At 38.0% G+C, this 121,896-nt stretch overlaps 1 long non-coding RNA gene across 6 annotated transcripts; it reads right to left on the reverse strand.

The window, feature by feature from the left end:
* Positions 1-47,985: 47,985 nt before the first annotated feature.
* LOC306671121 lies at positions 47,986-119,385 on the reverse strand. Of its 6 annotated transcripts, XR_013766589.1 has the most exons (7): positions 118,676-119,385; positions 106,564-106,630; positions 97,760-98,041; positions 96,493-96,564; positions 84,933-85,077; positions 63,901-64,060; positions 47,986-56,728 (listed from the first exon to the last, which is right to left on the reverse strand). It is a non-coding gene; the product is annotated as an uncharacterized lncRNA (long non-coding RNA). The 6 variants fall into 6 exon arrangements; XR_013766588.1 differs by lacking the exon at positions 63,901-64,060; XR_013766593.1 differs by lacking the exons at positions 47,986-56,728; positions 63,901-64,060 and having other exon boundaries at positions 81,897-85,077.
* Between the last annotated feature and the right edge of the window lie 2,511 nt (positions 119,386-121,896).

A 121,896-nucleotide genomic window follows, 5' to 3' on the forward strand; every position in this document is an offset into this window, starting at 1 on the left:
TGCAAAAGACTCAGTAAGCAAGATTAATAAACATTTAATTCACTAAATCTTAAATTCAAATTAAATGCAAATAAGTATAATGAACAAAATATAACAAACATCAATAAGACAGGATTGATATAGAATATATTCCAAAAATATTATATGAGCATTATATTATGATTGGTATTATATCAAAATATTCTAAGAGTATTATTACATAATGCTATGAATAAAGCTCCAAGCAAAATAACAGCAGCCCACAAGTTTTGATGCACGTAGATTTGAAACTATAACCAACTATGCACAGACATGGGCTTCTTTATAAATGGATATAGCTTAATACCCAAGGCTGATGTGGATTATGTTCCATAGGAAGCAATAAATAATTTTCATGCTTAGATTTTAATTAGTGGTCAAAGTAGCTAATGTGTTAGCAAAGAAATTGATACTCCCCCATTACAGAGCTCTTTAAAAAGTATTAGTTGAAAGATTTGTGTCTTCATTTAACTATTCACTCTTTTCTCATTTCTTGAATGTCTAGCACTATTCTGAGCACTGAAGCTAATACTCAGGTCAGCCTGGGGCAGCCATCCTTATAAGCAGACATCCTGATAGAATGCTGAGAAAGATACACGAGATTGTGTGGGGGTTACCATGGAGAGGAATGATTTTCCCTGGGGAAAGGACAAGGAGAAAAGCTGGAAGAAATTTCAGGTCAGTGTAATGCAATGTTAGTTAACATGCCCTTTTCAAAACTGCATTTTTTCTTTCTTAAGGGCTGGTTATTTTGTCCAATGCCTTTAAATTTCAAATAATTCTGATGAAGCACTTCCATTTCAAGGAAATTCCCTCAAAGAAATGTTAAGGGGTGTGAGTAAATATTTCTCTCCACGAATGTTCACCATTGTCTTTTTCATAAAATAAGGAATAAACCTTACTAGCCAATAACACAGCAGTGTTGAGATACATACATCATAATAATCGCAGACTTCACAGTGATTAGAAATACATCGATAAGGAATCAGAAATTACATGGAGCCATGTATATACCTTCTGCTCAACGTACACCCTGGGCTAGCCACATGTGCCTCACAGAGGGAGCTTGTAGGACATGCAGAATCTCAGATCCCAGCCAGAGCTATTGAATCTGCATCTGCATTTTTCAGAAGGTTCCCAAATGCTATGTACATTACTGCTGGAGAAGCACTGATATATGCTGTACATTTTGAGTAAAAAAAAAGTATGGAAATTATAATTTCATTTTTGTCTCCCAAAATATGTCTGTATGAATAGAAAAGAGTGGATTGCATATAGATCAAACTGGATGCAGTGATTATTTCCAGGGCTACATTTTTTTTATTTTCTCCTTTTCCTGATATTTTCTAAATAACATTTCTATTTAGAAATGTTATTACTTTTGTTGTAAGAAAAAAATTAATTTTATAAGTGTATTTTCTCTTTTGACAATGATTGTTCATGGTTAACAATTTTTTTTCCAAAAGATAAAATTCAGGTTAATTGCTCATTGAAGTTTGTAAAAGTATAATTTCACATCAATAGATTCTATGACCACATATGTAGTTATTTAGTATGTGCAATTTAGAATATTAAAACACTGCTTCCATAAGTATCTTTCTATTCCTGTATCTTGCTCTTAAATAAATGATTTCTATTTTTGTTGTTGTTGTTTTGTATCAGGGATTGAACCCAGGGGCTCTTAACCACTGAGCCAAATCCCCAGACCTTTTTGTTTCTGATTTTGAGACATGGTCTTGCTAAGTTGCTTGAGACCTCACTAAATTGCTGAGGCTGGCTTTGAACATGGGATCCTCCTGCCTCAGCCTCCCATGCTGCTGGGATTATAAGCATGCGCCACCTCACCTGACTATATGAATATGTTTATAGAACAAGTCTCACCTATCAGTAGGTTACACTCCCTCAAATAGTTCTTGGTTTCTTTGGAACTTTATATTCCAATGCCATCCTAAAACTGCTAAGATTAAAAAAACAAAAATTGACTTTTTCATTCTGATGTAGGTTTGAAAATCTTTCTTTCTAAAAACAGGTGTAATTAGCATTCCAGCTGTGATTAGCATGATCTCCCTTGTTGGGCTGTTTTTAGTCCTCTTTCCTTAGGGCATTGTGAGATTAGGGCACATTGGAGGTATTGGGCATATAGTCACGATGAGGGAGGAAAAGCTTTTCCTCTGGAGAGTTGCTCTGGAGGGCCCTGATAGCCACTGAACACACTGGAACAGATGGAACACAGTGAGGTGGAGGATACCAAAAACAAAACAACAAAAAACCACTTGCCTGCAGAGGTCTCAGGATATTCCAAGACTTTTGAGGACTACAAGTCAAATCCCATTCTGATGCAAACCTTCTTAACATAACATTTTGCTAATGAATTCATGCACATGACCTCCCAGAAAGCAGGATATAATTGTGCTTTGCTCATCTCATTCCGTGAACCTCATAGAACAAATGGAACAAGGCTTGTCCATGTAGCACCCTGATTAGAGAAAACCTTGTCTCAGAGGACATCTGTGCTCCTCTGTAGCAGAAACTTCAAGCAAAAATAAGGGGAGATGAATGAAACTAAGAGGCTGCTTTTCAGAGAAGTCACGGGTAGATGAGAAGAATTATTGAAAACATACCAGAAGAAGAAAACAAAATGAAAAATAATTTGAATATAAGGGCAGGCTTTTTCAAGTATCATTTCATTTTAAATGAGATAATTAGTGCATGTGAGGTTCATAATTTCCCTAATTCACTCACCTAATGAATGGCAGAATGAGGACAGCAAGGGACCAAACAACCAACCGCAGCCTCCACACTCCTCGCCCACTCCAGGAAGTAGTAGAGCGCCAACACGTGTTTACATGTTTGCAATGCCAACTAGCATGAGAGGGTCCCATGCCCAGCCCAATCATCTACCCTAATAGTCATGGAATTGGAGCTAGGACAAAGAACGTCTTTGCCTGACTCCACCAAGCACAGCTTCAAAGAGCAGCTAGGGCTCCCTAGAGGAGCTATGACTCAGCATGTGACCTTCTGTGTAAATCATCACATGAGCACTGCTACCAACCACATCATCTGACACCAGTATTTTAAATGGAAGCATATGGATAACCCAAAACAAATTGAGATTTTTCTTTCTGTGTGTTTGGTGATCATTCAAGTATAAAAAACTGCACAATAAAAGCTACACAAAGTTCAAGATTTGCAGTCAAATGGAAATTTTATTTAGTCCAGTGTGTTTAAAATTTATCTTTGAACATGTTAGTGCTTGCTTTGATGAAAAGCCTCCACATGAATTTGTGTTAATTCACTTTCCTCCATAATTAAATGAGGATAACATTTCCAACCTATTCCAGTGACTATATATCAGGAAAATAGAACAGAAATTTTGGTAAATATTATTCAAAGCAAAATACTTTCTATTAAATTATTATAATAATAACATTGTATAATATTAAATGGAATGAAAAAAATGTCACCAAAGCAAAGGAAAATGAGCTCCAAGCTTCTTTGAAGATTTTTACCTTGGGCATGGATATAAAGTTAAACATTTGTGTGGTAGGCTTAACAGCTTGGTTAAAGTCAAACTTGAATAGTAGTGGATTCTGGGTGAAAGGACACAGATTTGAATATCAGAGTGGGTTCAAATCCTGACTTCACCATTGCCATGTGTGGGTTATCTCCTCTTCCTGGGTTTCCGCTGCTCCGAAATGAGAGTGATGACTTACCTTGAGGTGGCAAATGGAAAAACTGCAGTAAAGTACCAGATAAATGCTGATAAAGTACCAGGTAGATGCTAGTAATTATAGAAATTAATTTTATTATAAAAACTTGTAATTTTATTATGAAAATTTGATTTATAAAACATAGAATTATGATTATAATCATGGGCTCATTTATTCATATTGCCTTTTCCACTCACCTGTGAACTGTAGGAGTATGGGAACCTTCCTTTGTTCAGTTTTACAACCGTAGTATGGAGCACGTTATCCTGTGTTCACTTTCCAATAAATGGGTATTGAATGAATGAGAAAGAGAGTTGAAAATACCTTTTAACCAGGCTAGCCTAGTCATTTCCAAGCACTCCCAAAGTGGGCCTGTATATCCCTATCAGTGCCTGAGTTCTCTTCCCTCTTCCTTCTTACATACCATACTCTATAACAAGAAAGAGAGAAATATCAGGCAAGTTGCTTGGAAACTGGTCCTAATTCTTTCCTTCAAAATTTACAAGCAACAATAAATGTTGTTATGTGGGGAAAAAAGGACACTCATACATTGCTGGTGGGAATGCAAATTGGTGCAGCCATTATAGAAAACAGTATGGAGATTCTTTGTAAAACTTGGAATGGAACCACCATTTGACCCAGCTATCCCACTCCTCAGCTTATATTCAAAGGACTTAAAATAAGCATACTACAGTGACACAGCCACATTAATGTTTATAGCAGCTCAATTCACAATAACTAAACTACAGAACCAATCTAAGTATCCTTCAACAGATGAATGGATAAAGAAAATGTGTGATATATATACAAGTATTTACGACTGTGTGCTGTGAGTCCAGATTAGTTCAATTACAGACACACAGTTTACATGTACCGTGAATACCTGCAAAACATCTAAGTGCAAGTCTATGCATTTTAAAAATGTGTGTATTTCTTGAGTCTGAATTAGAGTAAGATATATTCCATGCTTGTATAATTATGTCAAAATGGATTCTACTGTAATGCATAACTGAGAAGAACCAATAAAAAAAAAAAAAGAAAATGCATGTACTTAAAAGCAAAGCAAGATTCATTTAAAAACATGCCAAAGTACAGTATAGTGTTTAGTTATTCAGGTTAAAGAGGGACTTTCCATTAAGATATAATTTACATAGTGTATATAATTTGGTAAATTTGAGAGATGCTTACACTTGTGTAAATGCCACCTTCCTGGCAGATATTAACCTTTCCATCCACCCCCCCCACCCATCCCTATCAATCCCCACTCTCACACCCAATCTCAAGAGACAATCACTATTGTGATATCTACCACTTTATATTTTCTTTACTTATTCTAGAACTTCATATAAATAGAATAATACTGTATGAACTCTTAGAATCTTGTTTTGTTTTTTTTTTTTTCCTCAGCACTGTCTTTGAAATCCATTCATGTTTTTCCTGTAGCAGTAGTTCTACTCGTTGTTGAGTAATAGTCCACTCTAAGGATATACCACTATATGCCTTTAGCCAGTCTTCTCTAAATGAAAGTGTAATTACTTCTTATTGTGGACTATTGTTAATGAAGATGCTAGAAGTATCCTTACTGTAGTTTTATAGCAAACTTTGATATAAGATAGCACAGTGAGATAGTATAGATCCTTTTCAAAATTATTTTAGGTGTTTTAGGCCAATGTACGTTTTTAAATCAGGTTATCAGTTTCTACCAAAAAAAAAAAAAAAAAAAGCAGGTGGAATCTGCTAGAATTTTGATTGTAACAGTATGGAGTCTTTAGAACTACTCAGGAGAATTTACATCTTAATAGTGCTGAGTCTTCCAACTAACCAATATGGTTTATCTTCCTGTTTGCTTTGTGAAATTCTTCATTTTACTTAGTAGCATCTTTTAGTTTTCAGTGTCATAGTTTGGCATATATTTTTTTAAACGTATTCCTAAGTAGTTTATGTTTTTGATGCAACTATAAATGACACAATGAAAAAATGTTCTGATCATTTTTAGAGGCTGTATAAAATATAACTGGTTTTTATATATTGACTTGCTTATTTTTCTTGCATTTCATAAAATGCACAACTAAAGCTACACATAATGGAATTTCATCATGGGAATGTTATTAAATAAGGTTACACTTTCATTGTTATGTACAGATTTATTCAGGTTCTCTAATTTTTATTGTATCAGTTTTGATATTAACATATTTTAAAGATTTTGCATTTCATCTAAATCATTTTATTTATTTTGTTTTAAAATTATTCATAATATTTTATTGTTATCCTTCTTCTTCTTCTTTTTTTTTTTTTTTTTTTTTTTTTTTTGTACCTGGGGCACTGGACCACTAAACCACATCTCCAGCCAGTTCACTTTTGCTGAGTCTGGCTTTTTACTCACAATCCTCCCGTCTCAGCCTCCCAAGCCCTTGGGATTACAGGCATGTACCAACATGCCTAACATATCCTTTTAATACCAATGAGGTCTCTAGACTTAGCTCATATTAAATTCTGTACATTTAAAACTTATATTTTCTTTAGCCTTTTCTTAAACACTTTAACTAGTGGTTAATCACTTTTGTTGAACTTTTCCAAGAACCAATTTTTTGTTCCATTGATTTTTCCTATTGTTTGTCTGATTACAACTTCATCGATTTTTTTCTCTTGTCCTTATTATTTCCTTTCTCTACTTATTATATGTTTAAATTTACCTCATTTTTCTAGCACATTAAAGTAGAAGCTCAGAGAATTGAATGTACACTATTACTATTTTCTAACTTAAGCACTTAAAACTGCAAATTTCCCTCTAAACACTTTTTTAATGGTATCCCACAAATTTTGATATTTCGTGGTTCTATTATAATTTAGTTAAAAATTTTATCACATAACCTTTTATTTAGGTCATTTAGATATGTGTCTTAACTTAGAAATGCCAGAAAAGTTTTTGTTTTTGATTTCTAATTCCATTCCATGAATGTTTAAGAACTTCTACATTTATGACTTGCCTTTTGTTCCAACCAATTTTATCTTTTGAATATTCAATGTTTGCTTGAAAATAATGTGTATTTGGCAGGATTGAGTGTTGTGTCCTAAAATACTAGTTATATTAATTTAATAATGTTGCTTAAGTCTTCTGCATCTTTGATGATTATTTTTGTGTTTTTGTTGTAGCAATTGCTAAAAGGGGGCTGTAAAAATTTGGAAGTCATGTGGAAGCTACAGAAAAAAAAGGAAAGGAAGTGGAAGGAATCTCAGGAAAACCAAAGGGTGACCAGCAGAGGAGAGGAAAGATACCAGCAGAAGGGAGGAGAAGGAAAATACTGGGGAATTGGGGAATGATATTGGTCAAATTATATGGTTATCCTCTGTGCACAAATGAATATGTGACAATGAATCCAATTTGTACTGCACCAATAAAAATACAGAAAAATAATCTCAAATTCAAATGGTGGATTTGTCTTTCTCCATTGAATTCTGTCCCATTTCTGCCTCATGTGTTTTGAAGTTCTGTTATTAGTTGCATCAACACTTAGAACTCTTGTGTTTTATTATATCCTCTTGGGATTTGACTTTTTAAATGGCCCAGTTTATTTCTGGTCATATTCTTTGTCCTGGAATCTTTTTTGTCCAATACAGTTATTCCTGCTTTCTTGTGATCAGTCTTTTCACATTGTGTTGTTTTTCTTTTAATCAAAGTTTAGGGTGCATATAGTTGGGTCATGCTTTCTTAACCAGTCTGACAGACAACATTTAATTACAGTGTGTTTTTCAATTAAATTTAATAAAAACATAGTTAATTTTAAGTATTTTACTTGCTCTTTGTCTCCTGTTTATGCCATTTGTACTTTCTTATTTTCTTTCCTACCTACTATTGTATACATGGGATATTTTGTAGCTCCACTTATTCTTCTAATCTATTTGTGGTTTCCATAGTTTCTGTATGGATTACAACATGCTCTGTTGGCTGAGTGGATCTTGAATCAGCACACTCCCTCTTCACAAACCTAACAACCTCACACTGCTGTGCTACCATTTACTATCAGCCATCTTTTGGGTGACTATCGCCAAGTATTTTATTTCTCTGTTATAAAACCCACACCGCAATATATTTGGTTGACTTTTTGTTTTAAATATTACTTGTCATTTAAAGTAGTTTAAAATGAAAAATAATGTATTTTTATTTTCTAGATCATCATCATTTCAAGTGCTCTTCATTCCTTTGTATGATCGGACTTTCTGTACTCATTGCCCTTCAGTCTAAAGAACTCTAATTTTTTAGAGCATAGACCCGCTTGCGATAAAGACTCTTAGCTTTTATTTGTCTGACTATGTCTTTCCTTCACCTTCAATTTCAAGGAATATTTTACTGCATGTAGACATGTGTGCAGTAGAATCTATGTTGGAATTCCTTCCATGATGCCTCCCTGCTTTGTGGATTGCTTTGTTTTTGATGAGAATCCCATGTTCATTTTTACCTTTTCCCACTGTCTGCTCTAAAATTTTTCTCTCTGCAGATGTTTTTCATCAATTTCATTATGAATTGTCAGGTTGCACTCTTTTTGTTTATCTGCCTTGGCAATCATTGAGTTTCCTGAATTTTTATGTTGATTTCTTTTTCATCCAATTTGGTTATTTTTTTTGCCACTATTTCCTCATTTCCCCCTTTCTGCTCCAATTTTTATTTCTTCTGTTTCTACAACCTCATTACATGTGTGCTAGACCACTTGGAATTAGCCCATGAGCCCCTGAAGACCTCTTTAGTTTTGTTCAATCCCTATTTCATCTCAGTGCTTCAGTTCAGATAGTTTCTTTATACTTCAAGTTCACTGTCTTTTTTGGTTTGTTTTTAACCTTTGTAATGTTTGATCTACTATTAATACTACTCCATTGTTATTCTTGTAGATTTACATTTTTCAGTTCCAGAATTTTCCCTTGGGTCTTTTTATTACATCTCTCATTTCTTGGCTTGGGGTGCCACATCTACTCAACTTTTTATTTGTCTTTTAAATTTTTGTACAAATTTAAAATAGCTATTTAAAAGTTATTGTCAGCTAATGCCAATATCTGTTGTTTCTCTGTATTTCCACTGAGTTTTTCTCCTGGCTTTGTGTCACGTTTTCCTGCTTCTTCAAATGTGTAGCAATTTTATTGATAGTCTAGCTTCCTATTGTCTTCTTTAAATAGTTTTAAGTCTTGCATTACTGGCCAAATTACTGGTGGATTACCTTGATCCTATGGAGGCTTCATTTTCTTAGGGTGGGTCTAGAGTCATTCTTATTATTTATAAGGTATGTCCTTTCTGCTTCCCAGGTGAATTCCCAATTTTCACTCTGCCTAGTTAGACTTCAGAGACTCCTAGCACAGTGAAATCTTTAGAATCATTGGGTTCAATTTAAACATAGCCATTCCCTGCCAGATCTCATATTATCTTGCTTTATGTATATATATCTTCATGTTCAGCCAAACCCTCAAAGCAGCCCCAGTGCAGATTTCTGGAGCTAATTTCTCCAGATGTTCTTCCATCTTCTCTATCCTGTTCCACAAATGAGGTCCCAAGCCAAGCTTTCATGTTCTGTTTTTCTGTGTGCATTTGTGTGCGTGTGTGTATACATGTATGTGTGGTATGGTGTGCTATGTGTTTTGCTAGGGATTGAACCCAGGGCCTCATGCATACCAGAGCAGTGTCCTATTACTGAGTTGCATCCCCAGCCCGCTCTCTGTTTTCTGTATCTCAGAAAAACATTTCATTTTCCTTGAGGTTGAGCTCTTCCACCTGAAACTGCAGTTTTGAAAGTTTCTCACAGAAAAGGCCTCAGTGAAAGTGGAAGTCACTTTATGCATCTTTTTCCTCTCAGTCATCACAGTCCTATGTTGTATGTTGTTCAAAGCCTGCTTCACAAGGCTGCACTAGTTTTCTATCTGGAGGGCAAGTCTGAAACATTTTAGTCCATCATGGCCAGGGTTGGAATCCTATGTCTAAATTACAGTTATAAGTAAAGGTGAAATAAGAGATTAGAGCAATAAGAACTCTATAATAAAAAGTTACTATTATCATATTTAATAATGATAAAATTCTACAAAACACTAGCATGCCAAAGATGAGAAACCTTAGACTCAGGTTAAGCAAAATCAGTTGGTAAGCAGTAAAGCCAGCATTTACCAACCAGGACAAGTCTTGCTTCAGTCTTTGTTTTTAAATCACAATGGTTAAAATCATAGTAGGTGTCTTTCATTGGGCTTTGAAAGACTGAAGCCTTTGAGTTGTTAAACAAGTTAGAGAGAACAGAATGCATCCTTGAGATGCATGAGAATCAGATAAGAGTCAAGAATTTGTGTGAAAAAAATGCTGAATTATTTGGGTGATGCCAGTCAAGAATTTTAGATTGCACTTTATTTTAATATGTTAGTCACAGATTTGTTTTCAAATGCAATGGTAACTACATAATTATACACACTCATGTTATAGAATCTTCCCTTTCTGTGTTTATAGTTTCATGAATACTGAAGTACCTGCCAATCTTATTTATAGATGATTAAAGAAGGTGAAAGAGATAGGAAAAGGTAAATTTTCTCCTCTTTTTATTTTTCTCCCTTCAAGTCTGTTTGGTTTTCATAGTAATGTAAGGAATTTCTCCAAGCCTACTCAAATATCAAGGAGTCTTGAGTTGCTAAAATTCCCCTCCTGAGATCACAGGAGATATTTGGCCTCTCCTCATTTAGCTAAAATTTTATCTACAAAGTCTTCCTTTAAGCTCATGACCTCCTCTTCCATGAGGATCATAATCTATTTAGAACTATCATTTAAGCAGTCTCTCTGCTACAGGCAGGGTCGTAGACCTGTGGTCCCAATCCTAGCTTTTGAAAAGAATAACCACTCTTCAGCTGTAAGGAATTGCTTTCTTTGTATGGAAATTAAAGGCTGTTATTTGTTTGATTTAAAATGTATTTAAACATTTACAGGGTACTTTGATTTTTGTCTTTATGATATTTTGAGTTGAAATGCTTTAGCACCATACTGCTTGGTGTCTAATTTAGTTAATGATACCAATATCCACGAATGCCTGAGCACATGGGTACATCAGAAACTGTGGGCCCTACCAGAATGATCTTACTTGACCCACAGGTCATAGTCCCATGGTGTAGATTCTATTATTATCCTCCCATTTCACAGATGAAGAAACTGAAGTTTGGCACACTTGAATAACTTGTCTGAGAATACCTGGCAGTAATCTGTTGTATTATGAGTTGAGTTGAAAAACATACAAACAAAATTGTTGAGCTCTGAAGTTTAAGCACTGGAAGAAGATGAAATTCAATTGTCAAGTATTCATGGAGGCAGCAAAAAAGAATTTTCTGTAAGGACTTCACACATAAACAAATAGCTTTAGCTTTAGAGTCAGACATACATCAGTTCAAAGTAGGGCTCTCCCATTTTCAAGCTAAGGAACATTGGGAAAATCACTCATTCTAGATTACTTTTTTTTTTTTTTTTTTTTTTTTTGCTGTGCTGGGGTTCGAACCCAGGGCCTTGTGCATGCAAGGCAAGCACTCTACCGACTGAGCTATCTCCCCAGCCTGATTACTGTTTTTTTGATCTCTATAATTCAGCAAAATTAACTTGTTGAGTTCATGATGATTAAATAAGATAGCATCTATAAAGTAATAGCAGCTACTACTATTATCCATTATTATATTACTGGGTGACCCATTTTGACTCAATTTTAAGAATCAGGTTTCCCTAAAAAGAAATATCACCACTCACTAACCTCATGGCCTTAGACCTATAACTTAAACTTTTGGGGACTCAGTTTCCTTATCTGAAAAGGTAGGGACAATACTAATTACCTGCTTCTAAAGCCGCAATAACACATTTTCGTGCTCAGAATGTTCTCCACGATGATGGCTAGAAAAAATGTAGAGTGGACTTGCTCAAAATCCAGTACACATGGGGAGCAAATGCATGATGAATTGAATTACAAAAAAAAAATCCAAAATTACTGAAGACTTCTGTTACTTGAGTTTGTTTCCTGTCTGCACCCCACATAGAGCAATAAATTCCCATGGAAGAGCTGTACCATAGCCCATGAATCCCACTTATAAAGAATTCCATGGGGACAGTGTCATTCTTCTGCCTCCATTTCAGCACTGAATAGCAGGATCTTTGGCCACAGCATCGACTCAGTGTCTCAGGAATGAAAACTGGTTCAACAGTGAAGGCAACCCACAGTGCCCAGAAAAGTGGTAACAGCCATGGACGGCGGTAGAGACTGTGGTAGAGAATGAAAACCATTCATAGCAGCAGGATCTAGCAAGAAAACTTGTTGGTGAGCTCAGCTAGGGTCTGGCAGAAATAACCAAGGAAGACTTTTCAGAGAATCCTACTATACTGATGGAGGCAATGAGACAGGTTAATTTGAATAATGATAAATAAGGTGACCTTACTTTTATCCACAGTGTGGTAAGATCTAGAGAAATTCAGGTTGCATTATAATAAAAACTGGTAATTATTACTATTATTACAGTATAATTTCATTGGAAGCACAGAATTTGCTAGTAGTTGCTTTCTTGACACTTGGGGTTGCACCAATTTTTTTGAGGCATAGAACCAATTTCCTACTGATTTGAGATTTGACTTTCTTTTGACATTGCTTACTGGGTCACCATGAGTAAGCTTAGAAGAAATTGTGTTTGTTTCTTAAGTACATTTCCCTTTCTCAATGGCTGGCGTGTTTTTCCATATGCCTAATTAAAGTTTGTATAAACTTGCATGTTTGTATTTTCCCTTGCATCCTATGAGAATAGCGGTTTTTAAAAAATGACCTAATTAACATAAGGACAATTAGAAATAGGAGTCCATGAACTAGTGAATTTCTCTTTATTAATTAAAATCTAAAAAATATTTCTCTTAAAGAGTGTCAATTGAGGACACTACCATCTCACAGGCCTATGTAGTATGATTCATGCTACAAATATAGAAATATTGGAACAGACTTTTATCTTTTTTGTTTGTTTGTCTAGTTTTGTTTTTTCAGAAAGTCACAAAGTTACAGTTACCTTTTGGTAGGCCTCATAAACATAACAAGTAGGAACAAGAAACTAATTTAATCGAAAAACACTTTATGTTCAGTACTTCTGAAATAGGACTCCTTTCTCAAGTCCTAGTTAATTTCTCTGTAAAATAAATCTCTTCCCTCAACAAACAGTCTCCAAAAGGGCAAATAATCTGAACTGATAGTGAACAACCTGATAGTGAAGTTGTTCAAGGAAATGAAGCATGTGTTTTTAGGAGAAAATGACAAAATTATGTGCCTTTTAGAATTTTACCTCAAAAAGTAGTGTTTATTTGGCAAATTGTCTAAAGATATAAACTGCTTCATATTGAAAAATCAGGGTCTCAATGTTGGCATTATATCTGCTATTATTCTCCCTCCCCCACACCATTTTACAACCCAGATTGTCAGTCTGTGAACATCCCAGCCAGTTATTGGTTCACTTGTCAGCCTGTGACCATTCTCAGCAGACATTGGTCTGTTATTAGCCTGCAAACTACTTAAGAATAGCTCCCCCTCCATTTTCTATCTCTCTCTCCTCACTTTCATGCTATCTCCTCCTGGCTTTCACTCTCTCTCTCTTGCGTGTGTATGCATGCTCTCTCTCTCTCTTTTCTTCTCATTTTTTCTGTCTCCCTGCAGGGAGACACTCTGCCTGTTTGCTTAATAAAATCTCTTGCATGAGTTCCCACATCTGAAGTGGTTTCTGGGTGCTTTCACTCCTTACCATGAAAATAATCTTCATCTAACTCTGCACTACAGAGATTAGTGAGAATATGATTAGTTGCCCTGCTGATCAGAAATGGGCTTCCCCAAATCTTTTTAATGTACCAACTAATCTTTCATATGGAAAGTATGTTAACCTCGACATCCAGCCAAAGGATAATGACTTATTATTTCTGACACATGCTCAATCTTGAGAATCATAAACTCATTGAAAAAAGTTCTCAGGATATCAGTAACTATTTCTAAGCAGAGGCAGTTCTATTATTACTTAAGACTTAGAGCTACAAATTACTTTACATAGGCTATATTATTTATTTAATTATAACTGTATAAGGAAGGTACTATTATTATTCCCATTTTCCTGAGATGAAAACCAAAGTTAAATAATCTATCCAAGTTCATAGGATCAAGTTTTGGACACACAAGTCTAACAAGAGCAACTTGCCTAGCTAAGCTTGCTCTTGTCCATCATATTACTGGTAGGATATTATAAGGGTAGCTAAATGAGAAGGAGAAGATCTCCAAGTCTGAGTTCCAGCCTGAAGTTGTTGATAATCCCATAACTAGTAGACAGGGATAACACTGTAAGTAGAATCATCCCAGCTGTGTTGAATTTGTTCCAAGGACCCCTCACTCCAGTGCTCTACTCATTCCAGGGTCAGGTCCTTGGATGTTTGGGGAGAGAAGCATGGAGGTGCTCCACTATCTGGCCTTCAAGTTAGGCCAAGTGGAAAAAAATTAAATTTGCTTGCAAGCATTATGGTTTTACTACAAACTTCACCCTAAATCTTGATATTTTTAGGAAAATACTATGGGCTTTGGAGGAAGGAGGTAGACACTTGCTGTAAGGGGAGGTCAACTGGTAGCAGGGAATTAGCTTTTCCTAATTAGTGGAAAAGAAGCAAACCGTGTCCACTTGAATACTCAAAATTCCTCTGGTTCTGGAAGCATCAATGTGGTTATAATGCCTACTTAGAGGAAAGCTAGCAAATAAAATATCTAATCTCCCTTTGACACTAGTGAGACCTGGTTTGACAAAATAATTTTTATGAAGCAGAAAAACCAACTTGTTCCACAGGTCTCCCTATTTGTATTTTTTCCCCCAAAGTGACTAATGGATTCATTCTCTAGTTTCTGAAGAAATTTCTCCTCAGTATATTTTGACTATCCTGTGTAGAAGTGACCTGAATTAAAATTATCTAGTCTATTACTGATTTTTCCCTCTAAAATTACAGTTGTGCTATAATGTGCAAATTTTCATTGCTCTTCAACATGAAATTAAAATTACATAGTTATTTAAAAAGAGCACCTCAATTTACAATTTTTGAAAAGAAGGCTTGGACTTCAAAGTATAATTACCTAGAGCTCATTAAAATGCAGGATTATTAACCCAAGTGCTGAAGTTTCTAGTAATAGTGGATCTTTTATAAGAGTAATTATAAGAGTCATAAATATTAAGCATGAAAGTAACACTCTACATTTAAAGGGAAAGTGTGTGCCCTCATCTTTACTAAACTTAATGTGAAAAGAAGACAACATGGAAGTCACTGGAATGTTAAACAGCTAAGCAAAGCCCTGTATTTGGACTCTTTATTAATAAAGTAAGGTATAATACAATGTCCCAAAACATTTTGTGATGAAAGAGTCAATGGCTAAGACACGTTCATTAGAGAAAAATATTTGTAGTAGCACCTTAAGTGGTCTTTTTCCTAAACTGTCCTTGAAGAAAATATAGGTAGAAATAGTATATTTAGAGTGATAAGAATAATGTAAACCAAAGAAGAATAAATGACTACAGTGAAATATGCTTCATAATCACAGCAATAATCTGAGTGGTTGATTTATGAGTTATATTTCCACATTGTTAATGGCTCTCAGTAATTTTTCAGCTTTTCACAGTAAGTGTGCATTTCTTATGGTTTATCTATGTTTTTTAAATTATAGTTTTACTTCCAGAATTTCTAGTTCTTTTTTGAAACTGTCTTCTCTTTCTTTACATTATTACATTATCCTTTGTGTCTCTCAGGATATTAATCAGATTTATTGTAGTCTGTCATTGCTGACTCTTTCTAATTATTTTCTGCTTAATTTTCCACCTTTTCTGAAGGGAGGAGTTCCAGTCACTGCAAACTTCTACTGGCACAAGAATTGGGGCACGTGTTAGAAGGGGTGGGGTGAAGGCAGATGTGCCACAGGGCTGCGTACCTTTGTGGATGGTATTCTGGGAATAATTCCTTTCCAGGTTATCGCCAGACTGTAAGCCTTGCCTCTGCACCCAAGTCCTACACTCCTTACTCCCATCTGGAGACAGACAATCTCATTTTTGTCCCTGCCCTGAGTGTCTCCTGACTTTTTCTTCTACAGACTCAGGTCCAGAGTATCTTTGTTCTCCTTCTCTTCCTTCAGCATGTCTTCTGCCTGGATTGTGACATCCCCCTCCTCCTAGGACTTTTCCAGTTTGGGAATACAGCAAGAGTTGTTTTGAGCATGAACTCTATATTTAATAGCTAAAACAAAAATATATTCTATTATTCTTAAACATTTGTATTGAAGAGGCTGACCACAAATTGTGTTTAGTCTGTCATTTTGAAAAAGTAAGTAAAAAACATTTTTTCAATGTTACTTTAAAACTACCATTCCAATAGTGTTTTGGTTTTGCTAATTAAAGACAATACCAATAAAGAGAATAAGTGATACCATAGAACTCCAGTTCAAAGGTGTGATGTAAATACCTCCACCACCAGCCCTAGTCCTGGTTTGGTTTTATAATATTGCTCTGGTGGTACCTGTGATCCTTTTTTCTCCTGATAAATTTCTTTTTTTCCTTTTGATAAGCGAATAAAGATTCCATGCTTAAAGATTGACTATTCAAGCATAAAGTTATAAAGAAAGCACAACATAATAGTCAGAGTCAAGTAAAAATACAATTAAGATTTTAAAATCTCTTCTGATTCTAAGTGCATGTCAAATTTACCAATGATTTCGAACAATAAAACTTATGAAAACTTGCTTGTTCATCAGGTCTATTTTGCAGACATCCCAAAGGCTAGATCATTCCAAGAGAGTTGGTATGTACTCAAGGAAAAATGTCAGCCAGCATTTTGCAATAGATTCCTTGAAATCACTACTAATATAATTTCACTTCAGTTCTTGAAGAACTCCAAGAATCAGAAATTCATTCTTTTAATTCTATGTATTCTTTATGGTTTGGAATATAGTTAATCAATATAGTTCCTATAAATCTTACTTAAAAACTTATTTAAAAAATAAGAATCAAATAAAAAACATTACCAAAACAAAAGTCAAGATACTTATCCTCTTAGCACACAATTTTGAAATTTTCAGATTGAATTTTATTCTATTGAGATTTAAGAGATTTAATCAACAAAATGAGATTTCCTGATCCTACAAAAGGGGAAAACCCTAAATTCTTCTGGACATCAAACATGTTTTAATAAATTACATTTCATAACTTAAGGGTAAAGGAATAAGAATCAGGCAGATTAGATTTCTTTTTAAATACACATGGATTATAAAATAAAGGTAGAGAAGTGGCACAGAATACTTTGGCCTTGCCAAATTCTGAAATATTTTGGCAAAAAAGAAAATATTTGAGTTACTTTCTAAGTTCCAAATACATTTTATAAAATGCTGGTATTAACTTTGCCTGAAATTAACTTTAGCTGTTAACGATAGGATAATATAGCACAAAATTTCTGAAATGGGACTAATAGTTAATAAGAATTGCAATATATTAGGGTTGACTATTCTTTATTTGGGTCTAACTCAGAGATTTATTTGGGGGGGGAGGGGTGATATTAGTGATATTAGGAATTGAACTCAGGCACTCAGTTACTGAGTCACATCCCCAGCCCTATTTTGTATTTTATTGAGAGACAGGGTCTCACTGAATTGCTTAGCACCTCACTTTTGCTGAGGCGGGCTTTGAACTTGCAGTCCTCCTGCCTCCACCCCCTGAGCCATGGGGATTATAGGCATGTACCAGTGTACCCAGCTAACTCAGAGATTTTTAAACTTATGAAATTAGATTTCAGGCAGAATGTTGGCAAAGAATTTATCTTGCTCTTTAATAAACTCTTTAGGAGGTAGGGTTGGTAAAAAGCAAACTTGCAAGGGAATATATTCATTGTTTATCATAAAAAATACTAAAGTGAAATAAGGAAATTTTATATTTGATAATTTTCATCTATCAGATTGGTAGAGATTACAAAAATTGATGTTTTCCCTAGTTTGTGGAGGGAGCAAAGGAATAGCATTTTCTTATAACTTCTTGTTATAAATTTCATGGAGAGAAATTTGATAAAATCCAACAAAAGATGACAATAATTTAACTTCTAGAAATTTATCTTTAAAAATTAAAGGTATATTCTAATACGTATGTGTTGGAATTTTCATTGAAAATGTACATGATTTAATTGCTAAATGGAGTAGAACTAGCAAAGCCACCATGTTAGAAGCTAATTGCATTAGAAAGTGTATATATATGAAGAGAAGTCTCTTTCACTTCTGTTTTCTTTTTTTGTGAGAGTTCAAGTGCTCAGCAATCCAACATCCCCTCTATACCAGTGTCTTTGGTGATCTCAAACAAGCTAATGGCTTTAAATAGTGTGGTTAAGCTAACTCCCTGTACCTATTTCCAATCTGGACCTCTTTCTTTACTCTGTATTCATCAAACCAAATCTCCGTTTGAATGGAAAATGTCTCAAACTTAACATATTCAAAATTGAATTCCTGAGTTTGCGATCCCATAAAATATACTTCTTCCAAAATCTATCTCATCTCAACTAATGCCAAATCTATATTTCAAGATACTCTGGTCAAGAGACCATGGAGTCATCTTTGAGTCCACACTAGTTTTTATATCTTACTTCCAATCCATCGATAAATTCTTTCAAATATCCTTTCACAATAGAGTCTGATCACTTGTCTCTACCTCCATCATTATCACTGATCCAAGTCAACATTATGGCTCATCTGAGTTATTAAAATAGCCTAATCTGCCTGTCTTAACTCTCTCTTCTTATTATCTACTCTCTAAATAGAAACAGGAGTGATTGTTTGAAAACATAAGTCAAAACACATCACTCTTCTGCTCAAAACCAATAAGTCGCTTCGTAGTTTACCCCAATTGAAAGTCAAGTCATAATGGGCTGTAATGCCCTACTTGATCTGACCTGTCCTCATCATTACCACCACCTTCTACCAATCTCTCTATTGTTCACTCTAGCTACATTTCCCTCACTTTGGTTTCTTCTGTCCAAAGTCCCCAAAACATCTACCTGGCTCACTTCCACTCCTCCTCCAGATCTTTCCCCAAAAGTCAAAATGGAAAATTCCCTAAACATCCTACAATCACCTTTTACTAAATATCCTCCCTATTCTCCTTGCTCATATTCTTTCATAGCATTTCTTAAAATCTAAAACACTGCTGGGTGTGGTGGTGCACACTTGAAATCCCAGTTTAGGAGGCAGAGGCAGGAGGATCGTGAGTTCAAAGCCAACCTCAGGAACACAGTGAGGCCCTAAGAAATACAACGAGTACCTGTCTCTAAAAAAAATATAAAAAAGGGCTGGGGATGTTGCTCGGTGGTTAAGTGCCTCTGGGTTCAATCCCCAGTACAAAAAAAAAAAATCTAAGATACTATATAATATACTTATTATTTTGTTTATTCTCTGAGCCCTGTTCCCACCCCAGGTGGAACATAAACTCCACAGCATAAGGATGTTTGTCTGTTTGTATAAATGCTATGTATCCAATGCCCAGAATAATGCCTAGGTGCTAATAAAATTTAGGTGCTCTATGAATAATTAAGTGAATGGTAGATCTTTATGCTAAAGTAAGAGTAATTGTCACTGGAAGGTAGAATTTGGGGTGATTTCTACTTCTGCTTTGTGCATCAGTTTTTTAAATAGACTATATTAAGAGCAATTTTAGGTTCACAGAAAAATTGAGTGGAAAGTGCAGAGAGTTTTCATATGACTCCTTACACTCCAATACACTCATTCCATACTCTCTCATCAGTATTCCTACATCAGGGTGGTACATTCATTACAATTGATGAACCTACATTGACACCTCATTATCACCTAAAATCCATAATTGACATTAGGGTTCACTGCTCTTTTTTTTTCTCCTCTACTGTAATTTTCTTTATTTTTATTAGATCTTTATAGTTATAGATAGTGTAACTGTCATCCTGACAAAAACATACATGCATGAAAACCGATTTCAGTTCGTAATCTCTCCTTTTCCCCTTCCATCCTGCCTCCCCTGTCCCATCCTCCTTAGGGTTCACTTTTGATATACATGCTGTGGGTTTTTACATGTGTAAAATGACATATACTCACCATCATATCATACAGAGCAGTTTCACTCCTCAAGGGATTTACTGTGTTCACCCAGTCACCCTACCTTCTAACTACTGGAACCCACTATATGTTTCTACTATTTCCTGGTTGATTTTGAGTTTTGGCAATTATGAGTAAAAGCTGCTGTAAACATTTGTGTGTAAGTTTTTGTGTGGACATAAGTTTTCAATTCATTTAGGTAAAAATCAAGAAGTATAGTTGCTGAATTATATGAGCATGTTTCATTTTGTAAGAAACTCCTAAACTGTCTTCCAAAGTGACTGTACCATTTCATATTCCTATCAGAAATGCAAGAAAGATCCTGTTGCTTCTCATTCTTGTCTACATTTGATATTGTCAGTGTTGTGGATTTTGGCCATCTCTCAGGTATATGGTGGTCTTACTTTTGTTTTGATCCATGAATTCTTGATGACATAATTTTTAATTTTTATTCACTTATTTGCCATATGTACATCTTATTTGTTGAGTTGTGTTCAGATCTTTTGTCCATTTTTAATAAGGTTATTCATTTTCTTATTATCGAGTTTTAAGAATTCTTTGCATAATTTGGATAATAGTCCTTTATCAGATGTCTCTTGCAAATATTTTCTCCCAGTCTGATGCTTGTCTTCCCATTCTCTTGAAATCATGCTTTATTTGGGATAATGTTTCACATTTTTAAACAAATGTCATAGATCATCTGACAAATAAGAATAAAATTATTTCAACTTATAACTGGGTATCTGAAAGTTATGTTTTAGTTATACCACACAAAGTATACATGAATCAATAAAGCCTGAATCTTTATAAGTGGCTATCCTTCTGTGAATACTTACTTCATAAATAATTGTAGCCATTGTTGAGATTCCTCATTCCATGTAGCCAATATCACATCTCAAGTTTTATAGGTACAGAAAAAGGATAGGGCCATATGGAGCAATTGCTCTATTTCTAGACAAAACATCAGTCCTGAGTCCTGAACTTTCCACCTGGTGAACTGACTAGCACCTCTCTGTGTGAACTCAGCTTGACCTGACTGCATGGTGTAACTGCCATGACTGCCCCTGGACTTGGTCAGACTTACCCTCATCGTTAACTAGCATACTATAAAGAGACCAAGCCATTTGAGTATGATATGTAGATTTTTACAGCTGGGCCCTGGCATCAGGGATGTGCCTAACTTCTTGATATTGGCTTGAGATAAACCAGGTAATTCTGGCTGGGATGAAGTCCTTTTAGTCCTGACCACTTTAAAAGCCCCCATCTTTCTGATCCAAATAACAGGGATCCACTTGGTCTTGCTCCTTCCCAGGACCACACTTCAATCAGTAAGTCCCCTGATAAATTGCATGACCTGGGTATGTCTGTCTCTTTCTTTGATCTTACCACACCTTGGGGCTCGTGTTCATACACTGGGACTGGGCTGCTCTTTAGAATACTCTCTTTGCCTTGAACAGAAGATATCTGTTAAGGTCTAGATAGGAGATGTTCCCCCAAAGCTCCTGTAAATGCAAGAATAGTCAGAGATAGAATAATTAGATTATGAGAGTTATAGCTGATTGGTCCATTCTACTTTGAATGATAGGCAGATGGGGCTTGGCTGGAGGAGGTGAGTCATTGGAGGTATACCCTAAAAAAGTGTATCTTCCTTGTAACTCCTCCCCAACTCTTTTACTCTCTCTGCTTCCTGACTCCTCCATGAGCTGAGCAGCTTTCCTCCTCATCCGCTATAACATGCTGCCTCATCTTGAGCCCAGAGCAATGGAGTTGGCCATCTATGAACTGAGACCTCTGAAATGATAGATCCCAAATAATCTTTCCTTCATCTAAGTAGTTCTTGTTGAGTCACAGTGATGCAAAACTAATTAAGACAGTGTCCCAAGCAGATGTTCTAAACTGCCTTACCTCTGGACCCATCTTGCTCTGTAGAAACAACCCTGACTGACTTGCCAATAGCCTCTCTGCTCTCAAAGATATAAGCCACCCAGAATCGCCTCAGCTCACAGGTGTTCAAGGAGCTCATACTCCCAGATGCTCCAAAACTTCCAAACCAACAGTGTAAAAGGCTAAAATCCAAAAATCAGTTCTTTCTCCTTGAATGTCCAACTTAAAAGCACCCAGAAACCACTCTGGATGGGGGAACTCATGCAAGAGATTTTATTAAACTGACAGGAAGAGTGTCTGACTTCAGGGTGAGAGAGAGAGAAAATGAGAGAGAGAGAGAGAGAGAGAGTGAAAGTGAGGAAGAGAGAGAGAATAGTGGAGGAGCTATTCTTAAGTAGAGGAATTTTGAGGGCTAATAACAATGGACCAATGGCTGGTGAGGAGGTTCTCGGGCTAGCAATCTGGGTTGTAAAGTGGTTTGGGGGAGGGAGAAAAATGGCAGCAGCAAAATAGCAGATCTGATGCCAATACAACTCCTTAAATATTGTTAGTCTGTAATCTTTTCTTTACCTCTACTAAGACCTGGTAAGAGGGAACAGATGGTTATTTCCTCAGTCTCTTTTTCTGTTCCTTAGTGAAGAAGGAACTCTCCTGATTACTACTGAGCACCCATCATCATGTTTCTTCATCTTCTTTACCTCTTCAGCTTCCATGTCTATAAAATGGAGATACAATGGTCATTTCAGGGTCAATATGAAGACTAGAAATGATACGTGTAAAAGTATATTACAAAATCTGAAACACTGAACAAGAATTCTTTGTTGCCTCTGTTGTTTCCTGTGGTCCATCCTATCTGCATTCTTCACTTGCCCCTCTGTCCCATTGTTCATGATTTTCCGGATTCCCATTTCCATGCTGCATCCCAGAACTCTTCCGTGGAAAGGAACACGTGAGAGGACAGGTATTCAGTCTATGTATTTGGTTTGTGTAAGACCAACTGTCTGCACTTCTAATCCCTGACTAAGGGAAGAGGGAAGGTAAGAATTGGCTCTGATGTCTGACCTGAGTGACACACTGAGCAGGGTTGGGACATAAATCTCTGGGTTGATTTCAATTCTATCTTCGTGACCATTGGAAACGTTTTGCTGTTATAGAACATTAGAGGGAAAAGGAATGAAAGCTTGGGGAGGTCTCTACCCTCCCAGGCCATGGCAGTTTTCCCTGTGTCACTTCCTACCCTGTATACCCTACTTGGTCAGGTCTATCATGCTACCCCTGACTTTTCCAGATGCTAAGGTATAGCTAGTTTGTAAGGATGTAGCTCTGGGTGAATGGACAGAAATAAACTAGAAGGTAGAGAAGGAGCTGCACTTTCACTACCTTCTCTTCATGGCCGCATCTTGTTGCTCTAGTGCAGCATCCAAGGCTGACCCATTATCATTCTGACAACGGTCATGCCAACCTATTTTCCATTTTAAAATTCTGAAAGAATAGTCACTTTTAAAGCTATTCTTTCCTTTATCCCCTCCTCCCTGCATTTCTAATGTATTCCCTATTTTGTGATGGTTTATAATGAAGGAAAATATTTAGAGATTGGCTACAGGATTTGTCCTCAACCCATACAGTGTGGATGTGTTATAGTCTAGATGTGGTGTCCCCTAAAAGCTCATGTGTGAGACAATGTAAGTTTTGGAAGAGAAATGATTGGGTTATAGCCTTAACCTGATCCTTAATGGGATTAACTTAGTGTAACTGGAGACAGATGGGGTGTGACTGGAGGAAATGGTTCATTGGTGGGGTGGTTATGGGGTATATATTTTGTACCTGGAGTGTGGAGACTCTCTGCTTCTCTGCTACCTGATCATAATGTAAGCTGCTTCCCTTCCACCACACTCTTCCACCATGATATTCTACTTCACTTCAGGCCCCGAGGAATGGAGCCAGCCTTTTATGAACTAAGACCTCTGAAACTGTGAGCCCTCCAATAAACTTTTCCTCCTTTACAGTTGTTCTGGTCCGGTCCTTAGTCAAAGCAGCGAAAACGCTGACAAACACAGGATGGATCCAAATCTCTCCAACAGGATCACAGTATGTAGTAGAATGGGCTTAGAGATTCAGCTCTGAATCACTTATTTCTGTTTATCTGTACTTAGGCAACAAGTCATAAACCAAGGCTTAGTTTCTCATCTGTACAGGAGGATAATAATATCAAATTTGTAGGGCTATCAACATTGCAACTGTTTGCAAATAATGACCTCCATAAACTACAAATGCCATCTGTGATTTTGGTTTTATTTTATTATGACTGAATAAATTAAGATAATAGGTGCACTGTTGGGAAGACAAAGCTGAAATCACCAGTGAAAGGCAACATAGCCTTAATATGGTTTTAGGGTCTTCTTAAATGCACTGTCCAATTGAGTGATATACTGCAAAGATGGAGGAACTAAGAGTTCTTAACCAAATTGCAGTGATACTGTTAAAGATTGTGACCATTACTAATGAAATGTTTGCAGAGAACAAATATCTTCCAACTGTCAACAAATCAAATATCAGAATGGCAGGAGGTCACTTGGTATTTGAAAGACAAACTATCATGAATTGGTGGTAATTATAAGGAAGCCAATTAGAAGATTAACAAACTGAAACTGGTCTTATGTTATCTAAGTTACTGTTTAAAAGTTTGAATTTTAAGTTCAGATGTTAGGATCTTGGAAATCCTTTAACCAATTCTTCCCTGAGGCCCAGAGTTGTGAAGTGATTTGGCCAGACTCCCTCAGAAACTTTGAACACTGATCTCTAGAGAGTTCCAGGTAATATTTAGACTTTTAGGGTTTTTTTTTTTTTTTTTTTTTTTTTTTTTTTTTAAGTTTAAAGTGGTTGTTGCTCTTACATAATAAGCTACCAATTATTCAGTGTTTATTAAGGGTTGGGCATTATAGAAAACATTTTACATATAACAACTCATTATTTCTCAGCAAAGTTGAAATAGCTATTTCTCACATAAGAGTGGGGACAACAGGCTCTGAGAAGCCAGTGGAGTGGTTTAGCCACAAAACTGTATGTAATAGAGTTATGCTTCAAGTCTAGAGGCCTGATTCTACAGCTGATGCTCTTTGCCTTATCCTGTTTATTCTCTAACTTTGCAAAGATTAGTTATTGAAGGTACCAGGGTAACTAACCATCTTGGTATTTCATAAGCCAAACTTAGAGTGCTCTGAGGTAAGAGCTCTTCTGACACACTATTGCTGAGCCTGAACTGCAACTCTCAGCAAGATCAATGGGCAGCTTTTCTATCTTGATTCCTTTCCTGAGCTATTGGTTTCTATAGATCTTCAGCAAGTACATTCAAAAACTCATCAAGGCTATAGAACAAAGACAGAGCCTTCCCCAGACACATGAATATCCATCATGTTCCTACAAATACTGCTAGAAAAAAAACTCAGTTCGCAGCCCTTGTGGTATGAAGGACGATGCCCCGGATCAGAAGAGCTGAGTACACACAGCACACAGTGTTACCAAGGCTTACCTATATGACCTAAGCACAAGGCTCTTACCTTCAAATGTAAAATTAAATTAAATAGTTCAAATATCCTTTGAAAAGTTATAATAAATCATCAACCAAGTATTTATAAGAATATTCCATTCTGTTAAAAGATCATACAGTGTAGAGGAACCTACAGGGGCCATGTCTAAAACACAGTCTGTACTTTTAAGGAGTTGGAAAACTAGGCGATAAAGCAGATATGACTGGTTATCAAGAGAAAAACAAACAATAACCCAGTCATTTGAGTTTCTTTTCCCATTAGTTCCGGGCAATAAGCAATATCTGCATATTCGTAATACAACATTTCTTTTACCCTTTGAACTTTTTTCTTAGGATAAATTCCTAATTTAAAATATGTCTAGGGCTGGGGCTATAGCTCAGTTGGTTGAGTGCTTGCCTTGCAAGTACAAGGCCCTGGGTTCAAACCCAGCACCGCAAAAAAAAAAAAAAAAAAAAAATATATATATATATATATATATGTCTATATTTTACACTTTAAGATATGAATCTGTTTATCTATTGAGGTAATAATAAATCATCCCAAAATTAAGTAGCTTAAAACAAGGACTTTTTAAAAATTATTATTCCTCACGGATCTAGGGGTTGACTGGGCTCAGTTGGGCATTCTTTCTCTGGTTTAAGTCAGCTGATAGAGGCTTTTTGGCTCACATGTGGTGGCTAATGTCAGCTGTGGACCAAGACGTCTGTTGGGACTTCTATCAGAACACCTGTACCTAGCCTACCCAGGTGTGTTCCCCGAGTCCTTGTGGCAGAGTTCCTCTATTCTAAGAGCAAACACCCCAAGAAACCCAGGCAGAAGTCATATTGCATTTATGACATTTATCAGAATTCATATAGCATTACTTTGGCTATAGTCAGAAACCCACTCACACCCAAGTAGAGAGAGTATCATCCTTTCTGTCAACAGGAATGTCAGTATCTTATTGGAAGAAGAACATGATGAATAAAAGTATAATCTTCCACAGAACATAAGAAGCAGAATCCAAGGCTGATTATAATTTGTTTTCCGTAATGAAATTTATTATATTTGTGTGTGTGTGTATACCAGTAAAAGAAAAATACAGAAAAAAAAATCCCTATTATACTAAGATATTGGGGTAAAAGAATCAATTAATTATTCCAAATGTCTGATTTAGCTACACTGCTTTTCTTTTTCAAAATGCTCACTCATGCTACCATATCACCCATGTACTCCAGTCTGGCCAAATTGAAGGATTCTGGTAGGGGATCAAGGGGCACTGGCTCTTTTGTTGGTTCAGGGACCTCAGGGACAGATTAAGAGGTTGAGCCTTTGTGTTTGAGGTGACAAAAGACAAGGCAGCTGTTGAAAGGATGAGTCAGTGTGAGGAAGCATTTTGAGAAGATGCATCTTGGACTGGGCGGAGAATGGGGACCCTTGTGGGCAAAGGCTCAGACTCCCACGAGAGAGACCAATGGTAGAAACCCGAGGAAAACCTCTTAAAGAAGCAGGAGAGCAAGAAAAAAGGCCCAAAGAACTCAAAGACATTCCGCAGAAAGAAGGAATGAGATTTGGAGACTGGAAAGTTGTGCAGGGAGGAGGAGACAAGGACAACTCCAGGGTGGCCCAAAAGGATAACTGGGAGATTGTATGAATCACTCAGTGACCAAAATGGGAAGGCCCAGAGGGGGCAGGGAGCAAATATCAAGGGAAAAAAATAAATAATTCCTTTAAAAAATTTTTTCCCACACAGTCCTTTACTAATAGTTTTGAAGAAACAAGTTGAGAGATGTGCTCACTAATCCACATCAATCTTGCTCAAGGCATCAACTCTTCATTTTCAAACTTGTTCTGCCCTTGCCACTCTGGGCTTCACCTCTCAATCAGCATTTCCTTGTATACTCTTCACTGAATCATTTCTCCTTACATTTCATGTCCCAGATTAAAAGTCCCTTCCTTGGGGAAGATCTCCCTCGATCCTAGACTAAATTTGATTCTTCAGATATACACAGGAATTGTGCACAGCAGGGCTCCTGCCCAGCTTTTAGCACACTTATAGTTAATTTAGGTATTTGTAAAACGATGTCTGTGCCAGTGTTTCTCACTAGAATGTGAGCTCTACTGGGGGAGGCCATATCCACTGTGGTATGTGCAGTGCCACCCACCATGCCTGAAGTGTATACGTGCTTGGTAACTCTGACCCGCATGAGAGACCAGCTCTGCTTTCTGAGTTACTTGGGTGAGGCGTTACCAACCCAGACACCTCTGGGGTAGGGAGGTCAGGCGTAAAGCAGGCCAAGTGATGATGACTGTGGTAAATCACAGCAGGAGCCCATCCAAGGTATTTAAATTCTCATTAAAAGCAAAACAGCAACAAAACAAAAAGCACTGTACTGAATAAAACATGTCTTCAATTGTCTACAGCTCACACGCAATCTCCCAGCTCGGATTCAACCTGTGTTCTTCCAAGCAAAACCACTTCCTCCTAAGTTAGGAAACAGTTGATCGATAAATACTCATGGATCTTCCAGAGGGCACTCAGACTTCCCACAATGAACTTCATTGCCATTGATTTAATATGAACTCTGAATTTTAGTGAAGGATGTTATTCAAGCCGTTCACACATATCATCTACTGCTTCTTTCTATGACTCTCTTCCATTCCCTGAACATAGGATCTCTAGAGAAACACAGGTAGTTCACTCATTCCAGTTCACTCATTTTAAAGATGAAGAACCTCAGGGAAATATCCCACTGGACAGGTCACACAGGCAGTTGCTGGAGATATGGCTATGGCAGTAAGAACCCAAACCCACCTAAGTGAAGTCCAGTGCTTTTCCCATATCACCTCTGTCATCTGAAACAAAGCTCAAACTGGCTTTTGTAACTACAGCACTATGAAAACACCATATGCGAAAATAATTTCTATCACGTATCTATTTTAATATAAAATGTAAATATGCATGTGAATAAACATCCTCACACTTCACTCTTCCTTAATTCTGGGCATGACCTAGATTGAGATCTGAAATTGATCCCTTGCTAATGAGGGACAACTAAGAGCAAAGATTTAATGATAGAAATTGTTTATAGTTGGCTATAAATAATGCAGTAATGGAATATTTATTGATCCCAAGTTCAGGAACTCAAATGAGTGATGGACTAGGAAATGCCTGCCACTTTCTGAAGCCTTATGCATAAGTGCAATCTACACCATTAATAGAATGTGCTAAAGCACAAAGCCAAAGATGTTTCTTTTCCTAGATTCTCAGGATAGAAAAGATTTAGCATTGGGTTTTTACATTGAGATAAAAAAATGATGTGACCTTGGTTTCTGCTAGTGCCATCAAGCTGAGGAAAACAGGGAGGAGTCAAATGGCCTGAAATTTAAGTTCATTTCATGGCCCATCTGGTTCACCAAGTCCTGGACTCCTCCTCTGAAGAGCCTCAGAATCCCTGAGCTTCGGCGCTCTGTTTGCATTTTAATTTCCTCAGAGCTCTAGAACAGATCAAACCTGTAGCCTTGATGTTTTTATCCCTCCCCCATGCTTCCCTGGCACAAGTGCCAAACAGAAACCACCTTGCTGCCTCCATTTAATCACAGAATGACAATATTTCAACATAACAGAGAGGCTGTTTGTGCTTTATCTTTTACTACATTTTTATGGGGAGCAATATATTCTCTTCCTTTCCTCCCCTGATACTGTAACAATCTTTCCTAAATTAAATATGTAACAAATTTCTCCTACGACTTTATTCCCAGGCTCTTTTTAAACCATCATTAAATATCTTCATGCTGTTTGACAGTTATTCCTCATCAGTGTGTTACCTTAGAGACTAACTGGTGTAAATGGAGGTTTATAGTATACAGAGAGAAAGAGAGAGAAAGGAAGAGCACAGAGCAGGACCAAGGGGATGACCAGATCTCTCCACGTTAGGAAGGGCAGATAAGTCTGACCAGCATAAGGCACTGGCCAGAGAAGTGCATGTTTGTAAAGCACAGTATATATATCCTCTTCAACTGTGTGTCCCCAGGACCTAACTCTGTTCTGACCAGCATAAGGCAGTGGCCAGAGAAGTGCATGTTTGCAAAGCACAGTGCATACCCTCTTTAACTGTGTGTCCCCAGGACCTAACTCTGTTCCAGGCACAGCAAGTTTCTGTGACGATATCTGATAGAAAAGGGAGTGGAAGGAAAAGCATATAGAAGAAAGGAAAGAAGAGGAAAATGAAAGAGGAAGGAGGAAAAGACTGAGGGTTAGGGAGATGCTCAGTGAGGAAAGAAGACAGGTAGAAAGCTCCCCACCAAAGAGAGAGAGCTGGAGGAGTCTTGGGATTCTTTCATCTATTTGATACAGAATAAGATGTGTATTGAGACAGCAAAATGTGCTTCCTCAAGGGCTGCAACTGCAGAAGAGAAGGACAATTCTTCAGAGCAGCCCTGAGGCTGGACAACATGCTTTGCACTGCACAGGGACCACAAGGCCAAAACCCCAACCAGTGCAGGAAACATCAGGACAGGCAGGAAGTAGACTAACTCATGTAGGCTGAGCCACATACCAAAGGGTGGTCACTAGATTGAGTGAAATAATTACCATGATGGCCCTGGACCAACAGCCATAATGTCCCAGAGGAAATGTGAATGAAGCAAGAGAAGGGGAAAGAGGAGGAGGAAGGGGAGAAACATGCTTAATATTTCTAATAGTTGTCATTATCTCAATTTATTGATCACATCACTGAGCTTTTCTGAAAGACACAGAGGCAAACTTGGATTAGATGCTGGCTACAGTCACACCTGGTGTGTGTCAGCTTTAGTCTGCAACCATTCTCTGACACAGTCTCTGGTGCTGAGCTAGAATTGGCAAGACGTAAGTGTCACATGTTTAACTTCAATGGATTTGTGGACCTCACCTAATTCAACATTAAAAAATGTACTTGAACATTTGGGCTATATTCAAGCCTTTAAGGTAACACAATTGTATACAACAGTGATTTTTTGCACTTTTTAAATTTGGTGTGGATCCAGACATATTGACACTTATGAAATTAATTATAGAAGAGGGGACTATTTTGATTAATTTTAAGTGAACAAGCTAGTTCAGCCAAAATTTCTTGGCATTCATGTATATTACTGCCCACAGGGTTATTTCTTGTGTTAGACTTCCCAACAGGATCTGGTAATGTATATTGTAAAGGATGATGGTCTGTTTATAATAGAATGAACCGTCACCAATGAAGTTTTGGCACCAAGTTCATTAAGTTTAAATCTCAGCTATTTGAAGTATCCAGGAAGCAGCATGGAATGGAGAAAATACCTTATGTGAAATTAAGGGACCTGGTTCTACTCCTGGGTTCCTCACTAACTGGGAATATCATCCTGGAAAATTCATTCATCTGCCCAGACCTCAGTTTCCTTATCTGAAATGAAAGAGCTGGACCAAAAAATTTCAAGAACTCTTCCAACTCCAGCATCCTGAGATCCAACACAAAATAAGGAGCAACAATAAAACCCACAACTAAAACCCTGAGTGGCATGAAAAAGGCAGGATCATCTCTACAAGGTCTTCACTCCTCCACCTTGGGATTCACAGCATTGACCAAGATCACGATGGTAACCACTGGTTCTCATAATCACATGAGGCCAAGTTCAGATAGACAGCCTTTGACACCTGGAAATGGTGGAGTAGGATGGTAACATGCCCTCATGAGTCCAGGATCACTATGGCCTTCTTCCATCCTGGCTGCCTCACCCAGTCATATTCATTGGGAATGACCACCAATCATATTCATTGGTAATGACCAAGTAAAAGAATAGACAACATGAGATGCAGAAAGCAGGAGAGAGCATGGCCAAGCCCTTTTTGGGGGATGGGGGAGGACTGTTTGACTTACCACGACTTTTTGTTTTTAGATCTTTTCAGATGCACAGAAGAATTGCAAACTAGTAGAGTTGTCTTAGACCCTTCACCCAGTTTCCCCTAAGGGTAGCATCTTGCATAACAGACAATTTTCAAAAATAAGAAATTAGCATTGGATACAAAACTAAGCTACAGACTTTATTCCAATTCCAGGTTTTCCACTAATGGCTTTCTTCTGTTCCAAGAGCCAATCCCCAAAGCCTGGTTTTAATTTTGGAAATATCAAATTGTCTTTGCATGTAGCAGAGCAGCTGGAGTTCTTCAGATGTGTGGTCCCCTAAGCATTAAGTTCCATGGCAGCAGAGACCTTGTCAGTCTTCTCTGTACTCTAAGCCTAGAAGTCATACTAAGAACACTGAGGCTCATGTGTGCTGAATGAAGGAATGTAGGACTGTGTGACCAGTTTGAGGACCTTACCTTCATTTTTCCAGAAAAACAAAAACAAAAACGATATGACCAGTCAAAGGAATTCTTCTAAATATTTATTGCCCCTTAATTTCTAAATTCTCTTGGTTGTTTCAGAATTTCCATATCACTTAGACTAGAATTAGATTTGAACTATGAGGAATGCTGGAGACAAGATTACAATCTCACTTCCACCTGTTGCCTTGACCAGGCAGTCAGGCTGAATGGCCTCATCTGCACTCAGTTAGGGGTAGGTTGCAGTCATGCTTCTTATGCTATATCAGCATTAACTGCACAGCAGGCTAGAGGGAGCTACCAGGTGACAACAGTTTTTTCATCTGATTATACAAAGTATCTAACAATGAAACTTATTGAATAAATAAATGGGTGGTAATTTCTCTTCAGTACATCAACATTACCTATGCACCAGCACTAAGTGCAAAATTCTTTAACATGGCTGAGGCTAATCATTGAGTCTTGGTTGTTAACAATAATATGAATTTTTTTCTGAAAGAAAATTGAATTCCAGGCAAAAGTTCTCCCTCAAGGGAAAGTTTACTCAAGGACCAACTGAACATATCTCTGACTTTTCATTTATCTTCTAGCAAATTTCTGACTTATAGCAAGTACCTTTCTGTTCTTCACATGTTCAAGTGCTTAAAACACTGCCACACTCTATAAGCTACTCAATAGAAAACTGCCTTCAGTATAATCAAAAAAGAGCAGAGATTACGAAAGCCACTCTCTGCCATGTTTCCAGTGCTTTATGTCTTCTTCTTCAGACCATCATTCACCCTGGCACAGAGCAACTCGTGCAAACCCTCATCCTTCTCTGTGACAGGCCCACTTGTCCCACTTGGCTTCATCCTACTGGGAGGCAGGGCCTTATGGTGGGAGTAAAGAAGTTTGAGTCTTCCATCAGCTGATGCTTAGGACGAGCCCGAATACAAAGATAACCACTTGTGGGTACAGGTGTATTATTGACACTGTAAGCAAACCTGCCTCTAAGCAAAACATACACTAAACTGAAAGACAGCTCATCACAGAGGAACAGAGCTGAAACAGAAAACACGGTTCCTGGAGAGGGAAAGTGACTCACCCAAGACCACACTTTGAAAGTCCCTGTTGGCAGTCTCTATTACAGAATGAAAATCCTTGCATTGATTTTTCCAAATCACTGCTTGGAAACTGGATTCTAAAGGCAACAGCAGCTGGTGTAGCAAATCGGGCTATGTTGTTTCCTTACTTGAAACATTTTGATGGATTCTGATGTACTCAGGGGCTGATTTACAAGCCCTGGGATGCTCTCATCATTGCCTGCAGGTCAGCCTCATCTCTCCCCATCCCCTCTGTACTACGCAGGCTCCTATCACACTGTGCTATCTGTAGTTGATCTATGATGTCTGGTCCACGTCTCTTTGCCCCCTGGTTCCTCTACTGAAATCAGTATCACCTTCTGTCAGATCCCTTTTCCTTTGCTCCTATTGAACTCTACGTTTCCCTGCGTTATACTGCTAAGCCCAGAAAAGAATCTGCCCATTTTCTTCATGGCCTTCCTCACAAAATAAAGAACTCTGAAACAGCAGTCATGTCTCTCTCTTTCATTGCTTTATTTCCAAGTCCATGTGCAGTGCCTGACACATAAGTAGTAAGCAAATAATGTTTTCAATGAATGAATGAATACTCGGAAGAAGGAAATCAGCATTCCTGTTATCTCTATGTAATTACTAAGCAGTCCATGAATATCATTTTCCCCTTAGGAACACAACACTATATAATTCTAAAACCAAACCATATGATATCTTATAAGAGTTGGTTCGCTATAAATAGAAAATCAGTTATTATCATTATAATTATATTTAAGCATCATGTTATATCTAGTCCCTTTAATCAATTAGGTTACCAAAATGTAATATCCACCTACTCTGTTCCCTGCGAAATGATGTTTGGAAGGCAATTTCAACATTCTGGATCCTTAGAGACCTGCTCTAATTTTGGATTTGAAGTCATCTTCGCAGTTTTTAAAGGAGAGAACTTTCCCTTCTTAGCACCTGTACCAGGTATCTAAATGCTGGACATTGTGCCTCTTGATCCCACACACCTTACTAACTAACCCCCAGGAAATAAGTCTTTATTGATCCTTGTATAACTTCTTTGTGCTGTAAAATCTCCTGTAAAAGTATGTTTTATAGCACACAGGCATTTTATGCATATAAAAGAGCTAAACTTTCATTCTTTGCATATTCCTGTGTTTTTTTCTGAGAGAACCACATGACAATAAAGCTGTCTTTCTACAAGTATTTACATCTCCTGCCTTCTGCATATGCATAGAGGATTGCAATGGGATCCCTGCCAAAATAAGTCTTAATTGATTTTTTTCAGGTGTTTCCTGCTGCCATAGCAACCATAATCAAATATCTTTTCATGAATAGCCTTGTCAACTGCAATATAATATTTTCACTGAATACCGTCTCCAGTTCTCTTTCTGCAAAGCTCTCTGGAGCTTTCTCTTTTTTGACCTAACATTTCCTTCAGGCCCCTAGGCCTCATGAAAATAATATACTTAAATACTGTGTATGATTTAAAAAAAAAAATAAGAACCTGTTATGATTTGTATCAGTAACACCACACACATACACACACACACATACACACACACAAATAGATTGTGCTTTCACAGATAATAGATATTTTATTGTCAGCCTGATTTATCAAATACATAGACTCTCTCTCCAATCACCTTTAACAAGGTTGCTTCATTTTATTTTTATTTTTCTCTCCCCAGAAAAATCATTATTCATCTTAAGAGAGAACATCCTGTCAAGTGTTGCAGTTCAACAAAATAAGGAAAACATCTCTGCCAAAATGCAGCAAATGTGATTACACAAGGCCAAGGAGAAGCCCATAATTAGATCATCACCATGGAAACAACCTAATTACATGGGTAAAGCAGTGAAAGCTGAGTTGCAGATCTGAATATGCTAATACCATTGTCTATGTTATAATATGCCTGCTACTTAGCTTCTCCCAAGTATAAAACACAAACCATATAGATAAATCTCCACTCAGTTAAGTAAATGGAAATCTACTGTGCAGTTATGTGAATGAAGTTCAGGGATATTCACTCTCTTTATTATGAGCACATACCTGCACCCCTAAATGAAAAAGAATGTTTCATTGTACATATTAATAATAAACGTACATTAACGTGTAAATAGTTGAATGGCCTTAAGCATGCCATTCTGAAATTTTACAGCGAAAGAATTATTTATAAGAACAACCAAAGATAGGGCAAGGCCACTTAATTTTTCCAAACAAATATTCTTTATTTATATAGGGAATAATTTTATATGGCCTCCTCTTAGTCATTTTGAGGTCTGTTATTTTTTAACACATCATTTGATCTATGACAGCTAAAATGTGAATGTTCATTTATTGTTCCGGCGATAGTCAAAGGCATATGTCACACCCAGAGGGACAGTAGAGGGGCTACCCAAACAATTTTATTAATATAGGGGTGTGTTTGTTTTTTAAATGATCAACTCTAAATAACTCTAAATAACTGCCTTTTAATGCCATCTGTAAATGCTTTGGGTTTGAAATTCTTAAAGCTATCTTCCTTTCTCTGTCCTTGCTTTTCTTAACTGTGCCATTTGGAAAGTTTCTTCTCCAGCAGCCCCAGAGGTCAGCTCGTCCCCAACTCCCCACCCCCATATCTCCCAGCAATAGCCTATCTTCCGGAATTACTGATGGCAAGAGATGAGAGATTGCTGAGGCTTCTCTGTGACCTCTTGCAGCCACACCTCTTGCCTCATGATCAGGTCAAAGGGAGAGCCCCAGAGCACAGAGCTAAGATTAATAGTGTGAAGAAACTTCTGTTCTGACTGGTTTGCATTTATCATGCCATCTGTGCCTGCGACTTAGCAATGTCTGTCTCCTATTTTCATTTCCTTCTCTACAACCACAGAACTGGTCTCCTGCTGGAAAGGAGGAAGACGGGAGAAGAATAGAAGGAATGGTAGCCCTTTTGGAGATGGGAACACAAACTTATTCTGGAGCAATCTTCTGCATGCTTCCCTTAGCATCTTTTCCCAGAGCACCTCCATACAACACACACACACACACACACACACACACACACGCACTCAGGCACACACACACACGCAACCTGAAAACTAAGTAGAAGGTATAGCAAGTTCATCAGAAACTCCCTAAGTAACTAAGTCTCTCTTTAAAAATCTATGTGTACCACGAACAGGAAACTAGCCGGAAACAACATAGCTTATCAACATGACGGTAGGATCTGAAGGAGGATGGGAGCTTGAGGAAGAGGAAATAACTGGGCTTATGGTCAAGCCTTAGTTCTGCCATTGGATTGTCATGTGATGAGTCTTGTTACCTTGGGCCCTCAGCTATCCCTTTCCACAAGGCAACAGCATGGGGCCAGATAATGCTTGGGTCTTCTACGAGCCTGACTCTGGGGTTCCATGACTATAGCACAACCTGTGTCAATTTCTGCTTCTTGTCTTCCCTCCCACAACCCACCTGGGAGGTCTCAGGCCAGGGTTCCCAGTTCACTCAGGTTCCTCTTCCCTTGACTGTCTAATCACTCCCTGTGGATCTCACACACACACACACACACACACACACACACACACACACACACAATGTGATGAAGGAGCCTTAGATGGTAGCAAGATCTATTTGATCTTAAGTAAATGACATAACGTCTTTAGGCCTTCATTTACTTTTCTTTTGAATGGAGGCAGCAGGTAGTGTTTCTGAACAAGACAGGGAGCAAGGGTCCTCTGGGTTCCTTTCAGGTCTTCTTTTGTAGCCATCCATTGGGAAAACCAATTTTCTTTATGTGCTTCTCTCAGCAGTTCTATCCCATACTCAAAAACCTCAGTCACTTCTCATGTTCACACATTCCAAACACAAAGGCCATTGCCTACTTCAGAACACCTTCAATCCTGCAGCTTCTTTACCCTGATGCTTCTTTCCAGCTGTCAGTCATTCCCAGTGCACCAGTCTAGCCAGGTTGTTCCACAGTTCCACACATCCACAATCCCAGTATTTTTCCCCCCTTCTCCAATACCGCATCTCTATTCGTGAACGTGACACATGATAGGCACTCCGTGAGGGTTTGCCACTGGACTGTTGAACCTTTCCCAACCCAGTTTTCAAAGAACAAATTCAGCCTTACCCCTTTTGCAGGACTTTCCCTGATCCCTCTGCATGGGGGGATGAAGTTTTCTTCTAATCCACAGAATCTGTGACATAGCACACCATCCAGGACCTACAGTCATGACCTCCTAAACACTGTTGAAAGGGTATGAAAAATTACTACCCATTGCCAAGTAAATATTTTAAAGAAGAATGCAGGTCTTGACTTCTTCATGATTACTACTTTACCTGGAGACACTCTGATCCTTGATTGATAGTTAGGGAAATATTAGGTTGATAAGCTGGGAGGTAACCAAGTGCATTTTTCCCCCTTGGATGAATATCAGCCAATCACACAATGTCTAGTGAGAAGCTCCCATTTCAAGAAGAAATTTCAATCCAGGGTGACCTTGTCTCTACACTGCAAGGTAGAATTAATGTATGTCTACTGGTCCTTGTCACATTGCTATAATTATTTATCTATCTCCCCACCTAAACCATGAACTATTCTCCTTAAGGAAAACAATCAAATTTCACTTTCGTTATAATCCCATGCCCACTAACATTCCCATAACACAATAAATAATTGTTCAATAATAGTGAATGAATGTATGGAATGAATGCACATGCCTTTTAGAGAAAGAGTTAATTTTTGCCTTTCTCAATCTCTCTCTCTCAAATGCAAAACCAATTTTTGACAATTTGATATAAAGAATAAGACTTAGACTTGGCATCCAGTTAGTCTAAAAGTTCATGATCTAAGTCATAGGATCAGGTAATAGAATTATCTATAGGCTTGCAGTATTTATGCCAATTCTCCTATCACGTTCAGTTGTCCTGGGTTGGCTTTGTATTGATACTACACTCTGTGGCTTTTGAAATCCACTTTAGAGAATCATTAAGTATTTAAAACCATCATTAAGAAATTAAGGTAGTTACTATATTTAGAAAGTATAAAAGACTTAACTTATTGCAATAATTTCTCCTGGGGTGATCCATAGATTGCTATGAGTCAAATCGCTTCTTTTAAAACCACATCCATACCTCTCTTCATCAACACCTACTCAGAACTTGGTTTATTAAGGTATTAATTATACTTTCTCTTGACCACATGTTATTACAGAGCAGGGACAGTTTTAAATAACTCTGTTCTCTGCACTAATACAATAATTTCCATGGGTCGGGGGCTCAGTAAGCAGCTATCATATGAATCTATTAATGACTGTATTCGACGTTTCTGATGAATATTAAAGCTGAGCAACATGAGAGACATTACTCTCATTACAGTGTCGGTAATAACTGTCCTTATCCTAAGTGACTAGTGAGTTTTACATAATGATTTTGAAAAATTACAACACTATCTCGTTTCTTCTCTTATAGTTGTCCACCAGACACATAGTGGCCAACTTGGCAGACCACTTGCAGCAAGCACACGGGACTGCAAGTTACAATTTCATATACATAAATGTGTTCCTTTCTTTTCCTACCTTTATTTTTCCTTTATCTACTTTTTCCTATTCCTTGCAATTTAATATTGTCTTTCTGTATAATGGACTTCCTTGTAAGATGTCAAATTATTTTCTAACCATTAGATATTTGTGGGCATAAACATTCACATAGGTGTAATAATTTATAAAGAGTAAATATCAAATCTGAGATTGTCTTGATTAAAAATTTTCTTAAGTATCCTTCTCATATTTGATATAGAGAAATTTCTTTCAGTCATTATTACTGAATCACAATTTTAATCACCCTATAGATTATTTATAATTTGGTTCATACTTAAGAGGTAAGGTTTTTTTCCATATAAGCATCTGATCTTCTTCCTGTGCACCTCCAACTTGGTTAGTGGTTTGATGAGAAAGAGTGAGAAGATGAATAATTGTCTTTAAGATTATCTTTGCACTTTATATATATAGCACCTACCAGGGGACAGCATTGTATGAGGAACTGATCATCAGTTAATCCTCATAGCCATCAGAAGAGATAGAGTGTTATTGTTATCATCCTGTATGAGGTAAAGAAACTGAGACCCTCAGATGTAACTCTCCCAAGATGGCATCATGAGTACACAACAGAAACAGAATTGAAACCAGGCCCAATGGCTCCAGTTATGCCCCTAACTGCTTTGCTACCAGCCTCAACCACCTTAAGTCTTAAGACCTTAAAGGTGTCACCATAAGTTGTCAAAAATCAGCTTCCAGTATTATCCAGAAGCTATTACAAACAATAGAGGTAAAATGGCCCTACAGGTGAAAGATAATTCCTCTCAAAACCCACTTTTCTTCCCTGAGATGACATTTTCTAGCCCCTCTCTCTCCCCACCAAAACATTAAAGGATGGTGCTTTAATATAAACTTTTGGATTCTTAAGAAACCCAAATGCCATTTAAATGAAAGAGATTCAGCAAAGGGGAATTGTCTTTCACTCTCAGTAGTAAAATTATTCTTGCCTCTTGCTATCATAACTCATTGTTGCTTCAGTCAATACTGCCTGGGGCAGGCTTGGGCTTTATTCTCCATCTCCATGTTTGAGCCCTGAAATGAGGTTATTGATTTATGATCAGGGTGACTCTTGGATGACTCCCAGATGTTATGATACACTTAATAGAGGGGCTGGAGGAAAAGCACCTGCTGCCCTTCAAGGCAGGGTCTACATCTTGCACATTGTTTGTCACTCTAGCCTCTAGCACATAATAAGCACTCAATAAATTTATACTGGATGAGTGACTGGATTTATATATTACTCTTTAGGTATAAATTTTAAATTTGTAATGGATAAGGAATCTCTCCCACCTTGTGTAGGACTAAGCCTGAATAATAGAGATACAATCGAGTGAATGAACTACTTACAGTTTTAAGGGAAATTGTAAGAAATGTATTGCTGAAGTCATATGCTAGGACACACACAAAAATAAAAGGTCTGCAAATTACAAAAATTTATTTTGAATCTCGTGAATCCTACCTCAAAAGAAGCCAACTTCTTCATGATTCATTAACTAGAGATTTCGCTCTTTTTTTCACTTCCTCGGCAACATTAAAGAATATAAAGCTTTCTATTTTAAACTTTCATCTCCTTAAATATAATGACTCACAGAAAAATAAAAGATTTGTTATAAGATTTCTGTTCTTTTGTTTAACTGTAAAAGGTCTATTATAATCCACACAAACAGAGGAGGTTTTACGATAATAAATGTGAATCAGGTGAGGAGAGAGAATCCTGGTAAGAACCTGGAACGAAAACACAGATATTTGGGGAACTTGGCTTTAGAAGAAACTGCTGTCCATTAAAGTGTTTATATCTGTCTGGTGATTTGCATTGTGGATGAGGAACCTCGTAAATATTTCCAAGTTCTATTTCTAAGTAGAGATCAGATCTGTACAGAAATATATAGAGGAGTAAAAGTGGCAGGGAGACCCAGGAAATAAAGTGCCAGGAGGACTCCAGAATTCCTGAGAGGAGGTGTTCTCAGGAGGAAGGAGGTAGAGCTGCCTCTGCCTCCAGGCCAAGGGCTGGGAGCAGGAGAGCATGCCGGGACAGCAGCAGATTCTCGGGCCACGACAGCACTCCATCCCCCATGCTCTGCACAGGGTCTCCACTCTTCCTCCCAGCACCACGCGTGATCTGTTTAAGCAAGAGTGACAGCAAAGCCCTGAAGCTGTTCCCTTCCCAATTCCCAAGGATCTTCAATTTGTGGGTGGCGAGCACAGAGGGCTTTGGGTCTGACTGCTGGACATGGATACTCTTCAGAGGGGAGAAGCCAGTAGGGAGTGCTGAGGTGAGTGCCAGGCTGGATCTGTGATCTGTGAGCCACACAAGTCATTAGGCGGGGCCCACAGGAACACCTGGATGGAGTTTGCTGAGTGAATGACCAGAGCGATTAGCCAATAAAATGTGCTTTTATCCACTACAAAATACAGGTCTGATGCAAATGTGAAATCAACTGCTCCTACCTATTGGAGAAACCTGAAAACATTCAATTTATATTCTCTGAAATAAGATAGAAATAAAATTATAAAGGACTATACAGCCTCATCTGGCATCATGCTTTATGATTTCATAAACCATCTTACTTTTTCTTACACTCACTTGGTAAGAAAAACAGCAGGCATTATTTTTCCAACAGATGAGGAAACAGAGGTTCAGAGAGGACAAGAGATTTGACCTTGACCATACAGCTCATATAACTATTAACAGAGTCTTCCAAATCAAGAATCTTTGCTTGTTACACCATCACCTATCCACAATGCACAGTCAGTTGTTCTAAAGTTCATGAGAACTAATAAAACACAATGCAAAGGCAGGGGACTAGCTGGGGCAAAGTCAAGGCTGCCATTTCAACACAAGTGCAGAGCTGAACTCTTCCTGGCACTGCACACATTATTCTGGAATGCAGATTGATAGTGATTCCCACTCTTCTTCTTCCCTTCTCGTCTTCTTTTCCCATTTCTCCTTCACCTTCTCTCTCCCAGTAGGGACCAGGGATTTCCTGGAATGGTTGATGCTGGGAGCAAGGTGGTTGCTTAGAGGAAGATGGACAGAGAGCAGGGTGGGGGTGACCAAGCCTCCCCTCTTCCTCTCCTCATTCTGTGCTCTAAAAACATTCTGTCATTCGTTTTTAAAGATCTTATTTAGATAAAATGTGTAAACACAATTAACCAACTGCAATAATATACTTATTGGATAAATAAAGCCATAGCAGTTTTTCAGTTTTGTTTTGGTTTGGTTTTCTTCTTTTTAATAATGCAAACTGTCTGCTGGCTAGTGAAAAAAAAAGAGCTAGAAGAGGCAGCCCTCACCACAGCTATTCAACAAATTCCATTCCTTGGAGATTTATGGAAGGCCTGCTACCAGCAAGCCATGAATTAAAGTTTTAAAGGAATTCTCACAACCCGTATTACCTGTGTAGGTAGAGTGATTCTTGGTGCCATATAATGAGCTGAGGCCTAAAGAGGTTGTATGAGGTAGAGGCATCTCAACCCCTGTGAGAAGAGTTCAGTCAGTCTAGTAGTGGCCTCGGTATGAGCTGGGCAAGTTTTCAACCACTTAGACACCAGTTCTTCATCTATAAAGAGAAAGAGGATCAACTAGGTGATCTCTGTTAAAGACTCTGTAGAGTTGCCCCCCCCCCCACTTATCTATGAAGGATCCATTCCAAGATCCCCCCAGTGGATGCCTGAAGCCACAGAAAACACCACAACCTTTTTAAAACATCTTTTCCATCTTACCTAAGCACTCATTATACACTGTGGTCATAACTTTTGCAGTTTGTGGTACTATAGAAAAACTAGCACAAATATAATTTTCCTTCTTCCCAGTTTCATGCATAGAAGATTTGTTCTTACCATAGATCAAGCTGGGCATTGCAGTGTGTGCCTGAAATCCCAGCTACTCAGGAGGCCTAGGCAGAAAAATAGCTTGAGTCCATGAGTTTTAGGGCCAGCCTCATGAAGCCTCATCTCTTAAAATAAAAAATAAAAATTGTTATGGCTTGCATGTGAGATGTCCCCCAAAGCTCATGTGTAAGACAATGTAAGAAGGTTTAGAGGAGAAATGATTGGGTTATGAAAGCCTTAATCCAAATAGTGAATTAATACCCTGATGGGGATTAACTGAGTGGTAACTGAAGGCTGGTAGGACATGGTTGAAGGAGATGGGCATGGGGGGGGCATGGTTTGAGGGTTACATATTTCGTATCTGGCAATACAAAATATTTTTCTGCTTTCTGATCATCATGTGAGCTGCTTCCTTCTGCCACACTCTTCCACTGTGATGTTCAGCCTCACCTCAAGCCCCAAGGAATGGAGCAGGCCGTCTGTGGACTGGGACCTCTGAAACCTTGAGCCCCTAATAAGCTTTTCCTCCTCTATGATTATTCTGGTTGGGTCTTATAGTCACAGCAGTGAAAAAGTTAACTAAAACAAAAATAAATAGCATTTAGCAACTTCAGCTTTCCAATTTTTCTGTCCTTACAAAGCATTTTCTCCCTTTCAGTATAAGGAAGTGCTTTACAGATTCTTCTTGGCATGTCCATCTTGCACACCTCTACCTTTGTGCTTTGGGACTTTCATTAAGTAAAATAAGGGTTACTTGAACACAAGCTCTGTAATATCTTGTCTGTCAATCTGATAATTTAGATGACTTCCAAACAAATAATAGGCAAATAGTGTATAGAGCATGGATGCACTGCACAAACAGGTGATTTGTGTCCTGGGCAGGATGGATCAGGGTGGTGTGAGATTTCAACAATTATTTTTGAATTTTTTTATTTAATATTTTCAGATCACAGTTGACTGTGGGTAACTGAAATCATGGTAAGCAAAACCTCAGATATGGGGTTGAGGGGATTATTGTCATTTGTTCCTCTCCTTTGCAGCTAATATTTGTTGACTACCTATTATGTAAAGTGGGCTCAGTATATATAAGGATATTTCTAACAGTCTATGATTTGTAAAGATCCCCTACTGTTAGAACAAAATATCACACAAATTTTACAAGGGAATTTATTTACATAGAAGAAATAAAGAAAAACTGAGCAGCATTTTCTTTTTGTCTCTCAATTGGCATTTTACTTTAGTCACAATTTTTTTTCTCATATGGTTCCTTCCTTACTTTTAGTTTTACAGGTAATATGGAGACTACGCCAGAGCATCAAGATTTGAAGTCATTTTTGTTGTAGTTATTTGAGCTTTTAATGTAAAAAGTAATTGCAGAGAAAAGACAAATTCTAGTCCCTCCTAGGAGTGCCACAGAAGGCTGTGCAAGCTTTCCAAAAGTATATATTTCTCTATTACTATGCATGTCTGTTGCAGTTTGCATTTATAAATTATTTTATAATTATTTAGTCAACTCTGGTGATAACCTTCTAAATTAAAACTCAGCCTCAGTAATGGATGTTTTGACCCCACTTGCCAAGTCCATGAGCAGGAAATGAGTGAAGACCTCTGGTTGGGAAAGAACCTTTCTTTGTGTTTCTAGCAAGTAAACTGTCATCACATTTAATTGAGATTTGAGAAATGGGTAGCAAAACAGCAGTGAATGATGGCATTTGCAAATTAGTTGAAGCCAAGTGAATTTTTGCCTGGAGTGTTCAGACTGAAAAAATAAATATAAGGAAAATCAATGTTAGCCAAGAGAATCTTTCTTGTTTCCCCACTGATTTTTCCATAAAGTAAAATGCACATATTTGATTCAGCTTGGAAATGTCTTTTTTTTTTTTTTTTTTTTGACCCTTTACAAAAATCCATCAAATTTCAGATGAGATGTTGTAGTAAAACAATCTTTGAACTTACTGTATTGATCAAAGTAATGGTTCACACTGTATCTTCCCCAACTCAGTCCTTAATGCAGATTTTTCTTTTCCAGAGAATTATTTCAGATGTTTCCAAAGGGGAAAAAAGCTTTTCAATTTTCCTTACTTTCAAATGTGATGTGAACAAAATCATCAGGACCTATTTCAGTCAGTAATTCACACTCAAGATGAATGAGTCTACCCTGAATTCTCTTCTCAGAACATTTCTGTTGAGTCTTTATAAAATTTAAATACATGAGGTCTGTGCAAAAGTAAAAAGTGGCTAAAAAATGTTACATAACACATGCTTTATTGTAAGCAAAACTTATCTTTCATATACATATCTAACCATCTAAACTACGAACCCATTCTTTCTATCTCAAGCATATATCATCTTTAATTTAGATTTTCAAGAAGTTAGCATATGGTTAATATCAATCTCTTTTTTGAGAAATATTTTATGTTTTCCAGAAAATACAATATAGTCTGTTTTGGCACAGTAATTATTTTAAATCAGCCAAACTCCATTTCTATATAGAAACATGAAAAAACCTGTTTCTCCTATTACATTTACACATATATGAAAAATGTACACAGATAGCATACACAAGGGTTAATATTTTCTCTGATCATTCTCTAGCTCAGTAAATTATAGTAAATATTAAGCTTCAACAAGATAATGGTATTTTTTCCATGCCTAAGAGTGATGAGAAGTAAAAGAGAAGATAATCTTGCCAGAAATGACAATTGATTTTTGGTATTTTTTTTTTCTTTCTTTCCCTGCTTTCTTTCAGGACTGTGACTAGATTCTAGAAAGGGCAACATAGATAGTTTTATGATCAAAATTTCCACTATTGTTCCATATAACTTTTTCCAGTTTTTCATCAGATATATATCTTTACAAAATCAAAATATGTTTTCATTTAAAATTAGAATTAGTTCCAAAACTGACATAAAAGGCCTTGGTATTTTCCATGCAGTTTTTGGCATGAAACTTAAAGATGCACTCCTAAACTGTGTGCCCTGTTAAGTGTAGAATGGTCATTTCCACTACCTTCAACAAAACGGGGAAAAATAGGGTTTCAGGTAAAAAGAGAAACAGAAGATTTATTTCTATAGCTCAAAAGTATTTTTTATCTTCCAAAAATACTTGAAAAACGTTCCAGGCTATAAATTACCATAATTGTAACCTACCCCCATGGAAGGAAAAGGAAGTAAAAGAGAAAGAAATAAAAAATCTCCCTGTGCTGTTTTCTTCAAGTATTACCTCAGTTGTTTTCAATTCCTGCATGATTTCCCAGCACTTCTGCACAGTTCTTACCCTTATTCTTCTCTAATATGTTTCACATTGATTTTTTTTTTTTCTATTCTCTGCTGACTGCACAGTCTGAAAATGCTTTGACCTTAAAGTCAAGGTCAAGTTTGCATTCCTGGAGTAAACAAGAAAGAAAGATGAAAAAGAAAACTTAAAAGAAAACCATCTGACCAAAAAGAAAAAGAAAAAAGAAAAAAAAAAAAAAACTATGAAGTAAAATACATCTCCTATTTAAAAAAAAAAAAAAAAAAAAGAGAGAGAAAACAGTGTCTCACTTCTGAGGTTTCTTTTTCTTCTAAATTTGGAGTTCAAGGTGAGAAATATTAATATAAGCTGCCAGTGAAACTTTTTTTCAAGTACTATTTATGTAGGAGCTAGTCTGGCATTAAATATTCCTATCACTATGTAAAATAATTGAACTGAGAGAATGAAATTTCTCACCATACTATTATGCTCAGATACTATACTGGGAAAACAAGAGCTACCCATTATGGTTCCAAGAAAGTTAAAATAAATTACTGCTTGAGATTTTTGTTAAAAAGCCATAAGTTTAAATAATCTTCTAGAATTATTGCAGATTTTATGAAAACTTCATGTCTCAAGACTTAGCTACAGTAACCTGACAGTTAACTATTTAAAAAGATGGTATATTTTAAAAATGTTTGTTAACTTTTATTTATGACAAAGGCAAAAAAAAAAAATCGCACAAATATATTTCTTCATTTCCTATCCTCGTGTGAAGCAAAGGTCTGACAATGACTAAAAGAAGACATTTAAAAACTTCAGCAGGACGTGGCACATGAGGACATGGTCACCAAGGCAAGGTGAACTCAATCAGGCATCTGGGGTGTTTGCTTTTCTATGAAGTCCCTTCTCTAAAATGCTGTGTCTCCTTGGAAAGGACTTCTAATCTAAAGTCAGGTCTCAACACATGCCTTTTCATACCCCATAGCTTATTTATGAGGTGGTATGATGTCACCATCAAAGAGCTACTTCAGCACCTGTCTGCATTCACCAGGGCTGCCCATTTTGGCTTGGATATGCATATGTGTTCACCCAGTGTGTCGTGGATCATTGTTCATTAAAAGCACATGCTCATCAGGATTAGAACTCTCTGTATGATCTTTTTAGAGCAGTACTAGTGCTTACCCAGCATTCTTTCCTTCTTCCTTTTTAAAACAGCACTTAATTATGTCTGGGTATCCATCTTTGCTCTTTGTAGGCATTAACGGCAGCCCCAGGGTCGGCCTCATTGGAATACGGGTGATTCTGTTTACCTTGCCAGTACTTGAGTCAGGAATGGGCATGTGATCTATGCCTGGAAATGAGAAATGAGGAGAGGCTGCTAGAAGGATTGCAGAAGGTGAAAGAAGCTTGAGAAGAGATCTTTCTTTTTCTCCTGGGTATTTCTGCCCTTAAATGTACTTAAAACTGAAACAACCTTTTTGCTACTAGTCAGAAGATGAAACCAACTCAAAGGAGAACAGATTAAAGAAATATTAAAACAATCAAATGACATCACTGAGGCACAGCATCAACCAACCCTACCTGGGACTTGGCTATGTGAGACGTTATTACTATTGTCACTTAAGACTTGGCATCTCAGTTTCTATTATTGGCAGTCAGTAGCAAGCTAAGCAGTTTCCCTTGGCTTCCTTCAATTGTATCTGCCTTCCTGGCTCAGGCCTTTCCAAAGAAGAAAGTCTAATGCTAATATGTTTACCCTTCTATTTAACTTGGAACTTTCAATCACAAATATAGGGAACAGTATAAATTTAAAGGAAGAAAAGCGAGATGACTTAACAATGTCAAAACATTAATTTCTAAAATGTATCTTGTAGGAGTTTCTTTACACGGTGGTGCCAATGTCAGGCTGCTGAGCAAAGATGGGAAGGACAAAGTGTTGAAATGACCTGCTCCACCATTTACGAAACATGGATCACATGTGTGATGGGCAGATTAGTGAGTCAGGTGGGGCAAAAAAAATCCCAATCAGGCTTCACATCTTTTCTCAAATCTGCTGTCATATTTTTCTTCCCCACACTTCAGTAACCCCTGGGGAAAACCAGAAAACTCCACAACTCTGCTTATTTTCAGGTACTACAGACTTCTTTTAGGAACTAAAATGTGTAAGCCAAACAAATACCAAAATAATTTCTTCTCTAATTTGAAACTTCTCTCCCTCCCAGTTTAGGACTGTTTATGGATCTTTCTTTGTTGTCAGATAACTCTGTGTAGAAAAGATGTTCCAACCTGTCCCTTTTCTGAGGTTCCCTTGTTATTTCTTCAGACTTCTTCAAGGAATCATAAATATATTAATTCCTGATATATGTGAAACATCCTCTGGCTAATCTCTTGCAAGACCCTGAACAACTGCTACTGGATGGTAGTTAGGCTCCTGTTATGATTAGAATTTTAAATATCCAAAAAGAAAAATAAGGTACTGAAGGCCTGCTCACTATCCTGTGGTGCTATCAGTAGGTAGTGGAACATTTAAAAGGTGAAGTCTAGGTGAAGAAAGTTGGATTACTGGGGACATGCCTTTGAAGATTTAGAAACTTGGCGTGCGCTCTCTCTCTCTCTCTCTCTCTCTCTCTCTCTCTCTCTCTCTCTCTCTCTCTCTCTCTCTCTCTTTCTCTCTCTTCCTCTTTCTATGCTTCCCTGCCACTATGAGGCAAACCGACATCTTTGCTATGTACTCCTACCATAATATACTATGCTGCCATAGGCCCAAAACAAGATCAAGTGACCAAGAACAGAAACCTTTTAAAGCATGAGCCAAAAATACACTTTTCCTCCTTGTTGTTTATCACAGGTGTTTTGTCATAGCAATGTAAAGTTTACTAACTTCAATCCCATCAATGCAGCAAACACTTGTGCTATCTTACATTGTATCCACTTGTCTCACTGGATAACTAACACATCCCCCTGCCACCACCACCTGTGCCATTACATCCTCAAATTTGAGGCACTATTGAACTGTTGTCCTTGTGGCCTCATTCTGCTATTCTGTGCATCTTCAGTTCACTTCATACCTTCTGATTTCTTTCAAAAACAATCAGAAACCAGTCCCTGGGCTGTCCAAACTCTAGAACTACCTGGCCAAATTCATTAACTATATGTGACTACTGAGTACTTGAAGTGTAGTTAGTCCAAATGAGTCCCAGAGAGAGAGAGAGAAATGCCATTATGGATCTTGTGTTGATTATATGACAATATTTTAGATATATTGGTTTTAAATAAAATGAATCAGTAAAATTAACATCAACTGTTTCCTTTAACTTTTTAAAATATGTGTGTACAAGAAAATAAATTATGAATGTGGCTGACATGATGTATCTCTTGACCTATGCTGCTCCTCATTATGCAGAGTGTTGCAGAGCAGAGTACTGGCATTAGCTGCAATCCTCTTAAATAAGACACTTAGGCTTAGATAGCACCCGGTTCTCCAGGTAAAGCTGTGACACAGACAAGTACTTAATCCAAGCACCAGACACTCTGTGCTGATCCCTGAACTGTCTGTTACCAACTCATGACAAAATAAGGACAGAAATTGAGAATACGGTTTAGAAATCTTTAGAGCTATTTGGCATGACAACGTAGGGTTGTGTGATCTGTGAACATGCTTTCATTTAAGTTTTCTAGAAATTCAGCTTTGTTAATCTTACAGAACTGTCACTCTATGATGCTTTGGCAACTGGAACAAGCTGGTATTTATTGTAGAAAGTCTGTGGTGATGCACTGCTCTGAGGTCACATTTCACATGTGTCCCAGATGCCTCAGGTCGAAGGCAGTCTTCCCACAACTCAACTCCCCCACAGGGTTTTCCTGCAGTCTCCTCCCTCAGATTCAGCTGAGATCACACGGCTGCTCACCCTCCCATGCCCCAGCCTCTCCTCCTACAAATATCCTTAAAGAAATTATCCTGTCATGAATCTCCTGGCTGGTAAATGTGTTCCCAAAGTGACAATAGTTGACAGCTGGGCCACACCTTAGCACATCCAATGAGAAACATGTCTAGTGCCTCTCTTAAGAATGTGAAACAGTTGTCATGGTTCCATCACTCTGAGACATTAGCCCAAATTCCAGTTCCAAAGCAATAGGAGACTCCCCATTCTGAATCCTATCAAGCCCATGTCTCCTGAATTCTCTAGAGAAGTTTTCTGGGATTTTGGCCTTTTCTATTTCTTTCTTTCTTTCTTTCTTTCTTTCTTTCTTTCTTTCTTTCTTTCTTTCTTTTTTCTTTCTTTCTTTCTATTGAAACACTCCTCCAGTTTCCTCACATTGGTTAAAGTAGTCATGACAATCCTAACTTAAATGTTTTGTTTGGAATAGTATGTTGTCTTTGTTTTTTTAAACCCTGTGCTTCTTATAAGTTTAAGGAAAACCCTGCAGGCATACCCAATACATTCTATTAAAATATGGATATACTTAACTTTGTGCATATAACATATTCCTAGTAAAGATACATTTAAACCTCTTTTTGGTCAATTCAATGTCCATAAGCACTTTGTCATTTCAAACAATCTTATGGCTTATGTTGAGTAGACGAAGACTCCTTCATCAAATGAAGAATCATTTCCTAATTCTCCATGGTAACAAACAAAAACTTTTATACACCAAATTTATTTAAAGAAAATTCACCTAAGTTCTCAAGGCATACCCATTTTAATAGCTTAATAATTTTAATATTAAGGGGAAACATGCCAAAAAACATCCTCAAATTCCATAAATTCTGTATGGCTTTTAAAGTTTTGTTTCCTGCCTTGATACTGTTAATAGATTCATAAGTATAAACAACACAGTTCAATTTTAAAAGAAATGTAAAGGCTATTTATTGAGCTCTTAATTTGCACTAGATACCCTAATATACCGTAAGAGATAAAAATGAATAAAACATGGTCCTTCTCTGTGGAACTCAGAGTCTGGCAATGAGACTGTCTCCTGCACTACAGTACCACTCAATGTCAGCTAAGAAGACTGCATTTACATGCAGGATGCCATGGGGTAGAAAGGAGGGGTCTAGCTCTGGAGGAGATTCAGGAGAAACTTCCTGAGGAGGAGGATGCCTGGACTAGAACTAGAAGAAACTAGAAGGAATCATAATAGGTTTTTCCATTTTTTTTTTAAAGGTTGAAAACATTCAAACCAGCAGGTACTATAAGATCAAATACCTTTGTCCTCAGTATATGAGAAGGATTTGTTTCAGGACCCTCTGTGGATGCCAAAATCTGCACTCAAGTCCTTGATATAATTTCAAACTGAGGTTGGTTGAATCCTGTTGAAGAACATGTGAGTAGGGAGAGCTGACTGAGGGGGGTTTGAAACAGTCCAAAAGCTTTGGAGCTAAGTGGGATAAAATGAGACTGGAGAACAGAGACAAGTGGGTGGAGGACATCCTAACATTGCACACAGGAGCGTGAAGGTGTAGGTGTTGCAGCCTGTGAAACTGATTCAAGTTCCTAACTCTAGTTGTGAGTTTCCTTTCTACTCTAATTTTGCAATGATTTTCATAGATCTTTATTATAAACTATGGAGTTAAGCTACACAAAAAATGAGATAGAATGGGAAATTCAGTGAAAAAAGCCATAAATGAGGAACAGAAGAAGGAATATCCTCCAACACCATTCATTAATAGAGACAGTTGCCTTAACATTTTGGTACACCCCTTCTCATTTTTGTGCACCCATATTCTAGAACAAATTTAAGCCATACATAGGCAGATGTCACCCTTTCATTCAGGGTGAAGAAATTGCAACTAAAAATTTAAAAAAGTTGAAATAGTAAATGATAGAGGAAGAAGGTGGAATCAGCTCTGTAGGCTGCAAACTCTTGGTTCTTTTCCTTCACCATGAAAGGAAATCTATGCAGATGAAATTCCTTTCAAATTTCAGAAATGATCATTGATAATGAATGCCATAAGTAACATTAACCTTAGGTAAGTGTTTTATTAATTTGTCTACAATAGGTTTGTCAAAATTCCTAAGTAAACCATGCCATTAAAATGATTAAACACTAATAATTCATTGGCATCAGGAAGCAATGGAATAATTTTTCCTCCTTTTTAATGTAAGTATTTTACTCCACATATTTCCCACTAAAAATCTCTTAGACTGGATCTCAGAAGTTCTGTTGTGTTGTGTTTTCATTATCATTTAGTTCAAAATATTTTCTAATTTCTTTTGTGAGTAATTATTTGACCCATGGGTTATTTGAAAGTATGTTGTTTAATTTCCAAATATACAACAAATATATTTGTTGCTATTGGTTCCTAATTTAGTTACACCGTGGTCAGGGAACATACGCTGGAAGATTTTGTCTATTTTAATTGATTGAGATTTCTGTTAAGGTTCAGCATATGACCCAGGTGGATATTCCAGAAGTTCTTGAAAGAAATGTACACTTTGAATTATCAGTTGTAGGGTTCTATAAATAGTGATTAGGATCAGGTGGTTGATGATGTCATTCAAGCTGTTTTTGTATTCTTCCTGTATTTTTTTGTCTATTTATTCTATCAGTTACTGAATGAAGACTTCTAAAATGTATAAGTGAAATTATAGATTTTTCCCCTACCATTATATCAGATTTTTAGTTTGTGTATTATTTAGCTCTCTTCTTAGGTGCTTATACACTTAAGATTTTTATGCTTGCCTTATGAATTGGGGTCCTGTCATTCTGGAAGTGCCCTCCTGACCTCTGGTAATGACCGGTGTCAATGGACCACTCTGATAGCAATACAGCCACATCAGCTTTTTTATACTTAGTTTTGGCATGGATTGTCTTTAGATGTACTTTCACTTTCAATCCATGACATTGCACTCAAAGGGCATCGATTGACTTCCAGATTCCACTGAGGATGTAGAGTTGGAAAGAGCTTTGCTCCCATCTTTCCTACAGTGACAGTAATAGCAGCAGAGCACATATTTATCATTTCCAATACTGTTCATTCCATCCTGTAGATCTGATTTCATTTCCTTTCAGCTGGAAGAACTTCCTTTAGCATTTCTTGAATCTTAATTCTCTGGGTGACAAATTCACATTTTGCTCTGTGAAAATGTCTCATCAGGCAGGACTGCTGAAGATGAGTTTTGAATTTGCTCCATCTTTCTCTCTGTGAAAACCTCTTCATTTTACCTTTATTTTTGGATGATATACTAGTTTTATCTCACTGCCATAACAAATTGCCACAAATTGAGTGATTTAGAACAACAAAAGTTTATTATTTTTACAGTTCACAAATCCAACACGGGTCTCACTAGGCTAAAATCAAAGTGTCAGCAGAGCTGCGTTCTCTCTGGAATCTCTAGGAGAGAATTCATTTCCTTGTCTTTTCATGTTTCTATAGGCCACCTGGATTCCTTGGCTGATGGCCATCTTCAAAGCCAGCAATATTCCATCTCTCTGACCTTTCTTCCATTGTCACTTCTCCCCATCGCCATCATTGGGAAAGAGTCTCTGGCTTTAAGAACCTATGTGATTACATTTGGTCCACCTGGTTAATTCAGGATAATCTCCCCCCAACTCAAAGGATGCAAACTTAATCAATCACATCTGCCAATCCCTTTTGTCCTATAAGGTATCATATGCACAGGTTCTGGGACTAGGTTATGGGCAGTTCAAGGAGGTGGGAGGCATTATTCTACTATAATGTTCAATCTTTTTTGTTTTCCCCCCTGTGGTGCTGGGGATTGAACCCAGGGTCTTGTGCTTGTGAGGAAAGCATTCTACCTACTGAGCTATATCCCCAGCCCCAATGTTTAATCTTAATACAGAAATCTGAATTCCAAATTCCTTCCCCCTACCTTTTATTTTCCTGGTGGCACTGGGGATTGAGCCAGGGACCCTTTACTACTGAGCTACATCCTCAGCCCTTTTATTGTTTTAAATTTTGTGTCAGTATCTCACTAACTTCCTGAGACTAGCCTCAAACTTGTGATCTCCCTACCTCAGCCTCCTGTGCTGCTGGGATTACAGGTGTGTGCCACTGTGCCTAGATCAACACTTGTAAAGTGTTGTTTCATTGCAATCACGTCCCCACTGTTCTGGTGAGCAAGCTGCTATCATTTGTGCCGTCATTTGACATACAAATACATTTTTACCGTGAACACTTGTTTTTAACAATTTGAATCTGATTTGCCTAGGTGTGATTTGACTTCTGTTAGGATTTGTTCAGCTTCTGGATTTGTAAGTATAGATACATATCTTGGGTATATTTTGATTGTTACTTCATACATGTTTTCTACTCAATTCTCTTTTGCCTTTTTGTCTGAGATCCAGTTCCACATATATCAAACTTGTCACTGTTGACTCAGTCTCTGAGCCCACCATGCCCATTGGCTCCACCTTCCTTCACAATGGCAAGAAAGAGCATCCCGGGAGAGAGTAGTGCCAATCATGGTGCCACCCTCTCAGGCCCTCAGTCCCACACTAACTGTTTTTCACTGCCTGGAAAAAGTTACCTCTTGCATTTTGTTCAGTTTTATAGCTGTTTTTGGCAGCAGATCTGGATTAGTACCAGTTACTCTGTCATGGATGAAAATAGAAGTTGCCAAGGGTAGTTTTTAAAGAACAGTTTACACACTGATTTTAGGGTCAGAATAAGAAATCATCTTTTCTCCTATGTTGTTACCTTTGCTTCAATTCACACCAGCAATCTTTTCTATTTTGTAATATTGACAGGAAATGCCATAGATAAGTGTAGGATGAAGATAGGTCTAAATACAGTAATTTCATGGCAATAACAGATGAAATTTTTGCATACATTTTATCCAACTCCTCCATCAAAATTATTGCTTTTCCTTTCATTCCAGGACAAAAGATATTTTTACAAAAATTGTTCATTACAAATTTAGAGACAGCCAAATCATTGATTCATCTCATCTCTAATTTGTATCTTATGATGCCAACCTAGCAAAGTACATTTTGCCTCCCATGTTAAACAAAAAGAAAGTCTAATAAAATGCAGTGCCCACCTTTCAGATAGCTTGTGGTTGGAGTAAAAAAGATTTTCCAAAAAGAAATCAATAATATAAAGTAGATGTACTCAATTTATCAAATATTGTTACCCTCCCTAGCTAAATACTATGATCTTTCATTCAATGTGCAATTGCTAAGTGTTTGTTTTTCATAGAGCACAGCAGTAGGGACTGTGGAGCATACATGACTGGGTCCTGTCTTAACCAAAGAACAGTCTGTAGAAAAAAATCCTCATTTGCATACTGGTTCCATTATCTAATATACCCTAGAAACATAGCACCTTTGAGTTTCCACTTTCACATCTGTAAAATATTGACCTCGACTTAAGTGCCCCATATCATTATTGTAAAGTCAATCACTCTGTAACATGCAGGGCATACTGCAGATGCTCATTATGTCAGCTTGTCCTCTTCTCCTTTACCTCACCCTCTTCATACATCTACCCACTCCTAGCCACAGTCCCCTACACAGAAGGACCAAGGTAGTGAGTTTCCATCTATTTTCTGTTGAATCCTAATATTCCTTGTAAGTAGTTCTTCAGCCACTGGTGCAGAGGGATGGCAGAAGAAACAGGTACTGCATAAACCTTTTATCTCTTTTACATATTGTGGGTTGATGCAAATCTTCTTTTGAAGAGTAGACTCTAATTTCTTAATCTTTTTCAAAATCCAGATTTGGGGAAGTTCTACTGTCTTCACCGTCATCTTCTTTTTTAGAAGGAAATACTAGTAGAAAATTGGAGATGAGAGAAAATCAACCTCCTCCTCTCTACCTCTGTCCCAAACTTTCTACCTCTTCTTCCTTCATGGGTAAATGGGCTCATAAAATCATTCTTCCAGAGTAGATAACTTAACAGAGGCTTCTCATGACTCCAATTTAATAAGTGAGAGAGGGAAAATGAGGACAAGAAGAAGAAGGTAAGTGATCAGACGTCTCACCTCGCACTAAAAATAAAGTCCAGTACTTTCTGTAGCTTGTCATGTCTCTAAATGTGATCATAGACATCATTTTGGGTGAACCCTTAGCCAATACTACTTTGAAAACTATAGAAAGTGTTATCTCTATTGAACAAATGAGGTAATTGAAGTTTACTGGGGTAAGCTGAATAAAAATAAAATAAAATAGAAGAGAAAAGGAGGTTTGCTTTTTCACCATTGAAATTCTATCTTTGGCATGTCTACCAAAACATAGCCCAGTCAATTTAAGTATTATCAATTCAGTACCCACACCAAGAAAATTCTCAAAATATCTCTGATGAGTATATTACATTATTTTAAATATTTATCATTAGACCTCAATAAATATAGGATCTTTCCTCTTTCCTCCAGAATGAAAATTATTCACAACAAATTAATCTTTAAATTGTTATTTAAAATAATCAAATAACCTCACAACAGTATTTGTTGACACAGTTCTTGAGCTATTTTCTTCTTACTTCTCTGTGGAACTCATGGACCATTAAGAAAAACAAATTTAAACCTAAATCCTTAATTTACCAAAACAGACAAAAATATTATATATGTATATAGTATATGTATATATATATATTTGTTTATTTATGTACATATACAAACACATACACACACACACACAAAAAAAACACTGTTCAAAGCAACATTCATCAACCAACCAAGAACATGTCATTTGGAGATGTTTTGGATTAAGAAGAAATGCTGTCTTTGGCATGGAGAGGGATTTTTAAATGTTCCAATTTCAGACAAGGTACATCACTAAAGTTTTGGTCCCAGTTTATTGCAGTTTGGTATCTTTTTAATTAGGTAACTTTAAGTTTATAGTTTTGAATCATCAGGGAAAAATGCAGCATAATCTGTTTAGAGCTAAGGCATGCTGCTGACACATTCAAAAAGTCCTGAACCTTTATGAATAAACACTGCCAGTGTTTATTTCAAAACATCTGAGAACAAGGAAAATACAACAACTCTCTGAGTGCTTCAATTTGGAAGTGTTTGTGCTGATTCATCGTTATCTGTGGATTCCTTCTGAGATACAATGGAGTGTGTTCAGTACCTGCCAAATATACAGATATGAATAATTCTGGAAGGACAATCACATTAAAAAACTTTTTTCCCCTACTAAAACACTTCCAAAATATCTGGAAAAGTAACTTGCTCTAAAACTGAATAAAATGACTGTAACTTCAGAGCTCACATAAGTAACTCTCTCAAAGAGAAAACTTATTTAAATTGGATCTGAAATCTTGCTTCCTTTCTCTTAAATTTGGAGGAGACTTTTTTGAAAACTTACCATAACTTTATGAATAACTTCTGTGCTTATTTCTCTCTACTTCACAGGAACTCTTCAGTGGTTTTCACCAGGTAAGTGGTGCTGATGGTTTTGACTTCGTGGGCCAAGTGAATAGACATACCTTAGACTTGATGAAAGGGAAAATAGCAAGCTTTTTTCTGTTAATTATGTGTTATTACATGAGAACAGCTTATTAAAATTATATGATTTATCTATCTGTAATTAGCAATTTAAAATAGTTTGACCTAAAAACATTTGTGTACAGGCTCACAGATTTTTTAGTGTCATTTCTCAAAATATTGTATCTATGTCCAACAGAAAATAACACTTCATACATCATGAGTGTTTTCTCTCTCTCTCTTTTAACTCAGTTCTTCAAAAGTAGATACACTGCTTGGGACTCAGGACCTGGGACTTGAAAGCAGCTGAGGTGGCTTTCATTTTCCTCACACAACCCCATATTTCACAAACATCTATTATTAGTTAACATGTGATAGACCTGGAGGTAGAAAATGGGATATCATCACTGCTATTAAGATGGTAATTATGCAGCAAATAAAGACAGAATCCTAAAGAAATGTGTTAAATATGTGTGGCAATGCACAAGACACAATGGGGATCTGAAGGGGAGGATTTTGGGGTGTGTAGCATAATCACTGACTCTAAGTACAGTAGATTGACTTTTTTTCTCAATTAATTTAAAAATCATTCTTCTATCACATTCTCAGGAAGATTGAGTTGGAAATAATTTTAAAATATGACAAAACATAACAAATGTTAAAACTTCAGCACTGACTATAACCTAAAATTAGATCTATTCTATGCAAAATTAAGCACTTTTTAGAAAAGATATTTATAAAGTAGACTTTCGTTTGTATATTACAGGATGCCTTGTTTAGGGCCAGGCTCACAGAGTTGGGGAATTTTCCCATAAGAATGATACATGAGCTGTGTCTAGGAGTTTGGAGGAGAGAGAGCTTGGATAGCATCCCAGATGGAGAGAACAATGATCAAAATCAAAGAACCAGAAAAAGAACACTTAGTTCAAGTAACTGTAAAATCATTTGTCTTTTTTGCCTGTTAAGTTCTTCACACCAGATACTATAAAATATCTGTCTTGTCCTTGCGTTTCTTTCCTTTGTCACCATTCATGCCTCACAGGAAAAAAAAAAAAAAAAAGAAGAAGAAAATTCACATCATGGTATGACTATTCAGATGTTTGTAAAAGATCTTAGGATATACAACTATTTTTAATCTAAGCAGAATATTTTTCCCTTTCAGTTTCTTGTTTTGTTTTGTTTTATTTTAATGCTTACCTTTTTCTCTGAGTTTCTGAATTTGATAACAGTTTTATTTCCTCAAAAATGTTAAAATATAAACATTCCCACCAGAATGACTAAAATTTAAAACACTGATCATACTAAGTGTTGATGAGAATGGGGAACATCTAGAACTTTCTGACATTGCTCTTGGAATGCAGAATAGTACAACTACTTTGAAGATGATTTGCAGTGGACTAAAAAGGTAAACCTAACCCATGGCTCAGCAATTCCACTTAGATATACAGCCAAGAGAAATAAATGTGTGTGTCCACTAAAGAAAACAATAATAAAACTTGTATGAGGAATGATTATAGCAGTTTTATTCATAGCAGCTTTTCACAATCCAGATCAGTTTTATCAACTAGAGAATGGGTAAATATTCATAGCAGCTTTTCACAATCCAGATCAGTTTTATCAACTAGAGAATGGGTAAAAATATATGCAGTAAAACACTGTTCTTTTAAAAGAGAGCAAATTACTAATGCACCAATGCAGATGGACCTCAAAAATTCTGGGTTGAAGGAAGATGCCGGAAGAATGCTACATGCTATATTATTTCATTTAGGTCAAGAAGTAATACTAATCTATGAAGATGGAAATCTAGAAGGTAACTTCCTGAGAGATGGTACTTGACTTGGAAAGGAAAATGCTGACATATTCTGGGGAGTTGGAAATTAATTATTTCCTTCTCTGGGAAAGTACTATTCATTATAAATAAATATTATCTTTTAAATGCTTATTCAAAGGCCTGGTAACTGCAAAAATCCTAAAGATTTTTTTTTTTTTTTTTTTTTTTGCGGTGCTGGGTATCGAACTCAGGGCCTTGTCCTTGCAAGGCAAGCACGCTACCAGTTGAGCTATCTCCCCAGCCCCCTAAATATTTTTAATGACTTTTATATTTAACAACATCATAAAACATAAATATAAACTGTGACTGAAATTTCAACCAAAGAACACACAATGTCTCCATGGCAGGTCCAACCAATAACCCAACTGAAATGGATGAACTACAGGTACTTCCTCTTTGAAAATAAATATTTGAAAGCTGACAAAGGAATTTCAATAAAATATTAAGGTGAACATTATGTTAACCATTTATTTAGAACTTGACTGAATTTACAGTTAAACTTATTTTATTTTCCATCAGAAAACTAGCTAATTTCAAGTAAGTTAAGGAAAGTGACTTGCAATATCCAGAAGGAAGAATTATCTGATCCTTGCACAATAATCTAAAGAGGCCAGTAGTGTCACTCAGATGGAGACCAAAATAACACAAAGGAAGGGAAAATTCTGACATATAACTTCAACATCATCCATGACCACCTCGTCTGAAAAGACAGTTGAGTAGGTAAGAAGCCACAGGTGGTTAGGAGCACAAATGTGTCTCTCTTGATGGGACTGTCAGAGGTCTTGAGAGAGCAAAACTGAAGGGTTGGTGACAGGAAATTTTATCTCCTAATTACATAAACTTTATCATTACATACGGTAGCCTGGGTAGCCTGGGTAGCGGGGCAATTCTTATATTTCACCTCTACTCATCCATACAATCCTCTTGTTCCATGAAAATTCAGGACTGTTGTCCTAGGAAACCAGAAACACCTTTCTCTCACCTGACTCCACCCTTTCACGTGCCACCAAACTAGTAGCATGGGTACTAGCAGGCCACTAGGAACTAGAAAGAAGGTCACTAGGGTGTTTCATTTTCCGTGTCAGTAGTGTTAATTCTGACTCCTGATGGCAGCTTTCTTTTATTGGGCAAAAAGACCTCTGAAATAAGAGTCACAGGGATGGGAAAAAATTAGAAATGATTATTAGGTATAGTTAGCAAATACATCACCCATTGTTCCATCCCTTGTTCCTGGATCCATCCTTTCGAGCCATGGCAGGAAGCTACACAGTTTAGTCAAAGGAGTGATTAAAAACAACTAAGACTTGGGCTGTGGAAAACACAGTCAAGTTCCCTATTACTGTATCTCTCTTCCCTGTGCCACCATGTTTTTCCATCACTGTCACGTTGCCCTATAACAATAAACCAATGGATATGGGGAAGAAACAAAGGAGCCTCCGCTTCTCTGCCAAGAAGAACCTAGGTGTAAAGTCTAGGAGAAAAGCCCAGTGGAGGTAGAAGCTTACATGCTATGTGAACAGCTACCTCCTGACTATTTAGAGGGAGAGGGAATGGAAGACATTCAGCATGCAGACCCTAGGATGGGGAGAATAAGAGAAAAAAAAAAAAAAAAAAAATGGGCAGCAGCTAGGGTAAGAGATTGACACAAAACCCTGAAAAAAAAAAACCCTGGCCCAGGACTCCATGGTATGGGCTATGATTTAAAATATCCTGGGTTTGGAGAATCATCATGAGTGTGATGGACAGGAACTATGGTCCAACGGACAAGTCTGCCCTCACCTTATGCAGACTGGCCCCTACCACCTGTCTCTTCCCAAGGATTACATCAGAACTGGGACATGCGACCAACACTCTGATCCCACTCTTAACAGCAACAAGCTGAGCCCTGGACTCAAGGCTGTTGACTCCATGAATATGTCACTTCTGCTCTACTCCAGATTTTTATGTTCTCTCTAACAAAATGCTTTTACCCCAAATATTCATGTGGCTTCCTTCACATCTTTGAATCTTGGCTCAAATGTCACATTCCCAGGAAATTCTTTGTTAACCACCCAACTTAAAATTACAAAACTTTGCCTCCCACGAAAATACCCACTTAGAACAGCTGTCCTTTTCCTCTGCCCCACAAGGTTTCCCTAAACCTTATTCCATCCTAACATACACTAGAATGTACGCTGGCATTTAGTTTGTTAGTATTTACACTGTAATAGACATCGTAAGTAATTTAGAGATTCTTTAAAATAAGCGAGGGTAGACATAGTTTACATGCAAATACTATGCCATTTTATAGAAGGATCCTGAGGACCCTCAGATTTTGGCAACAACAAAGGATCCTGGAACCAACCCCTCATGGACACCAAAGGACAAATGGATACAAGATGTTGTTAATCCTAAATAGAAAAATTAAGCAGAGGTGGAAGTTAAGTATCAAGTGTCATAATTTAAACAATGTGCCATTTTAACATTTGATGTTATCAAAGAAATTGGTAAAGTTAAGAAAAATTTGCCAGATTTTTGTAAGACAATTCAACCTTGAGCTCTGTTTGGCTGTACAAGATATTCTTGTTCTTAAATCAAAGCTGGCAGTTCAAGGGGGTGATGCACTGTGTCTCTGTACTGGAGACCTCTTCACTGATTGCTCTGAGCTGAGAATTATAGCACAATGTCAGTCAAACTACTGAAATTTGGGGAAAAGAGGTTTTTTAAAAAATCTTATGTCCTAGGGAGTCACTGCAGTTGGTAAAGAATAACAGTGTTTCATCAAGCCAGTCCAAATTCTAGCCTGACCACTAAGTGTCATTGTGGTCTCATTTGCATAGACCTATGTCAGGAAAAGAGGAAAAGAATAAAATGCAGATCATGAGCAACCAGCTTCATCATACTTGATACATCATTTCTAGAAAATTACCCCATTAAAGAATGTGGGAGAGCAGAAAGCAGATGTACGAGGAGTTCAGAAAAACATCTTGGGTAGGGTTTTAAAATTAGTTAGGAGCTTAATAAAAATTGACGTCTATATGGACACTATCTCATGGTTGAAAAGTCAGCTGAAAGATTGAAAAGGCTGTAAACAAATGAAAATAAATGGATAGCAAGTCATACTGGGAGGAGTTCTCAGGGCTGACATTTGAAGAGCTCTTATTTAATGTGGGAACCTGATGACTAAGCTATTACATTGGGATAAATAGATTGGGAATGAAATGTGCAAATGAACTGAACTGGCAGGAGTCTTTAGAAAGGTAGCAAACTGTCTGCCAGGGAGTTGTTTATATTCACATTTAGAGAAGGGCTGCTTCTGAAAATTTGTTTTCAGAATACAAAGTGGTGTCACGTTGGCTAGAGAGCCAGGAGGAGACCACAGTCACAACTGAAGAACAGAGATGGGTCCAGGAGGGGATTGAGGGGTCCTCAGCTGGATGGGCTTGGTGAACTGGTGATTAAGACTGAAGCAATCTACAAGCACTTAAAAGATGTAAACACCAAGTGGCATGTAAAATTAGTTGTCCTAATACCCTAGGAAAAAGTTGCAGCCGAGAATTAAAGAACAGGTCATCACAGCCAAGCATTTTCTCTCAAAAATTGTGAATTCCGATGTTCATTTAGACTAAAAAAGTGGCTAGGTTGTATATGCTACTACTATTTCAAGAAAGTGCTTGAATGTTAACATTTAGGGGTCTTTAATTCCTGCTCTTCTACACATGCCAAGGCAGGGTTGATCAGCCCCTGAATCCTTTTTCCAAAGCATTTAGGAACTGCTTCTGATAGAACACTGACCACACTGTACTTTAGGTATGTTTGATTTTTATCACTGGAAGTTGAGTTCCTTAGGGCTGCTTATGCACCTCTGGCACCCAGGATATTGACTGGGATGCTAAATATTTGTTGCATTGAATTGTACTCTTACACATTCACTTGGGATTTAATTACTAAAATTACTGTTTGTTACCTTTGATAAGGCTACTTTGCCTTAAATACACACACACACACACACACACACACACACACACACACTCAGATCTGAGAAGTATTTTATGTACCAATATGAAGAGATTGCCAATGTACCCATTTTCAGTAAAAGGCAAAATGGCAGGCATTATGTATAACTTGCAACTTTATATGCTAGAATGAGAGAAAAATAAGGATGCATTATTCATAGTTATTATTTTCATAAATAAGATCTGGAAGGATACTTTAAAAGCTAATATCTGGTTACCTATGAGAAGAAGAAGGTGGTGGCATGATGAGGCAGTGGTAAAGGAGGCTTTTTTGCTATGCATATCCTTATATTGTTTTGACTTCTTAAGCATTTATTCATACAGATCATCTACTCAAAACATAAAAAAAAATCTTTACAAAACTAATCACATGGGAAGTAAGAACAGCAGCAAGAATAAGACAAAGTCTGTATGGGGCTCTGTGGTTAATTAGTTTCAGCAGTAAAGTACTGTTATTCGTTTGTTTTAACAAATGGACTCCATTCCAGTTAGGAGCCAAGCTGTTGTTTAAGAAATTGAAGGAACTTTGTATTTTCTCATGCAGGTCATGGTAATCAAACTTCTTTTGAAAGGCTCATTGGATAAAGGTGGCTGCTTCACTGTTTCTGTTAATCGAACTTCTAAGAGTAGCATGCTTAAAAATCTTCCATCTGTTGCATTGACCCCAAGACAATTCTTTAACATATTGTTCGAAAATCAATACTTTAAATAATGAGGTTTGGTATGTCCTTGAAGTAGTGCTTGGTACTAAAATAGATTTATATGAGGTTTTCATTTGTCCAAACTAATTAGTGAATGCTTGGCTGGCTTATTACTTTCAAGCAAACCCTCGTGTGTGTGTGTGTGTGTGTGTGTGTGTGTGTGTATGTGTTTGTTTGAGTAGTACATGTCAAAGAATCATTTTTAAGAAGTTATAAAATGTAACTTGTACAAATATAGAATGGGTACAAATAAACACTTGTACAAATAAGATTTATTCAACTTAGGAATGAAAGAACCGACTAGACAGCAGAGCTGGTTCAGAGAAGAAGTAGACAAGAGGGAGTATATAAAAATGGGAAGAAAAATGTGCAATATGATAAGGTTACATATAGAGCAATAAAACCATAACCTTTGGGGTTATCTTTTCTACTAAGCAGAAATCATTTCCATTTCTACCAAATGAAAATCTACCATAAACATGCACTTTACAGAAAATGGACTTTTGTTTAATCACTAATTAGATATAATCAAACAAAGATATAATCACCTGAATAATTATACGATCATTGGTTAGACATGTTAGGGCTCTGATAGGACATTGAAAGACATGCCAGCCTGTTCTTGCCCTTTTAAGTTAGACTTCCCTTCTTACCATATGCTAGTGAAGGTTAGCAAAGGAGTGGTGGGAATTATGCTTCCTATGTTTAACACCAGGACAGAAGTGAAGAAGTGATTCAGAGAGACACTACAATAATGTACTGGGTATTTCAAAACGTAGGTCTCTTCTGATGGAATTCTCTCCATACAATGAGCTAGGAGGGAAAAAAAAAAGTTATTGATTAATGCATATTACAAGGTGATGCTGAGGAGGAGGACAAGGTTGACATCACTTATAAATACAATAATAAATGCACTTTTCTCAGTGGTGAAATGTATCAATCATCTTACGCTTATTCCTTGACTTGGGGAAGCATCTTAACTCACAATACTACCCTGACTGATGGAAGAGCAGTTCGTTTCCGTAGGCTGAGGATGCAGCTCCAATACAAGGAAAAGATAATCAATCCTACTCTTGTTTTTCCTCATTATTGGGAAGCTGAACAGCAAAGCTATGGTCCAAAGTAAGCCGTAGTAGTTGATCACCAAAAGACATAATTTTTGAAGCATTTAACCCAGCCATAGTCAGTTCCCTGAACTGTGACCAAGAGAGCTGTGTAATGAATGGGAAAGGCTCAGCCTGACTTTTTCAGACAAAGTAAAAGACCACACCAGGAATATGGAGTTCCTGCTGACAAAGATAATTTTTCAAGGAATAATTCAATCTATATTTTCCAGACACTAATACAAGATATACCTCAAGGGTCACTACATAAAACTGTATGGCCATTTTTTTTGTGTGTAATAATAAATGAGCCTAGGAAAATTCTTAGAAATAAATTAAACAGGCAATTGAGAAATAACCTTTTCACCCTTGAAATCAATGGGCTAAACCCCAAATAAGAACAATCCCATTTATCTTGGTCCAAGACACTTCCTATGATTTTTCTACTTTCTTTTCTTTTTTCTTTGCTTAATATCCTGAAGAATTTCAAGTTGGAAAGTTTACAATTGGCATGAATATTCCTTTTCTACTTTCTCATAGGCTAATCAGACATGTTCTGCCTGCATAGGACATTTGCCTTTAAAAATGAAGAAAAGAAAAAAGGAGAAGGAGAAAAGAGGAGGAGGAGGAGGAGCTGGTTATCCAAATATTTCTTTTATAATGGCCAGATGACTTGGAAAGGGGAAAATGTTATGAAGAGAAACATATGCAATTTAAATTATTTAAAAGCCCTACAGCTACTATAGAAAAGAGCTCTGGCCCAAATAGAAGTGTCTGCAAAACTACTTGCTATTTTATCTATTAAAAGCCAAGGTACTTACTATTTGGGAAAAATGGGGGCTGGGAATAAAGACCACTTCACATCTTCAAAGTATGCCATCATCCTTTGTATTCCTCTGTGCCTGAGGCAGACTTTTTCTTTGTTCTTTTCTCAATTGGTCTCAATAAAGCCTTAGGAGGAAAAACTACTTTCCCATAAAGATAAGACTATTCATTAACTAGATTTGCCAAAAAAAAAAAAAAAAAAAAAAAAAGGTCCAGAAAGCAAAGTATTAAGTAGGGGGTCAAACTCAAATGCTGCAAAGTCATCACTATGAAAGCAAAGCAGAGGAACTGTCAGCGTTAGGACTATGTGCTTATTTATGTGTGGCTAAAGCACCAAGATTATTTTCAGATCTGACTGGGGCAATCAAAATCAAGACTTCTAGGACTCCTCATGATGCATGGTAGAAAACTGCATGTTTTTTTCAATTCTTAAGGGAAAACAAAACAAAACAAAACCCTCGGTATGTGGCCTTGACTTGAAAACCAAAATATGAACAAACAAATAAGTAAAAAAAAAAAAAAAATCTGGAGAGAGACTACAAAGAACTCAGGAATGCTGCCTAGTAATTCTGGGGAAGTGGAATTTCCTTCTTGGGCTGAAGAAGAAAGGCTTGGAAGAGTTAAACACTGATTTAGGAACTAGCAGAAATAGAAAAGGAAACATCTCTAAGAGATTTTCTATTCACAGAAGCAAGAGGGGCCAAAAAGCTGCCAGGTGCAGGCCCCCATTCTCAGAGACAGTCTGGAGTTCAAATGCTATGAGTCCACCAAAGAAGAGAAGAAGGAAATCTAAGTGAGAAACTAGGGAAGATGGTGTAGATGCTCATCAGAAAGGAAAATATGAAAAACAACTAAGTTTTCTCCTAGATTGGAGGCATATTCAGACTCAGAGGTGCTACTCAAAGGGCCAGCCGTATGAGAGGAAAGTAGTATTCCTGGTCATGCAGATGAGAGGCTCAGATTTGCTTTGTGACCTTGAGGATGAGAAACTGAAAATGTCCTAGACCATTAGAAGTTTAAGATAATGTTACAAATACATGGGGGATTGAATGTATTCTTTGAACTCTCAGACGTTAATTTTATCATGCTTATCGTAGTCTTTGCCTATGAAATTTCATTCCTTCATCCTCTTTAATGGTCCAGCACAATATCATGTTCAGTTCTGGCAATGTGGTTTGGTGGTCAAAGAAATAAAGACTGGGGGTCAGATCCTTACCCTGATTCTACTTTTTAAGGTAACTTTAGGAAACCAATTCATAAGCTCTTATTCTCTTTTCCAAATACTTATCCTTTCCTGTTGCCATAAACAATTCACATTTTATTTTTAAAATATTTTTAGTTGTAGTTGGACATAATAACTTTACCTTTTTTTTTTTTTTATGTGGTGCTAAGGATCAAACCCAGTGCCTCACACACACTAAGCAAGCACTCTGCCACTGAGCCACAACCCGAGCCCACAGTCCACATTTCAAACAAGTATTTCAGTCCTCAAGTTGAAAGATTTTAAGTAAAAGGGACAGAACAAATTAAAATTGTTTTCAGAATTTCTAAGACTTACTAAAGGGAAAAATATGGCAAATACATGGGGCAAGATTCTAAAACAAAATCAGATTAAGTTCTTTGCCCCATTGAATCACTAATCTTGGAAAAACAGATTTTCTAACTTTTCTTTAATGGAAAGAATGACCTTGCATCCACTAGTACAAATTCTAGTCCAATTAAGAGGAAGGAAAAAGAACTTATTCCAGAATGTTGGTTTTTTCATGCATATGACTTCTTAAACATAAAGGAAGCATTTGAGAGAAGTTTTGTTGTATACCAGGAGATTGGAATTTGCCTCTTGTGAATTTGTGAACAAAGAAAAAATACTTTTCTAAATATAGTAGTAAAAAGTCAATTGAGCGTTTCAGATTCCATCAGTTTGGAGGATGGAAGAGAAATAATTCTTTTCACATAGATTATAAATGTAAATTAAACAATTCCACCAAAGTTTTATCTAAATATAAAGATTGACTTAAGAATAACAACAAAAGAAGGAGGAAGAATAGGAGGAGTTGGAGAAGAAATCAGAGAAGATGAGAACAAGAAAAAGGGGAAGAAGAGGAAAAGGAAAAGAAGAGAGAAGGGAAGAAGGATCCATTGAATTTTCAAAACCGACTGTGTGAACTCATATTTTCATTCCCTGAACTGGTTTTTGTTAACATCCATATTACCAGAGGGTGTGAGTGTGTTTATTAAATATTGTTCATGAAGCATATCAATATTTTCCTCTCATAAATTAGTCATGCTGGCCAGGGGAAGCCTAGCTTGCAGTCATAGCTATAATAATGCCCACGTGCATGGTACACAGCAAGGGGGAAATACTACATTCACTTGGGGTGCAGTCCCTAACATTGGTGACAGCACTTGCTGAGGTGGTCATTGTTGTCCCTGTTTGAAGAAGGATGGTGTTTCTTCAGTACCCTATAGCCAAGTAGAGCCACAGTTTAAACCCAATTCACCAATACCCCGCAAACTCTTCTTTCTTGCAATCACTTGCTGCCTCCATGGACATAGAGGTTTCTAGTAAGCATTTGGCTTCTTCTGAGGTTCAGTGACATCAGTCCTCCTCCACTACTTGCACATCCAGAAAAATTCTTCTAAAATACCAAGGCAAGCCATTCATATGTAGGAGGCATATTAATGACCCATTGTTCCTGACAGTCATTTCTACTGATAGAAATGCCTACCTACAAGGACACTTGCTATGCATTCTGACACATGTCAAGCCTGAATTACATTGACAGTTGGCTTTCAAGTCAAAGACAGATGAGTCGTGTGAACCTTACAAACTTACACAGGCTAGTGTCTTTCACACAGTTTTTCCTGTGAATGCTCTAAGTAGATTTAAGTCCTGTTTTAAAATCTTTAGTTCCCCCACAATCAAACTGCCAATCAGGTGGTTTGATAAATGCCATCCAGAATAATCTTTCCAATCCTGTAAATTCTATTGCTTGGTCTTTTTTATTCCAAACTACTTGCATCTGCTTGCACTTCTCAAAGTTTGGAAGAGTATGAATCACTCTTAAATAACTCAAAACCAAATGAAGACCAGCATAGTCTATCAGTAATGGTCTCATAAGGAAGTCTAAAGGTAAGCTGGATAAAATATGAGCAAGTCTGAAGAGAGTAAAAAAAAAAAAAAAATTGATTCTACCTGGATATACAAATTGCATTGGGGCAGGGCACTTTAGCCATCATCAATAAAAGATTGTGAAACACTGTGACTCCTTTAACTTCAACAGGAGAATGACTGCTTCATCTGCTTCATAGAGGGTTTCAGTTCAATTTCGTTCACTTTACATCTCCACTCACCTGTGGTCTCTGGACCAACAATATCAACATCACTGTGGAGCTTATTAAAAGTGCAGAATCTCATCCTTCACCCACTACACACCATGCAGAATCAGAATCTGCATATTAACAAAATCTTTCCCTCATGGAGTTCTTATGCACATTCATATATATTGATCTATTGAACCTTGGCACAAAGAGACATATTCTCTTCCTTGGAAATTATATACTAGACATAATAATTATACTAAAATTACAATGTAATAGAAATAGTGATGGAATAATAACATAAGTAATAATACTAATAAAATAATTTCACTGAAGTTATATCCAAATACAAAGACTCTCCATAAGAATGGGAGTGATTTTAACTTATTATTTTCAAAATATATGCTATATGATTGAATCCAAATTTTCATTTGCTAAACTGTGTTCCCAATACTGATATAACTAAAGGTTGAATGAGTACATTCCTTCACGTGTGAACGGGGATAATATTGCCCACTTCATGTTATTGTGGTGAGAATAAAATAAGGTAATATGAAAACAGTGCCTGGCTTCATGCAAGCAGTCAAAAAAAAATTGGTATTATTAGCAATCATTATTGCTAATTTTTGTACTAGAGCCAAAGTAAATTAACTGGCCAATTTAACTGGCCTCTGAGTCAACTGTATTTCCTCCTCTGCCCTTTAAGAAATGTGTATGTTTATAATCACAGCAAAACTTGGCTTTTTATCCCTTACATCTTTTAGAAATAGAAATGACATGGCTAGATAAAGGAAATTCTCCATATACAAATATATTGTTGTACTATATTCACCTGCATAATGATAATTGAAATAGGAAATGCTTCAGTTAGACTTTGTCCCATGGCGGACAGAATTATCATTGTTATCAGGTTACCATTCACTCCGCCTTCTCTCGTGTGACGAGCCTCCACAATCTATCACCGTCAACATGGTTGCTACTTCTAATCCCAGCCTCTGAACTGTAAGCCGTATAATTATCATTGTGCATATTAGCATTGTGGATTCCCTAGGAACTAATGGGATGCAAAAGGTGACATGTATATGGATTGTGTCAAGTTGTCACACTGCACAAAAACATGGTCCCAATCCCACAGGCTATAATATCCAACTAATGATACACTCATGTCACAGAAGTACATAAATAGCATTCTGCTGCCCGTTATGGCTTCTGTGCAGGAGGATGAGTTTCGAGGGATGTATGTGAATGAGTGATCACATGTCATACAAGATGATTAAAAATGAGTGGGTCCCTTTCAGAGATTAGTGGATGTTAAATTATTTCATTCACTTGCTCTTCATGATGAATAATAAATCACTCGCAGAGTCTACTGTTCTATTCGTTTATTACATGAGAATGTTTAGAAGCTAATTACTCTGAGATAGCCAGCAAGAAGGAGTGAGGGGATAAGGAATTCCACCTCTAATTGCAATATTTTTTTTTTATTCTGAGCCTGACATTCAGCCAGATTTTTTTCAGCATTACTCATGATTATCTATTTCCTAGCTTTGTTTGTTTGTTTGCTTTTCAGATTTCTGCTTAGAATATCCTAGTGTTTTAAATGCTATTATAGAGTCTTTGGAGATCAAAAAATCCATTAATCTAAAATATACTGTACTATAAATTGTATCATTTCTGCTTCTATTTGGTAAGTGGAGGATTCATTTCCTTATTGAGCATTTGTTGAATTCTTCATAGAATGTACAACACACTCAGCCCTTTCTTACTAAGAATGTAACTAATCAATTCTTTCAGTCACACGTGTGTGTGTGTGTGTGTGTGTGTGTGTGTGTGTGTGTGTTTATGAAAGAGTCAATAAAGGTCTATTGTACATAAACTTTGGACCATACTCTGTGTTAAGCATTTTTGAAAACATTATGTTACCTAATTTAAGTAAAACAATACTTTGGGATAAGTCTGGTCACCATTTTACAGATGAAGAAATTAAACCTCAGAGATGAAATTCATCACATTCAGACAGTTCCGTGAAGAACTGAGATTCAAATCTATGTGAACTCTAAGCCCAGTACACTTTCCACAATGTCATATGTTCCAGCACAATATGTGAGATAATTAAGAATGGATCCGTGTGATAAGAAGACTAAATTTTGTAATTCAAAGAGAGGAACCTGGCGTTATCAATTAACCTTTGTAGATATAAGACCTTCACCTGATTGGGACTTTGAAAGTTGAAAAATACATAAATACAGCATATTATTTCCCCTCCCTATGACTATTTATTTCCCAGCTTGTTGCTGTAGTAAAATTCTAAGCATACTACAAAACTCAGTTCAAGACTGTACCACATGAACTAGTCCAAATCCCTCCTTTCTTCATTTTGATAGCATTGGATGTTATTGTGATTATAGCCCTGGACATATTGCAAAGATAGTGCTCTGTTTCCATTTGCATCTTTCCCAGCTCAGTGTCACAGTAGGTGTTTGGTTGGTGTTGATGCTAAGCCCAGCATTTGCCACACAACACAGATTCAGCCAGTCACAGAAGTGTTTCAAAGGGGAGAGAAAAAAACACGAGATAAGTAGGAAAGTTTGTGATAATGAGGGCTTATGTTAGCATTGCAGTCATAGGGAAGTGAGCATTTTCATAGCAAAATAAACAGACTTGCTCATCTGTTGCATGGCACCATAAAGAAGTAGCAGCAATTGATCTACTCAACAGATATTAATTGTCCCCCTTCTATAGATTCACCACTATAGAGAGGACACTGAAGTTTCCAGTCTGGTAACTCGGAAAACAGTAAGACCGGTGACAGAAACGGGAACATCCTTCTAGCGAAGTCATTTGTTTGGGAACATGTATTGAAAACAGAATTAGGTGTTCCAATTTATGATTTACAAAATCTTCAGGATGAAGACATCTGCATTATCTGTTTTGATTGGATCTTTTGTTTTCTTTTTCTCAAGAAGAAGAAAGACATGTATTTGTCAATCATAGAAGAAAAGCTCATTTCAGTAGAGTATTTTCTGTAGGTGGCACTGTAGGAGGATGGTTTTGAATGAACACTGGCTTGGTAGCTGCCTAATCAAGATTTCAGTGTTATTAATGTTCTAGAGCTCCTGGCATAAAACCTGAATTGTTTGCTATTTTGCATAAATTTACATGCCATATTAAGGGAGTTTTAACCCTGTGTAAGGTGGGGGATGGAAACAGAAATTAATACAGTCTGTATAATTATATTCAAGCCCAAATTAAGAGGTTGTTATGCATATCATATGCAGAATAGTTTAGTGAATCCATCCATCTAATCAAGTCCCAGGTGAAGGAACATGAGCTACAGTCAGTGGGATTCTGGTGAATGTTTAACAACTGACTCTCCAGGAGGAAAAAAGTTATGATTTGTAGGATTTGCCAATTTCCTAAGTGCAAATGCTGTCATCATGGACAATTTCAAGCTACTTATTTAAGATCACTGACCACTGAGTTGGGAAGAGAGCCACTTTACACCAGCTCCGGCATAGCACCGACTTTCTTTAAAGATTAAAACTTCCCACAACTCATTTATCGAGCTTCTGAACTTGAGCTTTTTCTAAGAGATGGATTCTCTTAACTGGCAAGAGGAACATCAGTACCCATGAAAGGAGAAATGGTTCAACCAAAAGACACATGCCTCTTGTGTTTCTGGAATTTGTGACCTCTTTGAGAAATAGTTCAAAAGTAAAAACAATTATTTTCTTCCCTTGGATGTATAGGAGCAGAGGGACATTTGCTGATGGACTAAGGACTGAATGTTTCCACTCCTGGAATGAGGTATGGCCCAGGAGAGGGGTAGAGGCACAGACGACAGGAGAAAGAAAAGAAGAACCTTATAAGTCTACAATGATCTGCTTCCATATCTGACTTCCCTAGATTTTGAGCCCCTGAGAGCAGCCACCATGTCATTCAGCATCATATCTCTGTCAGTCCTCTGACCCATTAGGGTGCTTGCTGAAGGAGTAAATGAGAGGACTTGCAGGGGGACCACACTCCCAGGACATCTCCATGGCTTACCCAGCAGGAACACTGTGAGGCAATGCAATGACAGGTGGGAAGCATTTTGAAAAATGAAAGAAGTAAACCAATGCAGGGCATTATTACTACTATTACTGGTAATATCATTATTATATCTCAGAAGATTCTATAAACTAATTAGAGTCATACAAGTATTTTCTATTCGGGGATCTTGACAATAATCTCTTATAGATAGAGAAATCTCCTGGTGATATGGCAAATACCTTGTAGTCCTGCCTTCTAGATTATTGTCAAAACATGACAGATTACCAGTTTCAGAAGCTCATGTATATAAAGCATCTCACTTCCTGGGAAAACAAGAAACTTAGAGATGGTGTTTCTGAGCCCCATATTCTGACAGCAACCATGTTGACAGAGTAGGTTCCTTGTTAAATTTTCTGCTCAGATTACTTTCACTTGTTGTTTTTTTTTTTTTTTTTTTTTGAGCTTCTACTGAATATATAGTTCATTTCTGCTGCATCCATTTTACCCAATAGCAGAATGTCTGGTCTGTTGAACTTTATTTACTTGCCCTGTCATTTTGTATTACCTCAGAGATTTTCAAAAGTCTGTAGGTCTCAAGCAGGTGTCTAGGAAATATTTTTCAAGCTGCACATTATCCAGGAATTCCAATAGGCCTGACATGTGATATGGCCCCTTCCTCCCTACAGGTTGACAATCATGGTTTCACAGGGACATAAATCCCTTCAGATATCATGGGATGGGAAAACAAATAGATTGAGGACCTCTGCTTTGAAATCATTTGAAGTGAATATTAATAGAATGGAGTTATATATAAGTAGAACATTAAAGCTAAGAAATTTTGAAGAAGATATCAAACTCCTCTCACCTCAGCATTGAGAAATTGAGACCCAGGGAGGTCAGATAGTCTGTCTAGATCCAGGACAAAGGCAGGGCTGAGAATGATGACTCTTTGCTTCCCCAGCCAGTGTTTTTACATCACACTGTGCCCTCCCAACTGACTGGAGGTTTCACTATAATATCAGCATCAATTGCCAGGATATGATATTCAAGATGATATTTTGTCTGTTAATACCATCTTAGTTGGTGCTCAATCTATTTAGACCTTTTTTAGATTACTCATAATTTTATGGTTCGGTATTGACTTCATTATCTTTCTCTGTGGTTCTTACCTCCTTCAACCCATTTCCTACTTCCACAGATATGTTTGTGTCACATACTGAAGAGTTCAGACTTCTTTCATTATTCAATGATGGTATGTTTTTTGTGTAAGAACTGTATTATTCACTGAAAGTATAGTAGTATACAAGGCAAATATCTTCACAGAATTTACTATCTAGTGTGTTAGACAAATAACAAGATAATTACAACATGGAATGTCAGGTGCCATGTTGGAGTACTACAGATTCCTGTGGGAACTCAGAAATGAGATACTTAATTTGTTACCTGTGCTGTGTAACAAATTACCCAGCTTCCAGACACAAAAAACCAAGGATCTGTTTTCTCAATTTTTTTTTTTTTGAGTCAAGAATCCAGGCATGACATACTGTGTACCTCTGGCTCAATATCTCTTAGCCAAGCACTCACTTAGGGCTAGAATTTCACCCAAGGGTTCAGTTGGCCAGTAGGGTCATCTGGTTTCCAAGCTCAATTACATAACTTTTTACAGGTGTGAAAAAGATTTGTTTCCAGGCTTACTAACAGGCTTGCTGTTGGGCTTTAGTGCCTCACAACATGGGCATTTCTGTAAATATTTTAGGTCCTCTGGCACTGGGTACTCTGAAAGAGTTAAAAGAAAAAGAAAGAATGCCAGAGATAAAAGTCATAGTCTTCTAGTAACCTGATCTTGGAAGTGACATCATAAGTAGAAAATGAGCATTACTTCTACTGTGGTCCAATTCATGTGAATCACAGCTCCAATTCACATCAAAGGGAAGAGAATGTACATGGACATAAATACCTGGAAGCAGGGAGCACTGGAGTCAAAGGTACCTGAATGGGCCAGGGTTGGAGAATATGTCAAATGAACACCCCCACCTCTCAGGAAGTGGTATCTAAAGGAAACTGCAAGAATGAAAACTGAGCAGAAGCTGGCATGTGAGAGGTTGTGTGCACGTGTGTGTGTGTATGTGTGTCTGTGTGTACATAAGTATGTTCACTCAAGGGAGTAAAGGAGCTGTTCTGGGGAAGGGATAGTCTATGCAAAAGCACAATGACAGGAGACAGCAAATTTGGTTTTCCTTGAGTGTAAAAGTATAGTAGTGGGAAGAGAATGGTAAAAGATGGGGCTGATTGGAAAGAAAAGTCAAGGAATAGGTCATAAAGCCACTCACTTGCTTTTTTTGCTCCCTTATAATGGTTTCTATTGTCATTTTATTTGGATAAAGATATATTATTAGAAGCTGTATCAGTCAAGATGTTTTTGTCAGCAAGCAAAACAAATCCCAACTCAAACTGGTTTAACCAATAAGGAAATGCACTAGCTTGCAAGGGACTAGAGTTTTTCAAAGGTACTGAGTCCATCACCCAAGAAGAGTGTTTTGCACATTGCCACTCTGCCATTTTCAGTGTTGGTTTCATTCCATGGCATGGCATCCATTACAACAGTGCTCTGTGAAAGAAGAGAGATGCCCACTTCCTGCATTTCACTCCTAAAATGGAGAAGACCTTTCCCAGAAACCTCTAGAATTTTTTCCCCTCCATTATCAGAGAGCCAGGTTTAGATTACCAACTTACTCCTGAGTGGATCACTGACAAAAGAATGGAACTACCTTGACTGGCATCTGCTGACCAACTGGGATGGGATGACATTGGCATATCAACCACAAACATCCACTACAGGCAGTGTAGTACCTGAGACCAATTAGTTTAGTCCGTGTAGAATTCTTTTCACTGGTTTGTGATCTCACTTTAATGCCCTGGACTTTAATCAAGGGTTGTTCAAGGCTCAGTCACATAAAAGCTATTTCTACATTGACTGAAAAAACATTTTTGTTTTTTTTTTTTTTTTTGATACTGGGGATTGAACCCAGGGGTGCTTAACCACTGAGCCATGTATCTAGCCCATTTTGTATTTTATTTAGAGACAGGGTCTCACTGAGTTGCTTAGGGCTTCACTAAGTTGCTGAGGCTGGGTTTGAACTCACGATCCTCCTGTCTCAGCCTCCTGAGCCACTGGGATTACAGGTGTGTGCCACCGCACCAGTTGAAAAATGGCTTTTGAAGGCATGTTTGTTTTATATCACTTTGGGTCTTTTATGGAAAGACTTGTATAAAAAGAACTCCTTCCAGAATTAAGGTTGGATGGGAAAAAAGCATCTCTTGGGAATATCACGCATCTTCATTTCTAAGGACAAGAAATATGAAATTGACAATGTTTACCTTCTACAACTCTGTCAAGAAACTCCAAGCCAGAGTTCTACTAAATCACAGTCCTCTATTAACAATTTTAATGATTTGGTGAATTATTTCCCACTTGTTTTCTTGAGCTGTATTTTCAGTGTCTATATCTCTGTAACCTGGAAATCAACTGAAACCTCCAGGCTTCTCTGGCTCAGCATCTTCTTTTTCACTGTTTGGTATCCCAGATTCATTTCCATCTTTCGTTGCTACCAGAAACCTACAATAATACTATCTGGAGACATTTACACCACTGAAGACTGCTAGAGGATGATGAGGTCCCCTACATCACCAATTACTCTCTGATTCCCACCTCCCATTCCTCCCATGTCATGAGGAGCAACAGAAATCTCTCTCCCTACCATGTGCACGACATTTTAAAGATCATCTTTTGTTAGTTAAACTCACCTTTGGGATTTCTCTTTACACCCTGGGCAGGTTGTCAATGCACTGACATATGCACTGACATCACAGTTCTGCCCAAGAGAAAACTTGGCAAGTAAAATGTTCTTCATCTTCTTACATATTTTATATATATACATATATGTATATATATAAATGTATATATATGTATAATTATATATATGTATATATATGTATAATTAACCAAGTGTATCATTCTTTTTAAGCCACTTAAAATCCTTTTTAGAAAAAACAAATTCCAAATAAATTTAGTTAAGCTCTCTGAACGATGCCACAAAGGATACCATTGGCTTCAAAAATAAAATGCTTGATATTAGGAAATGTATAGCTAAGATATCTATAGAAGATCTTGCTATGTCATATACGGATCTCATTTTCCTAACTTCTCCTAATGCTTACAACCAAGATGAGGAATCAACTGAATAAAATACTAGATATTCAGAATCCAAAATATACTTCTTCAATATTTACAGATCAAGATGTAATAAACATTTTAATCTAATGAGCATAGTGTAAGCTACATGCATTTCCCCTGACCCCACTGCTAAATAGAATGATAGTCCACACAGAATCCTTGACATGATATTGAATGGCTATGTGATCCCACCATGGTAGAAAGAAAGGTTTTTAAAGATGATGAAAAAGACACTTAATCCAAAACAATATTCGTGAATTATTCATGTGGGCACAATGGAGTTGGAAACTGATCCCCACAGGTCTCCTTTCCCCTGCACTCCAACCACCTTTCATTGTTCCTTTGGAGAGTTCAGCTGAAGTCCTTGCTATTCACAAACCTTTCCTGGAACCCAGCATGAGCATGCAAAGCCATCAATAATTCATTTCTTTCCACTTTGGGTGGTGATGATGTTACTGTATCAGCACAAAAATGATCCAGGTAGATAATACGAACAATAAGAGAGCTACCTCAGATGTCCCTGACACATTTCCTCCCTGGAGCACAAAATGTTCTCATATCCACTGGCTCATGTGTCCTTTCAAAGAGGCAGACTCTGTTACATTATTAAGTTAGTAAAGAAGCATAAATGTTTATACCACAATCTTCAGCAGAGATGGTAGAATTAAATAAGAAAGTGCCTAGTGTCTAAGTTAAAAATGGTCATACATTGGAGATAAATCTTGTTTCCTCCCTCTTTTTAAAATACTCAGTTGCACTATGAAAAGTTAATAAATGCAAGAAATTTAACTGAAATTGGCACACACTTCACAGTTTACCATGACTCCCTTTATACTACCATTTCTAATCTTCAGTGCTACCCTGCACTAGGGTATTCTTTATCTTCATTTTCTAGATAAAATTGAGGCTGAGAGAGGTGAATTTACTTGACTGAGATTGTACAACTAGTAAGTGGAGAAGCCAAGACTTAAATCAAGATCTTCTGACTCTAAATCAAGTTCTTTTGTTGCTATACTTCTGACTAGCAGTTGATAAGAGGGAATTTTATCCACATTTCAAATCAGACAGGAACTCACAGTGCTTCATATTGTTGTATAGGATAAGAGGAAGATGGAAAATAATTCCTTCAAACCATTAAAGCTTATGGCTTAACTGGAAAACATGAAAACCGCTAACACACAAGATTTGGTTTTATTTGAAAATAAAAAATTTATCTACATAACATCATTAGACTCAATGGACCCTGAAAACATCTTTGAATTGCTTATCTGCTCACAAGTGGTCAGTCTGACTCCAAGAAAAAGAAAGCTAGGAAGTAAATGTAAGTCAGGTGCGAGTATGAACTGTTAGCCAGGTAACAATTTAAACAGAGACATGCCATCAAAATGCTAAATATTAATTATGTTAAGAATGAACAGATTCAACATTTACTTTTCCAGAGAGTTAAAAGTAGAGGCAAGTTTTAGGGCCCTTAAAATTATAAGGAAAAGAAATAAGTACATGCTATCCAGGTGATGGGCCTTTTGCAATTGACTTATAATTACAAGGACTATGGTGGAACAGCCAGGAGATACTGAATTAGAAAGAGTGGGCCATAAGGATGCTCTAACCATAACGATGCTACAGTTATCCACCAGGAACCATCAGAGGCAGGAAACTCCCAGACACTTAAGACGGATTACTTCCCCTCATCCTCACAACTACCTTCAGGAATGACCCTATTTTGCAGCTATGAAATCTGACCTTCTGTTTTACTCAGCTTTTTCACCACTGTGACCAGAAGACCTGACAAGAACAATTTTAGAAGAGGTAAAGTTTATTTGGGGGCTCACAGTTTTTGAAGTCTCAGTCCATAGACGGCTGACTCTATTCCTCAGGGCCTGAGCTGAGGCAGGACATCATGGTAGAAGGGTGTGATAGAAGAAAGCAGCTCAGGACATGGCCACCAATGAGGAGAGAGAGAGAGAGAGACACAGCTGTGCTCAACAAAACAAAATATATACCCAAAAGACACACCCCCAGGGACCCACCTCCTCCAGCCACACCCCACCTGCCTACAGTTACCACCAAGTTAACCCCTACAAGGGTATTAATGCACTGATTAGGTAAATACTGTCATAACCCAATCGTTTCACCTTTAAACTTTCTTTGCATTGCTTTATACATGAGTTTTTGGGGAACATCTCATATGTAAACCATAACACCTTGAGAGAGATTAATCCTTCTCAAATGCCAAGCTGGTAAGTAGCCAAGCTGGGGAATTTCAACTTAAAGGCTAGACCCTTCCTCACCACACCGCTGTGTCCAGGTGAGGTGGCATTGTTCTATTACAAAACAGTGCTCAACTGAAAAGTTCAGGGATGAAGAAAAAGAGAGCAAGGAGGAAGAGAAAGGAACCAAAAGAGTTCGTCCTGCTCCCTGTTTGCCCATAGCCTCAGTCACAAACCAAACCCTCTTCTTCCTTCTCCTCCCTCTCCTACAGTCTGGAAGGAACAGAGGAGTAAACAAGGTCTGTCATCATTGGAAACTCTGGCCCCTGCTAAAATTCTTCATTCAAGACTGGTCAGGAACACTGTGACTTGATCCCAGGTCACAGCAAGGTGGCTTTCCAGGGGGCCACCTTGGCAGTTATCCCCCCAAAACTCTGCAAATGGGCCTCTCAGGCTTCCAGGCACATGTGGAATGGATTATGTTTCTAATCATAACACTGCCCGAGCCATCTTCAAATAAGGAACTTGTGAGAGAAACTACCCAAATTAGGAAACAAACGTGGGCACAGCAGGACTGGCCTTCAACCTCTCCCACACGCTGCCAACATTTTTCTCCTCCCTCCTGATACTGTTATTTAAGCATCCTGTTAACTGACAGACTTTTTCACAAGACAACCTCTGTTTCTGGAGAACTTGTATTAGGCTTATTTATAATTGTACTATTTCCAAGCGTCAATTTGGTTATTTGTCACTGCTGTTTTTGTTATTGGGAAATATTATCCCCTCTCCAACTCATTTTCTAGAAAGAGCTCCAGGCTCTAGTACCTCTGAACCTCTGATTGGATGATTACATGGGCCACCCCCACCCCCACTGGTCTCAAAGGGGATATTTATGCAAGTTCAACCTTTACTGTTACCTCTACTATAGGCCTGATCTTTGGATATGGTATGTGAAAGATCAGAATGACTCTCTTCCAAGGGATATGTCATGCCCCTTCAATGGAAGTCCTGGGCTAGAGGCCTATCTCAGTACCCTACTTTGTGCCTCAAACCTCAAAACTCACCTTAGTTCTTATCTCCAAAGGTCAGGGCATCTCTTTAAAGAAAAGACTTTTGAGAAAATAATTAACACTCTCATTATCTCCCACCTCACAAAAATCCTAGGAGGCCAGGACTTTTATTTTAACTTTCCAGTTAAGGAAACTGAGATACAAAATATGCATAACTTGCTGAAGATCACATAGCTAGTTAATAGCCAGATTTTGCACTACAATTAAAAAAATTACCCAGAATAGGAACAATACAAAGAACACTGACATACTCTTTGCTCAGATTTACCTATTATTAATATTTACATTATTTGCTTTAATGCTTGCACAGTCTCTCATATCTCTCTAGCTATGCATAAATACATTTTCTACTACATGCTATACAACAGGTACTATATTTACTATTTTTTCCTGAGTCATATGGAAGTTGAATGCATCATGTACATTTGTCCTTAAATAATTTAATGTGTATTTCCCAAAGAATATTCTAAGATATTCCCTTACATAACCATAGCACAGTTATCTAATTCAGTAGACAACTGATATCATATTAACATTAATAAAAAAAATTTAATCTAATCTACATTCATTCAAACCAATTTTTCCAATGTAGCCCAAAATATCTTTTATAGCATTTTATTCCTCCCATACAGGACTCATTATAGGTATGGTATGTCATGTTTCTTTAGTCTCCTCTATTTCACAGTCTTCTTTTTTGACACTGATGTTTTATAATATAATTTCTTCCTCCTCTCTTCTAATAGAAATACCTAACTTGGGATTTATCTGGAATTTCCTTCTGATTATGTTTATGTTATGTGTTTCCAATCAGAATTTTCTATAAGTAATATTGTGTTCTCCTCCTAGTATCGCATTCTGAATATAAACAATGTTTCTTTGCTTCTCGCTGGTAGTTTTATTTTGCCTACCTAATCATGGTATTATCTCATTTCTATATCATACTAATACAATTATTTTCCTGAAAATTAGTGAAAAATGTGTGAGGGTTTAGTTTATGAACATGAAAATATCATGATCTTCATCAAAATATCCCCTCTAAATTTAATACTCATTGATGATTTTTGCCTAAACCAATTTTGACTATAGTGGATGGACTTAGAATGAGCTAGAAATGCTTGGTGGTAGAATGCACAAGGCTCTGGGGTTAGTCCCAGGCCTGAGAAAGAAGGAAGGAGGAAGGGAGGAAGGGAGGAAGGAAGGAAGGAAGGGGAGGGAGGGAGGGAGGGAGGGAGGGAGGGAGAGAGAGAGAGAGAGAGAGAGAGAGAGAGAGAGAGAGAGAGAGAGAGAGAGAGAAGAAAGACAAAGAAAGAAAGAAAGAAAGAAAGAAAGAAAGAAAGAAAGAAAGAATAAAAGAAAGAAAGAAAGATTTTCTAACTCCAGCAGTCTCACCATATTTACCAATCAGCACATTAAATAAGAGACTTCCCTTTTCCTCCATATATTTACACATTTATTTATCTATTTATGAGATGAATTAGCATTGAGTCATAGATTTTTATTTTCTACAGTGGCTTATAGTCATACTGCTTTATTTATTTTGGTATTCAAATTGATTCAGCTTTGAATAAGAAGTCATTTCCACTGAGCTCTTATCCTTATAACACATGCTCATCATTTAAAAAGAAAGAAAAAAAAAACTTCATTCTTTTCTAGCATAACAGAATATCCAGGATCCTCTACAACTTTTCATGCCCCAACCCTAGATTCACTCATGTCTCTGAGGAGCTCTTGTTCTTTCAGTAGAGATTAAAGACCAAGATTCAATCACTAGTTGTGCTCATTACTACTGGGATATTTTCTTTTATGTCCTTTAAGCAGAGCAAGCTACACACACACACACACACACACACACACACACACACACACACACACTTAATCTATACACACACATATGCATACACACGAGCACATTTACATCAATATGCCTATACAAATAAAACTATTTTAGAAATCATTAACTCACACCCATTCCTCTAGTCTAGAACACACTTTCTTAATCACTTCACAATTGTTTCTCCTATGTTCCCACGTGGTTGAAATAAGCATGTAGCATAGAATCCAAAATGACTCAGAAACTATTGCCTCTGTTCTACATATGATTGTTTTACTTCCTCTACTTAAAATTTTACCACCTTTTCTGTGTGTCCTTCAAGATTCAATTTTGTCTGTAGTTCACATCTGAGCTGTTTCTGCAAACCTGCGGTGAGTACTAAGAAAATGGAGCCTTGAGTTCTCCTAGAATTTGAATTTTTGACTACCAAAGTTTTATTCTGAGGTAATTCACAACAAACACATCAAATCCTAAGACATCAGTGAGTCCATTCACCTTGGCATAGTCTTTACCAAGAAGTTGATAAAGCAAAGCTCAGACATGCAGGCAAAGCCTTTTTCAGGTGGGAATGCAAAATTAGTGGTAACAAAGGAAGGAAAGATGGTCTTCCCAAATCTCTAGATGCTAGAGTGGGGGAAGATGCAGACCCCAGAGATGGGTATTAGGTGGATCAGTGGCACTGTTCCCTGATACTCCAGATCTCCTAAGAAGAAAAAAGTAAGTGTGTTTAGGATCAGGCAGATATTGACATCATGACTGCTGTCCAGCCAATCCATGCCAACCCAGTGGCAGAGCTGAGATGCGATACAATAAATGAGCCTCAGGGGTGATGACCTGAGTCCCCTGGACCATACCTGGCTATAGTGTAAGCCCTCAAAGCAATCATGCTCACTCCTACTCAGTGACCTTAGCTTTCCCTTGTGGTGATGATGTTAAGGCAGCATACACAATGATTTTAGAAACAGACAGACCTGAGTTCTAGTCCTAGTTCTCCTGATAAATCTGTGGTCATGAATTATAATCTCTCTGATAATCTTTCACAAAATGAAGAGTGCAAGATTTTTATGTGATTTTGACAGAATAAATGTAAAACCCATGGCATGCAGTTTGGTCTTGGAAAAATTGTACGTTTAGTCTTGCTTATTGAGAACAATAAAAGAAATCATAGTAACCTGATGTATGCTAAGTCCTTAGGTTTGTCCCTAAGCAAAATAGCCTCTGTTGCCATACAGTCTTGTATTCTGATATCAGGAGAGACATGAACTAGGCCAAATGCACACCCATTCTTTTTAGATTATCTCTTATTATGGATTGGTTAACAACTAGCAGAACTGTTTTGTACATATATCCACCTGAATGTCACAGTAACACAATGATTTGGATTCATATCCTTTGTTATTGAATTTTTACCTGCTTTCATAACTGAAAACATACCAGCTCTTGGTCTATTGTCATCCTGAGAACACCTGCAATATTGCATTTTCTTTGGAACTTAAATTGCCAGATATGGTGCAGCCAAGGGCTGAAACTAAATACCAACAGTCCCTTGCCAAGTTATGCTCTAACTGGACCTGCTGTCATCCAGGCAGCATTTCTCCTTCAAAGGTTTGCATCCCTCCAGGTTTTACTGCCAAGAATTACTTGTTCACAAACCACCCAGAATAGCTGGTCCCCCCTATCTAAGGATGACTGACAAGTAAAATCAACTTCTGTTCTTTTTCCTACCTGGGCACTCAAATACTGAAGCTGCTGATGAATGGAGTAATGGAAGACTAACATTGGAAACCACCTCTCCTAGCTGTGCTACACAGGAAGGGAATGTCTTGAACTAAGGCTGGAAATCTCAAGCACCATGATCCCACACAGACACCTTCACAAGCTACACAGAACTAGTATGTCTGTCACCCAGAGATAAAGGAATGGGAGTGGAAGGAACTATGTGAACAGTGGAGAATAAGTCCTGCTTAAGGACACTGACATGGGGTTATTTTTTTGAATGTTGAACTGGCCAAAACACATGAACAGGCTTGTATGCAATTCTGCCCTAACCCCTTACTTGCTCTTTGCCTTTGACCTTGATGTAAGACAAAGCATGGAAGTCAAGAGACGGTATCCTGCTCATGGTGTTCCATCGACAGGCTCTAAAACCTCCAGGAGTACTTGACTTCCCGGCGCCCAGTTTTCTCTTCAATAAGACCAGGACACAAAGACTCCAGGGACCATGCAGACCATTTTCTGTTTCATGGGTCTTAGATTCCAGACTTCCCATCCTACCTTTTCTAGCTCTGCTCCTACCTCATGGCTGACATAGGTTTGAGGGACCTAAAGCTTATGATTTGTGAGACCCTCTTGAAAAATTACAATACAAAATTATGAAGTAGGTTCACATTGAATATTCAAATAAGAAAAGAAGTCACAAAAATATCAGCTTTAAAAAGTTAACAAATACTGGCAATATCACAAAGTGCAGAAAAAAAATTAGAATTATGTTAGTATATTTTAAAACCATAAAATGTGTAGTTATCATTTGAGAAGCTGTACAAATGCTTGTATGCTAAATTTTTGACTACAATCTCTTTGTCTCTATTCATGATAAAATTCTGTGTTACCCTTCCCTATAGGGAGACGAGGAAGATGATTTAGATTTTTAAGTAACATTTATTATTAATGTTACTTTAGAAAATTTATTTTATTTTCACAAGTGAGTCTTGGCAATACCATACACCTTCTGGTACCATTGTCAAGTTTGGGGAAATCTATCAAATATCTTTCATGTGTGAACAGTAAGATTTCAGACATTCACAATTCACTGGACAGGGCTAATCTGAAAAGGTCTTTAAGTTGACATCACTCTTTAATCAATGAAGGCCTTGGGAGGATATCTACGCTTTATCACCAAGTGCCTACAGCCCACCCTCACCCATACCCATCTTTTCCCCTCTACCTGACGCATGGTTCTGCAAATAGCGACCCCTCCTTTTGAATGGCCCTTTCTCTTCCTGCAACATACCCCTTCTCCAAGGCCCAAGGAGATGCAACCCCACACTCTTTTGTCCCACCTTTTGCTCACATGACTGGAAGACAATCCCTCCATGGTGTGAGAGTTTTGTTTATTTGTCTGCCTTCTCTCGTAGACTCAAATTTCCATTAGGGAAGACAAAGACAATGATCCCAATGCGTCTTTCCATCTGGCACAAGGCACAGCTGAAAAAAAAAAAAAGAAAATGAGCTCAATAAGTGTATCATAAACAGAAGCTGTTCAGCAGCACATATCCAGGAAGTGCCACAATTCCTTACCTTTCTAAAACTAACTAGATTTTGCTTTGATTCATAATCATCAATTGATGATTAAAAATAGCATCATTCATTTGTTGGAGCATCTTACTCCTCCCTTGGGAATCAGTCTGTGAAAATGGTAGCTTACTCTGAGACTACCAGTGATCTTTGATTACCCTGGTCACTGTCCTTCTGTCGGGAGACTCACCTTTGACTAGCCCCCAGGGATCCCTTCCCTGGCTTTGAAGATAGTGGCATTTGAGGGGCAATCTTAAATCATCCAGATTCCCATCCTTCTTCTGAGGTTCCATCACCTCTAGGAGGTAGAAATGTGAGTAGGGGCAGGCCTGAGCCAACTGGGGGACGTTTCTGACTCATTTCCTTCAAGGGCATAGAAATCTCCCCAAAGGTGATTTGTGAATCCACACCAGTCTCAGGGAAAAAAAGTGAGGAGAGGAAAAAAAGAAAAAAAAAAAAAAGAATAAGGGAGGAAGGAAGGAAGGATCAAAGGATAAAATTACAATTAAGTATCTTAATCGGCTTTATTTCTGCTTCTAAAATTGGGCAACAACTGTTCTATAAAATAGTCAGTGTTCCAATGAGCCAACTAGAAGAGGCTGGTATAACAGAAAAGGGCTGGAGAAAGCAGAAACAAAACGCAAATAGTATACTAGTCATTTCAAAGTTGCTTTCCTTTTAAGACTGAAACAGGAAGACAGGACAATAGAAAATGCCTGGTTAACTTCAGGTTACTCCAGGTAACCATTTTTGTGTAAACATTATGACAGGAGAAACTTTATTATGTCAACTGAAACTGTCCTTTTTGAGAAATTTGACTCTGTTCTCTATAATCTTGATTTCTTTTCTCAGAAGTTCAGATAAACAACTTAGTTTCAGCTTGGTGATATGAAACTTCAGCATGAGTGACACCTTTTTCATTTTTTAGCCTAGTACATTGAGACCTGGTGTAGAAGCTTAGTTCATAACAATGGCTCCTATAATTTGTATTTAATAGAAGGAAGGGAGGGAGGGAGATAAAGAGGAGGGAAGGAGGGAGAATAGGAAGGGAGGGAGGGAAAGAAGGAACTGTCTTCTACAAGAATTCCCAGAAACTCAAGATCACCAAACTCTGCTTGTCTTTCCTGTATGGCTAAATAATAAAATTGCTTCGTGCATTTTTTAGTGAGTCTGCTCAAGCAAGAAAATAATAATAATAAGGCACATACAGGTTAATTTCTACATTAACTTATTAATACATTTGCCTGTCACAAGTGTTTATTGACTGAATTATTCAATGAATGAGTTAGTTCATTATCATGAATCTATTTTTTCAAAACTACATTAATATCATTCAGGGGGAAACATGTCCCTTTCCTTACACCTACATCATTGTACAGGTATGAACAATGATTAGAAGCCATTTCCTTCCTACACTAAAAAAAATAGACCAGGCTTGTTCATCTCTGCTATGATGATGGAGTTTCCTCCCCTGCCTCAGAAAAAGATTTAAGTTCATTCTGCATTTTACAGAAAGTAGCTAAGGCAGACAAGGTCTTTTCTGGCTCCCAGTGGCTAACTTCCAACTATATTATTACGGGGCAGGGCGGCAGGGGACTGGGGAGATATATCAACATCAAAGGAAGTCATTTTCCCCTTAATCAGAACTTCTTTAAGAGCGGCTAACTTACAACACCTCAATGTCCCCCATCAAAAGTTACTAACATATTTCCAGAGCAAAGGACACTCCTGATCTAAAGCATTCTTCCAGGGAAGGTTGTTTGCAGTCTGAAATGGAGATTTCACCCCCTCACATCATCTGACCATGAACTGATCTAGCAGAACAAAACGGCTCACCAAGCTCTTTTCTAGTTAGCAGGACTTATTTAAATTCCTTCCTCTCCCCCATCCCCCTTTTTATAACCTACAGCAAATTACCAGTATTGATAAACCATTAGAAAATAAAATAAGAGACAATTTTATTGACAGCTAAATGAAGTAATGCCTGGGTTGTGTTGGTTTTCAGCAATTGAGCTTTTTGTATTCATTAAAACTCTGCAAGCAGCATGTGTTAAATTTTTGATATATGCAGTGTGCACTGAAATCTTTATCTACATTAACTGAGACACCAATTTGCACCCCTGTTGCCCCCTAATAGGCTGATTTATTGTGGTTTCCCAAGGCCTATTAATGAAAGAGCTTGGAGTTTTTTAGTGGCCTAAATCAATTTCATTTTTGGATGCAGCAGAACTTGTCAAGGTCCATGTCTCTCATTTCCTCTTTTGTCAATGTGGATGGATGGTGTGAGCTCCTGCGTTGTTTGCAGCAGCCGGCAGCTTGACAGATTGGCATGTAGGCTGGGGACTACTTGGACATCTGCACAAACTCAGTGAGTGGAATGACAAAAAATGCCACGGGATTCCCAACTGTCTTCAAGGGGAGAAATGTCTACAAAAAGTTTTTGTGCAAATAAACAAGCACACACGTGCACACACACACACAAACACACACCACCTGAAATAAACTTCAAGAAGCTGTTAAAAAGCACCAATCTGGAGGAGCAACAAAATCATACTCCACTGTTCAAGATTTTAACCACTTCCTTTGATGGTATTGAATTCTTAAACTGCAGCCTCTGGGCTGGAGGCATTTAGTTTTGTTCACTGAGGCATCCTACACACCTAGAAGAGAGTCTGAGCTAAGTAAATATCATCAATAAACAGACTTTTGCACAAGATGGAAAGAAAAAATTCATTGAACAATTACTTTTTTAAATAATGCTTGCTACCATTGGGGTTGTGGCATCTTTGAGAAAAAAAAAAAAATGCTTGACTCTTTATAAATGTTCAATTTCTCCATGCAATTTTAGACTTTCCTAAAATCCCAAGGACTGCCCTAGGGTAAGAGACAGTTTGATCCACACAGCGTGGGAAACACCAGATAGCTTAATTAGGGTGGTGGGCAGGGAACAGGAGTTCTGCAGTGTGGGAGAGAAGAGACTAATCCAATTGGATAGAATTATCCTTTGCTTACTCTTCCTAGAGGTACCCTAACACAGTCAGTCAAGCAAACCATCCAAGAATTAATCTGATATACTAATCACTGTTCACAGCCCAGAAAATATTAAAGAGATAATGAGCAAATTTGTCAAAAGCCACAAAAAATGTTCCTCCTTTCTCTTCCAAATGTGTTAGTTGATTTGTTCCCTAGGGTGACAGAGTTAAAGAGTTCTTTGAGTTTTTTTCCTTCTTTGGGAGGGCGTTCAGAATATTCTAGAGCAGATCTTATTCTAAAGCGGACATGTCCAAGAATAAGCTAGCCCCTCATTGACCATCTTGGAAGACAAGTTTCTTACAGAAATCCCAAAGGCCTCGAAGCTCACCTGAAGGTGAGGAGACAGGAGGAACCAGCAGCTCCCTGCCCCCACCCCGCTCTCACCCCCCAGGGATTAAGAGAATATTGGTTCACAATATTCTCAAACCTTGGTTAAGTACACTGCTTCTGTTATTTTCAAGGCATTCTGAGAAATTTCATCACTCATTCAGATCTATTGATGGTAACATTTCTATATCATACACTGGATAAGTTGGGTTTATTTTTGGTCTGTGTTGTGAATTCTCAGAAACCTGTGAGACTGTATTATCCTGCACTGCACTCTGAGATGACTGTTGTCCTGCTTCATCTTGTACCACAAAAATCTAATCTAGAGCCCAAATTTTCTGTCAGACTATGAAACAATCTGTCATGACATCCTGATACTTCTGCAGAATTCTGACAAGAAACATGCTGACCCAAAATTTAGGAGAAAATTTAATTGAAAAAATCTACCTCACCCCTTAGGAATCTCTGTGACATTTACAACAAGAGGGAGTTTTTCATATTTGGGCAAATGCAGTTGTAAATTTTAACTTTGCCACTAATTGGGATAACCTTGAGCCTAATTACTTTGGTCTTTAAAACATGGATAATAGTAGTTAGCTTTAAAAGCAGTGGGAGGATTGAACAGGGTTATGTCCATAAAGTACTTAGTAGGGGGCTAGGAGCACAAAATGTGCATTCAATAAACAGCAGTTGCTGTCTTGAAACTTCCCAGGACACCAAGGAAGAACTGGATAGGATAAGCCAAGAAAGACCACAGGCTGCCCAGGGGCATAACAGAACATTGGTAGACTATACAGTCTCCTAACTAAATCGACCTCTGGGGGAAAGAAGATTTTTCAGGGCAGCCTCTTTTGTGGGTGCTGGAGAAGGGGCAAAGACAACAACAGAAAAAAACAGCAACCCAAATTTATGACAAAAGAGGCAAAACAGTTGAGGAAATAAACATAAAAAATGAAATCAGGTTCCCACTTGTTTGGCAATAATAAAATTTAAATAAGTCACTTGAGAAGGAAAAACAAGTACTATTAAAGCCAAGAGTGCTATCAATATGTTTTCTCAGAAGGACAAACACAGTAGCAAAAACTTAAAGTGAATGAAAAATGCATCTAGTTCACCACAAAAGAAACACCATGGACCCAAAGCCAGAAATTATTCTTGAACCCCCAATTTTTTTTCATATGACACTAAATTTAACCAACTGGAATTGTTTTGTAAAAATAGCATGCTAGTCAGCCTTTTCAAATGAAGAATTCGCACTTAAGAGGACATGTGCGCTTTCTCATTGGGATGGAACTCCTGTCCTCTGCTTAGCTCTTCTTGGAGGAGCAAGACCGCATCATGCCAGTTGTTCCTCAGGTCCCAAGAACGGACAGGAAGACTGTGGAGAGCAAAAAATGTTTCTCCTCTGGACAGGGACTGTTGCATGGTGAATCTCCTGTGAAGGAAAAAGGCCAATCAATCATCCGAAGATGAAACCCATCAAGAAAAAAGGTATAGCTGTGGAATAAATGACTGGTATAATAATCAAGGCTATTGTTAAGGAAGAACTTAGGATAAGAGTCAGCAGCAAGTTTAAGCAATGAAACGATGTGCTAAGGGCAGTTTCTCAAATTCCTGCTTACTTTAGGAAATTATGATGGGCTCATCAAGGAGCATCCTGATCCTATAATAATCAGAATAAAGGGAGTAGTGAAAGAACAACAACAACAACAAAATCCAAATAACTCATTTCTAAGACAACAGCTAACTCTGTGGCTAAGAGTATCAGCAGGTTAATTAAGAAGTCTGTTGGCAATAAGAACAGCACATATTCATTTGCAGAAGTTACTGCTCATTAACACACAAGCATAACCAATAGTTGCGGAAAGGCAGCATGTCTTTGCAGAGGGAGGATGTGAAGAAATGCCTTGGCTGGCTCAGGGGACAAGTCTCCCCTTGTCCCCTCTCTCCACCGTATTCTTGTACTAATGAGAAAGCAGCTATGTCACCACTTGTATCTGTTGTCTACCTATGAAGTCACGAGTTGCAGAACTCAGATTCACATATTTCATGGATTTTAACCTATTTTAACCCTTTTCCTTTAAGGAATTAAAAAGAAAACTATTAGCAGTAAAATATTCATAAGCTGTATATCATTCTGAATGCTCTGATTGCAAGAAACATAAAGCCCCAGCTTAAACAATAAATGAATTTATTCCTGATTTCATCAAATGTAAGACACTAGTTCTACACAACCCATTATTTTGTGAACCACTAAGAAAAAGACAAAATACTGGCAATTACGCTGACACAATATTCTCTAATGACTTGAAAAATTTCTATTCCTATGGAAAGAGAATTATAAAGCTGATTGAGATGTATATCTTATCATACATAAAGTATATACTATAAATGCTATATATCATAAATATGTTTATAGCTACAGTCATCAATCAAATAGATTGCTTCATATTCATAAAGCATCTTCACATTCAAAATCTGAATCTTCAGAACAACTTTTTTAAAAATTCAGAGTCATAATATCCATGTTTTGCTTTGTTTTTTTTGTTTTTTTTTTTTTTTGGTCTATTCAGTATTATCAAAATATTGGCCATGCAACAACATTTCTTAAAAGGCTGTACCATTCTCACTCTCACCTCTTGGATTTTCTTCCCAGCACACACACTCAGTATGCAAGCTTTGATGATGGTACTTTCATCATCTTTTCAGAAGATATCAAAAGAAAGTTCTTACACTGAAAACAGGATTCTTACCCTAATGTCCTCCAACAGTTTGTTGACTGAACTGTCAAGGGACTTCTGTCATCAGTCATGTCACTGGGCATAAGGATCAAATTGACACATGTACAGGCAATGACAACTAAGTCAGATAGCCCCTGGACAACAGTGACTGCAAGATTGCAAAGTACATTCTGATTTCAGAGATGTCGAATGAAGAAAAGAAAGTACAACTTAGATCCAACAGAATACATTATCTTGACAAAAAAAAAAAAACTAAGGATACCATGGTTTTGGGTGGGTTAATGTCACTGGGGACTCAGGTTCATTCCACTTTTCTGCTTAGCCATCCCGGCTATGATATCCTATGCTCAGTTCAGTGTTTTCATGGGCTCAGATGATGTTAGAGTCCTAAGAGTCACAAGCAAATATGATATTCAAGGAATAAGAGGGAACATCTGCTCCCAAGGGTATATTTTTATCAGTATGCAAAACAATGCCCTTGAAGGATATTCCCATCACACAGGAAGAGGAAAAAGAATATGTGCCATTGCTTAGTTCTGTCCCACTGTTATTTTGAAGGCACTGGGCCTTGTTATGGTTTGGATGTGAGGTGTCCCCCCCAAAACTCTTGTATTAATGCAGGAATGTGAAATGACTGGATTGTAAAAGCTGCAACCCAGTAAGTCCATCTTAGGTTGAATGAACTGGGTGGTAACTGTAGGCACATGGGGTGTGATTGGAGGAAGTAGGTCACTGGGGGTGGACCCTGGAAGGGTACATTTCCCTGTGGCCTCTTCCTTCCCCTTCTCCTTCTCCTTCTCCTTTCTTCTTCTCCCCACCAAGAGCTGAGCAGCTTTCCTCCACTGGACCCCTCCCCCATGATGTGCTTCCTCAATTTGGGCCAGAGCAGAGGGTTGGCCATCTATGGACTGAAACCTTTCAAACCATGAGTCCCAAATAAACCTTTTCTCTTCTAAGTTATTCTTTTTGGGTATTTTGACCTTAGCAATGAAAAAAGCTAACGAAAACAGGGCTTAATGCTAAAAGATCTTCCAGTTTGTTAAAAAAATAAAATCGGAAATAAGAGTGTTGTATTTTTCTATGGAATACCCCAGTTTTTCACATATGTCTCCAAACAATCCTTTTCTGTACTGTTTCCTGCTGCCTGCACGTAGCTTGAATTCTAGCAGGGCTTCGGTCGGATGGCATTCCACAGTAACCCAGGTCTGGGGGCACCACTGGAGAACCACACCTGCAGCAGTTCTGGAGATGTAGCTCAGACCTAGTTGTGTGTGTCTGAATGAGCAGGCACTGCCCAGGAGACAGAGGTGCCTTCAAACATCATAAACAGGACCCAGGCCTTTACCAATGGGCAGACTGCACAAGGTGGGGGGAAACCTTGTGAAAGTCCCTTGAGGCTCCACTTAGAAGTTCCAACTGCTGACGCCACAAGAATCACTAGGAGTCCTTCCAGCAAATGAGTCAGACTCCAATTTCAGAACCTGCCCTACTTCAACCTGCTGACTGATCTCCCATCCACCCCTTCAATTCCGTGGCATCCCTCCAGCCTCTCCCTGAACAACGTGCCTTCCGTGGCTTGGCACGCCCTTCATCCTTAGCTCCTGTCCCTTTCTGGTCCTGGCCCCCTTCCACTTGGACTTTTACTTGCTCCTAATGTATTTGGGCCAACAGTTATGAACTGTGCCTGTTATTTGCTTTAACCATTCCACCGTTGTGCTTTTTCCCATGGTGTCTTATTTAAGATACCTGCCACTTTTATCCAGTTATTCTATCTTCACTCACGGCTTCATAATCTCCACCACATCTGGGAAAAACTTGGCAAACTTTACATTCAAATGGATCCCCTATGCCGGGCATAGTAGCATACACCTATAAACCCAGCAACTGGGGAGGCTGAGGCAGGAAGATCGCAAGTTCAAGACCAGCCTCAGCAACTTAGTGAGGCCCTGAGCAACTTACCAAGATCCTGTCTCAAAATAAAAAATAAAGAGGACTGAGGATGTGGCTCAGTGGTAAATCACCCCTGGGTTCAATCCCCAGTACAAAAACAAAACAAAACAAAACAAAAAAAAACTAGCAGCTATGGGTTTATGGTCTAAATAGCTAAGGTCATTAGACACATGAGTGGCAGGAAGATAAATATTTTTTTTAAATATGATTTTTTTCCTTCCTTTCTTCTTCCATTCTTTCCTTCCTTTCACTCTTCCTTTCTCCCTCCCATCTAATCATCATTTCCCCTTTTTTTTCTTCATTTTCTTCTTCTAAAGAATTTTCATATTTTAATATGAAGAGTATACCAGAAATTTAGGCCTAGTCTAAAAAAGAAAGAAGAAAGAAAACCCAAACCACTCATGTTTCTGTCACCACAAAATGTTACTATGAATATTTTAGTGTGCTCTTTTCCATTTTTTTTCCCTTCATTGCAGTCTTACTGATTCATTGATTTTAAAATTTTGGTGGTTGTGTTTATTTCTATGTGATCAAAATTATCAAGTGGTTTTCTTAACATTAAATCAACATTTTTCTTACATACATACCCTTGAACACTTAGTTCTAAAAATTATACCATTAATAATTATTTAAATAATCTAAGTGATAAATTATTATTAGTAATAGTTATTAATAATAATAATTTAAGTAATAAATTATTTAAATAGTAATAATTATGTATATAATAATTTAAAATAATAAATCAAGAATATATATTCTTCCCTTCAGACTATAATCAAAGATAGAAATAGTTTGACCATTTTGTGATACTCTCACAGTTCCTCTAACACAATAGCCATTCAATAGAAATTTACTGAAGGAATGAAAATTCCAAAACATAAAAAGCCTAGACACAATTAAGTCAGTTCCAGTCTCACTAATTCTTAGTACTCTTTAGTGTTGTTTCACCTAAATTAGATCTTATCTGCTCAATTTGAGTAGGAGACTCCATTTTGTTCAGTATATGTGTTGTTTCTTCTTAAAATTAAAGTTTCATCTGGGGCCCTAACCACAGCTCCAGGATTTCAGCCCCTTCATAAGAGTCAAAGCCAGGGCTGGGGATAGAGTTCAGTTGGCTGGGGGTAGAGTTCAGTTACAAGGCAAGCACAAGGCCCTAGTTTTCAATCCCTAGCACTGCAAAAAAAAAAGAAAAAAACAAAGGAGTCAAAGCCAGACCTGGCACACAGTAGGTACTGAAAACATGTTCCTTTGTAGCAGTCCTGTGACTATTATTTCCTTGAGCAAGTGTTGTTTTGCTTTGTACCAGGGATTGAACCAAGGGGTGCTTAACCACTGAGCCTCCCCACCCCAGCCCTCTTTATTTTTTATTTTGAAACAGGGTCTTACTAAGTTGCTTAGGGCCTCACTAAGTTGCTGAAGCTGGCTTTGAACTCATGATCCTCCTGCCTCAGCCTGGGATTAATCATGTGTGCCACAGCGCCCAGCTCCTGGGCAAGACTATCTTGATTTTGAAGTCTCTTAGGAATCCATGCTCTTGTTCTTTAATGACCCACGCCCTCTGACTCCCAGTGTGAAAAAAGAAAAAATGATTGAATCCATGCTTCCACTGAATGAAAAGATATTTAAAACTTGCGGCACTTTCTATCAATAGTCTAAACTCTGAAAACAGAAAGGGAAAAAAAAAAATCTTCTCAAAGAAAAGGCACACACTCTCTCTCCTTACAATGGATATTGTCACATCCCGGCTGTTTTCACTTCTCATGTTAAAATAGACACTAAAAATAGTTGTTTCCAATAATGCTTAGCATTACAAAACCCAGTTATTCAGAGCTCAATTTTTTTAAAAAATTCATTTAAATCAAATTAATAAGATTTTAAAAGGAAATTAAAACAATTTTTACCTCAATATCTTTCTTTGGATTTTCTTGAGAACTCTTACTTTCAGAATTAATAACTTTAAGATTTTGTCACAAAGATGTCTACATTTAAGGATAGCCAAATTCCCTCACATGGACAGTGATCATCAAAAATCAGACTAGCGAACAGGTCTGGTTGACATGGCAGTTCTCGTCTCTGTGGACTGTTTGTTTGCCAGTCTATTTAGCTACTAGGTATTCTCTCCATTAAACTAGATGAGCAGACAAAAATGACTTTGTAGTATCTGACAAAGTGGTAACATGCATTTATTTGATCTGCTAATCCCAAAGCTAATGTTTGAGTGTAAAGGGTTTTTAATCAAATCCTCAATATGCTGAGCAACCAGCCCAGTGCATGCACTCCTTTCTGAGTCGTAAAGGCCTAGGTTTCCAGCTACTGCCACAATTTCATGGAACTATAGAATTTTAGAGCTGGAAAGGACCTTAGATTATTTGTGACTTGACCTCCCAGCCATTTTAAAACCATTGCTCAAAAACAGTGTACTCTAACTGTTCTGTTGCTAAGTCCTTGTGCTCTTTAAAAGAAATGAAACCTCTTTCCTAGATGCTTTTATGGGGCTGCTTGTTAAAGGGTGGTTTGTTGGAATCCTTTTATGCTCACAAACTTTGAGTGAATTTTTGATCTTTTTGACCAACAGTGACCGCTATAGCTTGGATCCTGAATATCTCCCTAGGGTTCACATGTTCAGGACTTGCTTCCCAGTCCAGGACGCTATTGGAAGGGGATAGAACCTATAGGAGATGGGGCCTACCACAAGGAAGATAGGTCATATTGGAGAGTCACACCCTTGAGGGGAAAATTGAGACCCTGGCTCCTTCCCTTCCTTTGTCTTTGCTTCCCAGCCACCATAAAATGAACAGCCTCTTCCACCATATGCTCTCACCATGATGTACTGTGCCAAAGTAATGGGACCAGGTGACCATGGACTGAAACATCTGAAACCATGAGCCTTTTAAACTGATTCTCTCAGGTATTTTGTCACAGGGACAGAAAGCTGACTTGCACACTAGCCAAAAATTTATTTTCTGCAAGTGAGGAAATGTGGAGGAAAAGAAGAAAGGAGCCCAATCTTTGTTGAGTGACTAACAGGTGCCAGGTGATTTACAATCTCTCTTTTGATACTGGCCTTTGAAGATAGCTATTGTTCCCATTTTGCAGCTGAAGCAACTGGAACCAAGTGTTTCAAAAGAACTTGCTCAGTATCTCAGAGTTAGTCACAAATGGGTGATAAACCCTGTTTTATCAGGCCCCAAACATTGCCAATGTTCTATTTACTATACCAAACTCATTTCCTCAAACTTTATTCAGATGTCTAAACAGAAAATCATTTCCTGACCTCCACATGGTTGCCTGGGCATGGTAGACACTCCTCTTTTGGAGGAATCTTCAAAGTTGTGTGTTCAGATATCTAAAAAAAAAAAAAAAAAAGGCTCATGTTTTACTCTGTTTGGCTCTCATTGATAATTATAAACATTTGAACAATGGTTGCTTTATGTCAGAGAGCAATGCTTATTCCCTTTAGAAGTTGTCTAATGATGCTATTCTAGACTCTACCTGGAATTCTAACACAAGGAACAAGGCCAACCATGGGTAGATGTCGAAGTTACACAGAGATTTCTGATAATCAGGCCTCACATCAGATAGGCAGGTTGATGGCTGGAGGGCTTTCAGGCAACCCAAAATCCAGAAATAGGTTTTCCCTGAGGGTCAAGATAACTCTGAATGCAGTATTAACACAGTGTGGCCATTTCTCCTCCCACTAAGGACTGAAAACTCTGCCAGAAATAAATGGTGGGGGGTAGGGGGCAGAAAACAGAAGGAGAAGGAAAAAGAAAGAAAAGAAGAGAAGAAAGAACAAGAAAGAAGAGAGAAGAGAAAAGGCAAAATTGATGGGATTTCCTCTTTCTGGATCTAGAATCTTGAAACAATCGAACAATAAATATCTTTTAATTATCTTAAAGTACTCTGCAAAACTGATGTTTCCTGCAATTTTGTTAGAATGAATCCTACCTTGTACCTTTTTGACCTACTTCTACCTCAAATTGGTACAATTGAGAACACAAGTTTCAATGCAGATGGTTGCGTGGGAAATGTAAAGAGGTTCAGGTATTGAAACTGGTCTCCAAAGTGGCACTGAAAATCAAGAGTTATTGTAAGGTGGGTTCCTGCCCAGTAGTAACTGTCAGATAGGCACTTTATCTTGATATTTTTTTTAAGCATACTGCTCTACTAAAACAAAGTCATACCTCACGATTCTTAACAGCAAGGGCTCTGTAACAGGCAAAATATATTGTGCTATATTCCTGAAAAATGATGTCGCTTCTCGTTTAATTATCTGCCTGTTCATATAGCACCTCTGTTCCCTGCCCCTTTCCAGTCCTGGGCTGTCCATAGCTTCATTTTGGGCTTAATATCTGTGTGATCACTTCAAACCCTCATCTTCGCCCATGTGCCAGCTTTAGTTTTAGTCTCCTGGAAAGACGAACATCTTCATTTTTCACCCAGGGAGAAAATGCCATGAACACACAGCCGTGTCTCCCTCTGGGACCCAGTCCCGATGTCTCTGCAAAGGTTACTCTCTTGCACTCAGGTGAGTAACTGACCTGGCTAAGGGTGACTTGCTTTTCTTTTCTCCTTTTAATTACTTTCTCAATCCATTCAAAGTCAGATCCTGTTACTAAAGAATCTTGGATGTGTGGCTGGTAAGCAGCAATTTATTTTTCTCACCCTTTGGAAGAAGTGTTTCTTGTTGATGGTTTTCACTCAGTGACCCAAATAATACATGTTCTTGTTATGCAACAGAAGTGACAAGCCAAGAAGATCTGCACTCACACAGTAGCAAGTCTGGTCTTCATTAGACACAGGCAGCGTGTGTTTTTATTTAACTACAAAAGATGAAGTAGAGAAATTCAAGGAAAACCCAATGGGATGCCAGATAAGACAAACCATTAATTAGGGGTGGAGAGAGAATTTCTTTTTATACATTCTTGTTAAACCATTTTGACTCTGAAATGGAAGCAGGACACTAGAATATGGAAATTGTCACATTTGTGGTTTTATTAGGGTGTACTTAAACTTTTCAAACGGTAGGCTAGTTTTTGAAAGTTCTTGACTCAGCAAACTAGGGATGCATTTGGCCAACCACTTTTTCTTCCTTCAATTTAAACCCATTTGTATCCAAGGGAAATTTAATCTGTACATTTATGATTCATTTGTGCTTAACTTGTCAAAATGTTAAGAGCTGTTTGAAATAAAAGAAGCCTTTGCATTCTGATGCTTATATAATTGTTATCCTTAGAATCAGAAAGCTGTGCTTTTGCAGAGAATCAACAACCCGATACCCTATAGGCATATACATCATCTATGAGAAAACGCAGGACTGAAGAAAATCATGGGTGTGCTGCTGTTACTTTGAATTTCAATCTACAGGAATACATAAACAAGTGAGACTTAAACTTAATTTTTTAAGAAAATCATATCATTAAAATGGTGATTTATCCTAAATGAAATTGCTAACCTATTGCTTTCCTTGCAAAGTCATTATACAATGTGGATCAAGTTGCATCCTGCACATTTCTGGGAAGCAAATTCTCAAAAACAGCACCATCATTCATAGTCTGTTTCCTTGCCTTTTTTTTTAGTATGGAATTTTTATCTTTATTTTAAAAATGCTTCCAATTATTTATAAATGACAGTAGGATGCATGTTGACACATTACACATAAATCTCATTCTTCTGATTGTACATGATGTAGAGTTACACAGGTCATGTAATCATATGTGCACATAGGGTAATAATGTCTGGTTTATTCAATTGTCCTACCTCCCCCTCGCCCCCCTCCCCTCCCTTCATTCCTCTTTGTCTAATCCAAAGTACCTCTATTCTTCCCAAGCCCCTCCCACCTTATTGTGAATTAGCATCCACATATCAGAGAAAACATTCAGCCTTTGGTTCTTTGTAATTGGCTTATTTCACTTAGCATGATAGTCTCCAGTTCCATCCATTTACTGGCAAATGCTGTAATTTCATTCTTCTTTAAGACTGAGTAATATATATATATATATATATATATATATATATATAAGTATATATATGCCACAATTTCTTTATCCATTCATCTATTGAAGGACACCTAGCTTGGTTTCGTAGTCTAGCTATTGTGAATTGAACTGCTATAAACACTTATGTGGCTGCATCACTATAGTATGTTGATTTCTCAATTCACAACTCAGGCACAAGCATCATCTAGGAGTATCACTAAGCTGTAATATCTTTATTGACTATGCCAAAAATTTTCTCTGGACTTACCAAATTTGCAAGAACTTACGAGGTCTTTGTGCACTATTCTAATATGGTTGCATGTGCTTATAAGTCTATAATCAGGCTTTGGATTTAACTCCACATTCAGTTAATTACTAGGTATATGTCTTGGCAGAGGTTCCCTTTCTTCTAACCTTTTTTATCTTCAGATGGAAAACTAGGATATCTTGACCTCAAAAAATATCAGTTATATGTGCTCACTTAAGTGTGAATGGTCACACAGAAAGTCCTAGTGTGGGATGCTTGGAATTGTCAGGTAGAAGGAAAGATGAGCAGGTCAAAAACAGGGTTTTGTTTGTTTGTTTTTGTTTTTTTAGTGGATTTTTTAATAATTATTTTATTTAGTTTTTTGTATGTGGTTCTGTGGATCGAACCCAGTGCCTCCATGGAGCTACAATCTCAGCCCTCAAAGGCTTTTGTAACACAACTGTTAGCCTGCTTGGTGTTGGAAAAGAGCAGAGATCAAGTAGAGTGCCAGGCTTCAGGAGGGAGGGAGGGAGCTGAATCCTGAGAGCCTGCAAGGCACTCCACCCACAAGAGACCTCGCCCACCTTGCTGGGCTGATGATAGGCTCTTACAAGAACCCATCAACCCATTTGTATTACAAGGGAAATAGCAATGAGTTAAAGGTTATGATGCATTTAATATTCCCAGTACAGTGTCCAAACCTAATATGATATCAACCAATGTTGATTCCCTTTAGCCCTTCTGGGGGCATGGACTCAAAAAAAACGAAAACCAAAACAGCATTATGGCGGACCTAACTCATGAACCACCACTTGCCGTGAAAATTTTATTGGATGCTTTGATCTTGCCACATGGTTTTATTTTGGAATCTATTTTCCCTCACTTCTTGCCTTTCTAGAGGGTCTCACAACAATGGGGTCCCCAGGGAAATTCACAGGATCCAAGCTAATCAGAAGACTCTTTTTCACTGGGGACAGGACTTGATCTAAGAGTAGATGCAACCCAGACCGGACCACTCAGAGTATTTTTTCAAGAACTAGTTAGATGCTGAGAGAGAAAGGACCTTTCTGCTTCTGAGATTATAAGAAAAACATCCATCTGTGGGGAACTGTTGAGGGCCAAGCAAAGGGAAACAGAGTCAATACATTAGAGAGAAACAGATATCATCTAGATCCTATTGTGTCTGAAGCCCTAGACTTTTCAGTTACAGAAAATTAATTCTTTTACTTAAGTTAATTTGAATTGAGTTTCTATCCCTTACCACCAACAGACCAGACAACTCCATAGGGATTATTCTTAGGGAATTAAACTTTGCCTTAGGATATATAAGAGAATATCATCCACTCACCCTACCCCCCGCCCCCAGTTTTCAGTATAGATTTTGATCTAAACTATTTAAAATTAGATTTATTTTTATTTTTTTATCTTTAGTTTTATTTATTTGCAGTACTGGAGATTGAACCAAGTGCACTCTACCACTGAACTACATTTTTAGTTATCGTTATTATGATTATTATTATCATTATCATCATTATTTTTGACACAGAGTCTCACTAAATTGCTGAGGCTTATCTTGAACTTGAGATCCTGCACCCTCAGTCTCCTGAGTTGCTGTGATTAAAGGTGTAAGCCACTGCCCTTGGCTAATATATATACATATATATATATATGTGTGTGTGTGTGTGTGTGTGTGTATATATATATTACTGAGGATTGAGCCTAGATACTACTTACCACTAAACCACACCCCCACATGGCCAGGTCATTTTCATTTTTTTTTTTTTTTTTTTTTTTTTCAGTTTGATAAAGAGTCTTGCAAAGTTTCTGAGGCTGGCCTCAAACTCACAATCTTCCTGCCTCAGCCTCCCAATCTGCTGGAAGTATAGGCATGCACCACTGCACTGGCTCTAAAAAACTTTGTTAATTAGGTATTTCTGTGCTTGTACCATTGGATCAGCTTGTACTATTAGTTTTTATGATTTTTTTCAGAGGTACCCTAAGGAAACTGTAGACACCCCCACTATAATAATTTTTCTGTCCTTGTAGGAAGAGGAGGGCACCAGAGAATGGTGAGCAAACTCCCAGTCAGGGAGAATACACCAGTTAAGAATAAATACATCTGATGCTGGTTCAGGCACTGTCCACTCCCACAATCTCAGCTGCCATGACAATCAAAGGAGTTCAGGAAGTGGTGAGTCAGTCTTGCAAGAGGGCAGCAGTGGTTCCCATAATCAATAAGCAAAGGGTCCAAATAATATTTCTTAACAAAGAAGTGGGCAGAGACCTATAGACTAGATTCAGGGCATAGAGCCAGGAAATTGAAAAATCAAAAAGTCAAGCTGAGAGGTGGGGAAAAGAACAAGGTTTAGGTAGAGCAGACGGATAGGCCTACGATAAAGCCACATCATTGTTGGAGGTATATGCTCCCCTAGGTACAATGTGGATTGAGAATAGGTGACGGCAAATACTATTGGCTATGTGTTGTTAGCTAGCCTGTAATCACAGGATAACCACACAAATGAAACAAACAGTAACAGGGAGTAGATGCTCATCCATTTACTGATTTATTTATGAACACAATGCTTTTATTGTTGTTGTTATAATCAATCATAATTACAAATATCATGGACAGAGAGTGGTGCTAGTGGATGGGATAGAGAGAATTGCAAGTGGTCTTTACCTTGAAGGAGGCACAGCCTAATGAGGGTTGTCTGAGATGTGTGCACAGGTAACTAGCATAGGAAGCAGTGTGATAAATACCACCCCAAAGGCTTAGACAGAAAGGTGATAGAGAGGTGGACATTATTCCTAGGTGGTCAGAAGGAGTTTCCCAGAAGTGGGAAACTACATGGAATTGGTAGTCACAGTGAGGAAGGGCCCACATGAGTTGAAAAGCAGATCGGGCTTGACCACTTAAACTTATACAGCTAGAGGGAGTATTTAGCTTCTCTGAATCATGTTTTCATCCTTTGCAAATGGAGAATACTATTTCAGATACCCAGGTTTCAGGTCAGGATGAATAAGATTACTGAGGTATGGCCAGAGAGTAGCCCAAAAGAGGAGGAGGTGGCACTACCCCTGGTTCCATGAGAGGAGGGAAAGCAGCAGGGTCCCCAAGAGGGCCAGGCAGTAGCTCCAGGCTTAAACACCTTTAGAGAAGTTCCCACACCCCATTTGGCTCAGGAGAAGCAGGTGACCAAGAGTAAAAAGAAGAGACCTGGTGAGTGGGCATAAGAGACAACCCAGCATCTTGCTGAGTGGAGGATCAATAACCTCTTTCATTTCATCATCAAATTCAGATAGGTCTTAGGTAATGCAGAGGACTATGTGCATCCTCCTCCAAGAGCTCAGACACCACACCAGGGAAAATGGGGCAGAACCCTGAATCAACTGGGAATAAGACCCTAGCACCAAGCAGGGGCTCAGAATAGGAATCAAACTGTTCTAAAATATGTAGACAGTTATCTTGCTTCCTTAGATTACGGGTTTTAATTTCTGCTAATTACTCAAAGCCTTCACAGGCATTCAGTTGGTGTTTGTATTTATGCTTTTCCTCTTTCTCTTTTCCCTAAAGCTTCCAAGAATGGATAGGATTCTGAATGGAATCGATGGAAACAGAACTATCAGGTTCAGATTGCCTTTTACAGATCTGCCTTTATAGCTTTAAAAATAATTCAAAGCACATGTTTCTCCTGATGGCAGGAAAGTCGTTTTACTGCCACATAGAAAGGACATCACATTAAAAAAATCATTTCTATATACCTCCATCTAGGGCTTCTCACACCAGAGAAGTTGACACAATTGTGACTCATCTGTGACCAATTTTTGGAAGCTGTGAAAATGGAACCAAGTGTCCACTTAGCCACAAGGGGAGTGTGGGTGCTCCAGGGAGGTGGAAATGTTGTTTTCACGGGTGACATTTAAGAAAACGGCAGGGACAGCCATCACTCAGTGTGGCTTGGCTACAGAGCTGCCTGAAGGCAGTGTCACTGTTGCTGAGAGCAGGGACAGGGACAGCTCCCAGGGCTCCAGGAAATAGGTCAGGGTTGACAGCAGCAGCTGCTCAGCGCCATCTTCCCGCCCCCACCATCCCCACACTCCTCTGGGTTCCCTGCCTCCCTTCTGACTGCCTCAGACCCTTCCTTTGATTTCTTCCATTCCCCTCTCCAAAGAACAGAAATCCAAAACGCCTCCCCAAATCAAAGAACTAAAAAGACTTTCTGGAGTGGATGATAATGGGAACATTAAAACCCTTACTCCTGATTTCACCAGAATTTAAATCTTTTAACCCTAGATGCCAAGACTTTGTGCTAAATCTACGGACAATTCAGAGTGCACATTTGTTCTCTGAGCTTGATTTAATGGAGGCAGACAGATGCCATTATCATTATGAAATTTTTTAACTCCGTATTTATCTAGCTGATAAAAACCAAATGTTAATTATTTGTTAACTTTAGGGATAATTAATAGTATCTACTCTTTGAGCATGAAAACTTATTTTACACCTAAAATATTTTTTTTACTTTACTTGTAATTATTGTTTCCTGGTCTCATCCAGGGCCACAGCTTTGAGTCTCAGTGACTGGCGATGTGCAATGGAGGAGGACTGGCCATGAGGTCCCCACACTGACTGCAGGTCCCAGTGCTGGTCTAATGTGGGAGAGGGTCTGTCTGTCACATCCCACACAATAGAGTTGCATGGACAGACAGCCACTGCTGGGTCAAGTCCATATCAGGCCTTCTCCCTCATAGTAAGAACTACGAACCATTCCCGGAGAACAGTAGGACAATGACGACCAGGACAAAACCAAACCAAGAAGCAGAACCAGGAAGATGAATGACGGCAAAGATTCAGAGATAGGTATGAGACCAGGGCAGGTTTGGCAAGATAATGAAGCCAAGGGCCTGATGAAGTCTGGAGATCTGTCTGTCTGCAGCTTGCTGTGTTAACCAATTTTTATCTGTCCTTCCGCTTACATAGTCACTTCTGCTCTGAGGGCTTCTTACAGGGCTCAGGTGATTTGGGCACTGACATTGACAGTGTCCTTATCCTCATCCTCATCACAGATTGTGGGGTCTGAAAGTTGGGCTCACCAGCAGTCTCCCTCAGTCCTCCCTCCTTCCAGTCCAACGTGGGCTTGTGACACAGGAAGAATGCAGGATGCCGGGAAAGCGCTCACTCATACCCACATCCGCAAAGGACAACACAGGTTCCCACTTGTTAAAACAGCCACCCTAATTTCACCTGCACACTTCTGATTGAATGTGTCAGCTGCTGGCTGGGCTCCTCTCCTTTACCAAGGACCAGGGCCTCAGAAACAATTATTTTCCCCTCACTGTACCAGAGAATATTCCACTTGTTTATCAAGTTGCAGCTGCATTCCAGGTGGTGTTTCAAGAGATTTTCAAAACAAAACCAAATCCATTCTCCACACTACAGTCAGAGAGGGGGTGTTTTGTTGTTATTTTTTGTTTTTGTTAAACTGCTAATCTGATCACGTACTTCCCCTTCAGCAGCAAGTTCAAAATGCTTCATAGGTTCCACCCTGTTCTGAGGGACGCATCTTGCTCTTCCTTCCAGTCTCCCCTCCCCTCTGTGCTCAGCTGTCCTGGTGTACCCTGTTCAGGCCCACAAACCATCCCAGCCCAGCCCAGCCCCTGGACACCAAATTCCTTCCCTTGTTTAATGCAGATCCTCCCTTGCCAAAAAGTCACCCATCCATCTTTCAGAACTCAAATTAAAAGTTAATTCACTGACTGCCCAACTAAAAAAAGGCCAAATTCCTCTGCTGTAGCTACCCAGTCCCTCCCCCAACCCCAAACCTTCCCTCCTGAAATCGCATATTTAATGTTCATCTTTCTTTCTGGATAGAACTCCACCAGGGTAGTAATGGAAGATGCAGATTGGGTGGTTCCTGCAGCTTCTACAGGGCTGGCAGAGTGTCCTTTAAGATACCTTATTTTGCATATTTTACCAAAAAACACTGCATTCTTAAGGCTTCATTCAGGGCCCCAGAAGACTGCTATAAGGGGACCTAAAGTTTATGGTCTTTAGCCTCATGGCAAATCTGGATAGGGACTAGCTTCACCTCACCACTGCCATCTATACTGCTGGCTCCTGACACAAAATTTTATTTCAGTGATTTTTGTTTATTCGTTTTCTGATTACTAAACGAGGAAAAATAGAAATTATAAAATCTATAATTTTTAAATATTAAACCAGCATCTGTTTGCCACAGAGCTATGTGATCACACTAGGAATGGAAGAAGCACATTGGCTCTCTGAAGGTTACGCAGATCCTTTGTCCCCCATGAGAAAAAGTTCCTGTCACATAAGTGTGCATGGATGCACTGCTTTCAGGCCAATCTGATCTTTAGCCTTGGATCTAGGTGAAGAAATTTGATATTCTCTCATCATGAGGGTTTTGATCAGGGTTCCATGAGGAACTCACGGTGCTTTTAAAATTAGGAATATTTCCTTTTACGTTTGTGTCTCAGAAAGAGGACCCTGGCTTTCATCAAATTCTCAAAATGATATGAAACCCCCCCAAAGCATATGAATTACCATAGATCAGTCAAGGAAGTCTACATGAATTCAAACAGAGATGTGAAAATGATTCAGACAAATCAGAGTCATGTCTTGGCCTTCCTCCTTAGTAAATGAGAATCTTCACAATTTATTTAATCTCTTCTGAGTTTACCCAAATGTAAACAGGCTACTTGTGCTTACTCATAAAATGACTATGATAGTACACATACACACATTCATGTGTTTATGCACATATATGCATACAAATGATACATATTGTCTTGACCAGTTCCTGTCTTACAGCACACGCCCAATAAATGTTTGCCCTCATCTCTTCTAAGCAAATAGATCTCCATTGCTTTAGCATAATCTCTGTACTAAAGGTCGAATTATTTGAGAATAATCTAGCCACTCACCTGTCCATTCACTTTAAAAGAGTTTATTCAGCATTTATTATGTGTTAAATATTGTGCAATGCACTGAGCAAGAGATAGGATGGAAATCAAAGATCACTTAAAGGATTTGAAGAAGTGAAGACGTATTAAAAAACTGGAAAAAAAATATCAAAAAGTAGTTTTGAAAATCTCCCACCTCATTATGATGATACATTCTTTCTTGGAGATGAGCCTGTTTGGCTGTCTACATTATTCCAAAGGACCTAGATAAAAATGGAAAAATGTAGTCAGTCATGTGGCTTTTATTTAAAGGATACCAATCATCCAAATGTTTCCAAACATTCATGTGTCCAATATTATCAAGATAACAATTTTAGAAGACTGAAATATTCATTCTCAATGAGATGGCCTCACTTTGGGTACATACAGCTTTGAGAGTTTCATATGACAAACCAACAAATATCCTGTTTCTAACATGGACCAAATACATTGGCTCTTACAAAACAGTCTCTCTCACACACACACACACACACACACACACACACACAAATGAGAAATTAAGAAATTAAGTGGGTCTCAAAACCTACATAAAATTATTCAGGATGAGTGTCTCTGTCTCTGTCTCTCTCACATACACACACACTAACCATTCTACTTTATCTCCCTCAGTCTCCTCTGTCAGCCTCAGCCAACCTCTCCATTATTTCCAGATCAATGAGGATTCCTTAAGTGCTGCCCAGTGCCCCCACTCCACCCATAACCCCCGCACACATACCTAGGGTTGCCAGATGCAATAGAGATGCTCAGTTAAGGTAGAATCTCAGATAAGCAACAAATAATGTTTTAGTACACATATACCCAGGTAGCACATGGGACATACTATACTAACACTTTTTGTTCATCAGAATTTTTAATTTAACAGGACCTCCTGCAGTTTAGTTGCTAAATCTGACAGCTCGCCTCCACCCCTTCCTAGAGTCATGGCCTGTCACCAAGTTGCTGTCACTCTCACTCACTGGATGTAATGCCATTTCTACCCTGGCATATCCTTGTTCTCAGGATTACACATCTTTCCTGGATCCTGCTCCAAAGCCCTACCCTACCAAGCCCTGTCTTGGGAATAGCACCCACTAGAATTACCCATCATCAAGCTTTGCAGAACTAGCTTTCCCTTGCAAGCAGCCAGAACCTTTGGTCACTGTTCCCATCGCCACTGGTAGCCTCTGGTGTCACTGGAGCCCCTCCCTCCCTCGATCCTCTCTTGCATGGTGGGACTTCAACAGGACCCTGCTTCTCCCTGTAGCTGCTCTTGTTCACTAAAATCAAATTTCCAGACCTTGATCAATCAACAGGGTAACACCCCTTACTCATGTTAGCCAAGATACAGATCATTCCTAAGCTAAAATGAACATCAGAAAGCCAAATGAAGCAGCCAAGAGGAGACTACTTGTTTCCTAAGAAGAAATGTAGCTAAATGCAAAAATATCTAATAAGCCAATCAACAAATTAATAGTTGCACAAAACACAATTTATCTCAGAGCTTGCAATTCAACCACATAAGCACTCATAATATCAAAGCTTTTTTTTATTTCCTCTAAATTTATCAAGGTCTTATTTAATTGCTATAAACACCTAAAGACATGAGCAAATTAACACATAAAATTGCAGGATTTTAGCTGATACATATTCATGAATGTATGTTGTTGTGATCAGGCAAATAATGACCCAAGACATTGATAAATTTGGTAGAAGCAAAAGAAAAACACTGAGAACACTGTTAGAATTCTCTGCAGATCACAGAATGGAATCTTTGATAAGCCTGGCTCTGGGAGACCATTCATAACAATTATTGTATTTCTGTAAGTATTCCAGGAGAGAGATCAGCAAATGTTTAAGCAGTAGGCTCCATAAAAATACTGTCCCCAAACACTTGAATGCTAGATCAGTGCTACAGCATGCTGGCTTCTTGGAAGGCTGATCCCGACTGTTTCTCAGAAACTGTCTCACATTCTTACTGGCATCCTCCCTTGTATATGTACTGCCACTCAGGTAGGATGGACAGATTTCCAAGCATTTGTGGGAATCTCAAGTTGCAGCTGTTGTAGGATCGTCAAAATGAATGTCTTTTATTTAGATGGAAATGTACATCCCGTGTTGGCTCACCCTGCTTGGCTGCACTGCAGTTATTTTTGAATCCCTGGCCTGCTAACCTCTCTTGTTAGAACCCATCCATACATAGCTCCTATTCATTAAATTCTTTGTTCTCACCTAAGCAGTCAGTGCCCCTGTGAGCTGGAAACTACATTTAGTGTGAACATAGCTGGACTGCTCCTGACAAAAGGATCTGAGCAAATGCCTAAGGCAGATTGTGAAGCTGAGGGGCAAAGGCATGGACTATGGCAAGCCCTGCAAAGAGCTCTCCAGAAAAGGGCATGATCATGCAGCACACATGTAGGGATGCTAATCAATTTCACCTGAGGACACAGTAAACCTCAGAATCCTTCTCAACACAAGAGTCTCCTCAGCCATTTCCAATTAAGCTAGAGCAGGAAGTAAAGTCGCCTTCCCTTTCCAGGATGAAATCAATAAGACAGTTGAACCCTGGAATCAAAAAATAACATCAATACCATCAAACTGGTAATTTTATAATATTTACTGGGCTTCAGAACCATGGCCTCTGTATATCAACTCATTATTCATCACAATGACTCTTGACAAAGGTGCTGATACTATCCCAATTTGTAACCACTGGCTCAAAGTTACGTGCAATGACGTTGAAGATCAGTATTCAAATACAGCCCTATCTCCCTCTATGTCCTGTGCTCTTGGCCATTGCGCTGACAGTTGGACTAGCACTAAGTGGGGAGAAATTGACAGCAGCTTATGTTTTGTGATTTCAATAAATAATGGGGAAATCTTCTCTGCTTGCCACATCTTCAAGTTTCCCCTCCTCCCGACACAGATCCATCTGCTTTCACAAGAGGATAACTGGTGGAAGGGAACAAACATGAAATGCAGTGTCCCCACTCAGTGTCTGCCTAGCAGTCTTACTTGGGGTCAGTAACTTAGCCTCCCTATTTATGATTATAATGATATCTACCTCACAAGATCCAGTCAGCACTAAGTGAAACATGAGAAAAATACATTTTGAAAGGGAAATAGTAAGTGCAAGAGTTAAATACTATTAAATTAAAATCCAGAATTAGATCAAAGCACATGATTCCTCCCAGAAGCATTTGCATTTAGACAATGTTGCCGACACTGAGATTCTGAGAGTAGGTGGAAAAGCATGACAGCGTGCTTTGGGAGATGGAAAAGATGGGGTCCTGGAGAAGCAGCATGAGGATGTCTGACATGGCCGGAGACCCTGGGGTCTGGGGCTCCTAGTTCCCAGTTATCACCAGTGGCAGTGATTTGGTCAGAACCATCATCCCCAGACACGTGGTCTAGATTTGAGCACTACCTCTGTCAGAAAATCCCAGACTATCAGACACTTTCTAATTAGCTCTTGTAAAATACAGATGTGATAATTAGAGAGTAGTTATTATCCGTGGAGATGAAGACATAAACACAGGATCCTTTAGGAGGTGCCCAGGAGTCTGAAGCGAGCCAGGACAGAGCACAGGCGTGCATATTACAGTCCCCAGCTTGGTCAGTGATGACCTGGCAGGGAAATCTTGAGGTTCTCCCATATTCTTATCACTGCCACTAACCTCAAGGTCACCCTATGGAGTCACCTCTACTGTAAGATTAAGTCAGTCCAGTTAGGTGCAGTGGCGCACACTGTAATCCCACAGCTTGGGAGGCTGACGCAGGACGATCACAAGTTCAAAGCCAGCCTCAGCAACTCAATGAGACCCTGTCTCTAAATAAAATATAAAAAAACAGAGCTGGGGATGTGGCTCAGTGGTTAAGTGTCCCTGGACTCAATCCCCAAAAAACACCAAGATTAAGTCAGTCCAGTTCATTTGCAGGCCTGTCAAGCCCTTTGCAGAAGGTAACAGGGAGTCAATTTGTAGTTCAGTGACATTTCCTCTCAGTAGGCACTTCTCACATTTGTGGGGTGCATTGGTTATTTGGACACTCCCCTATGAAAGATGCCTATGCCAAGTCCAAAGGCACTTTATATTCTCTGGATCACTCAGCCTTGGTGCAGGTCTGAGCAGTTTCTGGACCCTCTCTCCTGAAATGCTCATTCTTGAGGCTGCACTCAGCCTTTCTGGCCAATCATCAAAACTTCATGCTTCCTCATCTCGCACATATTTGTCCCCTCAGTCTGAAATGCTCTCTATCTGAACCCCCACCCATGCTCTCCCCTTCTACCTTACTGAAATCAATAAATAAGTTCTTTATTCATGTTCCTTCAGATTCTAGAGTGATGCACTCTCTTGAAATGCTCTTCTTCTCTTCCTTCATAAGGCATGCCAGAATTTGTAAGTATATAGATATGTGATTATTTTTATCCATGTAGTTTTCTCACTAAGCACTCTGAAAGCAGGGATCTCATCTGCTTTCTTACTAAGGTCTCTTGCAAGGACTAGCCTTGGGCCTGACATGTGTCAGGGAACAATAGCCACTTGTTGAATGTTGAGAGAATGGATATCTCTGGCTCTTCAAGCTGCAGAACAGTGACCCAGAGAGCAGGGAAATGATGAGCTGAGAATCACCCCAAACTCCACCTCTCCTCCCATGAGCAGATTGTTCATTTCTGCTTCAGAAGTTTGGGGTTTGCAATTTGCAGTGACATTTCCAAGGTGGGTTGACAACACTATAGGTCACAGAGATACTCAGAATGACTTTTGACAAGATTTTATTGTTGTGTGGGGTATTTTAAAATAGTTCATTACTTATTGGGCAACATTTAGAACAGTCCCTGTCACATAATCATTGAAATGATGACCCTAAGGGCCAGTCTTTCTCATTGCATCTGCTGGCTTCCATAGCAGGCCAGCAGAGAGGCTTCCCAACTCTGTTTAAATGCCTCTTCAATGAGAAGAAATACAGGAAGTGCATTCCAATGTGGAACAGCTACCATTGTTAAAAAGTTTTGCCTTAGCTTGTTCTGATATCTGCCTCACTGTAACCTCTCCTGCTATGGTCTGGATGTTTATGTACACCTCCCCCCCACTGATATTTTGAAATCCTAACCATTGAAGGTGAATGCTTTAGAAAATGGAGTTTCAGGAGATGATTAAAGAGGGGACAAATTCCTCATGCTGGGTCAGAACCCTTATCAAAGAGACCCCCCCAAAACTGTCTAGTTCCTTCCAGCAGGTGAGGTCTCATCTAGAAGGCATGCGTAGGAACTAAAAAGTGATCCCTCAGCAGGTACTGAATCTGCTAGTGTCTTGACTTTAGGACTTCCCAGTCTTCAAAATGTGAGAAATATGTTTCTGTTGTTTATAAGCAACCTGATTTATGGTATTTTGTTAGAGCACCCCAAACAGACTGACAGCTGCCCACGGTGCTCTTGGACCCATACTGAATAACCCTAAATGTTTTCCACATGACAACCTTTCAGTTATTTGAAGACAACTAACAAGCCACATCTGAAGACTTCTTATGTATATTTTATGCTTTTTCCAGTCTTGATTTTTTATTTATGGACCACATCTTGCTATTTTATTGCATACATTCTTGTAAGATACCTTAAATCCTAGGTGGAATAAGGCCACATATAAATAAATCTTTGTTTCTTTTCTTTAGGCAATAATTCAAGAGCCCCCCTTGACAGACTCCTTGCCAGCATTACATTACTACCTCAGTTGCATTCTGTGATCATTTGGACATTAAAATAGGGTTCTCTCCAAACTCCATATTCAACTTAGTGACTCCCAAGTCCATGGCAGGGTCTCTGGGTACAGTGTCCTATGACCAGTAGGAAGGATTTGGAGAAACGAGAGCAGATCCATCATCATATTTTCAGTTTCTTCATTTCTTTCCTTCCTTCCTTCCTTCCTTCCTTCCTTCCTTCCTTCCTTCCTTCCTTCCTTCCTTCCTTCCTTCCTTCCTTCCTTCCTTCCTTCCTTCCTTCCTGGTACCTGGGGAGCATAGCCACTAAGCCACATCCCCAGTCCTATTTATTTTTTATTTTGAGAAAGGGTCTTACTAAATTTCTTAGGGCCTCACTAAGTTGCTGAGGCTGGTCTTAAACTTGCTATTTTCCTGCCTCAACCTCCCAAGTCGAAAGATTTATAGCCCTGTGCCACCACCATACCCGGCCTAATAGTTTCATTTTTCTAGAGTTCTTAGTGACCTGTTCAGGCTCTGGAAAACTCTAAGCCCCTTGCCCTGAAATTTGAGTTGATAATCCAGCCTCCTAGAGAAACTAGAACACTGAGGCCTCAAAAATAGAACTCCCTCCTGCCCCCACCCCCAACATACACACACTGACTCAAAATCCACTTCCCTCCTCCATGGGCTCTCTTTGAACACCATTTTTTTCCACTCTGTCTTAACCCATTTCTTTCCATTTTCACAAGGCCTGCCTTCCAAAAATATCCTTCTTGTATAGGTATTTCTATCTCTCTCGTATAGCTAGCATTTTTCTGATATGCATAAATGGCTCAGGTTATCACCTACTCTAAAAATGACTAACTATGAAATATTTAATATCCTTTCCCAGAGCTGACATCCTGGTTCCTTCTGTTCTAGCAAGGACTACTACTACTACTTCCGTGACCCAAGGGCAGGTCCAGGTTCTGTGGTACCTGAAGCTAAAATTGTTTTGGCGGGAGTGGAATTCTTTAAGGTAGCAAATTAGAATTAAAATAAAAAATGAGAAACTTTAGGTTAAAAAATATTTAGCATAAGAAAAATGCAATAAATTATTTTTAAAAATAGGTAAGTTTCAAACATCAGAAAAATCTACAAAATAATATAATATTTTATTTCTTTACTGCCTGGTTTCTAACATTTTTCCTTAAGTTTTTAGTTGCATTCTCTTAGTTTGCTTATTTATTTAGAAAGGATTCAACCTGCCTTTCAGTCTAGTTAATTTTTAAGAAATTTTGCATATTTATAATTTAGAAAAGTTTTAACTATCTGAAAATCTGTTTGTGGGATTTTTAATTTTGTAAAAATTTCTTATCCAGTTTCTTTCATATCTGAGTTGAAAGATTTCAGAACATTTCAAATCTTTTTTGTGCTGTGACTAATCTTAAATCTTCTTTGAACTGACAACACCCATTAACCAGTTTGTCATTGATGTCTCATCACAGTGGTATATTATGAGTTTTGGGTCACCTTATCTGATAGGAGACGATTTGCATTCTGACTGGAACTTGACAAGAACCGGATCTTCTACTTGTAATTTTACACATCTCATGACTAAAAGGACTTTCCACATACCAGCTCCCAGCTCTGTACATTTCTAGCCTTCTCCTCCACTAACCACAGTCTTCCAAGTGCCAGGTGTCAAAAGACACATCCACATTTGCTGTCAGTGCTGGGTAAGTTGACCCAGTGGGTGGAGGAAGAATAGTAATTTAACTACTCCTTAACCATATGCAAAGCACACAGTATGTTCCCTTAAATCCTGACTCAAGCTTCCCTAAACGGAAGCCTGAAAGTCAAGCAGACTTTCTACTTTCCAGGCAGGAAAGCCCAGGGAAAGGGTGCTTTTCCCTGATAAAGTGTCTTACACTGAGAAGCTTCATGGACAACATGCCCTGGGAAAGCCCTGTGTAGGCCTGAGAAAGGAGCCTCAGGGGCCTGAGGGAGGCCTTGCTTACTTTGTGATAAATCTGCCTTTGGGAAAGTGTCCTTAAGGAGATCTCCAAGTCCTGTGCCCTTCACGCAGATACTCCCTCCCCTACCACTAGCCCCTTGGAATTTGTGTTGTTGCTGTTGTTTTTGTTTTGTTTTGTTTTGTTTTGTTTTGGGTACCGGGAATTGAACCCAGAGGGGCTTAATCACTGAGCCACATCCCCAGTGCTTTCTAATATTTTATTTAGAGATAGGGTCTCACTGAGTTGCTTAGGACCTTGCTTGCTCTGTTGCTGAGGCTGCCTTTGAACTCCAGATCCTTCTGCCTCAACCTCCCAAGCCACTGGGATTACAGGCGTGTACACCACCAGAATTTGGTTTTTGCTCTACCTTCTAGCAACTCAGCAAGGTTTAACTAACCTCTTAATAACATATCCGTTCCCCAGTCTTCATTCTCAAACTCTCTGCTTTGTTTCTCTGAACCAAGCTGATCCTCTGCCTCTGGCCAACACTTTCCTGACTTCTTCACCCCTGTCTCATTCACCACCTAACCCCTCTTCCCTACCCTCTTCCCGTCCCCATTTGTACTTCCTAAATGATAGTGTCTTCCCAAGTTCCCAAGGAACTCCTTCCTTCTTCTTCCCTAGAAATCTCATTCCTTCTCAGAATTCCATCCCCCAGCTCACATGCCTGCTTCAATCTCCTTTTTTAGAGTCAAGGGTCATTGCTGGCCAGCACCTTCCTGACACTCGAGTAAAACCCTCTATCCCTTCTTGTCCACTCTGTCTGTGGATGATGAGAGATCACTGTTGATTCAGCTTCTTCCCTTTCCCACATATTCCTTCCTCCCTGTTCTACTGCATGGCGCACTTCTAGCCTTAGCATCCTCAAACAGCCTCCCAATATTTCTGGAGAATCGTACATCCTAAGTGTTCTCTCATCCTTGCACCCAGACAGATTTTCCTTCTCCCCAGAATTGCCACTTTCCTATTATTTTTCTTATAGCATTTATTATACTTCATCTTGAATTTAGATAGCACTAACCCCTATGTGTTTATAAGGTATCATGCATTTTGCCTCATCTCAATTAATTCTCACAAACGCCATGTTAATGGCCACTATTAAGATGACTATATCTGTAGTTAAATGAAGAAACTGAACCTCAAGAAAAAAGGAGAAACTTGCTCAAGGTCACATAATAACTAGCAGAACCAGAATTTAAGCATAGCTATCTGAATACAAATAATCATGACCTTATTCATCCATAACTGATAATAATAACTATCAAATATTATGCATCTACCAGGTGCTCTGTATTTCTTATAACTACCCCAAGAGTTTATACTATTATTATCCTTTTTTTGTATAGGGTTAAACTGAGCCCCAGAAAGTGTATGTCATCACCCTAAGGTCTCCTCGCTGGTAATGGCAGAACCACAACCAGTGGATGAACCCTTTGGCTTCTGAGCCTAGGCTTGTATCCCCCTCTCTGCCCTGCTGGCTCCTTCTCATCTTAAGTGTCTTGTTCTTTCTACTATACATTGACCTCCTTGAAGGCAAGAGCCACTTCTCCTTCACTCTTTTTCATACTAAAGGTAAATTTTATTTTGAAATCATGTAAAATTACCAAAACATTACGAGAGTACAGATATCTTTTCTCCTGAAGCAATTCAGTATAAATTACCCACATGCTGCCATATAACCCCTGAACCAATTAGTGTAAACTTCCTCCAACCTAAAACACTCCCCTATATAATCACAACAAACCCATCAAAACAAGGAATTTAACACTCATCCCTCATCACTCCATTTAATTTTCACCAGTTTTCCCAATCTTACCCTTTACAGCGAAAGGATCCACACCAGATGCAAACAGTTGGCAATGTGTTTACTCTCCTTCCATCTGAAATACTTCCTCAGTCTTCCCTTCAATATCCATGACCTTGATACTTTTGAAAACAGAAGACCAGTTATTTGTAGAATGTCCCTCAATCTGAGTTCGTCTAATGTTTCATTACGATTAGATTCAGGATACACATCTTTGGCAGGAGTTCTTCTAGGTCTTCTTATCAGGCAGTCACAATTGCTTTTTGTCCCTTTTCTATAAAGTTAGTTTTGATGATTAGATTAAGATATCTGCCAGTTTTCTTTAAAAGTTGTTTTTTTTTCTTCCTTAATTCATACATATTTCACAGGAAGCACTTTTTTTCAGACTACATAAATATCTTCTCATCAAACTTTCATCCGCTGACTTTTTATTCATAGCTGTTTCTTGGCTTAATTATTACTGGAATGATTGCCAACTGGTGATTTTCTAATGTCATTATTCCTCCCACATTTATTAGTTAGCATTCATTCCTCACAATTTATTTATCCATTGATTTATGTATGTTATTGTGGACTCATGGGTCTCATTTTATTCAGTGAATTATAATTCCCTAACATTATCTATTTTGAAGTTGAATTATCTCAGATTTGTGTGTCTGCCTTTAGAGAGGCTCCCGTGTCCTTTTATTGTGGTTTTCTCATTCCTCTTGTCTTGGGGCATTAAGTTTTTTCTAAGCTACTCTCATGCTTTTTCCTCGGAGTCCCACTGTCAGTCAATTCTCCAAGCAACTAAGATTGCTTTTAATACAGTATTTAGAAGACAAGATTCAGTCTCAACGTGTGATTCTTGTGATTGTGGTGTTACTCCTCAGTGCTTACTTGTTGACCAGAGAGAGAAAATACAGTTATTCTTTGGTATCTTTGAGGAATTGGTTTCAGCACTTCAGTAGATTCCAAAATCTGAGCATACCCCAAATTCCTTATAAGTAAAATGGTGTAGTATTTGCATACAACGTACAACATCCTCCCATATATTTTAAATGATCTCCAGATTAATTATAATGCCTAACACAATGTAAACACTACATCAAGAGTTATTATGCTATGTTATTTAGGGAATAATGGCAAGGAAAAAAGTCTATACATGTTAGTACAGATACAATATTTTTTCAAATATTTTCTATTCATGATTAAATTCATGGGTGCAGAATGCAGATATGAAGGCCAATTATATATTTATATATGAACACATATACATATATGTATTATATAAACATAAACACATATTTACATATCTATCTCTCTGATGCCTCTATGTTTCTATTGTAAAAAAAAAAAACAATAAGTTCACATTAATGCCTCCAATTCTGATTTTATATAACTTCAGTCAATCCTATTTTTCTCCTTTTCTAAATTTGTAACTCTCTTCTTAAATAGTGTGAATCGTGGGTGTCCCCCATTATCCTCAAAGTATTTACTGAGTGGGTCAGTCTCCCCCTGTGTATCCAATCTGCTGTTACTGACCCAGCTCCCACCTGAAATGATGCCCTTCTGGCCCAACTCAGGTTTTGAATTCCCACGCCAGCCTGTCCCCAGCAGCCTCTCCCCCACCTCACCTTCCTCTTGAGAAGTTAGCCTTGCTCAGTCCCCCTAAAAGTCTCTGAATTATTTAAGAAATCACTAATTCTGCAATGGACTAGCATAATGCCCTTTGTCCAGTGGGTACTCCATTTACCTTTTCTCAATAGAGTAAGATAAATATGGCCACTTAATGTTTTTTACATAAAATTTGGTCTTTATTTAGAAAGCATCACAGCTTCCTTATTATAACTTTCTTATTATAAAAAGATAATGTCTCAATACGAACAAAAATTTTTAAAAAGTAATTCCTTAAGTCTAAATTTAATTTGCTTTTACAATATCAAAAGGTCCTTTTTTCCCTCTCTGTCTGGCCTGCCACCGTCTCCTTGAGAGTGCCTGACCTTTGTTTTTTCCCAGTCTGTTAGTAATGAAAATAATTTTAATTATTTTCTAAAAATGTCTCAATCATTTCATGAATTTAAACTGTTTACTCTTTTATTCTGTGCCCAGGCTGGCTAAAGTTGACTGTCTGGAGCTTAAACTCCCATCGTGTGTTGAGGCACGTGACTGTGAAAGGCTGTCTGCCCTTGGGGCCTCTACCTTTCTGAGAGAGTCCCTGTCTCCCGGTCTATCCACTTAGAGCAAGTCTGAGGACAAGGTTCCTCCATACACAGATCCAGGATAATTTTCTAATGTTTCAAAACTATAAACATACTATAAAAGAGCTTATACAGCTTTCTCCACAAATATCATATTTCATTTGGTTGATTTGTGTTCAAATGAAGGTACAACCAGATGTGATGTGGTCATAAAATAAACGGATGTGTGACTTATGAAAATAGGTTTCATTATTTCAATAGTTTATTGTAAACATGTGAATAATAAAAAATATTTTTAAGAAATATTTGTTCTTCACAGTTTCCAGAGAGTTTAAAGAGCATGGCCGCCAGCAAACAAAGTCACAGCATTCAAATTTCTTAGGCCTCACCTAACACTTCTGAGGACAACAGTGAAGGCCTGTATGGGACTCTTCAATCACTTCAGGTCCAAGTCACCAGGATTCAGGTTAGTCTAGAGTCCAGTTTCTAGTGCCACTGACAGCAGTAATAACTCACACACAGTATTACATCTATTCCTCACAAGAACTTCAAGGTAGACAAAACAAAAGCTACCACATGATTGCACAAGCTCACCCTTCTGCCAACCAGCGGGACTAAAATGCATCCCAGGTCTTCATTCAGCCCACGCAGCTCACTGCCTCTCCAGACTAGATTGTATTTGTGATAGGTTTCCAATTCCTCAACCGCATCCTCTTCCTCTGTGCATCCAAACTCCCTTCTACCTAATGAGATAGATAAATCAAGCCAATCAAGTCTAACCTCACGGGAAAATGCCTTCTGAAAAGATGTTTTGTTAAGATAATGGGCTTATTCAAAAAATTATTTCGCCTTCAAACTGAAGAGCAAGGTATCTAAAGAAGCTCACACCCGGTTATATTCGGAAATCAGAAAACTCTTTTGATGTAATTATGAACAGATTTTGTTAACTAACCACATGAATTCTTTTTCTTTTGTATTATCATTTTAATGTGAAGACATGACAGTGTATTCCATCCAGAGACTCTTTCTCAAGGATGGAGATGCTACAGCCAGAAGAATGCAGGAGAAAAAAGAAGGGTTAGTTATTTCATGGTCATTGCAAAGCCTAAAAATCACCGTTTCCATTTCTAATGAGTCTATTACGTTTTGCCTATTGAAAATTTAAAGAATTTTGTCACTATAAACATTATTTATTGTGTTTTATGATTGTAAAACTAATATATGCTTATTACTGAAATATGGAAAGTTATAAAAAAGAAAATTTTAATTGCATACATTTTCACTACCAAGCATTAACGATTGGTTTCTCATAATATTTTTTTTTCTTTTCATGCATTTACATGTCTGATTTTGTTTTTACGAACTTAGAATTACATAGTAGAGATTTTCTGTTTTTTAAAATTTATATTAATAGCATTTTCCCATGACATTAAACTCAGTAATATGACATCAGTGGAGAATAGTACATGGAATACACCCTAATTTAACTCTATTTTTAGAAATGTTGACTTTTTAATTTTCACAATTAAAAATAGCACCTCAATAAATATGTTCACATATAAATGTTTGTCCTCAACTTTGAATACATTCCTAAAGAAAAAATATATTGTCTTGAAGGGCATGAACTTTTTTTTTAAATGTTGATTCATAGTAGTAAACGCGTTTTTCAAGAAAATTGCACCAGTTTATATTTCAACCAACAGATGATCAAAACCCCTTGATAGCATTTAATATTTTGACATTGTTTGACAATTTGCTAGTTTAAAACATCACATCTCATTATTATCTTAATTAGTGTGTACTTAGCTATAAATAAAACAACATTTTTACACATTAATTTCATATATGTGTACATATATTGGGTTGTTTTCATGTGTATGCTTATCTTGTGTCTATTTTTCTAATGAGATATTCATATTATTGTTTTGAAATATACATTTTCATATATTAATAATGTTTTTCCATATGTTCAATTTAGCTCTTGATATACATGTTGTCAATATCATTTATTAGTTCATTTGCTTTAAATTTTTATGCAGTCAAATCTTTACGGTTCCACTTTGTAATCAGAGTTTATATTTAAAACCTACTACACATTTTGATAAGTAGGATAGTGTACCTATCAATCAACTCATTTGTGGCTATACAGTAGACATTAAGCCAAGCTGCTCTGGGAGTCCAACAACCCCTAACCAGCAATCTCTGCTGGCAGTTTTGGAGAGTAATGAATTGCACAGAAGTACTCTTCCAAACTTGGCCTTCCATAACCATTTTGAATGGAGTTCTGAACTGACCTAAGGCCCACTGGGAGTCATGTTTTTCTCCAGACATAACATTATTTCCCGGATATAAGAACTAAATCTTATCAAAAGCACCTTGAGAATTTTCTAGGGGACATCAAATACCTATTGCCAAATAACATTTTGATGAGTTAAGTATAAATAAATGTGAAACATATGGACTATATTTCTTCTAAATAAACAAGAATGTAAAATGAAAAGGTGGTTGGCCAAATGGATTTGGAAGTGTTTGGAAGGAAAAATGATTTTAATTCAAGCCTAAAATATAGCACATTTATCAACTATGTATCTGATCTCAAAATAAGTAGGGTCTGTGCTGACCCCAAGTATCAATAATCTGTGAAAGAAGATAGGAATTTCAAGAATATTTCTCTTCAACTACATTCTTAGTCCCTTTGTGGCAATATTTTTTAAAAGAAAGAAGAATATACAAAGTATATTACTTTTCCTTTCATTTCAGTTCTGCCACTGTGAAATACGAAGTTTCACATCAAGCCAGATGAGTCTTCTGCATCCCACTCCATGCTGAGCCAGCCCAAATGAGTGTGGGAGAGACCAACACCAGTGCCGAATTACCTTCGAGGAATGGAGCGGATCCCAGCCAAAGCTGCCATCTGTCCGCAGTGAAATCTGTCAATTGTGGCTATTTATGAAATCTCTAGTGAAGCCTATAATGACTCTGTCTTACCTGGCTTACTCTCTCATCCCAAATCACACAGTCCTCCACTCACTTTTTTACAAGAAGATACGGGTAGAACAGTCACTGAAAACACTCACGAGATGCAGTGTTGTAATGGAAACTGAAGGCAGGCTGGACTTTGGATCCAGCAGTGCTACCCAAATCCTGCTAACGTTTGCTGTGTGACATTAGATTTGTCTTTAGCATCTTCATGCTTCGGTTTACTTGTGTGTGAAATAGGAGCAGCAATGTCTCTCCTGCCGAGTTCACTGGTGGTGGGAAAGTTGCTGAGAAAATGAACATGAACATGTCTGACCACCCACAGGAATTTCTTAGCATTGACACTTTCAGAGTCTTTCCTCATGATTTTTCAATAAAAAATAAATACACTCTAAAGAACTGTAAATGAAATTGTTGAGGTGCCCGAGTTATAGAGGCGATTAAAGACATGAGAATGATTATCCTTGGCTTTATTTTTCAGAAATAATCTTTAACATGATACTATCCATCATGCATAAAACTAGGATTCTCCAATGGTATGTTGTCTGATTTTTAAGTTTACTCTTGTTATTTGAAATTACTTACTTCTAACTAAAATTTTCATGAGCTTTACCAGACCTGGAAGCAAATGAAATCCAAACCATCATCAGTTTCAGCTGGTTCCTTATCCACAGCTTAACCATTGATTACTCTGGGTAAAACCATAAACAACAAATTTTCCAAGACCAAGTCAAATCAAGTACCAGGTTTATTCCACACAACTTTATTTTTCTTTTCATAAGTATACAAAGTTACTGTGCTTAGGTAAAGAGCATAAGCTTCAGAATCAGATAGAA

Source organism: Sciurus vulgaris, assembly GCF_902686455.1.
Source record: "Sciurus vulgaris genome assembly, chromosome: 10".
In the NCBI taxonomy this organism is placed as follows: Eukaryota; Metazoa; Chordata; class Mammalia; order Rodentia; family Sciuridae; genus Sciurus; species Sciurus vulgaris.